Here is a 143,555-nt window from a genome sequence, read left to right as displayed (position 1 = left end):
GGAAAGGAAAACAGTTTATGACCAAACAAGAGATAGAGAATATTATAAAATGCAAAATGGATGATTTTGATTACATTAAATTAAAAAATTTCTGTACAAACAGAAGCAATGCATCCAAAATTAGAAGGGAGGCAGAAAGCCGGGAAACAATTTTTGTGGCCAGTGCTTCTGATAAAGGCCTCATTTCTAAAATATATAGGGAACTAAATCAAATTTATAAGAATCCAAGTCATTCCCCAATTGAGAAATAGTCAAAGGATATGAACAGGCATGTTGAAGAAATCAAAGCTATCTATTCCCATATGAAAAAATGCTCTAAATCTCTAATGATTAGAGAGATGCAAATTAAAACAACTCTGAGGTACCACCTGACACCTATCAGATTGGCTAAAATTACAAAAAAGGAAAATAATAAATGTTGGAGAAGTTGTGGAAAAATTGGAACACTAATGCATTGTTGGTGGTGCTGTGAACAGATCCAAACATTCTGGAGAGCAATTTGGAATTATGCCCAAAGGGCGATAAAGCTGTGCATACCCTTTGACCCAGCAATACCACTTTTGGGTCTTTTTCCCAAAGAGATCATGGAAAGGGGAGAGGGACCCACATGTACAAAAATATTTATAGCTGCCCTTTACGTGGTGGCGAGGAATTGGAAGTTGAGGGGATGCCCATCAATTGGAGAATGGCTGGACAAGTTGTGGTATATGAATGTAATGGAATACTATTGTGCTGTAAGAAACGATGAGCAGGAGGAGTTCAGAGAAACCTGGAGGGTCTTGCATGGGCTGATGATGAGTGAGATGAGCAGAACCAGAAGAACATTGTACACAGTATCATCAACATTGTGTGTTGATCTACTGTGATGGACTATATTCTTCTCACCAGTGCAATGGTACAGAAGAGTTCCAGGGAACTCATGATAGAAGAGGATCTCCAAATCCAGGGGGGAAAAAAAGAACTGTGGAGTATAGATGCTGAATGAACCATACTATTTCTTTTGTTTTTGGTGCTGTTTTTCTATTTTGAGGTTTTTCGTCATTGCTCTGATTTTTCTCTTATAACATGACTAAGGCAGAAATATGTTTAATGTTATTATGTGTATATATATATATATATATATATATATATATATATAACCTATATCAGATTACCTGCTGTCTAGGGGAGGGGGAGGGAGGGGAGGGAGGGAGAAAAATCTGAAATTGGAAAGCTTGTATAAACAAAAGTTGAGAACTATATTTACATGTAACAGGAAAAAAATAAAATACTTTATTAAAAAAAAAAGAACTCTCCTTAATCCTTATCACAGTTACACCCCAGGGAGAGAGCTATAACTAGAGTGGAGTTACCAGGGCTTTGTCCCAAAGGGCATGACAGCATTTTTGGCCCTTCAGCAATATGAAACATTGAACTTAGCACCTGCTTAGCAAGAATAATTAAAGATTTTGAAATACTTAAGATCTCTGATCAATACAATGACCAGCCACCCACTTCCTGCCAGAGAGATGTGGACTCAATACGCACAGGGAAACACACATTTTTGGACATTGACAATGTTGGAATTTGGTTTGTTTCATTATGCATGTTATTACAAGGTTCCCCACCCCCACCCCAAAGAGGGTAGAAGATGGGAGGGAGAGAAAATAAATCTTTCTTACTTGAAAAAATCAAATTTTATTTTTAAAAAATGCTTAACAAACAAAAAAATCAATTTTTTAAAAAATGCTTAAGCAAAAGAGAGAATAAAAGCAATTAACTGGAAAAAAAGAAGAATGCATTAAAATAAGAAGCTATCAAATGCTATGCTTCCTCCTTCCCCCAAGGTCCCCTTTGGGTCCCCTTCTCTTCTCCCTCTTTCACTTGGTGATCTCATCAGTTCCCATGGATTCAATGATCATCTCTATGTTATGATTAGCAGATCTATTTATCCAGACTTAATGAAGCAGTAGATAGGACTTGGAATCAAGAAGACTTCTCTTCATGGGTTTAAATCCAGCCTCAGACCCTTACTAGCTGTGTGACCCTGGGCAAGTCACTTAACCCTGGTTGCCTCAGTCTCCTCATCTGTAAAATGAGCTAGAGAAGGGAATGACAAACCACTCCAGTATCATTGCCAAAAAAAAAAAAAAAAAGAGGTTACAGAGAGTCAGACACAACTGAACAACAAAACTTTTTTCTCAGACTCTAGTCATGGATCAGCGACCACCTGTTGGACACCTTAAACTGAATGTCCCATAGACATCTTAAACCCAATATGTCCCAAACAGAACTCATTGTTTCCCCCTAAATCCTTGCCTCTTCCCAATTATCCTATTACTGGGGCAGCTAGGTGGCACAGTGGATCAAGCACTGGCCCTGGATTCAGGAGGACCTGAGTTCAAATTTGGCCTCAGACACTTGACACTTACTATTTGTGTGACCCTGGGCAAGTCACTTAATCACAATTGCCTCACCAAAAACAAAAACAAAAACCCAATTATCCTATTACTGTTAAAAGCATCTCCATCCTCCCAGTACCCCAGGTTCATGACCTTGGTATTGTACTTACCTCAGTCCACTCTCTCATCCCATACCTCCCATATCCAGTCTGTTGCCAAGTTCTGTTGTTTCTACCTTTCACATCTCTCCTTTTCCTCAAGAGTTTATGGCCTAATAGGAGTAAATAATATACAAACACAGATAACTGGAACACATAATATTATATCTTTCCATGGATCAACATAGAGCACATGAAAATGCTCATCTTAATAGACTCATTAATCTTTTGCTTTTACATTACCTGGATTCCCCCTATAACCCTCTACCCTCTCCTACGGAGCCATCTCTCATGAAAAAGAAAAAGGGAAAAATCAATATGGATCTATTTCCTTCATTTTGCATCAACCAATTCATCTAAGTCTTTTCCTGCTTCTCTGTATTCATCGTGTTCATCATTTCTTACAGTGCAGGAATATTCCATAGTCATTCCTCAGTTAATGGACATCTACTTTGTTTCCAATTCTTTGCTACCACACATGTACATGCGCGCGTGTACACACACACACACACACACACACACACACACACATACACATAAACGCTACTAGGAATATTTTGGTGCATATAGGAGCACATAGAAGCTTTCTTTGTTTTCTTTTTTTTGGTGAGGCAATTGGGGTTAAGTGACTTGCCCAGGGTCACACAGCTAGTAAGTGTCAAGTGTCTGAGGCCGGATTTGAACTCAGGTCCTCCTGACTCCAGGGCCGGTGCTCCATCCACTGTGCCACCTAGCTGCTCCGAAACTTTCTTTTAATCAATGTCCTACAGAGGGGAAGGGAGGTGTGATGCCTGTCATTTTAATGTACTTTCTGATTCTATCATCTTACTATACCACAATATATGCCTTTAGGGAAATCATTACACCCTCCCCCCACCCAGCCTCAGTTTCCTCAATCTATAAAATGAAGGAGTTGGACTGCATGTCCTTTGAGGACCCTCTAGGACCCTCTAGATCAAGAATCTAGGTAACCTCCAAAGTCTGTTCCATTCTAATGTTCTATTTTTTTTGTGGGGGGGGGGGCAATGAGGGGTTAAGTGACTTGCCCAGCGTCACACAGCTAGTAAGTGTCAAGTGTCTGAGGCCAAATTTGAACTCAGGTCCTCCTGAATCCAGGGCTGGTGCTTTATCCACTGTACCACCTAGCTGCCCCTAATGTTCTACTTTTAAAGATCCTGCCCAGATCCAGCATTCTGTTCTGTAAGAACCTTTCCCATTCAGACATTGACATCACGAGCTTCCTTAGCTCTTCCCCATTGTAGGGGCATTGGGTTGTTTCCAGTTTCTTGCTATTCATAGCACTTCAGTGAACATCTTTTTTCCAATTACTTTTCTCCCTGTAGGATATTTTGGGGGTATATTCCCCAAAGTGGAGGGTTTGGGTCAAAGGCTACAAGAATAGTTTTACAACTCTCATTACACATTGCCAGATGGCTCTTCAGAAAGGTGGAAAGAACTTAGAGATTTCCCCCCCCCCCCCGCCCCAACATCTGAGTGGGCATGTTTCCCTCCCTGCAGCCTCCAGAATACGAGGCTTTAAAATTTGTATTTATATTTGGTAGTTTATATGCCTACTCGGGCATATAAAGTTGTTGTAAATTTTTATTTTGATCTTATCAGCATCAATCAATCTGTCAACAGGTATTTCATAAATACCTAGTATGTGGCAGGCCCTATGATAGACACTGTGACTACAAAGACAGAAATGTAACAATCCTCGGCCCTCAAGAAGTTTCCATTCTCTTGGGGTAACAGTGTAGACTCCTTTCTCTCCCTCTCTCTACAGAGATAATCTGTTGCCAAATGTTATTGTTTCTAGTTATATTGTTCCTAGTTGTATTCATCTCTCCACTCATGCAGACCCAGTCCTGGTTCAGACCCTCATCCCTTTTCCCCTGGGCCTCAGGAACCTCTTTTCTGATCTCTGGGCCTCAAGTCTCTCAGAATCCCAAGCTTATCCTCTTCACAGCCTTCCCTATGGGTAGATCTGCCAGTACCATGCACTACTGCCCCCGCCGACCCCCAACACCACCTCCATCCAATAAATTCCAATGACTCCCAGTTAGATCCAAGACCAGGTATAAATTCCTCTGTTTGGCCTTTAAAGCCCTCCCCCACCTTGCTCCATCCTACTGTTCTATCCTTAGCATATTACTCCCCTCCACTCACTCTGCTATCCAGCTGTACTGACCTTTTGACCTCATATATCACACTCCCATCTCCACTCCTTTGCCTTGGCTGTTCCCCATGCCTGGAGTGCTTTCTCCCCGCCATACCCCATACCCCCATACCCTCCACCCTGGCCTCCATTTCTAGAATTTCTGGCTTCCTTCATCTCAGTGATCATCTTTTGCAAGTGGGCTTTCCTGCCCCCGCCCCAGCTGACACCACTGTCCCTTCCAAGGTTACTTTGTATCTGCTTAGTATGGGGGGGGAGGGGTGGTTATATTTACATATATATACACAAAATACATTTTATGTACATATATGTAGCCTGCAATAGATAATATATAGTACATGGTATGTATACATATTTATGATATATTTCCATGTATTCATGTGTGTATACAACATATCCCTATGTAGTATACTCTGTGTGTGTGTGTGTGTGTGATCTCCCCATTCAGCATGTCAGCTCCTTCAGGGGAAGAAGGATTTTGTTTTTTCTTTGTATCCCCCCAGCTCCTTCCACAGTGCCTCCACACAACAGGTGCCTAAGAAGTGCTTGTTTCACAGACAAGAAGGATTATTTTGAAAATAGTATATGGAATTTAGGGTAGCTAGATTGTGAAGTAGATGGGGCATCAGGCCTGGAATCAAAAGAGATGAGTTCAAATTTGGCCTGACATACTTCCTAGCTGTGTGACCCTGGGCAAGTCACTTCACCCTGTTTGCCTCAGTTTGCTCATCTGTAAAATGAGCTGGAGAAGGAAATGGCAAACCACTCCACCATCTTTGCCAAGAAAACCCCAAATGAGGTCACAAAGAATAAGACACAAACTGAACAACAACGTGGGATTTCTTCTATACCTTTTTTAAAAAATCAAACAAAATGAAATGGAGCCTCACAGTTTCATAGAGAATCCTCCTTTGGGGTCCACTGAGGGGGCAGCTAGGTGGTAAGGGGGCAGCTAGGTGGTACAGGGGGCAGCTAGGTGGTATAGTGGGCAGCTAGGTGGTACAATGGATAAAGCACCAGCCCCGGATTCAGGAGAACCTGAGTTCAAATCTGGTCTCAGACATTTGACACTTACTAGCTGTGTGACCCTGGGCAAGTCACTTAACCCTCATTACCCTGCAAAAAACCAAACCAAAACAAAATGTTTGGGGTCCACTGTATATATGGACATGCCCTTTAGGGGCTGGTTAAGTTCAGGATTTAAAAGAATCTTAAACTAAAAAAATAAATCAATACATGCTTGCTTACTTTGTATATTCATAAAAGTAAATGCCTGCAAAATAAATGCCAAAGTTAATGGGGGGGGGGGGGGGGCCAGGGGAAACACTATAGGCAGCTGGGAAAGGCCTCCACTCCCTTTGAATCCCAATTGTTTTTCCCTTTCAAGTCTCTACCCTTCTCCTCTCCCTCATCCTATAAATAACCCCTCCAGAAATGCCTCCCTGGGCTCTCTCTGTTCCAGCTCCCCATTACTTCCCCTGGCAACCCCTTTTGGTCTCAAAGACCATAAAGCAGGATCCCAGGAGGACTTGGGAGTTTCTAGCCACCCAACCTAGGGAAAAAATCACTGTAGCACTGGATTCACCCCCAGAAATGTTCTCCTTCCTCCCCGGACCAGGCTCCCATTTCTCCCGGGGTGGGCGGCGTCGGTGGGAGGGTGACACTTGTTTCATGATAAGTCCTGGCCCTCCCTCTGAATTATGTGCTCACTTGATACCATGGGACTCTTAGCTTGTCCTCACTCAGTTATCACTTAGCCCAAGATAGACTTTTAGCTTCTCTAATCTTTCCTCATAGCCCAAGCTGGTCCCTACCCCATCCTCTCCCCTCAGCTCCTTAATCAAATTAAGAGAATGAAGAGGATTTAGATACAGTCACTAAATCTGGTTCTGGATGGGGGAGGGGGAAGAGAAGGGGATGAATTGGGAACGGGGTGAGATTCTGGGTTGGAATGTGGTCTCCAAAGAGCCTTCTTCTCATAGAAACAGCCTGGGAAGCCCCTTAAATAATTGACGCTTAGAGAGAGCCTCATCTGCAGCAAAAGATTGTCCCTATACATTATCTCATTAGCTAAGGAGCCCAGGGGGGCAGAGTGCCCCCTCCTCACAGAATCCCGGCAAGGACACTCCTCCCCCAGCATGGTGAGCCATCCCTACTGGGCTTAAAGTAACTCCCAGGACTCTCTGAGGTGGGCAGCAACTGCTGAGCCCAGTACAATTGGAGGGGACCACTCAGGCCTCTGTGAGTGAACCTGGGGTGGGGTGTGTCTGGCACAATTTCCCCGTTTTATGTTCACGTAGAAGTTTAAAGGGAAATTACTGCTTAGGAGAATTGTCTCTGCCGTGCCTCCAGGCACCTTCCTTATTAGAGTCAGTGAAGCAAAGATTTCAAGCTCATCTTCTATAACTCCTGCCACTGAGGCAGAGAGACAGGGAACCCATGCTTTGTCCATGGGGCCCTTCAGGACCAGACATAAACTTGAACTTCAGGTCCAGCTCCTTTCTTAGACCAGGAACCCTGCCACAGGGGCTCTTAACCTGGGTTTCGCGGACAGACTTCAGGGGTCCTTGAACTTGGATGGAAAAAATAATGACTTCTTTGTTGTTCAGTTCTTTCAACTGAATCTCTCTGATCCCATTTGGGGTTTTCTTGGCAGAGATACTGGAATGTGTTTGTCATTTCCTTCTCTGGCTCATTTTACAGTTGAGGAAACTGAGGCAAACGACGTGAAATGACTTGCTTAGGGTCAGTCAGCCAGTAAGTGTCTGTGGCCAGATTTGAACTCAGGTCTTCTTGACTCTAGGCCTGCCGCTCCATCCACTGCTCCACATAGCTGTAATTGGTTTCCTTTGTCATCCCATTTATTTTATTTTGTGCATTTAAAACCATGATTCTGAGGAGGGCTCCATAGAATTCACCACACTGCCCATGGGATCCTTAACAAGAAAAAGAGTCAGAACCACTGTACTAATGTTTCCCTTGGAGAAGTCTAGCCTTTATGTAATCAAAAGTGCTTAATAAATGCCTGTTGACTCAACAGGGTGTGCTGTTTGTTGAGTTATTATACAAGAAAAAGAATGTAACTCCCCTGGGAAGGAATAGCAGAGTGGATGGGCCCTCTGGCATCAGGGAAGCTATTTCCTGAATAACATCGTGATTTCTTCCTCGAGTTTACAGGCTCCCCATCTGGGTTGCTTTACTTCAGGGAAACCAGAAGGCCTAAGGCTGTCTCCGAGCCCCTGCAACTCCAAGGAGCCATGTTGTCTGCCTGTGTTTGAGGACCAAGGCCTGACAGAGTGAAGAGAGGACAGGGGGCCGGAGTCCTTCACTGTGCCTCAACTTGGCCTTGGGGCCTGAAGCTGTAGGTCAGCCCCAACCTGGGCTCCAAGGACAAATGCTTTTCGTTGTCATCTTGGCTCCTGGTAGGGGCCAGAGAGAGACCTGGGAGTGAAATACCAAGGTGGATTCAGAGCAGCTCATGGAAACTTTATGTCCTGGATAGTGTCAACACTGAAGTCACTGAGAAATTAAAACAGGACCATGAAGTGCTTACACCCTATCTCCCGGGGGTTGTTGTGGGCAAAGAGCCTCTCATACCTTATAGGGTCATTGAGAGGCAAGTGGTGGTAGCTATTATATTCACCATGTATAATTAATAGATTATATTAAAAGGATGAGGCGTGGCTCCTGCCTCCCGCAAGAGTTTCAAATCTGGTTGAAGAGACACTTCCAGTGTCCCAGGCTCGTAACCTTGGTGACGTGCTCCACTCATCTTTCTCCCTCACTTCATGTGGCCAGTTCATTGCTGACTACTGTTGTTTCTAGTCTGTAACATTGCTCCTGTAGATCCCTTCTCACCACTCAAGTAGCCATCCCTCTGGTTCAGGCCTTTTATCACCTCCCACCTGGGATAATAGAATGGCTTCCTAATTGGCCTCCCTGCCTGAAGTCTCTCTCTACTCCAATGCATCCTATAGGTGAAAAAGTCTATGTGCTGGGCAGCATGTCAAATGCTGGGGATACAAAAATGGACAAAGACAGAGAGGGGGTGGGGAGAGAGAGAGAGAGAGAGAGAGAGAGAGAGAGAGAGAGAGTTCCAAAGTGATTTTCCTTATTTGATGATGTGGCCATGTCACTCCCCTACTCAGTAAACTCCAGTGGCTCCCTATTGCCTTGGGGAAAAAAATATAAACCCTCCTATTTGGTGCTTTACAATTTTGCCCTTCATCATTTGGCCTCAAGCTCTGTTTTCCACTTTATTATACAATATTCCCCTTCCTGCATGCTGCTGTCCAGACAAACTGTCCTTTCTGTTCTTCACACAGCACCCCATCTCTCTCATCTCCAAGCCTTTGCACAGGCCATTCCCCCATGCCTGGAAGGCATTCCCTCCTTGCTTCTACTTGGAGGAGCTGCTAATGCATCTTCCTCTCTATGAAGCCTTTCCTCATCCCTCAGGTGTAAGTGCCCTCCCTCCGTAACTACCCCAGGTTTCACCATTCTTGTGTTTGTTTTGTATTTATTTGTCCTCTATATTTGTTAATATGTAGACATGGTCTGCCCTTAATAGAATGTAAGCTCCTTGAGATCAATAATGGTTTCATGTTCCTTGTTTGTATCCTCTGCTTCTAGCACCATGCCTGGTACACAGTAGGTGCTTAAAACATGCTTGGTGGTTGATTCTCTGACAGGTAAAAGGAACATGAAGGGAACAATGAATAATATACTTATTTTAATATGTTGGCAGATCTATAATCTCACTGATGTGGACTGTGCTTTCATTGGTACAGATCACAATTCATCCACAGTTGTTCATTCCTATCTATGCCCTCCCCTCCTGCCCCCATAGAGAACCTCTCCATAGTGTTGGAGGCCTCTGTCGGAGTCTTCCCATATTTCACGGGTCCTGGGGCGGCGCTTGAGCCATCCATCTGTTAGCCTTCAATCTTGCCACTTGCCTGGCTCAGCTCCTTCTGCAATCAGACATTTCCTTGATGAGATCTTTTAGGTCATTTAATTGTGTTCAGGTTATTATTGGAAATACAGCCTGCTCACACCCATCATGTGTCTCTCCATTGCCCTTTGGGTGACCTGAGGCTTGGATTCTTCAGAGATCATGGTGTACCAGGGTATCCCATGGGAGAAGGTGGTATCTAATTAAGCCCTAAATTGTGCAGTACAGACTTCAAGTGTGGTAGGCAAAAAAGAGAGCTATTGAGGTAGCTAGGTGGCACCAGCCCTGGAGTCAGGAGGACCTGAGTTCAAATCCGGACTCAGATACTTATTAGCTGTGTGACCGTGGGCAAGTCACTTAACCAAGAGAGAGACAGACACAGACACAGAGACACAGAGAGAGACAGAGTTATCCTTAGAGATAGCTAGAGTAAGCAGGATCTGAGATGATTCTTGAATGGATGGATGGATGAGTGGGTGGGTGGGTAGGTGAAAAATCACTTATTAATCACTTACTATATACAAAGCACTGGTGATACAAATAGAAAGACAAGACAGTCCCTAACTTCACTTTCTGAAGGGTAAAGACAACAGAGTATAAATAAGTATAGGAGAGGGAATTCTTTGTGGATATAGTACAGCAAAGACCCTTCAGCAGAAGTCAGCCTGGTATGGTGCCAGGAATGGTATGGTAATGCTTTCCCTCTGCAATTCCTAACTCTTAGAATCCCTGACTTCCTTCCACACTCAATCAAAGCAAGTCACTAAGTGTGTATTGAGCGCTTAGTATGTGCCAGGCACTGTGCTAAGGACAGGAGTTACAAAGGAAGACAAAAGACAGTCTCCACTCTTGAGGAGCTTATACTCTAATAAGGGAGACAACAACTGTTGTTTACCAGATGTTTACCAGACTTGGTTGAAACATCTTCTGCCTTTCCAGTTCCTATTGCCTTCCTTTTAAGGTTACCTTATATCTTTTCTGTACATAACTTAGTCGTTAACAAGTTTTTCCACCATTAAATTGAATGATCCTTGAGGGCAGGAACAGTTTTTGCCTTTCTTTGTATATATTTGATCCATAGTAAATAGTTAATAAAATTGTTGGTTCTCCTCAGCAAGACAATGGTCCAAGACAATTCCAAAGGACTCATGATGGAAAATGCTCTCTATATCCAGAAAAAAAGAACTGTGGAAACTGGATGCAGATTGAACCACACTGTTTCTACTTTTTGGTTATTTTTTCTTTTCTTTTTTGAGGTTTCCCTTTTTGTTCTGATTCTTCTTTCTTTCTTTTTTTTTTTTTGTGGGGCAATTGGGGTTAAGTGACTTGCCCAGGGTCACACAGCTAGTAAGTGTTAAGTGTCTGAGGCCAGATTTGAACTCAGGTACTCCTGACTCCAGGGCCGGTGCTCTATCCACTGTGCCACCTAGCTGCCCCTGGAGTGTTGTTCTAATGCTATAGTTTCTCTCTCTCTCTCTCTCTCTCTCTCTCTCTCTCTCTCTCTCTCTCTTTCTCACACACACACACACACACACACACACATACATACACACCCATCCGTGTATTATTTCTATGATTATTTATTGAATTAGTCATTGAGACCATTCATTTGAAAACCTAGAAAGACTTCCATAAACTGATGTAAAATGAAGTGAGAAGAGAACATTGTACACAGTAACAGCAACATTATTTGATGATCAACTATGATTGAGTTAGCTCTTCTCTGCAGTACAATGATCCAACAAAATTCCAAAAGACTCGTGATGGAAAATGTTGTCTACAGCCAGAGAAAGAACTGATGAAGTCTTAATGCAGATAGAAGCACACTATTTTTCACTTTCTGTATTATTTCATAGTATTTTTCCCCTTTTGTTCAGTTTCTTCTTATATATGCCGAATATGGACATGTTGTATATGATCGCACATATATAACCTATATCAAATTGCTTACTCTCTGAGGGAAAAGGGAAGGAGAAAATGTGAAACTCAAAATTTTATTAAAAAATAAATAAATGTTGGGGGCAGCTAGGTGGCACAGTGGATAAAGCACTGGCCCTGGATTCAGGAGGACCTGAGTTCGAATGTGGCCTCAGACACTTGACACTTACTAGCTGTGTGACCCTGAGCAAGTCACTTAACCCTCATTGCCCCGCACAAAAAAAAATTTAATGTTAAAGAAAAAAGGACAATTTTTAGAAAGGGGTCTTGACTAGAACTACACAGTAAGAACAGTTGGCACAAAGTTTGTGACATTCCTACCAGTACTTCCAGTCCAGGGGAATGTGGGTCCAGGCTTAGAGAGTACATGTGACCAAGGATGTAACTCATAGTTCTTGATTGCCAGATGTCTTCTTCTTCCCTTTGTGGAGAATTCATTGATTTCCCTTTAGACATGTGTGGCTTTCTGTTAGATTTCCTGTAGATACCTGAAGCTGTCCTTACTCAGCGTGTCTACTTTGCCCAATACAGATATGTCAAACGTCCCAGGACATGACAAGGGCTGGGATGCCAAAGGGGAGTTCAAAATACTCCCACCCTCTAAAATTCACAAGGTCCTCTTCTGAGCAAGGTGAGTACAGGAGGGAGGTTACCTGAAGCTAAAATTCTTCACTTCCTGTCCTTCCCCCAACACCCATCTGATAGTTCGTTCTCAGAGACATGGCTGGGATGGTTCCTTGCCCTCTCCCTTACCAGACACTTGCATGATCAATCCAAATCAGCTTAGTGGTTACACAAGTCCCACAGAGTATGATCAAATTCAAACTGACTTCCTGTCTCCTATCCCACCTCTTGAAATACATTTAGTTGAAATGCCTTTGAATGGCTGATTCAACAAATGTCTTTAAAACTAGAAGTATTTTCTTCTCTTTAAGGTATCAGGGCTAACTAGGAGTGGGGGTAGTTAGGTAGTGGGGTGGATAGAGCACTGGACTTGGAATTAGAACTCATCTTCATGAGTTTAAATCCAGCCTCAGATACTTACTAGCTGTGTGACCAGAGCCTGGACAAGTCACTTCACTCTGCTTGCCTCAGTTTCCTCATCTGTAAAATGATCTGGAGAAGGAAATGGCAAACCATTCCAGTCTCTTTGCCAAGAAAATCCCAAATGGGGTCAAGGAGAGTGGAACATGCCTGACCATCAACAGGAGTGACAACTCAATGGACTTCCATCTTTGCATTTAAAATGAGAGGCTGATGACCTCTGAATCCTTTCCAATTCTAGATCTGTGGCTAATAGCTAGCATTTCTAGAGTGCTTTAAGTTTTGCAAAGTGATTTACAATATTATCTCATTTGTTCTTTACAACAAATCAATCAGGTAGGTGCTATTATTTTTATTTAATATTTTGTTTTCCCCAATTACATGTAAAAACCATTTTTAACATTCATTTTTAAAAAATTTGACTTCCAAATTCTCTCCCTCCCTTCCCTCCCCCCCATTGAGAAAGCAAGCAATCTGATATAAGTTATACATGTGCAGTCATGCAAAAAATCTTTCCATATTAGTCATGTTGTGAAGGAAAACACAGACCAAAAAAAACAAGAAAAATAATGAAAGTAAAGAAAAGGTATGCTTCAATCTGCATTCTGGCTCTATCAGTTCTTTCTTTGGAGGCAGATAGCATTTTCCCTCATGAGTCCTTTGGAACTGTCTTGGATCATTGTATTGCTGAGAATAGCTAAATCATTCACAGTTGATCATTAAACAATATTGTTGTTACTGTATACAATGGTCTCCTGGTTCTGTTCATTTCACTTTATATCAGTTCATGCAAGTCTTTCCAGGTTTTCTGAGAGCATCCTGCTCATCATTTCTTACCCTATAATAGTATTCCATCACAATCATATACCACAGCTTTTTCAGCCCTTCCCCCATTGATGGACAACCCCTCAATTTCCAATTCTTTGCCACCACTAAAAAGCTGCTATAAATATTCTTGTATATATAGGTCTTTTTCTTTTTTGTTTTTTATCTCTTTGGTATATACACCTAGTAGTGGTATTGCTGGGTCAAAGGGTATGTATGGTTTTATAACCCTTTGGGCATAGATCCAAATTGTTCTACAGAATGGCTGAATCAGTATACTTCACCAACAGTGCATTAGTGTCTCAATTTTCCTAATATCTCCTCCAACATTTGTCATTTTTGTTTTCTATCATATTAGCCAATCTGATAGTTGTGGGGTCCTAGCTCAAAGCTGTTTTAATTTGCATTTTTCTACTCAATGGTGATTTAGAGCATTTTTTCATATAACGATTGCTTTGATTACTTTGTCTGAAAATGGTTTCTTTATATCCTTTAACCATTTATCAATTAAGGAATGGCTCTTATTTCTATAAATTTGACTCATTGAGAAATGAGGTCTTTATCAGAAAAACTTGCTGTAAAATTTTTTCACAGTTATGATTATTATTAACTATGTATTTTCCTCCATTCTATTTCCTCCTTATTTATCCTTCTCTCTCTCTCTCTCTCTGTCTCTGTCTCTCTGTCTCTGTCCTTCTGTCTCTCTGTCCCTCTTTCTCTCTGTCTCTCTCCCCCCTTTCACCCTGTCCATTCTCAAGTGTTTTGCTTCTGACTTTTACTTCCTCTAATCTGCCTCCCTTCTACCCCACCCCTCTTTCTCTTACTGCCTTTCCCTTGGTAGGTGCTATTATTAACTTCATTTTGCAGATAAGGAAACTGGAGCAAATGGAGGTTAAGTGACTTGCCCAGGGTCACACAGCTAGTAAGTGTGTGAGGCAGGATTTAAACTTGGGTATTTTTCTGACTCTAAGTCCAGCATTCTATGATCCACCTATAATCCTAAGAGTCAGGGGATCAAACCATTCTGCCCTAAACAAAATGCTCTGTGGTCAAAAGTGCCCTTTAGTTTCAGTAAAACAGTGAGAACAGTATAAGATTCTATACAGTAAAAAATATAATTAAAAGATAAACAAAAGTAATAGGTTGAAGGAAATGTTATGGCAAATATCACAAATGAAAACTTGACATATAAAATACATAAGAAGAAAAATGGAATGAATACATGGACTTTAAAACATATTTCAAAGCCATTATCAACAGAACTATCTGGTACCCTGCAGAGAGAGAGAGAGAGAGAGAGAGAACTTCCAAACTGATGAGATCACAAATGAACTTGGGTGAATGGAGCACCCCATCATGCTGGGAGTCAAGAAGACCTAATTTTAAACCCAGACTCAAATACTCACTAGGTGGGTGACCTTGGGCAAGTCACTTAACTTCTCTCATAATATATGCACAGTACTTTGCATACCTTAAAACACCACATAAATACTAGCTACTATTATTATTCCATTTCCTCAAGTCCCTCTAAATCTCTGAGCCTATATTAGAGAAAATGTGGAATCTAGATCTGGGCAAAACCTTAGAGCCTACTGAGTTCATCCCCTCAGTTCTATCAAACAATAGTTATTAAGCACCTATTATGCACCAGGCATTATGTCTTTAAGACCTAGAAGTACAATTACAAAAAAGAAAGATAGTCTCACCCTTAAAGAGTTTATAATCTAATAGAGAAAGACTCACACACAAAAGGAAGCTGAAAGAGCATGGGATGGGGGGGGGGGCTGCAGGAGGTGGAAGGGATAGCTGGGGCCATGGTGGAAAAGTCAGGGAAGTCCCAAAATACCAGGTGAGAAATGAGGAGACGATCTGAGCTGAGATTCTTCCTTAAATGGAGTTTTTGGAGTACCTGGCTCCACCTCCCAATCCCAGGGACTGACGGTGGTAATGAGGTGGTGATGGGATCTTGCAGGATGATGAGGTTTTCCCAGGATAATGAGCTTCCTGGGGCAGGGTGGGGAAATCAGAAAGAGAAGCCTGAGAGTAAGTACAGCCAAGTGAGATGCAGAAAGATGCACCTGACTAGATTTAAATACATAGAATACAAAACATAATTTAAAGAAGATAAAGAGTAACAAGTTGGAACAAATGGGACAAATGTGACAGAAGAAGAGGGCAACTAGGTGGCGCAGTGGGTGGAGTGCTCCTCCTGAAGTCAGGAAGTCTTACCTTCCTGAGTTCAAATCTGGCTCAGACCTTACTAGCTGTGTGACATTGGGCAAGTCACTTAACCCTGTTTACCTCAGTTTCCTCATCTGCAAAATAAGCTGGGAAAGGAAATAGCAAACCCCTTCAGTATCTTTGCCAAAAAAAAAAAAATTCCAAACAGGGTCACTAAGAGTCAGACACAACAAAACTGAAAATGACTCAACAACAACAACAACAACGTGACAGATAAAAACCTGACATCTAAAATATTTCAAGTAATATTTTAAAATTCCTAATGGATAGATGGTCAAAATTAGAAAGCTTTCAAAAGGGAAGCTCAAAGTGTTAAGAAACACTTGAAAAATAATCAACCCCACTAATATTGATTTTTATATGTTATTATTATAGACATATGAATTAAAACTGCTAAGGGGCACCACCTCATACCCATCAAATTGGCACCAAAAAAATCAAAGCAACAAAGTTCAATGCTCAATTTCTCCAATATGGATTTTTGAAGAAACTGGGAAAGTCAGTCATTGCTAATGGAATTGCAAATTCAGTAGAATCTTTTTGGCTAGTGTTATGGGGCTGGCTGATCTTTGTCTCTCCAGGTGAAGATGATAAGGAGCATGCTCTGGGAGAATTGTGATGATATGTAAGGGAAATGTCTTGGAGAGATGATAGAGCATGCATATAGACATTCCCTAACTAGGTTCATTGGGCCAACCATGTAGTGAAAAGGAGGCATATGTAACATGAATGTTCTGACCCCCTCTCCCAGAACGAGGCTGCTTTATCTGCCCCCTGCCACCGCAACCACCCTTAGAGTATTTCCTCTCTACTGACATAGGTTCAAGCCCCTACCAGCTATGTTCCTTCCATTATTAGGAGATCTGTGACTCATATCCATTTTTCCACTTAACATCAATTTGCTTTTTACAAAAGGGATGTTTACATCAAACCTATACCAATACTTGTGAGACATAACCTGTCCTACATCACCTTGGTCTCTGGGGGAATAGGCTCAGAACATAGCATTGGTCCCACCAAGCTCAACTATAGATATCACATGATTGTTAGGTGAGACCCTCCTCTGGAATGGGGTCCTCAAGGACATGCCTGAAAGTCAATCCTCAATCCTCGGGTCATCAATGCTACAATAGCTATGGAATCCAGATTCTGGGACACCAAGATGCCAAGGTCATGAGTTCAACAGGCGACTCCTATCTCTTTGTTACTTGTGAGCTAATCTAAGGATTGATTTCTTTCTCCTTTCCCCCTTCCTCATTTCTGTTTGATAGCTAGGTGTTATGGAGATGGGTGTCCTAGGTACAAGAAAACAGTGACTTGCCTGACTTGTGATCTGAACTCAACTCTCCCAGGGGGCCCTCCCTGAGCCTATTCATTATCAAGGTCATGATCACCTGTAAAATCTCCTATGGGGATCCCATTTCCAGAAGTGCCGTTTAAGTGACATTTTGAATTTAGAAAGCCCTACACAAACCTATTTTACTTCATACTTGTCACAGTAGCACCCCAGGGGAGAAAGCCTTAATGAGAGTAGAGTGATCAGAGCTTTGTCCTTTGGGCACTGAAATCTAGAAAGCATTGAGAACATTTCCAGCCCTGTTAGCAACATAGAAATAATTGAGTTTAGTACCTAGTTAAGGAACTTGTTAAGTGATACTTTAGCTGAGAACAATTTTGAAAGACTTAAGAATTCTGCTCAACACAATGATCAGCCAGGATTCCAGAGGACCAGTGGTGAGGAATTGTTGCCCAAATCCTGACTTAGGGGGTAATGTACTAAGTATGCAGAATTAGACACGCATTTGGGGACTTGGCCAACAGTGGGAATTCGTTTTGCTTGACTATGCATATTTGTTACAAATGTTTTGTTTTGCTTTGAAGGGGGTAGGAGGGAAAGAAAATAAATGCTTATTAATTTAAAAAACAAAACAAAAATGAAACAATGATTTTAGCTGAAGAGAAGAATAAAATCTGTTAACTGGGGGAGGGGAAAGAAGTTAAAATAGGAAATTGTCAAATGTTATATTTCTTCCTTCCTCCAAGGTGTTCCCCCAAGCCCACTTCTCAGTACTCCCAATTGGTGATCTCACCAGCTCCCATGAATTCAATGATCATCTCTATGCTAATAATTCTCAGATCTACTTATCCAGCCCTAATCTCTTTCCATTGCTCCGTCATAGACATAACAGATTGTAGTCATCTTGAACTCACCATTCCAAAAAAGAACTCATTTTCTTGCCCTATTCCTCTACTTCCCTATTGCTGTCCAGGGTACCACCAACCACTGGGCGACCCAGACTTGAAATCTCATTATCATCCTTGCTTCTTTACTCACATTAATACTGGATACCCAGTCCTCCACAACATGTCTTGTATATAGCCCCTTCTTTCTGCCAGACTGATGCATGCCTTCATCACTTCATGGCTGGAGTATTGCAGTGGTCTCCTTGTGTCAAGTCTCTCTCTATTCCAGTCCAGCTGCTAAAGTGATCTTCCTAAAGTACAGATCTGACCACCTCATCTCCCTATTCAGTAACCTCCAGTGGCTCCCTATCATCTCCAGGAACAAAGATAAACTTCTGTTTTACATATAAAGCCTTTCTTTTCACAACCTGGTTCCTTACTACCTGGTTGCCTTCCATATCTCCTATAATCCAACTCTGACGACCTTAGTCTTTCTTGCATCAAACTCTCTTCATTTCTCGACTCTGCCTTTCCACTGGATGAGCTCTCCACAACAGGAATGCCATCCTTCCTCTCCTCAGTCTCCTAGTTTCCCTGGAAATTTAACTCAAATCTATCCTCTTCTAGCTTCACTCCCCTGCCCCTCCCTCTGATATTCCCTTCTATTCACACTCTCTATATCTTGTATAAATAGAGTTGTTTGCATGTTGTCTCCCCCATTAGACTGTGATCTTCTTGAGAGCAGGGACTGGTTTTGCCCTTCTTTGTATCCCCAGAACTTGGCAGAGTGCCTGATACATAGTAAGTGATTAATAAATGCTTGTTGCCTGACAGACTACCAATTCAGGTCAGCACCTTCTCTGTTACTTAGAGTGTTGCCTAGAGAACTCAGAAGCTAAGCAATTTGCCCTGGGCCACACAGTCACTATGTGCCAGATGCAGGAAATGAGCCCAGGTCATGATGGCTCTGAGGCCAGCTCCCCATCCACTCAGCCAACTGCCTCTCAACTCTACCCAAAGAAGAGGAAAAAAACAAATTAGATTAAATGGGAAAACAAAACAAAACAGAAAAACAAGACCCAACCCTGAAGAGGTCTGAGAGGGAGTAACTGAAGAATTGCTATATTTTATGCTTGGAAATTCATTTATAGGTAAATAGTTATTAAACAAGTTTAATTAGTTGTATTGATGTTCAATGTTAAATTTTTAGTAAATCACTTTCAAGAAGGGAATGAATGAATGAAAAGTAGAGGGAGTAGCTATGTAGGTCACATACTAGAAGACTTTGGCAGCAGAAGGAAGTGATTGGACAGTAACTATAAGGTTTGGGGGTATTAAAAAAATATTTGGGAGAACAGAGCATATTTTGAAGGTAGAAGGGAAGAACCTTATAAAGAGCATAAGATTGCAGATACTAGATAATTTTTTTAATTTTTCTTATTTTTATCCCTAGAACTTAGCACAGTGCCTGACACATAGTGCTTAATAATACTTTTAAACTTGAACTGAATAGAGGAGGTAGTTGTTGTAGATAGGAGATCTTGGAGAAGGTAAGAAGAAGTGGGGTCCAGAGTAAAGAGTCTTTTTTCTCAAGATTCCCAGAGGTGAACATCCTGAAAGTTCATCTTTCCACTTTACCTTTCCATCCTTCCATCTTTCTGTTTAGGGGGTAAGATCTGTTCTGTCCTAGAATTAGTGAATATACCTGAATGCTAAAGAAGAGTCCTTCCTATGTGGGAAAATTGGAACACTAATGTATTGTTGGTGGAGCTCTGAACTGATCCTACCATTCTAGAGAACAACTTGGAACCATGCCTAAAAGGCTATAAAATTGTGTGTACCTTTTGATCCAGCAATACCACTACTAGGTCTGTATCCCAAAGTGATCATAAAAAAGGGGAAAGGACCCACATATACAAAAATATTTATAGCAGCTCTTTTTGTGGTAGCAAAGAATTGGAAAGTATGGGAATGCCCATCATTTGGGGAATTTCTGAACTAGTTGTGATATATGAATGTAACAGAATGCTATTGTGCTATAAGAAGTGATGAGCAGGCAGGTTTCAGGAAAACCTGGAAAGACTTAAATGGACTGATGCTGAATGAACTGAGCAGAACCAGGAGAACACTGTACACAGTAACAGCAACATTGTGTGATGATCAACTGTGATAGATTTAGCTCTTCTTGGCTATACAATGATCCAAGACAGTTCCAAAGGACTCATGATGGAAAATGCTCCCCACATCCAAAGAAAGAACTACAGAGTTTGAATGCAGATTGAGCCATACTATTTTCCCTCTTTTTTATTTGTTTGGGTTTTTTTCCTTCTCATGGTTTTTCCCTTTTGTTCTGATTTTTCTTTCACAACATGAGTAATGTGGAAATATGTTTAATATGATTGTACTGTATAACCTCTATCAGATTACTTGCTGTCTTGGGGAAGGGAGAGGGAATGGAAGGAGGGAGAAAAATTTGGAACTCAAAAATCTTACAAAAATGAATGTTGAAAACTATGTTTACATGTAACTGGGAAAAAATAAAATACTATTAAGTGGGAGGAGGGAAGTGTGCTTCCTTTGCAGGGCTTCTCTCAGCTTTATTTTTTTCCCCATGGGGGGCAGGGAGGAGGAATCAGCGTTAAGCGACTTGCCCAGAGTCACACAGCAAGTAAGTGTCTGAGGCCACATTTGAACTTAGGTCTTCCTGACTCTGGGGCCAGTGCTCTACCCATCTATCTGTCCCCCCTCCACTGTCATCTTTAGCAAACATTAATTGGTACAGAAACCAAACTTGACACCAAAGAAGAGGTATGAAAAGATACTTCCATACACTTCTTTGCAGAGATAAGGGTCCATGGGTGTACGACATTGCGTATAATGTTACATTTTTGAATGTATTGAAATATTCTGCTGGTGGGTATGCCTGCCTCAAATCCCTGCCCACTTCAATTCATCCTCTGTTTAATTTATCAAAGTGCTTTTCCTGATCATGTCACCTCTCCTACTCAATAAACTCCAATGGCTCCCTATTGCCTCTCAGATCAAATAGAAAATCTCTGGCATTCAAAGCCCTTCATGACCTTTCTAGTCTTCTTTTACCTTACTCCCCATGATGCACTCATCAGTCTGGTGACATTGGCCTCCTGGCTGTCCCACAAATAAGAAACTCCATCTCTTGGCTCTGGGCATTTCCTCTGGCTGCCCCACCCCCAATTCCTCAATTTCTCTCCCTCCTCATCTCAACCTCTTGGCTTCCTTTAAGTCCCAACTAAAATCCTACCTTCTACAGAAAGCCTTTCCTAACCACTATTGATTCTAGTGTCTTCCTTCTGTTAATTATTTCCTCTTTATACTATATATATAACCTGTCTGTACATATTTGTTTGCTTATTGTCTCCTCCATTAGATTATGAAATCCTTGAGAGCAGGAGCTGTGTTTTGCCGCTTGTTAAATATCCTGATCACTTAGCACAGTGCCTGGCACATAGTAGACACTTGATAAATGTATCTTGACCATAGACTATGAATTGGTGGGTTTTATTGAATATTTTTTCCTTTTGTAAAAAATTCTTCAAGAAGTTTAATTTTCTTTAAGAAAGCTCTTTGTTGAGGTGCAGCTAGGTGGCACAGTGGATAAAGCACCAGCCCTGGATTGAGTTCAAATCTAGCCTCAGACACTTGACACTTAATAGCTTTGTGACCCTGGGCAAGTCACTTAACCCTCATTGTCCTGACAAAAAAAAGAAAGTTCTTTGTTATAAGGGATGATTTGGGGGGAGGGAGAGGGAAGGATGAAGAAGGAACTCTAAGTGATGTAAAAACAAAAGATGTGAAACTTATGTACGTCTCAGAATCATATTTTTAAATATATAAAATATACATGATTTTTTAACAGGCCATTTGTATCAAAGTCGAGTAATCAAAAATATTTTTTTTTAATTCTACAGACCTCAGTTCAAGAATCCCTGCAATTGGAAATCGAGGGGATACCCATCAATTAGGGAATGGCTGAACAAATAATGGTATATGATTGTGATGGAATACTATTGTACTGTAAGAAATTATGAGAGAAAAACATGGAAAGATTTACATGAACTGATGCAAAACGAAGTGGGAAGAACCAAGAGAACACTGTACACAGTAATAGCAATATTGTATAATGAACAGCTGTGAATGATTTAGCTATTTCAATAATACAATGACCCAAGACAGTTCCAAAGGACTCATGATGAAAAATGCTATTCATCTCCAGAGAAAGAACTGATACAGTCTGAATGCAGATTGAAGATACCATTTTCACTTTCTTTATTTTTTTCATTTGGGGTGGGGGGAGCTCTATGTCTTCTTTCACAATGTGACTAATATGGTAATATATTTTACATTATTACACGTGTATAACCTATATCAAACTGCTTACCATCTCAGGAAGGGGGAAGGGGGGGAAAGAATTTGGAACTCATTTTTTAAAAAAATGAATGTTGCTCTGATTCTTTCTCTTGTAACAGGATTAATGCAGAAATAGGATTAATGTTATTATGAGTATATATATGTGTGTGTGTATATATCTATCTATATGTATATGTATAGAGATATATAGATATAACCTATATCAGATTACCTGCTGTCTAGGGGAGGGGGGAGGGAGGGGTGGGAGGGAGAAAAATCTGAAATTGTAAAGCATGTATAAACAAAAGTTGAGAACTAAAAAATAAATAAATAAATGTTAAAATGTTTTACATGTAATTGGGGGAAAATAAAATATTATTTAAAAAATGAAAGATAAAAATTTTTTACATGTAAATGGGAAAATAGTTTTTTTTAAAGAATCCCTACATACTATTTCATTTGGCAATCTCATCAGCTGATTGATTCATTTATCATCTCTATGAAGATGATTCTCAGATCTAGCCCTAACCCCTAATTATCAGTGTCAAACCCTAATCTTTCTTCTGGCCTCCAGAGGAAAGACAACTCCCAAAGACAATTCAACAGAACTCATTATCTCTTCCAAAGAAAACTCCATCCCTCTTCCAAACTTCTCTTTTACAGTAGAGGGCACCACTATTCCCCCAGTTACCCAGCCTTGCAACCTTGGTGTCAGCCACAACTTCCTGGACTCATCCCACATATCCAATCTGTTAGCAAATTATATCATTTTACCTTTCATAATATCTCCCTTGCACATCCCCTTTTCTCTGCTCATATAGCCAACACCCTGGTGCAGGTCTTCATCCATCACCTCATACCTGAACTATTACAATAGCATTCTGGTTGGTTTCCCTTCATTGAGTCTCTCCCCACTTCAATCCATTCTCTATTTAGTTTAGTTAATGTTGGTAGCCTTGAATTTTGGCACAGAAAAAGAAGGGACCTTACAACTGGAACTGTGCAGAGAAATTCTCAAAATGGCTTAGACTGGGGGTGGCTAGGTGGCGCAGTGGATAAAGCATCGGCCCTGGATTCAGGAGTACCTGAGTTCAAATCCGGCCTCAGACACTTGACACTTACTAGCTGTGTGACCCTGGGCAAGTCACTTAACCCCCATTGCCCCGCAAAAAAAAAATGGCTTAGACTTTCTAGATTTAGTGAAGCAATGAAGAAAACAACTGATTACTGGTAAAGTGATCTTCCTAAAGGGAAGGACTGACTGTGTTGTCCCCCTACTCACTAAACTCCAGTGGCTCCCTATTATCTCCAGAATTGTATATACAATGCTCTGCTTGGCCTTCGTGACCTGGTAACTTTCTATCTTTCTAGTTTTCTTACTCTTTCTTACTTTTTATTTAATATCATTGACCTTCTTATTGTTCCTTGCACAGGAAACTCCTTCTCTTGACTCAGAGCATCTTCACTGGCTAGACCCAAAGTGTTAAATGCTCTCCTGCCTCATTACTACCTTCTGGATTCCTTCAAGACTCAGCTCAAGGGGCAGCTAGGTGGCACAGTGAATAAAGCTCTGGTCCTAGATTCAGGAGGACCTGAGTTCAAATCCAGCGTCAGACACTTGACACTTACTAGCTGTGTGACTCTGGGCAAATCACTTAACCCTCATTGCCCTGCAAAAAAACAAAAACAAGATTTAGCTCAAATTTTACTTTCTTCAGGTCTTTCCTGGTTCCCATCATAGTGTCTTCTCTCTGAGATTACCTCCCATTCACCCTGTATATATCTTGTATAGACATAGCTGTTTACGTGTTGTCTCCTTATTTAAAATGTTAGCTCTGATAATAATAATAATAATGAAACAAAAGGGGAGAGAGGGGGAATGACGAATCATAACCAATCAGAGTTTGGTTCCTCAGTGTTGCTCCACAGTCTTTCTACTCTGTTCCTATCAGCTTCAGTCTCATTCTACATGTTCGCCCTTTCCGATTTTCTTGTCTGTCCTTTCGCCCTCGATCTTGATTCTTCTAGATGGAGCCTGCTGCTTAGTTAGGAAACTCATACCTTCTGAAGTCAGTTCACCATAGCTCTCCTCCAGCATCATTGCCCCACTCTCTCCTTCTATCTGGTCACAAAAGAAGAGATATCACTACCCGATGAGAGTGGCATTACCATCTGCTTGGCCCCTGTATCCTTTCCTGATTTCCTTTAACTGCTGGTGTCTTCTCTCTCAAACTACTGTTTATTTAACTATCTTGAATGTATTTGGATTTATTTACTTTATCTTTATGCCATCAACCTCATCATTGTATGTCTGTGAAACCTGGACAGTACAGCAGAGTCATGCCAGGAAACTGAATTTCTTCCATGTTAATTATTGTAGGAAGAATCTAGGGGGAAGCTAGTTGATGCAGTAGATAAAGCACTAGCCCTGGATTCGGAAGGACTGAGTTCAAATGTGACCTCAGACACTTGACATTTACTAGCTGTGTGACCCTGGGCAAGTCACTTAACCCTCATTGCCCGGCAAATGAATGAATGAATTGTGGAAATTTATTTTGATTTGGGGACCCTACCTTTGGGCTGAGATTGGAAAGCCTTAGGCCCTCAGGGTCTCTTCTGTGTGGGAGAGGCTGGTGCCCCTCCCCCTCTGCTTCAGCTGAGCCAGAAAGCCCCGTGGGCTGTGCAAGACGCTAGGTCAGACATTTGGGGGGAAGAAGCCCCCAGTTCCCTCCACCCTGAGTGGAGGTATCTGAGCCACGCTGGGCTCTGGCGTGGCCTGTGCTGGGGCGCGTGAGGCTCAAGCACAGCCCCCCCACCACCACCACCAGCCGCAGCCCTGGCTGGCAGATTAGCTTGGTTTGTGGGGGTGCAGGAAGCCCCAGAAATTTGAGTGGAGAGAAGAAAAGGTATATATAGACCTGGGGGTTAGACTCAGGGGAATGGACAAGGAGGGACGAGAGAGGCTGAGAAGAGGTTCGGACAAGGAGAGGGGGGCGGTGGGGGGGTGTGGACTAGATGAACAGTAACACAGGACTAGGAGCAAGGAGGAAAGGCCGGCGGACAAGATTAGAGGGGTGGCAAAGGTGGCAGAGGGCAGACTGACCAGGAGGCAGTGGAGAGCACAGAAGGGTCAGCACAGGGTACAGGTTGGAGAAAGTGAAGATTAAGAGGAGTTAGAAGAAAGTAACTGAGCAGGGAAAGTATAACGTGCCCTGAGGCAAGAGGTGGCTAAGGTCCTTATTGTATTCAAAAAGCTTGAGGCGCAGCAGGTGGGAAAGAGATGCAGTGGAAAGAGACTCACCGCAATGCAGTCAGGTTGTACATCTTATTTCCCTGTATTCTTTTTTAAATAGTATCTCATAAATAAACTCTGCTTTGATTATTTAGTTAAGAGCCTTCTTAATCTTTAGTTTATCAATTTGGGAGTGGAGCAGTGTGGTGGAACTTTATAAATGGCCCACATTAAATTAATAGCAATCAGATAGTCAAACAGTCTAAAGTCCCAGATTAGTCACCGAAGTCAGATTAGCCCCCAAATTAGGCCCCGCTAGTCAGTAAAAAATATTCTCACAGAATGAATGAATGAGTAAGTAAGTAAGTAAAGTAAGTAAATAAATAAATGAAATTTTTTCAAAAGGAAGATTCTGAAGATCCCCTGGCAGGATAAGATACCAGACACTGAGATCCTCTCTTGAACTAAACTGCCAAGCATTCAAACTCTACTGCAGAGAGCCTAAATCTGATGGGCTGGTCATGTTGTTCAAATGCCAAACATATGCTTGCCTAAAAGACTATTTTATGAAGAACTCACACAGGCAAGTGCTCTCACATAGTGGTCAGAAAGAGTGATATGAGAACATTCTCAAGATCTCTCTGAAGAACTTTGGAATTAATTGCATGACATGGGAGACATTGGCACAGGAGTACCTGGCAGGGCATGCCCGCATCAAATAAGGTGCTATGCTCTATGAGCAAAGTAGAATTAAAATAGCTCAAAAGAAATGTGAAATGTACAAATGAAGAGAATCCAGCCCAAATGTTCACATGGACTATTTGTGCCCAATCTGTGGTAGAGCCTTCCAAGCTCATACTGGTCTAATCAGCCACAGCCAGACACATTGTAACTTGGCTCTAACATAGTGACATCATTTTGGACCTCTTCAAGAATGAAGGACAATAACCAACCTATACATATATACATACATACATACACACACACACATACACACACACACACACACACACACACATATATATATATATATATGTTTGGTGGGGCAAAGAGGGTTAAGTGACTTGCCCAGGGTCACACAGCTAGTAAGTGTCAAGTGTCTGAGGTTGGATTTGAACTCAGGTCCTCCTGAATCCAGGGCCAATGCTTTATTCACTGCACCAACCAATATATTTTCATATGTGCTTCTTGCCTCCCCCATCAGAATGGAAACCCCTTGTGAAGCTTTCCTTATTCCCAATTGTCTAACACAGCACGTGGTTCATAGTGTTTTAATAAATGCTTGTTGATTGATTGGCCACTGGGCCTTTCCTCCTGACTTCCAGTTAGTACCATTCCTATCCTTCATATAAAAACATTGAAAAAAAGTTGTTTACACCTAATGTCTCCATTTTTTTTTCACTATCCTCTCCCTTTTGCTTTGCTGGCTTCCACCCCTACCACTGTACTGCACTGCTTTCTCAAAGGTCACCAATAACCTCCTTTAAACGTTCTTTAAATTTTTATTGCTATCTTTTGTTTTTGTTTTGTTTTTTGCAGGGCAATGAGGGTTAAGTGACTTGCCCAGGGTCACACAGCTAGTAAGTATCAAGTGTCTGAGGCCGAATTTGAACTCAGGTCCTCCTGACTCCAGGGCCAGTGCTCTGTCCACTGCGCCACCTAGCTGCCCCTTCTTCCCTCCATTTATCATCTATCTGCCCTTTCTTCTAAATTCCAGAACCACATCTCCAACTGTCTATAGAATTTTTCCTCCTAGATTTCTCACTAACACTTCACATCCAACATGTTCCTAAATCTGCCTTTCCAACCGACTTTCCTATTTCTGTCTCTGATAGCACCATTTACTCAGTCTGCCATAATCATAACCTTGGGGTTATCTTTTGATAGTCTCCACTTTCTTATCCATTACAGAATCTCTGAGTAAGAGACTCAAGAAGTCACCTAGTACAAAATGCACTTGACTAAAATCTCTTCTGCTCCATTCCCAACAAGGGATCATTTAGCTTCACGATGAAAACCTCTATGGAAGGGGAACCCACCCCCTTTCTAGGCAAACTATTCCACTTTGGGACAGCATTTATTGTTAGAAAGTTTTTCCTAATGTCAAGACAAAATTTGCTTCTTTGTATTTTCCATTCGCTGCTACTTATTTTACCCTCTGGGGCCAAGTAAATTATATCTAATCCCTTTCCACATAATTTTTCAGATCCTTAAAGACACTTCTCAAGAGTCTTCTTCTGAGTTCTTTCTTCTCCAGATGCAACACCCCCAGTTGCTCCAGCCAGTCCTCAGCTGACATGAATTGGAGGTTTCTCACCATTTTGGCCACCCTCCATAACTTACTAGTGTGTTTTCCAAAATGTTGTGGTCAGAACTCACCACAGTCAGTCAAAATAACAAAGTCAAAATAACACAATCAAAATAATCAAGACGTGGCCTGCCCAAGAAAAAAAAAATCTGTCAGTTAACAAGTTCTTGTTAAGTTCCTATTATGTGGCAGTCACTGTGCTAAACGCTGGGGTTGCAAAGAAAGGCAAAAGATAGTCTCTGCCCTCAAGGAGCTCACAGTTTAATGGGGGAGACAGCATGCTGACAATTGTAGACATAGAACCCGGTACCTTTCATAACCTAAAGTGAGATCCTAAGCCAATCAGTAACCAAGTCCCCAAAGTTTTCCCTCTACTATATCTTTTACATCTGTTTCTTCCTCTTTACTTCCACTGTAGAATCTTGTTCCAGGCTCTCATTACTACCCACTCATACTATTAAGATAAGACTGGAAAAGTAGGTGGCACCCCTTGTAAATAGCTTTAAAAACCAGGTCAAGAAGTTTGAATGTGTTGAGCAGGCAAAAGAAAGCCACTGGAGATCTGTTTATACTGAGGCATGCATGGTATGATGAGATCAATCAATCAACAGGTATTTATTTATTTGTTTGTTTGTTTACTTACTTATTTACTTATCTATCTATATGTCTGTCAGTCTGTCTGTATGTCTGTTTATTTATTTTTTCAGGGCAATGAGGGTTAAGTGATTTGCCCAGGGTTACATAGCTAGTAACTGTCAAGTGTCTGAGGCCAGATTTGAACTCAGGTCCTCCTGAATCCAGGGCTTTATCCACTGAGCCACCTAGCTGCAAACCCCCGCCCCTTTATTAAGCTCCTACTATGTGCCAGACAGTGTGCAATGCATGGGGGTACAAGGACAAAGAATGAAACCATTCTCACCCGCAAAAAGCTTACATTGTAATACTGGAAACAACAAAGACATAAAAATATATGCAGAATAAATAGGGCAGGAATAAATACAAAGTTATACAATGTAGTTTATATAACTATAACTATATATATAACTATATATATTTGAGATTATTTGCAAGGGAGAGCAGCAGCAACTGATGGGATGGAAAAAGGTTTCATGAAGAAATTGGTGCCTTAGGAGTAAAGAAAGAGTGCATTCCAGGCATGAGGCACAGCCAGTGCAAAGGAATAAAGTCAGGAGATGGAATGTTGTCTGTGAGGATCAAAGAAGGCCAGTTTGTCTGGATTGTAGAGTGTAGGAAGGAGGGGCCAATTTGACTGAAAAGATAACCTCCTAACCTGTTGTCTTCTGCCTCCATGCCCCCTCTCCCTTCATTCTGTATCTTATACCAAGGTCAGAATGACTTTTCTTATTTATAGATTTGATCTTTTTTAAAAAGTCTTCAGTGATTCCCTGTTTCGTTTCATTTTATTTTGTTTTCTGGTGAGGCAATGAGGGTTAAGTGACTTGCCCAGGGTCACACAGCTAGTAAGTGTCAAGTGTCTGAGGCCAGATTTGAACTCAGGTCCTCCTGAATCCAGGGCTTTATCCACTGAGCCACCTAGCTGTCCCCGACTCCCTGTTTCATGCTGAATAAAGTTCCTTGGTATGGCATTCAAGGTTTCCAAAATCTGATGCCACATAGAGGGACCGACAGAGACAGAGACAGAGATAGAGAGATACAAACAGAGAAAATGAAGTATGATACAGGATTTGAACTCATATCTTCTTTTGGGGGGGGTGAAGCAATGAGGGTTAAGTGACTTGCCCAGAGTCACACAGCTAGTAAGTGTCAAGTGTCTGAGGCTGGATTTGAACTCAGGTCCTCCTGAATCCAGGGCTGGTGCTTTATCCACTGTGCCACCTAGCTGCCCCCCTGAACTTATATCTTCTTGACTCCAAACCCAGTGCTTTTTCTGCTATGCCAATCTGGCCATTGTCAATATTATTGCAGGCATTAATGATTATTAATGTTCTTTAATGACCAGTTCTAATGTTAATAACACACTGGCAACAGGTGTAAACCATTGGATTTGTTAAATGTAACCTAAAGTAATTTCTCTCTAGTCAGAGCTTATGAAATGGTTAAATTCCAAGAGTAGAATTAAAAGGTCCTCCATGGGAGACACCCACATGAGCCCATCCAACAAAACTGTGACAAACTAATGTTAAATGTTCGAGTCCTGAAGATCATGTACAGAAATAAAGGGGTTTGTGATAGTAGTTCAGTGTCGAGTTGTTGCCACCAGACATTATAGAAAGGTACCCTTAAGGAGCCTGGGCTTTTTGACTGATGCAGGGGGTATAGTGAAGTGGTCAAAATTGAGCAACATATCACAGCAGGTTGCAAAAAATTAGCATCTAGTAGATACCTAGAAAGACATGATGAAGTGGATAGAATTATACACCAAAAACCCTCTATTCTTTATAAACTAACAGATAGGGGCAGCTAGGTGGCACAGTGGATAGAGCACCGGCCCTGGAGTCAGGAGGACCTGAGTTCAAATGCGGCTTCAGACACTTAACACTTACTAGCTGTGTGACCCTGGGCAAGTCACTTAACCCCAATTGCCTCACTAAAAAAAATAATAATAATAATAAAATAAACTAACAGATAGAAACCCCCAAATACCCTTGAAAATTCAGTAATTAAACTGTTCTGGACCTAGAACATCATTACAGCCAGAACTGCCACCTACAATCACTTGCACATAACATTGTCCTTAAATGTTGAAGAATAACATTTCTAATAGATGTTGCCCGATGTGGAAGCTTCATAATCTCAAAACTATAGAAAATGAAAAGCTTTCAAAATATAGAGACCTAGCAGAAGAAATTAAATCTATATGGGGAAAAAGTACAAGGTAAAGGTCACCCCTGTCATTTTCTCTCATACAACAGTTGTCTCAAAGATGCTTTTGATGAGTCTACAGAAGAGTTGACATCCCAATGCTCTTATCCAATTACAAAAGTAGTCTGTAGGGGGCAGCTAGGTGGCGAAGTGGATAAAGCACTGGTCCTGGATTCAGGAGTACCTGAGTTCAAATCCGGCCTCGGACACTTGACACTTACAAACTGTGTGACCCCGGGAAAGTCACTTAACCCCCACTGCCCTGCAAAAAAAAAAAACCCCAAAAACAAAAAGTAGTCTGTTGTAGCTACCTGTGCAAAAATTCACAGAACATTAGATATCTAAGAACAGCAAGATAGCAACTTGTCTTTGCGCTGTTTCTCTCTGAACCCCATCAACAAAGATGAGAATGAGATAATAACTATTATTATAGTTATGAGTATTTATCATAACTACTGTTATGAATAAAATATGTGTAATTATCCAATATGATTATGACACAATTAGCATGTATAATTATCTAATATATCATTTATAATTATCTAATTATCATATACATTTGTGTATTATAGACATTGTGGTAAAGTGGATAAAGGGCTAATCTCTGAGTTAGGAAGATCTGAGTTTCAAGTCTGACTTTTGACACATGCTGGCTGTGAAACCCAACAAAATTAGTTAATTCTCAGTGATCCAGGAAACTCCCTAAGAACAGGTGTGATGTATTTGGTAGAGGGAATTTCCTCACTTGATTCTCCTTACACTGATCAAATCATACATTGCTTTATTAAAAAACCAAACCAAACCAAACCAAATCCTACCCATTTGTTTGGCTTTTTCAGTTTATAAAGTACTTTTCACACCTATTTTCTCAATAAGACTTTAATCCTGTTTGGTTGGTTTTTTTTTTTAAATAGCTTTAAGGACTACAAAATACTTTATGTTCACTATTTCTTTGATCTTAACCCTATAAGCTAAGGTGTATATAGGTAATATAAGCACTATAAGACATATTTTACAAAAAGGAAAATGAGGCCCAAAAAGTAAAGAGAGTTGCCCAAGTGGACACAACATCAAGGAAGATCATTCCTGGGGACTCTCAGATTTGAGGCAAGACTGAATCCTTGCATCTTTTGCCCTCTACCTCCAGCCCCAGTCAGCACTTACATGAAAGTTTAAGTTCCTAAAAGGCAGCAAATATGGTGTCAGGCATATAAGAGGCTTTCACCAAATGTTTGTTGATTGGCCAATTTAAACGGTTAACACTGAAAAACCCCAGAGGATCTAGCTTTGTGGTAAAATCCACAATACTTTTACAAGGCTCTAAAGCAGGGATGATTAGCTTTTTTTAGCTCAATACCTGCCTGGCACATAGTAAACACTTAGTGTGTGTGTGTGTGTGTGTGTGTGTGTGTGTGTATACTTCTTCCTTTTTCTTTCCTTCCTTCATAGAACTCTTCGTCAGTATGGTTAAGCCTATGGATTCCTCAGAACAATTTTTTTGTTTTGTTTTTTTAAAATAATAAACATTTTTATTTAAAATTTTGATTTCCAAGTTTTATCCCTTTCCTCCCCTTCCTGAGGTGATAGGCAATCAGATGGGGTAGCTAGGTGGCACAGTGGATAGAGCGCTGGCCCTGAAGTTGGGAAGACCTGAGTTTAAATCTCACCTCAGACACTTACTAGCTGTGTGACCCTGGGCAAGTCACTCAACCCCGATTGCCTTAAACATCCAAGGCCATCTCCAGTTGTCCTCATGTAAATCTTGCCACTGATCCCAGATGGCTCTTGAGGGAAAAGTGAGGCTGGTGACTTTGAACAACCCTCCCTCACCTAAATCCTATTCACTGTGTAAAGAATTAATTGTTAATTGATCCCCACAACTGCAAGTCGTGACATCATCCCAGTGTCATGGTCCTCTTTGAGAATGAAAGACAGGGGGCAGCTAGGTGGTACAGTGGATAAAGCACTGGCTCTGGATTCAGGAAGACCTGAGTTCAAATCCGGCCTCAGACACTTGACACACTTACTAGCTGTGTGACCCTAGGCAAGTCACTTAACCCTCATTGCCCTGCAGAGAGAGAGAGAAGGACAAACAATCAGATATCGACTATACATGTGCAATTATTTAACACATCACCATGTTAGTCATTTTGTATCAGAGAAAGAAAGTGAAAAATAGCCTGCTTCAGTCTGTGTTCCATCAATATCAGTTCTTTCTTTGGAGGTGGATAGTATGTTTCATCATTAGTCCTTAGGGATTGTCTTGGATCATTGTATTGCCGAGAATAGTTGTCATTCACAGTTCTTCATCCAACAATATTGTTGTCACTGTGCACAACATTTTCCTGGTTCTGCTCACTTCACTATTTATCAGTTCATACAAGTCTTTCCAGGCCTTTTTAAAATCATCCTGTTTGTCATTTCTTATAGCACAATAATATTCCATCACAATCATATACCACAACTTGTTTAGTCATCCCCTAATTGATGGGCATTCTTTTGATGTCCAATTCTTAGCCACCACAAAAAAAGAGCTGCTATAAATATTTTTGTACAAATTTGTCTTTTTCTCTTTTGGGGGATGTCTTTGGGATTTAAACCTAGCAGTGGTATCGTTGGATCAAAGGGTATGCAGTTTTATAGCTCTTTGGGCATAGTTCCAAATTGCTCTCCAGAATGGTTGGATCTGTCAGAACAATATTTTTAAATGCATAAAGTAAAATACATGGCATTACAAAAGAAACGAATTACATTGAAATAGTTATCAAAATATTTCTTTTAAAAAGTTAATGAATTTCAGGTTTAAAACCCCCTGCTGTAAAGCTAACCCTTGAACATTAAGCACAAAAACTTGAGAACGCACGTATCAGCTGAAGTCAGAAATAATGACCCTTCCATCTGTGGACCATAGCAGTTGGTTAGTCAGTCAGTCAACAAACATTTTTAAAAAGCACTTCCTACGTGCCAGGAACTGTGCTTAACACTGAGGATACAACAGTCTGTGACAGACATTGGGACTCTCCCACTTTGGGAGCATTAGCAGGAGAGTCAACAGCTTAGAGAGGCTTCAAGAAGCCAGCTTGCCCATTCTATGAAGAGTGGTGAGAGTTCAGAAAATAGACCACAAGTTCCCTGCCTGGAATGGAGGCCAAAGAGGGAATATAAACCAGGAGTCTCTCTTCCTTGGATGGTGGAATGGAGGGCCTCAGCGTACTCATTTGTCAAATTCACTCAGCTGTGACCAGATCGCTGCTCCAGGGCACAGACTCTAAGTAAAGGCACCAATTTAGAGGGTGCTGATCATCCGGGCAGAAAGAGCTAAACTGAGTTTGTAGTTAGCAAGATGAATTAATTAAAATAAGAAGCTACTAGATAGTGGACTGAAGTAAGTCACTCCCACATACACACAGCCTACTTCCCAACCCCTTTTTACCGAAGGCACTATCTGCCCGAGGCATTAAAAGCCCTGCAGTTTGAATTGTTATAGCTCTGAATGGACTAGACTCGATTCAGATTCAATTCAACTAACATTTAGGGGCAGCTAGGTGGTGCAGTGGATAAAGCACTGGTCCTGGATTCAGGAGGACCTGAGTTCAAATCTGACCTCAGACACTTGCCACTTACTTCCTGTGTGACCCTGGGCAAATCACTTAACCCCAATTGCTTCACAAACCTCCCCCCCCCAAAAAAAAAAAAACCAAACCCTAACATTTATTAAAAAATATCTTAGTCTCTTCCAGGCTCAGACATTCAGAGTTGAAATCCCATCTCTGCTACCTTGAGTGACCTTGGGCAAATCCCTTAACCTCCTTAGGCCTCAGTTTCCTCGTCTGTAAAAAGAAGGGGCTAGGCTATTTGGTCTCCAAGGTCTTTCCCATTCTACGGGAGTCAATGAATATTTATTAGGTGTCTATAATTGTGCAAGCCCCCACCCCCACCCCTGCATATTCAAGTTCAAAGAATGAAACTATCAAAAGCTTCCATTCTCCTCTAAGCTCTGACTTTTTCCAGTGACTGGTGCCTAGAGGCTTCTGGCATCCACAGGTTATCAACTGGTTATCACCTTCAGGGGCAAGAAAATAAGGAAGATATTTCTGTGACAGTTTGGTTCTTTATACTTGGGGACTCTGGGAACAGGCTTCCACTCCTTCAGAAGCCCTTGTAGCATAGAAGAGTGACAGAATGAGGCCATCAGAATCATTCTGACAGATTACTCCTTTCCTTGGCAAGAGGAAAAGGAAGAGAAGTTGGCGGCAAATTTTCCCAGAATTAAGAAAAAAACAAATAACCCAGTGCAGAATAATGAATCAGGGATGTTTTACATCACTGAAAATGGTACATCTGCCCCTACCTATTTCCATGTTCTCCATACTTGGCTAAATGATCTGGTAGACCCATAATATTGATGGGTTTTTATGGTACCAAAAAAAAAAATCCCATCTTTAATTCTCAAGCATTTCTTCTCAATAATTCATTTTGCTTTGCCATGATACATTCCTGAATAAAATTATTTCCCTCTTTGATTATATTACACTCATGAATTTGAAATAGATATCCTTTGACATGATACAATCAGAGGCACGGGGAGATTCCAAAGTAGACTGAATTGAATACCACCTTGTGCATGGCACTATTCCAAGTAACCCAGGGAGACTTCAAGAACTCAAAGAAGGATGGCGTCCATGCCAGGGGACATTTTTCCCAGTTTATAGAATTTTCCAATTCTATTCCTATATTCCACAGGTCAGATGTTGAAGCTACAGTTCAATCCAATTCAACATACATTGATTAAAAGGAGGCTAATGACCCAAGGCTGGGAAGAATAGCTGACACACTGGTTGACAGTAAGAATTCAAAATTATTGGGGCAACTGGGTGGTGCAGTGGATAAAGCACCAGTCCTGGATTCAGGAGGACCTGAGTTCAAATCCAGCCTCAGACACTTGACACACTTATTATCTGTGTGACCCTGGGCAAGTTACTTAACCCTCATTGCCCCAGAAAAAAAATTAACATTAAGAATTCAAAATTATCTTGGCTGGCTATAATATGAGGCCTAAATGAATCAGGTGAAATTTAATAGGTTATGTTTTTTGTTTTTGGTTTTTTGTATGGGGCAATGAGGGTTAAATGACTTGCCCAAGGTCATACAGCTAGTAAGTGTCAAATATCTGAGGCTGGATTTGAATCCAGGGCTGGTGCTTTATCCACTGTGCCACCTAGCTGCCCTCGAATTTTAATAGGGATAAATATTAAGCCCTAATAAGTTCAAAGAGGTTTTGCATCACAAGTTCAAGATAGACAAGTTATAACTAGAAAGCATTTCATCCAACAAAGATCTGGAGATTTTAGTAGTCTGTGGACTTGATATGAGTCATCCGTGTGACACAGAAACAAAGAAAGTGAATGCAATTTGATGGAGCATTGAGCAGCATAGTGTCTGGGACTAGGGAAAAGATAACCCTACTGTGCTCTGCCCTGGTCAGTCCCTGCCAAGAATAATGTGTTCAGGGATGAATACCATATATTAGGAAGGATGCTAATAAGTTATAGAGCACCTTAAAGAGGGCAACTAGGATGATGATGAGCCTCAAGTTCATGCCATGTGAAAATGAATTAAAAGAACTGGTGATGGGGCAGCTAGGTGGTGCAGTGGATAAAGCACTGGCCTTGGATTCAGGAGGACCTGAGTTCAAATCCAGCCTCAGACACTTGACACTGACTAGCTGTGTGACCCTGGGCAAGTCACTTAACCCTCATTGTCCAGCCAAAAAAAAAAAAAAAAAAAGAACTGGTGATGGGGCAGCTAGGTGGTGCAGTGGATAGAGCACTGGCCCTGGATTCAGGAGGACCTGAGTTCAAATCCGGCCTCAGACACTTGACACTTACTAGCTGTGTGACCCTGGGCAAGTCACTTAACCCCAATTGCCTCACCAAAAAAAAGAACTGGTGATTTTGAGCTTGGAGAAGAGAGGAACTAATGAGGACATGAAATCGATCTTCAACCATTTAAAGGGCCGGCCAATGGATTAGCCTTGTTCTACTTGATTGCAGAGAGAGCAGAGCTAGGAGCGATGCGTACAAGATACAAAGAGACAAATCTAGGTTTGATGGGAGGAAAAACTTCCTAATAATTAGAATTATCCAAAAATGGAATGAGCTCCTTGGGAGCTCCATTCCAACTCTTTGATGCTATGATTGCATTGAGTGCCTAATATGTGCCAAGCACTGTGTTAGGCCCTGGAGATACAAAGATAAAAAAGGAACTTGAGGCATGCAGAGTTGTATATAGCATAGACGCAAATAAATTTTAGTATGAGCAGAATTAAGGGGAGTGATACCTGCTGGATTAACTAGAGAAGGCTTCATCAGAAATGAGTCCCAAGGGAGTAGTTAGGTGGTGCAGTGGATAAAGCACTGGCCCTGGACTCAGGAGGACCTGAGTTCAAATCCAACCTCAGACACTTGACACTTAGTAGCAATGTGATCCAGGGCAAGTCACTTAACCCTCATTGCCCCGCCCCCCCAAAAAAGGCAAGCTTGCAATTTTGCATTTTATCCTATCAGTAAGGGGGACCCATTGAGGATGTTTGAGCAAGCTAGTCACGTGTTCTCCATGGAAAATTACTTTGTCAGATATTTGAAGAGTGGGTTGGAGGGTGTGAGGGGAGGGAAGGGAGAGAGACTGGAAGCAAAGACCAATAATCAGGAGACTATTAAAGTAGTCCTGGTGAGGGGCAATAGAGACCTAACCTCACATTGTATCCAAGTGAGTATGGTGTCAGTCAACAAGCGTGTGGTAAGGTTTATTGTGTGCCAGGCCAAGAACTAGAGATACAAAGAAAAGCAAAAACATTGTCCCTGTCCTCAAGGAGTTTCTATTCTAAGGTAAATAACTAGATCCATACAGAGTAAGTGGAGGTTAATCTCAGAGGGGAAGACGCTAGCCTCTGGGAGTAGCAGAAAAGGTCTGAAGAAGGGGGGATTTGAACTGAGTCTTGGAATAAAACTTAAATGTAGAAGAGGAGAAATGTTATGGAGACAAAATCAACAAGACATGACAACTATTGTATATGGAGGCTGGGAGAGAGGGAAGGGTCAGGAATCAATATGAATTTATAAACCCAGATCCCTAGAAATAGGGTGGCGCCCTCAGTGGAAATCACCAAGCTTGGAGAGGGCAAGAAAACGAGTCTCCTTTGGACACACTGAGCTTCAGATACCTATGGGATTTGTAAGAGAAAACATTCAGACAGTTGATTATATGTGACTAAAGTCCAGGATAAAGATTAAGGCTAAATAGGTTTGCCGGGGGGGAGCATGATGCTTGAATCCATGGGATCTCTAAGGGAGAAAATACAGAAACATAAAAGTGAGTCCATGGCAGAACCCTCGTGGACAGGATCTGGGGGGCATTGGGGCCAAGCTACTAGAGCAGGCAGGAAAGAGAATGAGTCCAAGGGTCCATGTAGAGGACTTTGCCTTATCTTGAAGAAAGGCTAACTTTCAGAGCCAAAAGTCAAAGAAGGGACTAGGGGGGGATGATGTGGAGAGGTTTAGCATGTAGTTAACAAGGGTTTCTCCTTGCAGTGCATGGGTTATAACTTCCCAGCAAAGTCAGAGGTAAGGACTTGTGCTGAGTGGGAGAAGGTGTGGAGTAGATATCTACTCAGGGATTTGAGAGAAGAGAAGACTTGGTACTGAGACTGAGGGGAGCAGGAGAGAGAGAGCAATCATGGAAGAATACAAATTTTGCCCTATAACAGTGAGGGACTAGTTGGGACCAGAAAATGTGAAGCTACAGTGGTCCCTATTGTCACGGTGTGTGCCTGGCACATATTAATGCATCTTTGTTGATTTATCGATTAGTGTAACTTCTAGCTTTCTGGAGAAGCGTGCAAGTAGGAGCAGAAAATTCTGATTGCGACAAGGGAGTCAAGAGTGGAATACCATTGGACCAGCCAACTATAGGGTCATTCTGGTGAAAAAAAGAAATAGAGGCCAGAACAGGGTTGATGGCCTGGGTGAAAGAAAGATTGTGGTAAGAATGAAAGAATTAGGGGCAGCTAGGTGGCGCAGTGGATAGAGCACCGGCCCTGGAGTCAGAAGGACCTGAGTTCAAGTTCGGCCTTGGACACTTGACACTTACTAGCTGTGTGACCCTAGGCAAGTCACTTAACCCCAATTGCCTCATCCAAAAAAAAAAAAAAAGAATGAAAGACGGAAGGGCAGGATATTATGATCAGAGAGAAGAATTTCAGAGTTCAAAGAGGTCCTCATGAAATCTAAGACGTGACCATCCCTTTACGTCAGCCGTTCTCAAAGTACGATCCAGGGATCCCTGGGTGGCACCAATACTCTTTCAGGGGATCCAGGAGGTCAAAATGATTTTCATACTGATATTAAGACATTAAGTCAAAACAATTTTCATAATGATACTAAGACAATTTCTAAGAATTTTAATTTCTAGTAAATATCAGTAGATATAGCCCATATAAACCAAAAATCTTAGCAGGGGGCCTCTATAATTTTAAGAGTACAAAGGGCTGGGGCAGCTAGATGGCACAGTGGATAAAGCACTGGCCCTGGATTCAGGAGGACCTGAGTTCAAATTTGACTTCAGACACTTCACACTTACTAGCTGTGAGCCTGGGCAAGCCACTTAACCCTCATTGCCCTGCCCCCCCCCCAAAAAAAGAGTACAAAGGGGCCCTGTGATGAAAAAGTTTAAGAGCTATTCCTTTAGGTAAATGAGGTAGGGTGATGTTTAGAGTGTTTTGTTTTGTTTTTTTAAGATTGGGAGCAAGGATATTTGCTTGCTGTGGAAATTGTGAGAACGACAACTTCTGTGTCAAAATTTCCAAGTATGAGGGCAAGGGTTGGCCTGTAGAAAAAGATCATGAGCCAAGTCCTTGAGAAAGAAAGGAGAACGACCTGGAAGGTTGAGAGATTGAAGCAACATCTCCCAAACAAGTTGGTAAAGATTAATGGAACAGGGGCAGCTAGGTGGCACAGTGGATAGTGCACTGGCCCTGGAGTCAGAAGTACCTGAGTTCAAATCCAGCCTCAGACACTTGACACTTACTAGCTGTGTGACCCTGGGCAAGTCACTTAACCCCAATTGCCTCACAAAAAGAAAAAAAAAAACATTCATTTTGGGGCAGCTAGATGTCGCAGTGGATAGAACACCAGCCCTGGAGTCAGGAGTACCTGAGTTCAAATCCAGCCTCAGACATTTAACACTTACTAATTGTGTGACCCTGGGCAAGTCACTTAACCCCAATTGCCTCACTAAAAAAAAAAAAAAAGATAAATGGAAGGAACCAAGGAGAGGCCGCTGAGTGGTAATGGCAGAAGTAGTGGTCTGGAAGGAGCTGTGGGAAATAAGGGGTATATCTTCCTCCTCCTCCTCTTCCTCTTCTTCTTCTTCCTCCTCCTCCTCCTCTTCCTCCTCCTCCTCCTTGCCCAGTGTGTCGAGGGGAATGAGAGAAAGAGCAAAACCTCACCAAGACGGTGATGATGAGGGACCCAGTGACTTCTGGAGACAGCCTGGTTTCCACGACCACAAGAAGAAAAGAAGGTGAAGACGGAATGAGGATGAAGAGAAATTTATTAATAATTTAGCCCGGCCCCACAGAGCAAGATGGAAATGGAGGCAGAAGAGGACAGTGAGTAGGGAGTGCAAGGATTGAGCTACATCTGGCTTCTCATAGATGCCACTGGCTTCTTGTTAAGCTCATGCCTACATCCTTAGAGGATTTAAGGCCGGAAAGGAACTTTCTTTATTTCCCTTTTGGTTCCTCCACTCATGTAGTTGAGCAACAGCGATGCCCTCTTCCCTCTGCCATTGGTGGAGAAGTCACCCAGCTCTGAGAATGAAACTTCAGTAAGATGAGGTCAGCAAGATGTGTGGTATTCAGATGGCAAACTGTACAGGGGAAGGAAAAAAAAAACCGCTCCCGGCAGCTCACATTGTTGTGTGGCTTGTTTGTGTTGCCGTGCAGTTGTAATGGAAAATGAACAAAAATAAAAATTCCCGGAGCCCTTTTTTGGGCCAGGGCTTGGCGGTTAATCCCACTGCCCTGGAAAGATTCCAGTTCAGGTCGCTGTTACCCCCTCCCCCCTTCCCCTCCAGTGGACAGCTAGTTTAGCATGGCTTCTCATTCTAGGGTGTGTGTTCAGTTAAGACAGCTGTTCTTCTACCCACCCCGCCCCCAGGGGTGGCCACATTTCAGTGGAGCCCACAGTGATTCTTCTCTTCCCCACCTCTCCCAGGGCTGGCTCTGGGAGGCACTCCAGCATTCGTTACTGAAAGCCCATATTCCCATTCGTTGGGGAAGGTGGGGACCTGGATTTTCCCCTCTCGAAAATTAGGAGGCATCTCTGTCCCCAGGTGCAGTTCTGCAGTTATAGAATTTCATTTGTTCATTCATTCATTTACTGTTAGGGTTTGGGGAACTTAAGCTGCCTGATCCTAATTTTTTTTTTTTTTTGGCGAGGCAATTGGGGTTAAGTGACTTGCCCAGGGTCACACAGCTAGTAAGTGTTAAGTGTCTGAGACTGGATTTGAACTCAGGTCCTCCTGAATCCAGGGCCGGTGCTCTATCCACTGCACCACCTAGCTGCCCCTAATTTTTTTTTTTAAGTATTTCTTTCCCATTATCAAATACAAGCCTGCCTATGGTGACCCAAAGTTTACTGACCCTAGGTTTCACTACAAGTTATAAGAAGAGATAGGCTTGAGACCTTTTTTCTCTAGGTGTTATCTTAGCTTTGAACTTCTTTAACTTTCAAATGGACTTCTACTGACTGCTGCTGGAAGCAATACTTTCACTTTTAATCCTGGCTCATCTTTCTACTGGGCTCACCAGTCAGGAGTTGACCATCTGGTAGGATCCTGACTTTGGCCTTGAAATTGATGTCTCCAAGACACCATATCAAATCTTGAGAGCATTTAGACTACTGAGGACAGAGCTATGTGTGTGGGGTTTTTTTTTAGGGAGGCGAAGGGTTAAGAACAGGAAGATAATAGGAAAATGCAATTGGTGCACTGTAATCCAGGAAGAGGAGGACTCTCTGTTCTCGTCTGATGAATCACATATAATATTTGCAAACATCTGTAGCCAAATGATGGGACCAAGAGTCTGCTTTCTTTTATGCCACCTAGCCCTGGACACCCCACCACTGTCACCCACCACTAACACCACCTTCAACCTGTCCATGGTAGATCCACCAATGAGGACTAAAACGGCAAGATGTCTAGATTCAAACCTGAATGGGAGACAACTGGTACCACAGCCCATTTGGCTGAGAAGTAACTAGTGGGAGGCAGTGGACAACTGTCTTATTCCTCACACGTATATGCCATAGGAGCAGAGGCTAATTGGTGACACAAGCCAAAGACATGAATGGAGTGAACAGCTGCAGGCAGGAAAGCAGAATGAAAGAAGGCAGAAAGAAGGACTTAAAGAAGGAGGAAACTTGCTGCTTGGGTCATAGGAAGCTCTTCTAAGTCAAGTCAACCAGCATTTATTAAGCATCGACTTTGTGCCAGGCATTGCGTTAAGGGCTAGGAATGGAAAGAAAGGCCAAAGATGTCTCTACTCTCAAGGACCTCACTGTCTAATGGAGAAGACAAGTAAACAAGTAAAAACAAATTTTGCATACATACACACACATTCAATATGCAGTATGTCTACACACACACATATACACACATATATGTGTATATAAAAGTCTGTGTGGGGGGCAGCTAGATGGCGCAGTGGTTAAAATGCTGGCCCTGGATTCAGGAGTACCTGAGTTCAAATCCGGCCTCAGACACTTGACACGTACTAGCTGTGTGACCCTGGGCAAGTCACTTAACCCTCATTGCCCCGCAAAAAAAAAAAAAAAGTATGTGTGTATGTGCTATGTATTTATATATATGTGTGTGTGTGTGTGTGTGTGTGTGTGTGTATATATGTATGTATGTATATGTGTATATGAAAAGCCTTTGTGTACCTGAGAGTGAGGAGGGAAGGAGAGAGACAGAGAGGGAGAGAACCTTCCTATAGAAGAGAAGATTTTGTCTGGGACTTGAAGGAAGTCAGGAGAGGGAGATGAGTAGGAATAGAATTCCAGACCTGTTGGGCAATGAGTGAAAATGCCCAGAGTTGGGAGATGGAGTGCCACAGGGAAGCCAATGGATCTTAGAGTATGTGGAGGGGAGTATGGTATAAAAAGATATAAAGAGACTAGACCAGCAGAGGAAGGGCTCAGATTGTGCAGGGCTTTAAGAGCCAAACAGAAGATTTTTTATTGGATCCTGGAGGTAACAGGGGAGCCCCTGGAATTGATGGGACATGCTCAGATCTATGCTTTACGAAGATCAATTTGCCAGTTGAGTGGAGGAAGGATTTCCAAGAACAGGAGAAGTAGAAAAACAATGAAAGTGGAAAACCTGCATCTACTTAGAGCTAGGAGAGAACTTAAAGGTCATTTATTCCAACCTCTTCATTTTACAGAGAAGGAAACTGAAGTTCAGGGAGGTGAAGTGATTCGCCCTAGGTCATACAGGTGACAAGAATCATAACAACAGTAATAATAACAGCTGGCATTTATATAGAACTTTAAAGTTTGCAAAATACTATATAAATATGATCTCATTTTATTCTTACAACTTTAGAGTTAGATGCTATTATTATCCCCATTCTACAGATGAGGAAACTGACTAAAACAGAGGTCAGGTGACTTATCCAGGGTCACATAGCATCTGAGACTGGATTTTAATTCAGGTGTCCCTTCATTTTATAGGGTGGCAGTGCTAGGATTTGAACTCCCGTTCTCTGTCTCCAAAGATTCAGGCTCCCAGGAATCAGAATGATTCTAATCCAGCCTCCTCATTTTAGAGATAAGAAAATTTAGACCCACAAAGATGAAACATCTTGGTCACGTTCACATAGTCAGTGGCAGAGCCAGGATCTGACCCCAAAGCTTCTGACCCCAAAGTCAGACCCCATTAGAGGTTGCATGGTATGGGCAAGGAATGAACTAGACACTAAAACTGAACTAGAGTTTTGCTTTTTGTCTTACAGAAGAAAATAATGATGAGAGACTCAACAGCATGAATAGGAGAAAGGAGAGGAGCTGGGAGGAAGATGGTTTGGGCTTTAATAGATTGCTTGAACCAGATGGAGGAGATGCATCATCTCCTCTTGGATCAGACGGGGCCTGTCAGACATGCTCCCATCAGGATACACAATAAGAGCTGTCCCTATTCCCTACCACCTTCCCCAACTCCTGCCCCCCCAATCAGGAGAGGAAAAGAAAAATCATTACAAGGTGACTAAAAGGGCAACTAATCTAAGGAGATCTTTGAGCAGTCAGGTAACTACAGCTAGATTACAAAAAGAAACCCCCTAACCCTCCCACCTCCCTCTTTTTCCTCTATTGTCGGGAATTGAGAGAGCCAGCTGGTCAGCCCAGAAACAAAGATCCTATTCTAGGAATCTACCCACTGCAACATTATCCTTCGCATGCCCAGTCCTTGGACTTCTGCCGGGGTGAAACTCTACCTGCCTCTGGCTGTTGCTGCTGTTGCTGCCATATACTGCTGCCTGGTAATACAGGAGGAATCCTTCAGATCAGTTCAATGATTTAGAAATGAAAATCACGTTCAACCTTTATTCATCTCCCTCCTGGGCTTGACAAGGAAGCTCATCTCAGTATCTTGATCACCTTGCTGTTGAAGTTATGAGCACCTTAAGACTCGAGTACAGGAACTGTCTTTTGCCTTTTTTTTTTTAATTCCAGGAGAGAAGCTAGGTGGCAAAGTGGATAAAGCACCAGCCCTGGAGTCAGGAGGACCTGAGTTCAAATCCAGCCTCAGACACTTGACACTTAACAAGCTGTGTGACAATGGGCAAGTCACAACCCTCATTGACCCACAAAAAAAGAAAAGAAAAAGAAAAAAATTCCAGGATTTAGCATTGTACTAGGCACATAGGTATTTAATAAACCCTTTCTGAATCCCTATTAGATAGCTAGCCTTATGCAAAATGCCAAGGACCAAACAAAGAACCTGAGGCTTCTGCCCTAAAGAAGTTTACAATCTAGTTGGTAAATCAAGATAGAAAACACGGGAAAAGTCAAAGAAGGGTATCAGGCTAATATTGTATGTACCAAACAGGTGATAGAAAAAATAACTACCCCAGGAATTCAGAGGAGGGAGGGTGACATAAATGGCAAGGCTTCCTAAAAGATTTGGGGCTTGAGCTGAGCCTTGAAGGATGGATGTGGACAGGTGGAAGGCTGAAGGGTTGATCATTCCAGATGGGGCAAATAACAGTGAACAAAGAAAGACACAGCGATAGGAATGTTCTCTGTGTGTCCAGGGAACAGGGAGTACATAAGCTGGGACAAAGTAGAGAGTTCATGTAGAGTGGAAAGTAAAAGTTGGAAAGGAGTTTGTTCTTCATCCTACACGTAACAGATAGCCTTGGAGCGGGTGGTGGATTTGAAGAAAACTGCCTTAGGAATCTTCGGTATCCCTCCTCTGTAGTGGGTCCCCTGCCGAACACACATTTAGCCAGCCATTTAGAGGGTGAAGCTAACTTGGAGCTCCAGAAAATGATGGGAATACAAACTATATTTATTTATTTTTTTTTTTTTTTGGTGAGGCAATTGGGGTTAAGTGACTTGCCCAGGGTCACACAGCTAGTGTCGTGTCTGAGGCTGGATTTGAACTCAGGTTCTCCTGAATCCAGGGCCGGGGCTTTATCCACTGCACCACCTAGCTGCCCCACAAACTATGTTTAAATAGGCAGAGATTATGAGCTGAACCTACCTTGGTTTGGCTTAGTTTAGAATAGAGATGAGGTTTTTACAGTTTTAATTAATTCTTTTCCAGCTCATCCTTTTACCCTTCTCCTTAAGGGACATAACCTTTTTTTCCCCCTTAAACTAGATTTCAGATAAAATCCTTTGGCTCTTCATTACAGCTTCCCTCTGTGCAGGTACTTGAATCCTAGCAGCTTTCTCTTCCCTTGAGTTTCATCCCCATAATTCCTTAGTAAGTCACCCTTTCCTCTATAGGGATAAAATGTCTCTCAGTTCCTGCTCCCTGATTCCAAGACTTTTCCTTCCTTCCTTTCTTTATTAGCATTCATCAACTCCTTCCTTCTTCAGGATTCCAGTTTCTTGCAATGGTTTCCTTTCTTTCCATCCTTGCCTTCCATTCAGTTTACACATTGAGTCCAGCTATCTAGTGGATCTTGGAAAGAGCATCTATGCAGCCTGATTACCAGTTGGATAACCTCAACATGGGGAAGTCGAGGCTATAATTCAGTACACTGATGGATCTGTTGATCTCATCAGCGTGGGAACTTTCTATACTGGTGCCCCTCCACAGCTCAGGCAATGCAAATCCATGTCTTTCCATAAAATCTCAATGAAAAAGCCATCCAATGCTTTAACCTCTTTGTGCCTCAGTTTCCTCATCTATAAGATAGCGATAATAATAGCACTTACCTCCCAGAGTTGTTTTAAGAATAAAATAAGATATTTGTAAAGTACTTGGCAAACCTTAAAATGATAGATAAATGTTGGGTATTATTACAGGTCTTTGTGTAACATTCTGTGGATACCAGTGCAATATTTGAGCTTTCTGTTATCTTTCTCTCTTGGTACATGACTTGTCTTCTTTTCCAGTACCAGGTGTCATAGCATGAATGGTAGTAAAGCATAATGGATAGAACACCCACCTTTGAGACAAGTTCAAATCCCACTTCTAAAACATGCTAGTTGCATAACCAAGGACAAGTCACTTTATGCCTGTAAGCCTCAGTTTCCTCAACTGAAATAATGTATGGAAAAACTCTCTTTGCCGCCCTTAAAGTGCTCTATGAACTCAGTTGTCATGTCCTTTATGATAGCTTTTAAGATCTCATGAGCATAGTTCATTGCTGGCAAAAAGCTACAACTTCCTTATGCCCACCATGTGCCTTTTTATTGCCCCCATGGGACACCTATAATTGAGATTTAACTGAAATTATTGTGTTCCATGATCTTTAGCCACAAAGCAGCCTTGGAAGATGATGCATTAAAAAAGGTGGGCTTCAATATGGTCACAAGGATAGGTCTGAATCTATTGTATTAAGAACTGTAGAGGGGCGTGTGTGGGGGAAGGATTGGGGGGGGGTCATAGTGGAAAGCATGCAGGACCCAAAGTCACAAGAGACCTGGATTCAAAATCATGCCTTGGACACAAATTATATGACCAAGGGTATGTCACATAATAATAATGATTGGCATTTTTATAGTGCTCTAAGGTTTTCAATGTGCTTTACACCTTGGGAAATAGTTGCTATAATTATCCTCATTTTTACAGATGAAGAAACTTAAATAGAAAGAGGTTAGGCAGCTTGCCCAAGGCCACACAGCAAGTAAGTGGCTTAGGCCAGAGGTCCTGAGCTCTATCCACTCTGCCACCCAGACAACCACTTAACATCTGTGGTTAACTGTGGGTCTCAGTTCCCTCATTTGTAAAATGAAAGGGTTACACTAGATGTCCCTTAAGGTTTCTTCCAGTCCTAAAACTATGATCCTTTCCCCTTAGACTTATTGAGCCTCAGCTCCCTCATCCAAATGGGGATAATAAAAGCTCCCAGGGTGGTTAGGATCAAATGAAAGAACACCTGCAAAGCACTTCACAGAGCTCTCTTAAAGAGCCAGGTAATTGTCAGCTGTTATTATCTTGTTCTCATCTTTTCAGTGGAATTCTGACAGAACAGACCCAGGACAACTTACTAGACTGGTCTTGTTCTTTTACATTTAATGTTCTACAGATTATTAATAGCACAGATGGATAAAATAACTACCTTTTGTAGCTAAATAAAAATACCAAGATGTAAGGGATGTCTTCTATAGACTCACTGAAAGCATCCTTGAGATAGCTCCAGGAACAGGTATAATACATACTTCTTTCCATTCCTAGATTATTTTAATTTATTCTGCTAGGTTTTTATTGTAATTGCTACTGTTATCTAATTCTCTAATCTTTCTTTTAATAGGATTCAGGTAGAACAAGTCACTCTTTTGCCATTCACTATCTAGCATAATACCGGGCACACAAAAAAGTACTTAATAAATGCTTATTGACTTTCTATTCTTGTATATCTGATGATCTTGGGGCTATTGCAGAGATAGATAAAAATGACTGCTGGGATGTAAACTCATCTTCATTAACTTCTTTGGGACAACTCCCAAATACTACAGGATGACAGTGATGACGTGTACTGTGTCCTGTTCCCTCAAGACCTTAATATCTTCTGCCAGGTCTCTATATTTTGAAAGTTTTTTATTCCATGTTTTGGGATGATGATGAGTCTTTAGTATGTCAACATCTATTAAAAATGTTGTTTAGACCAAAATCTCACACCATATGCCAAGATAAGCTCAAAATGGGTACATGATTTAGATATAGGGGGTGATATATAGGCAAATTAGGGGAGGATGGAAAAAATTACCTGTCAGATCTTTGGATAAGGGAAGAATTCATAATCAAACAAGAGGTAGAGAGGATTGCAAGAAGTAAAATGGACCATTTTGATTACATTAAATTAAAAGGGTGCTGCACAAACAAAACCAATGCAGCCAAAATTAGAAAGAAAACTGGTGGGGGTGGGGGGGTGGGGGGAGTTTTAAAGCAAGTTTCTCTGATAAAGGTCTAATTTATCAACTATATAGAGAACTGAGCCAATTGATAAATTGTCAAAGGATATGAATAGGCAGTTTTCAAAAAAAGAAATCAAACTATCTATAGGCGTGAACAAATGCTTTAAATCACTATTGATTAGAGAAATGCAAATTAAAACAACTCTGAGGTACCACTTCATACCTATCAGATTGGCTAACATGACAGAAAAATAAAATAACAAATACTGGAAAGGATATGGAAAAATTGGGACAGTAATGCACTGTTTTAACCATTCTGGAGAACAATTTGGAATTACGGTCAAAGGGCTATCAAACTGTGGGTAGGCTTTGACCAAACAATACCACTATTCGGTCTGTATCTCAAGGAGATCAAATAAAAAGGAAAAGGACCGATATGTATAAAAATGCTTATAGCAGGGGCAGCTAGGTGGCACAGTGGTTAAAGCACCGGCCCTGGATTCAGGAAGACCTGAGTTCAAATCCAGCCTCAGACACTTGACACTTACTGTGTGACCCTGGGCAAGTCACTTAACCCCTACTGCCCTGCCCCCCCCCCCAAAAAAAAGAAAAGAAAAAAATGCTTATAGCAGTTCCCTTTGTGGTAGCAAAGAATTAGAAACTAAGACAGTGCCCATCAATTGGGGAATGCCTGGACAAAATGTGGCATAGTAATGTGATGGAATTCTACCGTGATATAAAAAATGATGAAAAGGATGGTTTCAGAAAAAAAAAAAAAACCTAGGAAGATTAGTGTGAACTGATGCAAAATGAAATGAACAGAACTAGGACATTATACACGCTAACAACACTATTGTAACAATGAACTGAGAAAGACTTGCTACTCTGATCAATGTATCTGTGACAATTTCAAAGGACTCATAATGAAAAATGTTGTCCATTGCCAGAGAGAGAACTGATGAACTCTGAGTGCAGATTGAGGCATGTTTTTTCTACTTTCTTTTTCTTGTTTTTTTTTTCTCTTGCAACACAGCTAATGTGTAAATGTCTTGCATGACTTCATATGTATAATTGTTATATTTCTCGTCTTTTCAATGGGTGGGGGAATAGGAGGGAGAGAATTTAGAACTGAAAATTAAAAATTATTTTAATGTTCATAAATATTTGTGGATCAATGTTTTATCTGGGTGGTTGTGAGCAACAGTTCTGTCTGTAATGACATTGGTTTCAGTGCAGTTTATTTGTTAAATGCATAAGAATATTTGGGGGTTTCACTTATCATCATTGTTGTTATTGGTATTGTTATTATGGTCATGCCATTCTTCTCATCTTTATAGGATCAAAGATTTAAAACCAGAACGGAAGAAGAAAATGTTTGTAAAGAGCTTTGCAAAACCCCAACTGCCATGTGTGCCTTGCTAACAGGAGCGGCAGCATGACCCAGTGGAATAGGCCCTGGATTTGGTAGAGATTCAGATTCCTGGCTCTGCCACTTCTATTGGGGTGACCTTGCACACAGGGTGGGGGGGTGTATAGGGAGTAAGGAGGAGGGACTGGACTAGATCACTTCTAGCTCGAGAACCATGGTGCTCTGTTATTTCCATGTGGTCTTTGTTTTGCTCCCTGCCTCTGACGGAATATAAGTGCTCCCAATGCTTAGCACAACATCCCACAGATAGCAGGCACTTGATAAATGGGGCAACTAGGTGGCTAAGGAGATAAAATGGTGGACTTGGACTTGGAAAAGACAAGAGTTCAAATGCTGACTCACACTTACTAGGACCTCTTTGAGCCTCACCTTCCTTATCTGTAAACTAGGGGTAATAATAACACTTTCACAGAGTTGTTATAAGGATTTCATGAAATAACACATAAAGTGCTTTTAAAACCTTAATATATGGGACAGTTATAATTATAAATACTTATTGATTTGTGGAGATAATTAGAGAAGACTTCCTTTTTTTTTTTACAGATAAGGATAATAAAGTAAAGGGGTAGGGGAATCACAGAAGTGGGATCATTAGAATCCATCTCAGCCTTAGGGTGCAGAGCTGTAATAACAATAACAACAATCATAATTTACCTTTATATACAAACAAACCCCACAGTTTTCTAGGCCTTTGGGTTTAGAAAGTACTGTCCTCACAAGTTCCATAATGCCTAAAAATATGTAATGTCCTTCTGTTCTGATGGTGCTAGAATAGATAACTGGAATTGGCTACACATGGTGTGGATGTGCTACCAAAGGGAAAGTAGCCATCAGCCCCTCAAGTGCAACACCCTGGAACAATCACGGGAAGTTGCTCCATGGCTGTGACCTAACCAGTTTCCACCTTGCTTCACCTGGTGCATTACCATACACAAGTATTTTTGTTTGCTTGCTTCATGGTTGTTGGGGTTTTGTTTTTTTTAATCTTCCAGGTATCAATCAAAACCTCATGCCAGCCTCCACTCCTTGGAAATAACGAAATGAGATGACGTGCGTGATTCTTTCAGCTGGGCAGTGCAATGTGACCTGCATCTGGCTGGAGGAATTAATCTGTTTCCAGTCCTCAGGCTGAACTCTCTGGGGCAGTTGAGCTGGCTCTCCCCTGCTCCTCTCAGGGTGTGCTCTGTCTCTATAGATAGACAAAATGTTTTGCTTTGGCAACCTGCTGCAAGAAGGCTGCTTGTCTCTGAAAACCTAATTTGCACAGATTTTGTTCATGGATTCAGTGCAGAGGTCCCTCCTCTCCACCTCCAGTTAAGTGGTGCAACTCCTTTATATTTGGGGAACCTCCTTTATGTCAGGGAGATGTGGGTTTTATAAAGAATATGTGAACAAAATATCTGCAGCTAAAGTGTAGGCTTGGGAGCAAAATGACCCTCCTTTCCCCTGTTGGAGAAAAGGACAGAAAAGAAAATATCCCTAACATTATGACATCAGTTCCTCCATTTTCCCAGCCTGAGATATTCTATGCTACTCCAATAGCTATTTAAAAGTTCCCAGATCACAACCTGTGATTTCTAATGCAGACAGGTGGTATCATAAGACCAAGTGTGGGAGTTAAAAATAATAATAATGATAAATTACTATGCCATTCTCCCCTCTTCTATTGCCAGGAAAGTCTTCATTAACCCTCCCCAGGCAGAGTGCAATTCTTCTTAAAGGGCTTTTCAGATGAGGAAATGAAGGCCCACTGAGCTGACTTGCTTGAGGCCACATAAATAGCACTGAACAGAACTGAGTTTCATATCCAGGTTTTCTGATTTCAGATTTAATGCTCTTCCACACCAGAATAGCTCTAAAGATAATGGGACAGACTGGGGGGGGGGGGGCGGCAGTGTGGAGGGCCTTCATATGAAAGAAGGATAAGACTTCTGTTGGCCCCAGGAGGCAGAACTAAGAGCAGTGGGTGGAAAGAGCTATTCCGTTTAGGAGGCAGCCAAAGTGGAATGGGCTACCTCAGGAACAGTGGGTTCCCTCCCATTAAGGATCCTCAAGTAAAGGCCGAATAACCACTTGTCAGATATGTTACAGTAAAGACTCTTGCTCAGGTATAGGCTGGGGCTGATCAGATTTTCAGACCCATCCAAATCCACCTATATCCCAAAGAGTCCCCACTTCAATATCTATTTTCTTCAAGATGATGGGGGACCCCTCCCCGACTCCCAGAGCAGAACATTCCCATTTAGGACAGCTTCTTTTCATTAAGTTTTTCATTAAGTGGAAGCCTGATGAACCTTTCTGAATCTTCTGTTCACTGCCTTTATAGTTCTGCCTCCTGGGACTAAGGAGAACAAGCTTATTCCCTCTTCCTGGTCATCAGATATTTAAAGAGTGCTACCATGTCCCAGCTGAGTCTTCTGGAGGCTGAACAGGCCTAGATCCTTCAGCAAATCCTCATGGGGCAAAGTTTCAGATTTCCTCCTGGGGGCCCTCAGCTGACCATGTGCCAGCATATCAATACCTAAAATGGGATACCCACAACTGAGCATAATACTGCAGATGTGGTCTGACCAGAGTAAAGCACAGGGGGACTACTGGCCTAGGACAGTGCATCCCTTTCTGACTTTTCCACCTCTTGTAGCCTCACTCATCTTCAACTCAGGCACCCTCGGACAGAGAATTCCGAAGTCTGGTAAGAAGAGGGCAGTGGCACATTAACCAAATGATGTCAAGATCAATCCTGAACAAGTCCCTTAACCTCCCTGGGTCTGATTCCTCACTTCTAAAATGGATTGGAGTAGACAAGCTCTAACGTTGTCTAAATCATTTGAATACCCCTTAGGTATGGCTCCGCTCCAGTTCTTCAATTGGCTGTTCTCAGATTTCCCAAAGACACTGAGCTCAGTGGTCTTTGGGCTACTTCCCGATGAGTTCTCTAGCTAAGTGTTTCCCCCTCCATCTTCCTGAAGGGCATGGTATATTTGTAAGAGATGAATTCAGGGGAGCCCCAGGTTCCCTCTAACACCACTGTGATCATGAGTAAATTACTTAATCTACTGAGCCTGTTTCCTCTACTGTAAAGTGGGGATATTGGTACTTGCCTCACAGATTTGTTGTGAAGCTCAAATGAGACTACAGAAAGCAATGTGCACCTCTTGTAACTGACATGTAGATAGCATTTTGTTGTGATTCAACTGATCTCAACCAACGACCTTCTCTGTTCATATCCTGAACTTTAGTACCAGAGTAATATCAGGTCACCAGCAGTAAGTCAACAAGCATTTATTAAGCACTTACCACGGGCCAGGCACCTAAGTACTGAGGATTCAAAGGGGAAAAAAAAATGTTTCCTGAGGACCTCAAGGAACTAACTCACTTTTTTTTTTTTCAGGCAACTGGGGTTGTGATTTACCCAGGGTCACCAAGCTAGTAAGTGTCTGAGGCTGGATTTAACTCAGGTCCTCCCAACTCAAGGGCTGGTGCTCTATCAATAAATTCACATCTTGTTATCCCCCCCCCCCCATGAAGGTTAAATGAGTCGTCTAGGGTCACAAAGCTAGTAAGTCTCAAGTGTCTGAGGCTGGATTTGAACTCAGGTCCTCCTAAATACAGGGCCGGTGCTCCATCCACTGCACCACCTAGCTGCCCCCAAGTTCACATCTTAATAGGAGAGACAGTGTACATAAATTTGTACATCTAAGAAACACATAGTAAAAAGGAATTCCTTCATTCCTAACCTCACCCCACCCCCACTCTCAGGGATGTAGTGGAAAAAAACAAAACCCAGTAAGATTGAGATTGGGTCTCAGCTCCCCAACCCCCTAGGAGTGTGACCTCGATGGTCACTCAATCCCTGAACCTGAGAGACTCATCTGCAACACAGGATTGATCAGATTTACCCTGCCTAGCTCCCTGAGCACGGGAAGTGTTTGTTTTGTCTTTTTTAGGTTCAGCAACTAGCACACAGTCCCCAGCATCTACCAAGTGCTCACTCACCGCTAGTTAATTGGTGCATTACAGGATTGAGGATCACCTACAAAGGGCTATAATTTGGATTTCATCAGTCTTCAGATGGAATTATGATGATCCACACACAGCCACTGTTCCCCCTCAGGACACCTCAGGCTGGAGGCAGATTTCAAACTGACCCAGCGCTGGATTTGGAGAAAGCAGACCCGAGTTCTAGTGTAGATGTCTTACCAACTGTCTGACCTCAGTTGGTGGACTGCAAGCTCAAAAGGAGCTGGTATTGTCCACCCCACCTCCCCCAAACTAATATGATCTCCATGGAGAAGTCTAGCTCCCAGAAATAGGACATTGACAGGCTCCCTGTCATCTGCACCGGTCAGGTCTGGAACGCTCAGGCCACAACAACGTCCATGGGTAAACTCCAGGTGTCCACCAGGAGGGTGAAGGCCCTGCAATCCCAGGGTTATGAGGTCAAGGTGAAGGGAGCGGGCATAGTTAGCCTAGAGAAGCCTTAGGGGGAACACGGTGGCGTCAGGGTAAGAACAGAGGTGCCCGGTTCTGTTGGACCCCCGAGGACAGAACCAGGGGCCAAGGAGGCAGGATGCAAAGGGGTAGATGAGGCTGGCCAGCGCTGCCCACAGGGTCCAAAGGGTTCACCTTCAGCCGCCCCCCCCCATAGGTCACCTAACATTATATAGCCCTACTGTGTGCCAGGGATACAAAGGTCAAAAGGCAGTCCCTGCCCTCGAGGAGCTCCCAGTCTAAGGAGGGAGGGAGACGAGGGCGGAGAACTCTGTACAAACAGGGATGGACAGAGGGAAGTTGGGGGGGGGGGGTGAAGGCTAGGCCTCAAGGGAGGCCTGGGTGCGCGGGACGGCGGAGGCCTGAGGTGACCATCGAGAGCCATGACCCCCAAGGTGTCCCGATGACCCGCCCAGCTCCCTCGCTGTTTTTCACGACGGGATGTCCCGGCGTTCCCTCAAAAGGAGTCCCAAGGCCTGCGCCTCAGCCGCCCGCCATGGCCGCTCGAGAACGGCAGGCCGGCGGCCCCAGTGCGCCTGCGCTGTGGGCGCCTCGCGCCTCGATCCGGGCCCTCGGAGCCTGCTGGAGGGGGCGGGGCCAGCGCGTCGGCCGGGGCGGCGTGGGTGGGGGAGTCGGCCGAGGGCTGAAGCCGAGGAGGAAAGGGAGGGGCGGGGGTGAGGAGCGAGGAGGAAGGGGGAGAGAAGGGGGAGGCAGGGGGCGTGGCCCGGCCGCCGGCGCCGCGCTGGTGCCTCTCGGCCAATGAGCGGCGTCCACATGCCGCGGCGGCGAGAGGGGAGGCAGCAGCGAATAAATGCTATTAGAGCCGCCGCCGTCGCTGCCGCGCCGCTCGCTCCCGTCCCCGACGCCGCCACCTTCGCCGCAGTCTCCTCCTCGGGTCACCGCCGCCGCGGCCCTTCGGGGTGGGGGCTCCGCGGAGGGAGCGAGCACCGCTCCGGCTAGCTAGAGCTCCCCGGGCGGGAGCGTCGGTGCGCCTCCGGAGCCGGGGCGACAGCGGGGCCCACTGCCCGGCGGGCGGCCGGCAGGCAGGCGAGCGAGGCTCGAGGCGCGGGCCGGGTCGGGCCGAGCGGCGGTTGGCGGTCGAGGGGACCGTCCGGGGCGCGGGCAGCAGCCGGGAGAGGGGAGCGCAGCCGAGCCGAGCGGGGGGCGGCGTCACCTGCCCCGGGGCCGCGGGGGGAGGGCGCCCGTGGGGTGATTCAGCGCTCGGCGGAGCGGAAGGAGGCGGCGGCGGCGGAGGAGGCAGCGGCGCCGCGGCTGCTGCTGCTGCTGGGGCTGCAGGGGGTGGAGAGCGCCGGAACCGGCCCCACCACCGCCTCCTCCGGTGCCGGCGGCCCTCGTGAGCCCGGGCTGCCGCCGCGGCGAGGCGAGCCGAGCGCGTCCTAGCGGGGCGGGAGGAGTCGGAGGCGGCCCCGGGCGGGCTCGGGCTCGGGCTCCGCAGCCATGGAGAACGCGCACACCAAGACGGTGGAGGAGGTGCTGGGCTATTTCGGCGTCAACGAGAGCACCGGGCTGAGCCTGGAGCAGGTCAAGAAGCTCAAGGAGCGCTGGGGCTCCAACGGTGCGTGCCCGCCCGCCCGCTGCGGCCGGGGAGGGGGAGGGGGCCGCCTGGCACACGCCCGCGAGGGGCTGCTGCCTCCAGCCGCAGTGGGCCCGGGGGTAACGAGCTAACAGACCCCCCCCCCTGTGTTTCTGGGGTCCTTCACCCTCGAAGAGCAGCCCCTCCTAGTGGAGGGTCCTGGCCCATCCGACCCCTACCCTCGGATGTTACCCGCTTTGCGCAGGAGGGGAGGGGGACCCAAGATTTTTTAGTCATCCCCCTATTGGGACCTCCCTTGGCCTTTTCTCTAGGGCTTGCCCGGGAGGAAGAGGAGGCAGCCCCTTCTAGTGGGGTCCCCGGGCTCCCCTCCCCCGTCTTCTGCGGAGGAGGGGGGCGTCGGAGAGCCAGGGCCGGGAGTCTGGGTGTGTAGAGTCCGCATCTGGCTGGAAAGGCGGCCTAGGAGAGAGGGAAGATGGCTGACTGGGGCTCCACCTCGTGGGTCTCTCCCACCCGGGCTTCCCCGCCCGAGTTTGCAGGCAAATCCTCCTCCTCCTCCTCCCCCCACTCGGGGAAAGGGGGAGGGGGGGCCTCGGGAAGCCACCGCAGTCCGATGCCTGCCATTGTCGTGTCCCCGGCCCCTTTTCCTTGACCTTCCCTTTGTGCCTCCGTGAATCACCCACGCAGCTCTAGCCTTTCTCGGGGGAATGAGAAACTGATCAGTGGGCTGGCAGGAGAAATCGGCCTTCCGTGGACATGGGGCTTATGACTTAGAGAAGCCTCTGACCTTCTGGGCTCCCCAGAGTCACCCCCACCCCAACACACATCTGGCAGCAGGGGTGACCTGGCTGAATGTCTCCCTTTTAGGGTACCTTCCTTAGGTGGCTGGGTTTCACTCTAAAATGTAGGCACAAGGTCATTAACAAAAAAAAAATTGTATCTTTCTGTTAACTGTCACCTAGAAAAAAAGGATGATTGATTGTTGGTCTAGTTAAAGGTTTTGTTTTCTAGAAAGGAGGATGTTTAAATTTTAACAATTTTCCTTGGAGAAAAAAACGAATGTTAATGTTTCCTTCTTTTCTTTCTCTCATGTTCCCTTGCAATCTGCATTCTACAGAATTGCCAGCAGAAGAAGGTAAGTCATTTGAAAAGTTCTTTTTCCCAATTTGTTTCTTGCTGAGGCTCTTAAGATAATTATTATAATAATTTGCATTTCTTGTTACAGGGAAAACCTTATTGGAGCTTGTAATTGAGCAGTTCGAAGATTTATTAGTTAGAATTTTGCTGTTGGCAGCCTGCATCTCTTTTGTAAGTATAAAAAGAAATCTTTTTCTTTTTAAAAAAGTATTGGTCAGCCAAATGTGACAGGGATGAAAGTTGCAAAGCCAAAAGTAGAAATAATGGGGATAAGCAAAGATTCCGCGCAAAGTACTGCCTTAGGGTAAACCATTTGTATTCATAGAATGTAAACTCTTGATTTTTTAGAAAGTAAATGGATGCTTCAGTCTGCAGGGTGGTTTGTTTTTGGTTTTTTATTTTTAATTAAAGGGTTTACAGCTAATTGGATTTTCCAGACACATATCGTAAAGCCAAATAAGCTGCTAAAACCAGAGGTTTGTGTGTTTTTTTTTAAGAGGCCTTTTAAATTTAATTTAATTTTTAAATTTTGGCCTCATTAACAAGTTGTAAGATCCCATGAAGACACTGATGGGGTCATGGTCATTTGTAAATAGCACTTACCAAAGGAATATTGCCAGCTGTTTTCCCTTTCTGGTAATAGCAAGGTGACAGTTGCTTCTTCGGGTGACAAGAGTGATGACGCTGGTGATGGCTCTGTGGTTGACCAAATTTGGTCACTGACCTTCAGGGTGGTGGTATGTTCATCTAAGTCGGACCCTTCCCAGACTTTACCGATACCAAACCCATAGGACTCCTCGGATGGACAGGACTGGGTTTGGCTTGCCCTGTTCCACAGACAAAATGTTTGAACTGGGCAGTTTCCTGGTTGTGGGAGCCGGGGAGTCTTACGTTTGCATGCAAGAGCTGCTGGGGTTGCTAAGAAACGAGAGAGATGCAAAGAATAAGCCTCCTGAGGTGATGGGGGCGAATCTGTTCTTGATAAGTTATTAACCGATTTGTTCTCTTCATCATGAAATTCTCATGTAGAACATTTGTTAAATGTGGTAGGTAGAGGCCCTCACAGACTTGTAAGGAAAACTTTGAGAACGGGATTCTCTGCATGAAATAAAATCTCATTCACAAAAATTGTTCTTCACCCCCCCCCCCCCACGTCCTCCCCAACTAAAGGACAGGAATGATTGGTTCTGATGTGACCGCATCTGCTGGCGTGGCATGTGTGCCTCTGATTTTCAGCCAGGCATGGCTTTAGAAAACCCTCAAACGAGGTGAATTTGTTGGCAGTTGGGTGAGCTACCAGCTGCCCCACAGGACCACCTTCATCTTTCCTTCATCAGCCTTTGCTGTCTTATCTTTCAACAGAAAGAGATTCGAGGAATTGTCAAAGCTTTTGACTTAGAATGATAAACACCTGAGTTCTCCCAATGGTAGCTCTAAGGGAAGCAAACATTCAGTAGACAAAATTTTAGTGCCATAAGCCTAAAATGAGCCTTTCCCCACTAAGTGCCATCATATTTTCCCCAAGAGCACCATTAATTACCCTTAGGGTCTAGCCCTTGGCTTCCTCTTTTGGAAAATTGAGGCATGATATCACAGCAGATGATTTGCTGAGTCTACTGAATTGCTCCCAACCTCTTCATATGGCTCTTTCCCTGATATTTTTAAACTTAAATTACATATCTCCAACATATCTGAAAAAATTAGAATCCTCTTTGGTCTAGATTAATCAGTTTGCAGTTTGGAAGGATCCACAGTTCATGTTGCCATTAAAATTGTACTTGAGCTTTTAACTGCACATATCGTGGGGATTCATTCAGGGACTAATAGTTCTGAATAGTTTACAGAAGGAATAAACAGTGGGCAGCTAAAGCACATTGGAAATGACTTTGCTACCTTACCTTGAACTAATCGCAGTTTGTTGAGAAGTGGAATAAAATGGGAATTTGATTTAACTTTATGAAATGAGGCAGACTGAATATTTAGACTGTGAATGTCTGACACCTCTAGATGGCTAAAATGGTTTTTAAAATCTCATTTCTGGGTCAAGACAGCTTTGTACTTGGGGTTCACAAGGCCACCCAGAACCACTTCAATATGACGTCAGAAGCTTGGTCGTGTATACATACATTAAAGCAAAATTAATCTTCGCTGCTGAGTAGTTGGTGTTGGTAACACAAAGAGTGACATCAGTGTTGGAAGTTTAATTAGTTGTCGAAATGGTGGGGTCTAATTTAGGATTTGTTCCCTTTAAATGTATGATATTCTCATTCTCTTTCTCTCTGTCCCTCCCTTTCCTCCCCCCCCCCATCATATCTATCTCAATACAGAGAGAGTCTGTCTCTATATAGTATATTTTAAACCTTTAGCATGTGGTGGATGTTGAAAGGATAGCTTATTGTGAAATTTTAGAGTTTATAGTTTCTTGGAATTCACACACTGATTTTCAGAGTATTTCAGATAGCACCCTCATCTTCTCTAACCTTTACAGCCCTGTGGAAGTGACATCCCATTTCTTTTGTGGTGGTCATTGTTGGGAATGGTCCAGGATTTTAATCTTTTTTGAATTTTGATTCTCTGGGGGCTACAGCACAATGAGTCTTGTGATGCATTTGAATCTCAGTTCTGTTATTTAATAACTGTGTGACCTTGAGCCAGAGAAGAACTCATCTCTAAGCTTTATATTTTTCTCATCTATAAAATGAAGAGGTTAGATTAGGTGATCTTCAAAGTCCCTTTCAGCTCCGAATCCTGTGAGTCTGATAAAATGACTAGGAAACAATGAAAATGAAAGTTGGTTAAATTTGATTTGAGTAGCTGAACAAGACAGGAAGGTGCAGAAGAAAAACTGCTATATGCCTAATCTTTTCTTATTACATTAGCTTTTTAAAAATTATTACCTTTAATTACTTCCTTTCTTTTAACAAATATATTTTATAAATGTAAAATTTTGGTGCATGCCTGATACAGATGGGAGATATGCATTGTGTAATGAGCTCTTCTTAAATTGTAAAAATATTCTCCACTAAACATTTATGCTATGTTTCTCATGACTGCTTGACCTGCTAAAACAGAGAGCAAACTGTTGACTTTAGTTAATGTTCTGCTATAGAAGTATATAGGAAATTGTGTTTACTTTTACACTAGGGACTTTTAGAGAATTGTTCAGTCATTTTAGTTGTGTCCAACACTGTGAACCCCATTTGGGGTTTTCTTAGCAGATACAGGAATGGTTTTTCATTTCCTTCTCCAGCTCATTTGACAGATGAGAAAACTGAGGCAAACAGGGTGAAGTGACTTGCCCAGGGTCACCCAATTAGAAAATTACCAAGGCTGGATTTGAACTCAGAAAGATGAATCTTCCTGACTCCTGCCGAGCGCTGTCCACTGCGCCACCTAGCTGCAATATTCACCAATAACTATTGGGATGGCCCTTGGCCTAGAATTATCTATGTATCAGAGAGACACACACACACACACACACACACCCATAAATGGAGTCACCCTGGGGTTCTGAAGTCAGTGTTTGGTGCTGTCTACCTTTTTATTTGTGGGAAGGGAGCAGGAATTTTTTTCCTCTGTAGATTTACTTTAGTTCAACTTCTCATAAACCACAATTACCTCAAATGTGGTAGTTATTCTTCACATTCTTCCTATTTTACTGTTATTTCCAATTCCATTCCCAGCCTCCGGCTTGCCTTTCTCATGAAACTTGAGCCTTTTCCTCTTTCTAATGTGTCAGCACTGATTCTTCCCTGTGGCTCTCTCCTTCCCCATCTCCCCAGGTACTTGAACAGTGCCCTGTACTCAGGTTCAAAGAAATCACTGGCTTGTTTGCAGTAGCCAACAGTGTGTGGTGGGCATCTAGGGTGGTTAATAATGCTGATTCCTGTGGGTTTATAGTGTGAAATCAGCATTGTTTTTCTGTTTAAACTTAGAAACCATACATTTAGTTGGCTTGTTTTTTGATGTGCTCTTTCATCCTTGGTTATACTGAAGGCTCCATTATTAAGTTTTTCTAATTTTATTCATAATAGAAATGATTAGCAGCTACTTCCTTAAAGATAAGCCTCTTAGGGGAATTTTATCAGCAACAATCAATACATCATCATATAATAGAAGTCTTTTGTGTTGTCTTAGATTCATATCCGAAGGGAAAAGGCCATTAATTTTTTTATGGATAAAATTTTTTTAAAAATCAAGCTAACATGCCCTCAAATTAGAGAAGACTAGGTCAGTGGCTACAAGCACAGGTGTTAAGTGCTGGCTATATGAAAGCCAGTACCTGCCCTCAAGAAGCTTACATTCTCATGCAGAATTCTGACGGGGACATACAGAGTATGTGGAAAGTAACCTTAGCCTGGAAGGCACCAGCAACTGGGAGGCCAGGGAAAGGCCTCCAGTTTGTTATTAAATGTGTGCCTTGCAACCTGCTGCCAAGAAGGAAATTCATCCTCTGTCTAACAAGGTGCGAAGCTTATCTTCGAGTTGCTAATGCCTCACTGACCTTTAAGAAAGGCCCTTGTTCCTCCTCAAGTCCAACAATTTTTTTTCCTAGCTGGAGAATTAAGTTTCCTATTTCTAATATGCTCTCCTTGGCAAGCATTTGGAAGGCTAGCAGCAGAGCAGCTGCAATCTCGCATCCATCACAATTTATCACTTCCTCAGAGAAGTTGTCTTTTTGGCACTAGACCTTATCCTCAGGGGCTGCAGTAGTGTGTGGTGTGTCAGAGAGTCCGGGAACAGAGGGAGAGGCTCTTTTTTTACACTGTGTCAGGGCCCTCCTGGGGCCTAGCCTGGCCCTTTCTCATACTTGGGGTCTGCCTGCCTCGTGATTGTCATTATCTTTTTGGAAATTGGGCTGTATTCCCATTTCTGCCCCAGCCCAACCCCCTCTCCATTTTTGTCTCATGCTTTGCCCTTATAGCTACCAGACAGTAGGCACTTAAATGCCCATTGGATTGGACCACAGTGATTTCTTGTGGCTGGGTTTCTAGCCAGAGGCATTTTTATTACCATTAATTTCCAAAATATTCAGGAATATGTTCATTGCCTATTAACTAGATCTATTTAATTCTTATTAGCCACCATTACCAGTATTTGTTTAAAATACAGAATTCGTGTCCTAAACTATTGGAATTTACTTCATCTGTCTTTAGACCCTGCTCTAAGTCAGAGTGCTTTGATTCGAACTCTTTACAATCCACCTGTCATTCAATTAAAGAGGTAGTAGCACATTACTTTTAAGTTGTGGTAGCCCTTGGAATGCTAGTTTTGGCACCAGTAGGGTCAGGGTGGTGTCTGCTGGTCTTAGTTTTGTAGCACACCACTCCTAACATGATCTCCTCATTAGCTAGTTTGATTGGAATCCTATATTAAAGGTTCAGCTTATGCTGTTGTCATACTGAAGAGTCATGTCTGACTCTTCCGTGACCCCATTTGGGCAGAGACACTGGAGTGGTTTGCCATAAGGAAACTAGGCAAACAGGGTCACACAGCTAGTAAGTGTCTGAGGTCAGATTTGAACACAGGTCTTCCTGACTCCAGACCTGGCACTCTATCCACTGTGCCACCTAGCCACCCAAGGGTTGTGCTATGTGTCTGAAATATCTCTTGGAAAATGTTTCTCCTGATATTGCAAATGTCTGGGGTGGTTTTTTTCTTTTGGATGTTTTGATGATTTTTGCTCATTTTTTCCCTTCCTCTTTAAAAAACCTTTATTAAAAGGGATGGCTCTCTGGGAGGAGATACAAAGGGAAAAGGAGATGATGTAAAAAAGAGAGGGTACCAACAAAACCTATTTTTTTTAAATAGCTGGTGCACTAGTTGGGAGTAGTTTTGTTCTCTTTCAGCTTTCAATAAATCTGAAAAATAAACTTGGCAAAAATCCCAAATATTTAAAAATATCCTGGTTGCTTTTTGTTCCCATATCTTATATGATCAGATCGACTGCTTAAGGGAATTTAAATAACTTTTAATTAGCTGATCTCTTTAGCATACTTTTCCATTGCTTATTTTCCCTTTGGATTGCATGCAGATGGTAATTTCAACCCTAGAAATTGCTTTGAGAATATAGTGATACTCGGCTTTCTCTTTTTTTAAAAGTATATTACTGGGGCAGCTAGGTGGCACAGTGGATAAAGCACTGGCCTTGGATTCAGGAGGACCTGAGTTCAAATCCAGCCCCAGACACTTGACACTTACTAGCTGTATCACCCTGGGCAAGTCACTTAACCCTCTTTCCCCTACAAAAACAAAAAAACAAACCAAAAAAATAGTATCTTACCATCCATGTAAATTTAGCAGCCGTTTCAGCTGCCTGTGTACAGGGCACTGAATTGGCCATTAGTTCATGATCCAAACTATTTTAGACCAGTAGCCAGGTTAGTTCTTCACTAAGTTCTGCCACCCTCTTTGGCTGCTTTGGGTTAGGAGTAGCTGTAGTTGGTTTAGAGATAGAGCTTCTCAAAAGGCAGTGGTTGGTAAACTCTTGAGCGCTCCAAAGAATGAGACTCCAACCCAGCACTCAAGGAGAATGGAGTCTAATGGTGCAGGTAAACGTCAGGCTCTGTGACTCCGGGTGACTTCATTGCTCTGTGAACCTCAGTCTCCTCTTGCACTGGTGGTTGTGAAGAAGGTACTTTGTAACACTTGCCATTTCAGCTTCATGTGTGAGTAATTGAAAGGGTTAAGAGGTACAGAGAGCTTTGGTGGCTTGGAGGAGGACAGGATTGCTCTTGGGTCAAGGGAGGCCTTCAGGGCTTCATGAAAGATGGCTGAGTTGGGCTGAAGGATGGGCAGGGTTGGACCATCCGCCTGCACTCCAGGGCCCGTCCATCAGAATTCAGGTGGCACCAAGCACGGGTATGCTGGGATCAGGGAAGAGGCCAGTTGGGTTGGAGTGTAGGAAAGAGAGGATAAGAGGAGGAAGGATACACGGGTGAGGTGTGATCGTGGAAGGCTTGGACACCAGCCAACGCTGGCGATACTTTGGGTCATGGACAGCTGTTGAGGCTTTGCAGGATTCTTATTTTTGTTTTTCTAGCAAGAGGATGATGGCATGGTTGGAGGTTTTTGGGTTTGAGGTTTTTTTTCAGAGATTAATTGGGCTTCATAGACTATAGGGTAGACAGATTGGAGGAGGGGGAGGTGGGTGGCTACTAGGTAATTAGAGCAATCCAGATGAGGGTTCAGGGACTAGGATGGTGACAATCTGTGTCTCTGGCTACCTTGGAAAGGAACGTGATTGTATTTTCTGCTGAGTAGATGGTTTTGCTGACATTTGAATATCCGTCAACTGTCACGAGCAGCCTGGTGCTGGTTGCAAACACCCTTCAGTTCTTGGGCTTTTTCTGGGGACGTTAAGGAAAATCGTGTGGCACTTAAAGCAGAATATGGCGCGCTCTGCTCACTGCAGCCAATGTTCTTTCCTGTGCAGGTTCTGGCCTGGTTTGAAGAAGGAGAAGAAACAATCACCGCATTTGTGGAGCCGTTTGTAATTCTGCTTATCTTGGTGGCCAATGCCATCGTGGGTGTGTGGCAGGTAAGCCGTGTGGCCATTGGGGGCAGTGTTCATCGATTCCCTTCTAACCTAAGAGCCTATGATCTTTGGAAGGGGCTGAGGAAGAGGAAGAAGTCTGGCTTTTCTTTTTATTTGCAGCCAAACCATCTCCTTCGGTGGCATGCTAAGAAGCTGCTTAGTTTTCCAGAGAGCTAGAAGGCCTTTTTCCCTTAGGTTTTCCCAGCTGACTCCTGGGAAACACTTTTGGGAGCTCAGCATCAGCTCGCGATTGTGGCCTGTGCTTCATGGGGGTAGATGTGGCAAATTGTTCATCTGAGCACAGTCTCCTTCCACAGCCTGCTCCTCTCTCTCCCCCTCCAATCACTCGGCCATCGTGCGCTTCCTGGGTGCCATGCTCTGTGCTAAGTGAAGGGTGCAAATGAGAACAAAAGTCCCTGTAGTAATAATGAGAAATAGACTTGGTGTGGCCTGTAAGATAGTGACATGCAGCAGAAACAGCCTGTGCTGTTTCCAGGTCAAATGGGAATGTCCCATGTGCCCCGCATAGTATCTAGTGCAGGGCCCCACAACCCGCATAGCTGGGGCTAATTGGTTATTCCCATCAGTGCCCTAGGGCTGTTGAGGAAGCAGACATGGCCACCTTTCCAGGTAGATGCTAATATACTTGGAGAGATCAGTAGCCTGAAGGAATCTGAAGTTTACCAAGAGCTCAGTGATGGAAGTAGAATGGGAGACAGTGACTCCTGGCCCAGAGGCTACAAAGAGGCCACATTCCATCACTCATTTGCTAAGACTGACCGCTTGGTGGGCCTTTGACTCCCACCTCCAAAGGTCATTCTGAGCTGGCAGAAAGGGACAAAACAGAAGGAAGAGCTGGTTTTCAGGGAAGAAATAGGGAGGGCAGATTGGTGGTGACGGGGCAGCAGCGTGGAGGGGTGGCTCTGCTAGCTTACTCACGGCTGCCTTCTCAGAGTAGACCTAGCGACCGTGGATGGAGTTGGGAAGGCTGGCCCATCAGCTTAGTAGAATATGTTGGGTCATTTTTTTTTGATTGTTGTGGGACTTGACCTTTGTGTTTCACTAAGACATTGGGGTCGAGCTACTCTCTCCACTCATGTCCATAGCTTCTTGGGCTGTTAATCACCTTCCGTCTGACCAGGTGGTACATAAGGGTGTTGTTGGCAAAGATGTCTTGAAAGAGCCCAGCAAAGCAACGTAGTCCAGGAGAGGCACAGAAAGAACGTTGCTGAGCTCTTCAGACACTAACTGTGTGACCCTGGGCAAGTCACCTAACCTGCTTGCCTCAGTTTCCTCATCAGCAAAATGGGGATAATAATAGCCTCTACTTCCCAGGGTTTTTTGTGAGGATCAAACAAGATCATATTTGTAAAGCACTTGGCAAACCAAATGCCAGCCATTAATAATAAATTTAACATGATTTGCCTTTTCTGGTCACATTTAGAATAGTAATGCTTCCCCTTGAAATCATTGTTTTTAAATGTTGCTATATTCTCAAATAGAATTGTCATTCAAGGATGAAAATGTCTTAGAGAACACATTTTCTCTTACGATAGAATTGCATGGGAAGATTGGATTTGCTTGATGATAGTTCACTTTACCCCCAAAATTGTATGAAATGCTGCTTTAAAAAAACCAAAACCTTTAGCATTCTTTACATTTACAGAATATATTCTTGAACCCCAACCCCCTGTCTTTGGACCATCTTCCCCCTCCATTCCATTAAGCTAGGTTGACTTGCATTCATTTATGCAAAGCTCCTATATGCAAATTCTTTAATTGGCTTAGATGATTTGGGGGCTATTTATCTTCTCCCCTTCCTCCTTTTGTTTCCTTCCTTACTCTCCCCCTCCCTCCCCAACACAATTCTTTTCTTTTTTTTTTTTTTCCCCTGGGGCAATGAGGGTTAAGTGACTTGCCCAGGGTCACACTGCTAGTAAGTGTCAAGTGTCTGAGGCCAGATTTGAGCTCAGGTCCTCCTGACTCCAGCGCCAGTCAGTGCTTTATCCGCTGCACCGCCACCTAGCTGCCCCAACAAAATTATTTTCTTCCAACTTTTTTTTTTCCCCTTAAGATGGTGGTAGGGACTGTGCCAAGTGTTAATTGGCTTTGATTGGCCTTTTGTTTGTAGACACTTGGAATATTTAAGCTTTTCCATGTTCTTGTTAAGAAGCTTCTTTGCTCGTTTTGGGCATGTATAATGTGGTCAAAGTGTGACTTCTTTGCTCTCTTGAGAGTCTACTTAAATTTTAATCGGGTGGTGAAGCTCTTTACCCTACATGTACCCAGTATAGGCACAGGGAAGTGACTGTATGAATTTGCCCCAATCAGCAAAAAAGGAGGTTTCTTAAACTTGCTTTTAACCCAACAGCAGCAGTGCTCACAAGTCCTCAAAACTCAGTGAGGTACAAAATATCCCTACAAGGGGAAGGGGGTCATGTAAATAAAATTTTATTGGTTTGGGCTTTGGCATCTAGGCTATGTAGCAGATTGCCTAATTGCATGAAAACACAGGTGTACAGCTTCTCCACCCACGCATCCTTTGAGCAAACCTATATGAACATCTAAATTGGCTTTTTAGAGTGTTTGTGTTTACACGACTACTTTAAATTGCAAGATTCCTTCTTGTATTTAAACTTAGTTTTCTTCAATTTAGTTTATATATTAGTATATTTTCTTTGGGGCTTTTCAGTTCCGTTTAAATAGCCTTTCTTAGGTCCTAAGCAGCTCTTATATCTATGATCCTGTGGATGAATGAATTGGTTGTTCCATTTATTAATTGCCTACTATGTGCCAGATGCTTCTTTTTAGCAGCTAGGTGGAGCAATGGATAGAGCATCAGGCCTGAAGTCAGGAAAACTCATCCTTTTGAGTTCAAATCTGTCCTTAGATGCTTCGTGGCTGTGTGACCCTGGGCAAGTCACTTAACTACATTCGTCTCAGTTTCCTCATCTGTAAAATGAGCTGGAGAAGAGAATGGCAAACCATTCCAATATCTCTGCCAAGAAAACCCCAAATGGCCTAACAGAGTCAGACACAACTGAACAACAACAAATAGTAACAAATGTGCCACATGCTAGATAGATACGAAGACAAAAATTGAAACAGTCCCTGCCCACAGAAGGCTTCTATTCGGTTAGAGAGAGATACGTTTATAGGTGTTTATACAGAATGAATACAAGGCTATTGGTGGGTGAACTCCTAGTAGCTAGGGGCTTTGAGAGGCCTCATGAAAAAGGCAGTCCTTGGATTGAGTCAGAGGGGAGGGGAAGAAGGGTCAAGAGTATTCTAAGCATGAGGGACATCAAAGAACAAGGCCTGGTGTGTGCAGCAAGAAGGCGAATCTCGATGGACCACAGAGGTTTGGAGGGAAGGGAGGTCAGCATGGCACGGTTTGTTCCTATTCCTAAAAGCTATAGGGAGTCAGTTGAATGGGGGAGGGAGGGACAGCAGGATGCGGTCAGGCTTCCTTTAGGAAAATCACTAGACAGCTGTGGTTGGACTGGGGCAAGACCCAAGTCAGGGAGATCCACTAGGCTATTGCAGGAGAAGGGGTAGTAGGCATGACAAGATCTGGCACCTAATTGGAAATGTAGAGTAAAGGTGACGAGAGGACGGTTTCACAGACATTCAAAAGGATGGGGGTATCCCTCAACAGAAAGGGAAATTTGGGGTGGGGAAGAGAGACTTGTTTCATATGTGTTAAGTTTGAGGTGCCCTCTAGGCATTGAGTTTGACCTGTCCAGTAGGGAAGTGATCATTAGAACCATGGGACCTGTGGTCATCAAGTGAATTTGGAGAGAAGAGAACCCAGTCAGTCAGCTATGCTAGGTACTGAGCTAGACCTTTGGCATGCAGAGACAGAGAATCAAAACTACATATTCAGATATATACAGAATAAATATAAAGAGAATAAAGAATAGCCAGTGGTTAGGGAGGTGGCTCTAGCAGTGAGGTAGGGGAAGCATCAGGAAAGACTTGGTGTAGATGGTGCCTGCGCTCCATCTTAAAGGAAGAGAGGGATTTCATGGGGGCAAAGCCAGAGCAAAAACACATGGAAGGGGCAGCTAGGTGGCGCAGTGGATAGAGCACCGACCCTGGAGTCAGGAGTACCTGAGTTCAAATCTGGCCTCCGACACCTAACACTTACTAGCTGTGTGGCTCTGGGCAAGTCACTTAACCCCAATTGCCTCACTAAAATTAAAAAAAAAAAAAAACACATGGAAGGGACATGAGGAACAGAGAGGAGGAGTGAAGAATACAGAAGGGGGAGCAGGGAGAAATGTCCAGTGAGGCTGGAAAATTAGGTTGAGTCCAGGTAACAAAGGGCTTCAAGTCTTAAACAGAGCAGTTAAATATTTTATACTTGCAAAGGAAAACCAGTGGAGTTTGAGATCTGCACTTAAGGAAGACCATGCTGGGAGTACTGTGTAGGGTATACTAGAGTGGGAATATCATTTTATGGTAAAGAGAAGATGTCTTCAGCATTTCTGGGGCAGACATTTCTAGGATTTGTGGGCAGCTCTCTTAATGGCTCTGGACCACTTTATAAAATAAATAGGGTTAAACTAGTTAACTTCTAAGGTTGTTTCCAGCTCTCAGTATTGTGATCTGAGGGGAACACCAAATGGTTATGGCTTATTAAAAGGCTTATGATGAATGACCACAGGGTAGAGGGTGTCCAAAAATTGTTGTTGCTTTCTCCTTTTTTTCTTGTCCTCAGTCTGTTGGATCAGATCATAGAATGCTTCTGTTTGTAGTGTAAGGTCACGAGTAGTCTTGAATAATTTAATTTTCATCAGAATGTCCTTGACATTTGTGAGTTATTGAACCACAGACTGTCCTTAACCACACAGGTTTTCATCATTCTTCCACACTATAATTAACTCAATTTAGCAGCTCTAAATTTGGTTGGCTCTTTGGCCTAGAAATGGACTTCACCAATGCAGTGACAGTAAGAGGTTGATAGTTCATAATCTTGGTGAGATTGCCATCAGTAATACTTCTTAAAATGTCTTTTTTTTCTCCATTTGTTTTAACTACTAGTAGGTAGGCACTTAATATTTTTTTCTTACAGGAAAGAAATGCTGAGAATGCAATTGAAGCTCTTAAGGAATATGAACCTGAAATGGGTAAAGTTTATCGGCAGGATAGGAAGAGCGTCCAGCGGATCAAAGCCAAAGACATAGTTCCTGGGGATATTGTGGAAATAGCTGGTGAGTAGTGGAGTGTTTTTTTCCCCTAGATTGCACATCTAAGCATTTTGCATTGTAGTGTTTTGTTGTTCTTAAGTCTGTGTGTTTATCTGTAATTACACCTAAATGAGTGTTCTTGCATATATGAATTATCTTATTATCACATTTTAGGAGTAGGCCAGCATCAAAACAGAGCCTTACTGTTTTCCTGAATTATATGTTTCATCGTGTTTTGGCATCTTCCCCTACACATTGACTACTAAAGTTTTCTGTACGAGATTTGTTTGAATTACTGTATTTGTCTGGTTTGTGCTAGAATACCAATATTCAAGAGTGGTGCTGAAATTGTTAATGATTTATGTTTGGATAGAGTGATCGTTTTGAAGGCTTTGAAAATAAAGGACATGAATTTTCTGGTTTTGTCCTCTGTACAATGTTAAAACAAAACAAAACCATCCTTGGGAATTAGGTTGAAGGGACTAGATAGTGCTTACAAATTTTCTTTCATGAGAGAGCAATAAATAATATTTATCTTGGAGAAGAACTTACTGCCACTTAACCTCGGTGCCTCCATTTCCTCATCTGTAAAATAAGAATTGGACTTGGAGACCTTTGAGGTCTTCTCTCTCTGAATTGATGACTCTGTGGTCCTAGGTGAATGCCAAAGACCATAAGCAGAGATGGCCCAGCACGCTTGATGTCATTGTGCTGACTTGTTCATTCAGTGAGTCGCTGTATGGGTGCTTTCCCTCCCTCCTGAAATCCCATCTTCTCTTGGAAGCGGAAGCCTTTCTTACTCCCCGAATTCTGGCGCCTTCCCCTCTGTCAGTCATTTCCTATTTATCCTATAGATAGCTTGTTGGTATTCTTTGTTGTCTGCCCCATTAGATTGTGAGCTTCTTGAGAAGCAAGGACTGTCTTGCTTTTCTTTGTGTCCTAATAAACATTTTTTTATTGATTGATGGCTAACACGGCATCTCTTCTATGACTAGCAAAGATGAGACACCACCCCCGTGCCCTTTCACAGGGAGTTTACCCTCTAGCTAGTTTACTTTTGTTTTTTCTGATGAATTTCATCAGTAGTACTTTCTAAAATGGTCTATGGGGAGGGGAATGGTTATTAGCAGAGGGTCATTTCAGTTAAGTCTACCAAGATGGCACCCAGCAAACTCTTTCTTGTGCCACTGAGCCAACATTGGGCCTGTGGAAGGAAACTGCTTTGTCCTAGGGATAAGGATCAGCTGGGGACTTTGCTCCCAAAGCAAGGCATTGATATTGTACAATTCATATTGTAACCAGTACTGTTGACTTAGCAGAACGAATGGGGCCAGGAAGGAGAAGTGATTTAGTCACTGTTTGAGTTAAAAATGACAACCACACATTTCTTGAGCACTGTGGTTTACAGAGCTTTCCTCCTTACATCCCCAAGATGCAGGTAGTGTATCTATAGATTCCATTTTATAGAAGAGGAAACTGAGGAAGAGCACCCCAGTGACTCATCCAAGGTCACTCAGCTAGGAGGTGGCCAAGCCAGAATTCAAGCCTTTTTGTGGTCTGCCTCCTCGATACCCCTCTGTGGAGGTGTGTCTGTCAGCAAAGGAGCAAGGAAGTGAAAGTGTTTGTCATTGATGCTTTTGTATGAAATGTGGTGGGTGGAGTGTGCTAAGTCACGCTGCATAATTTAAGGGTTTATGAATTATTCTGACTTTTTTTTTTTTTAATAAGCCCCTGTTCAGCTTCCTGGCAGAATACACATCCTCTGTCAGCCCTAATGATGAGGATAGGAAGCCATTTCTACTTCCTAGTCATTCTTAGCTGGTGAGACTGTCCTAACACTGAATCAGTGGGCTACTGCTCTTAGTTTGCATCTCTGGGAAGGAGAGGACAGGAGGGCAAATGGGAAGAATGAGGTTCTAGAGCCTTCTTTTGAAGGGATAAAGGAGGGCTGGGTTATTTTCAGCAGAATAAGGAAAGAATGTCTTTTGAAGGAGAATCATTGGGAAGTCTGAGAAGCAAGAGTGAGGAGTTAGAGAATGGCAGAATGTCAGAGATAGAAAGAATCTTGGGGCAGTGGAGGCCCAAAGCATTAGGTGCCTGAGTCAACTCCATGGCTCTTTATGGAGACCATCCCCCGTGCAATGGCCAGGGTCAGTGACCTTTGCTTGAAGACCTCCAAGGAAGGGGAAGCACCACCTTCCAGAGTAGCCCCCTCCAATTTGGGACAGCCACCAGAATTGGGAGGATGTTTGTCCATGGGTCAGGCCCAGACTTTGCCTCTTCGCAGCTGCTTCTTTCCTTTTCTCCTCTCGTCCTTCCTAGTTCTGGCCTCTGAGGCCAGAGAGCAAGTATCATCCCTTCCCCGAGGACAACCTTGCAGACACTTGAAGACTAATCCAGCCTAATTGTCCCCCATTTCTTCAGCCCATTCTTAAATGGCACGAGCTCAAGGCTCTTCTCCCCAGCTTATCCATTTCCTCCTTAGAACATGGCACCCCAGTGGAACACCAGCTCCACCTGTGCTCTGACCAGGCCGAATAGGAGAATAGACCAGTTCTCTTACCTCCTTTTCCCTTAAAACTTTAACTCTTGTTGCAGCGTGAAAATACATGTAGCGCTCTTGGGCACCTTGTCGTGTTGCTGGCTTTGAGTGTGTAGGTCTTTGAAGGCCCTGAATGTTTTCTACTCATCTTCTGTCTAGCTGCCTCCCCCACTTTGTACTGGGGAAGCGGGCTTTTAAACCGTCACCTGAAGACGTGAATGTAAATAGGGATGGATGCAGTTGACTCAGTTGAGCCCAGCAGTTCTGGCTCCTGTCATACGTATCCTAAGCGACCTTAGCATCCATTCCACTTTCACTTTGCAGATGAGAAAACTAAGGGAGGTAAGAGGACTTGACCAAGACGCCGTGTGTTTGTCTGTGACGCACACACAGAAATGAGCTGCTGTTAGAACGTGGCCTGTTGTCACATCTTTTTGTCTTTCGTTCCCTCTCAGCTTGGAGTCACTTGACTTGTCTCACTAATAGCAAAGCCATGGAATATTTTGGCGTGACTGAAGACTGATTTTGGTTTGCTTTTCTTTCTCCCTGGGGAGAGCCCTGCTGAGGAGGCCAGTGATCTTCTGCAGAGTAGTGGGGAGGACACCGGTCTGCCATGTTGAAATTACCACTGAATGAGGCAAGAGATGGAAGGACGGAGACCTTGAAAAGCCCAAAGTGGCACAAATGCTTGGTGTGGGCTCTCTATCCACAAAGTGTGGTGCATTTTTAATACAGACCATGTGGTAGAGGGGGCAGATTGCACACAGGATTTATTGTGTAATACACGAATGAGAGAGAGAAAGTGAACATGAATGTGTGACTGGGCTACAAACATTTGATAAATCCTTGCTGCAGAAAGTTGAAAATGAATATACAGGGTGGGGAAGAGGTGTGTGGTAGGTGGGTCTGAGCTGTGACTTAGGACCAATAAGGTGCTTCATAAAGGAATAGATATGAAGGGTGTCATTGGGAAGATGACATGATGTGTATTAGACTGGTCACATGGCAAGGGCAAGGGCTGACTGTTCAGGTACTCCATTGGTGTTCTTGCAATGTCAGAAGGTATGGACATGGGATGGGGCAGGGGGAAGGGCCTGTACCACAGAACATGTATAGGTAAGCAGAGGTGGATTTCAGTCTGTTTTGTTCAAGGGAACAGTCTATCATTTATCCCAGGACATTCATTCCCCTGGACACCTAGGAAGCTGACATTGAACAACTAATGACTCCTCTCTGGATCTGGCCATTGAACTAGTCTAAAATTCACCTAACTATAGTATGAGAGAGAGATCCCACCTATTCTACAAAAATACAGAGATTTAATAAAGATGTTTTTCTGAGGTTGTGTTCCCTGTCATCCTGTCAAAAAGGAGAATAAGGTTATTGTGACATGACTCATTCTTGATGAAACCCATGTTGGCCCTTTGTGAGCCCCACTTGGTTCTTTGGGTTATTATTTTTTTTTAACTATTCCCCTGGCTCTTGCCTTTAATTAGATGTTCTAGAATTTTGCTAAAGAATTGAAGTTAAGCTCAGTGACCTGTAGGTGGTGAATTCCATTTTCTTATCTCCTTTGGGGAAAATCAGCAGGTGCCCCTTCTGTTCCATTGTTTCCCACATCACTTAGACTGGCTCAGAAGTCCCCTCTGGTAGTGTCTCTGCTGCTGTTGGGACAGTTCATCTGGGCCTGCTGACTTGTAAGGGTGGCATAGGTGCATTTCCATACTCTTTAGCACCTCAAAAAGACCTTGATCAGCTTGGTCTCCCCAGCAGAAGCAGTAACAACCAGCCACATTGCACACACCCCCCCCCACCCCCCCAGGTAAGAGAAACAGGGACTGACCCAAATTTTCTAGCCAGGGGCGTGTGTAGATTGTAAAGTCCATCACCTTTTCCTCCTGAAGAGTCCCCAGGGCAGGGCATCCCTGGAGTCCTCTCCCCCCAAAGTTCTCTCAGCTTCTCGCTTGGAGGGAGGGTGCCCCAGGCTTGCAGACACAGCCATAGTTGTGCTGGCTTTACCTGGCTGCCTTACTTTTAGGGGGGAAAGAAACATGCTCTCACAAGGAAGTCAGTGTCCTGACTGTAATTTGTGGTTGTTTCTCAGTGTGTGCATAGGCAGTCTTTCTCTCCCTCCCCTTTTGAAGAGATTAAGAGTCCGGCTGTATTGGAGTCAGTACACAGAAAAGAGCAAGATAACAACAGTTAGTCTGCAGCTAGCCTTTGGCCTGCCAGAGCTTCTAGAAGAAATATGCAGGTCAGGATCTCGGCCAGGGTGGTTTTCTCGCCTTTGGAATTTATGGGATTCTAGGTTGTATTTTACCAGGTCCTGAAATGAACTCTCCTTTTACTTACTTCCCTCATTCCTTCCTGAGGCCTTTGTTCTAGGACATGAAGATAAACGTCTTCTTGTAGTCTAACCCATCCCAAAGAGAAAACGTGATGTTTTGGTGTTGGAGCATGTCGGTGTGGCTCGGGTTGTTGTTTTGTTTTTTGTTCATGACTGTGACCTTACTGGACTTGAGTCTCCAGCTGTGTAAGTGTCTTGTTGAGGCCTGCTACAGATGTTTTACCCAAAACTTACTTGGTCTTGTACACAGATTACTCATCGTGTTTTTAAAATCTTTAAAAACCCATGTGGCATTAACTCTGTTAATAATTATAAGGTAAATTCAGGTGATTCTGAAAGTCATGCTCCCCTTATTCATTGGTGCCTTCTCTGCTTTTTTGGGGGGGGGGGCAGGGCAATGAGGGTTAAGTGACTTGCCCAGGGTCACACAGCTAGTGAGTAAAGTGTCTGAAGGCAGATTCAAACTCGGGTCCTCCCGAATCCAAGGCTAGTGCTTTATCCACTGTGCTACCTAGCTGCTCCTTCCTTCTCTGCTTTTAACACCCAGACTCCCCCATCTTTAAAAAGCCCCTCAGGGGGCAGCTAGGTGGCACAACGGATAAAGCACCGGCCCTGGAGTCAGGAGTACCTGAGTTCAAATCTGGCCTCAGACACTTGACACTTACTAGCTGTGTGACCCTGGGCAAGTCACTTAACCCCCATTGCCCCACCAAAAAAAAAAAAGCCCCTCAAATGATGGTCCTGGCTCTACTTTTCACAGCCAAATTCCTAGAAAAAGCTGACTCTGCTTGTTGCCTCTGTTCTCTCACCTCCCACTCACTTCTCACCTCCCTGTCATCTGGTTTCCAACCTTCTTCGGCTGGAGTTGTTCTGAAGGCTCCCATCTTGGGAGATCCTGGGCTTTTCTCAGTCTTCGTTCTTCTTGGCCTTGCCATGGATGGGGCCCCCTCCTCACCTCTCTGGGTCTCCATGACCTTCCACCTGGCTCAGTCTCTTCCCTCTGCAGAGGTGCCTGGGCCTCTGACAGAGCTTCTGTCATTTATCCACATGGGCTCTCTCTGGGGTCCAAGCATCCTCTAGAGGCAGCTGTTGGCTCCAGGCCCTCAGCATAGAGCCTGGTACATAGAAGCCACTCATTAAATGCTTATTGATTGTTCCAGCCAGACTGTCCTTGCAATGCCCCTCCGGCCTTTTGTCACCCAGACCAGGAATGTGCCTGCACCACATCTTTGACTAGTTCCTTCCTTCCAAGCCCAGCTCAAGCACCATCTCCCCCCAGGCAGGCTCTCCTGATTCTCTCAGCCCCACTCCCAGGGGTTAGTGCCCTCCTCCCACAAACAGTTTTGTGTCTGCTGGGAATGTATTTCATTTCCCACTGACCCTCCCCCCACCCACCCACCCACCCAGTAGAAAGTCAGCTCCTTGAGGGCAGGGAGCTTGTATTTTGGTCTCTGTATCTGAGTACCCAGCACATAGTAGGTGCTTAGGGAGTGCTTGTTGAATGAATGAAAGAATAACAGCTTGTGTTTGGTGCCATAAAGTTTACTGAGTGCTAGGTCAGGTGAAGTATTTAATCAACAACATAGAAAAAGATTTTTCTATATAAATATTCAAATAAGTCCTACTTGTGGCTGATTTGTTTAGAAAATTCCCTTTAGATGAAGTCGTTTGTGTACATTTAAAGCCTATGAAGCAGTTTGATTGTCTTTGCTTTGTTGGCTCTCAGGCCACAGACTTCAAGGCTTGTCCTTCCCTAAGCATTGGTCTAAACGGTATTGGGGGGGAGGGGTCATTCCTCCTCTCAGTAGCCAGGCAGGTAATTTGGACAGATGGCAGTGTCCCCTGCAATCCACGGTGTATATGTCACATTTGATACCATGCCGAGCTATTCTAAATGACTGTATAAGTTCTGTGAAAAATATATTAAGATTATGAACTGTCCAAAGGAGAACTGGATCCTTAAGGCTGAGAGAAGCCTGTGATGTGTCATTGGCTGGTCAGTATTTATCCAGTCCTGGAGATGAGACTCTCTGTGGCTCAGATGTAAGCATATTGGAAGAACTAGCCTTTGACTTGGCCTTTGCAAAAAGATGACCATGTAAGGAATTGATAGAACATCTCTCCCTAGGATACCTATTGAGGCATGAATATTTTTAGGCAAGATGCCAGTGATATTTGTATGTCACAGTCGAATGCAAAAATAACCAAGGGGTAGGTTTCCCACTTCTGTTCTGATTTCCCTCATCCCGCCGATTGCCATATCAGGAGCTAACATTTCTGTAGTGCTTTGAGATTTGCAGAGTGATTATAGATCATCTAATATGATCTCACTTAAATTTGCTAGGTTAGATTTTGTGGGTTCTTCTCTTTCCCCCCCCCCCCCATTTAATCTACTTTTTTTTTTTTTTTTTTTGCGGGGCAATGGGGGTTAAGTGACTTGCCCAGGGTCACACAGCTAGTAAGTGTCAAGTGTCTGAGGCCGGATTTGAACTCAGGTACTCCTGAATCCAGGGCCGGTGCTTTATCCACTGCGCCACCTAGCCGCCCCCCATTTAATCTACTTTTAATAAAAATGAGTAATTGAATTGGATCCAGCATGTTGGCAGTTAATTACAAATGCCTTTTCTTTCTAAACAAAGATAATTCCAAATATTTGATTTACATGATTCAAAGTAGTAAATTGAATGAGGCTCAAACAGATAAAAAGTTGCTGTCCTGCCCCAAGTGCGCCATTTTAGACATTGTGTATCTCTTGAGTAACCTGACTCTAGGCTGCTGGAAGGGCTGTTGAGCCCAAAGTTCTCCCACAGCTTGTTGATATTCCCACCCAGTCCCGGATCCAGCCAGGGGACTGGTAGGACCCTTTGTTATGATGCCCCCCCCCCCCCAGGATCCCTCCTAATGGACTAGGGGTACTGAGAACTGCTCCAGCTTTCTCTAAGGAGAAACAGGCAAAACAAAAAGGAAAGGAGAAAAACATGACCCTTAGAAATAGCCACTGCAATAAGACACTGACCAGCACATGTAGATTTCTGAACATTGGTACTTTTTGAATCAACCCCTTCCAGACAAACATCTTTCTTTTTTAAGTAATAAACATTTTTATTTATAGTTTTGGGTTCCAATTTTTATTCCTCCTTCCCTCCCTCCCCTCCCCACTCCCTGAGGCGATAAGCAGATATAGGTTATACATGTATGATTAACAAATATCTCTCTTGAAGGATGATAAACAGAGATAGCAAAAACAGATCTGATTTTGTGAGAAATGAACATGTGGGCTTTTAAAGCTTTCAGGAGCCTTTTCTTCCTTGTATGTTAGAAGTAAGGGAAGACAAGATCACCCCGGAAGCAAATGGCATTTTAGGCATGTGGATTGAGGGGGTTTTGAGTGTGCTGCTGAGGTCATTCACCCTTTGGCCCCAGTGAGGCCTGGCTCTATAGGGTTGGCTTGCTGAATATCTTTTAGACACCAGAACCAGTCTGCATTTAAGATTAAAATTTGTATCTCTCAGAGATGATATACTTTGCTAGCATACACTTAGTTGTATTCACTTGAGAAACATATATTAGGAAAGGGATTATAGTTTGTGATTATAGCTTTCTGTTTGACCTCCCATCTAGGGCCAGATGTTTGGTAGTGACAGGATTAACTCGAGGGAAAACCCAATTGAAAATCAGTGAATATCAGGAGTGAAATGTTGTGATAAGCTTCACATTCAGCCCATACAGGAAAAGGCCTTTCCCAAGCAGAAAGACGGGGTCTTCAGAGGCCCCAGGCAGGACTTGCTGCTGACCCTGTCACTAACCAGTCGGATGGTGTCAGCACGATTGTAGCGGCAGAAGGTAAAAATAACCCCGGAATTTGGGTGACAGCACTGTTGATTTATTATGTGCTTTTATTTATCTATGGTGAACTTCATTGTGGGTGTGCTTGGTGGCATTGTGCCTGTGTGCCAGGCACTGTATTAAATGCCGGGAAGTCTCTGCCTTCTGGCAGCTTACCACCTAATGGGGGGAGACAGCACACAAAGGGAAGCTAAAAGGACGGGGGCTGCTGGGGCGGGGGTGGGGGCAATATTACATTTAGAAAGATTAGGTTGAAACCAGTGAAAGACTTTAAATGTTAAGCAAAGCAATTTCTTACCTTGTAGGTAGTCGGGAGCCACTTAGAGTTACTGAGAAGGGGAGTGAGATGATTAGGTCTCTATCTGGGGCATTTTAATTTATGCTCTTTGTGGGAAGTTGGAGAAGGAAAAGATTGGAAGCAGGGAGCCAGGTGAGAAGGAGGAGGCTATTGGAGCAGGCCCAGGGAAAGCCTTAGGGTCAAAGGTGTACCCCAGCCCATTTCTCACAGCTGAAGAAATGGAGGTCTGTAGAGGTTCCCTGTGACCTCTGACTTGACCTTGAACTGAGGTGGGAAGCCAGGGCCTTGGTTTCTAGAAAGGTGGAGGAAGAGGAGAGGGTTGGGTTCATGAAAGGCAGATGAGTCCTGTGTTGGGCATGTGCCTGAAGTGTCTCTGAGACATCCATGTAGCAGACACCAGTGGGCGATGGGGGGGACTAGAGCTCCAGAGACCTTCAAGTTGGGCATGTAGACACAGGACTCATCTATGTAGGGGAAAAGTGAGCAGTGGAAAAGTCTTGCGTTCTCAAGAAAGGAAGAAGAGAAGCAAAGGCCAAGACAGAACCCTGGGGGTTTGAAGGGGCTGGCGAAGGCAGCAGTGTGGGGGGAGTAGAGGGGTCAGCAGGCCGTCAGGCTTAGCCATTCCAGATCATTGATAACTGGGGAGCCTTTGATTATACATCAAAGGGTCAACAGCCTCTCGAGGAGTTTGGTTAGGAAAGGGAAGAGGTGATGGCTTGAGCCGGTTGAAGGGTGAAGAAAACATTTAAGGATGGGAGGGACCTGGGCACGACTTTTTTCCCACAGGAACTGAGATATGGCAGGTGTTGCTACCCACTCCCTTCCCAATCCTGTCATTGTATAGTAATTTTTTAACCCTGCTATAGAGTTTACTAATCAGCCAGAATAAATGTGATCTCCCAGGGCTTGACCCGTTGTATTTTGTCAGTCTTGCCTTTTGGGGCCTGGTTCTTGTCCACTGTGTCAGTTGTATCTCGGGGCGCCCCGCCCCCCCCAATCATCAACTAAACCATTGAAGGGAATGATGAATCATCTGCATTTAAGAGAGGTCAACCTTCCAAATAAAATATGCAAAGGGACATTACAGGGGCCCCCAACCAAGCACTGGACTTTGAGGGTTGCTCTTTGTGGAGAGCAAGCTGGCAGAATCCAGTGTGAAGAGGAGTCGTCTCCTGGTCCAGATGTCGTAGCTAAGAAAGTCAGGAATGATGGATGACCAAGGAGAAAGAAGACTTTGGCTGGACCATCCGCTCCCATTGCTCCCAGGGCCCCCTGCCTCAGCATTGGCTGCATCTGCTGGACAGCTCCTCCTTCCTTTAGCTCTCTGGAGTCAGCTGTCATTGTTTCTGTCCCTCCACTGAATGCGGCAGTGCAGCCTGCCTGACACTGACTGACTGCTTTGATCTTACTGTGACTCACCTTCCTTGGGAGCTAATGAGGCAAAGTCAGCTAGACTTTCTTTTTTTTGTTTGGTTTTGGTTTTTGGTTTGTTTTTTTTTTTTTGCGGGGCAAGGAGGCTTAAGTGACTTTGCCCAGGGTCACACAGCTAGTAAGTGTCGTGTCTGAGGCCAAATTTGAACTCAGGTCCTCCTGAATCCAGAGTCAATGCTTTATCCACTGCACCACCTAGCTGCCCCATCGGCTTTCATTTTTGGTGAATGGTCTTAAGTTACTTGGCCTCAATTTCACCATCCAAGAAATGGATCGAATATTTAATAAAAGATTTGTACGACCAACTTTTAATTAGCCCTTGAGCATGCATAGTGCAAGGGTTCTTAGCCTTTGGGGGCATACCCTGATGGCAGGCTGGTGAAACCTTGGTGTGCCCCCCACACACACACACACCAACTTTTTTTCAAAATGCATAAAATTAAGATTACAAAGGAAAGCAATTCTATTAAAACGTGGCCATCAAAAACAAAACCACCACCAACAACAAAACCCCAAAAACCCAGGCTAAGAATCCCTTTTATAGTCAAGGCCTCACACTTGGCCAGGCCCCCACAAGTGTGAGTGGAGGCGCTGAGATTTGAGCCCAGGACCTCTGGGTTCCCATTTGGGCCTTTTGTCCACCCCAGGGAGGAAATTCAGCCAGGAGGTGAATGAGGTTTTCTTCATGTTTGTGTGACTGTTAGGTGAGGCTTCTGTATAGAGCCCATGATCCATGTCACAATTCTTTATACTCCCTAGAACTGACAGGATTTATTATTGGAACAGGTTGTGCAGAAGCATCAGTGGTGGTGATGTCATATGAAACCACCCTTCTCAGGTAGCAGAGGAGTGGTTTGCTTGTTCTTACTCTTGGTAACTTAGCAAGAGGTGTGTGCTTGTTTCTGCATATCTTTCTAGGGGAAGGTCCAGTGATCTGGCTTAGTTATTGCCGTGTACTCTGTCTTCTGTTGCTTTCAGCCAGGGGACTCCTGATTGGAGAGTGCTCCTGGGGGGGTGGGGGGGGTGTCCTTCATCGATAAAAAGGCTTTATATTGTGGGGATTTTGTGCTGTTACATGATGATTTTTGTTCTAGACCCATTCAGGGGGCAGTCTACTCTGAAACCTTCCCTGTTGGCCCACTTATCTCCCTGCTCACAATTACAATTGCACTTAATGTCTGCACCTGTCAGTCAAGCCAGTAAATGGGTATTGAAGCATCTCCTCTGGGTACCAAGAATGAGACGCGGCCTTTCTTTTATATGAAGCCTTCTGTTCGTGAAGCATGTACCATTTTACTGTTTTGTGGGAGAGGGTTTTTGTCATTCATGTGTTTTATTCTCAGATTATAAATTCCTGGTTTGTCAGGATGAATTTCATATTCTTGAATTTCTTACAAGTTCTTTCATCGTGGCCCGAGGGCTTGTGGCTATATTCTTTGAACCTGTGTCATCCCTTGAGCATAAGCCTCTTGCCCCTAGAGGTGAATTAATTCCTTCAGTTTGGTAAGAGTCACAGAATTGCAGTTGGAAGGGACCTTGTACAATGAGAGGAAGCCCACCACCCACCTCACCAGGCAGCCCACCCCACTTTTGGACTGGTCATTGATGGCTTCATTTGGCCTCCTTTGTAACGTCTACCCTGCTGGGGCTAAGCAGTACAAATCAGAATCCCATCTCCCTCCCCACCTCACATGCTGTAATGTCCTAATGGAGTCTTCTCTTTTCCAGACAAAAACATAGCCAATTCTTTCAACCAAGTCTCGTGTGATGTGAACTCAAACCCCGTCACCCTCTTCAGAATTCTTTCAGGAATCAGGAAGATCTGAGTTCAAATCCAGTCTCTGACACTTCCTAGCTTTGTGACCCTGGGCACATCACTTAACTTGTGCCTTAGTTTCCTCAGCTGTAAAACAGAAATAATAACAGTACCTGCCTCCCAGATCCTGATTGGAGAGTGCTTAACACACAGTGCCCAGCGCATAGTAGGGGCTGTATAAATGCTTGTAGGCTCCCAGAAGTCTGCACCGCACTCCGGGTTTGTCTGATATGGGCAGAATGCAAAAGGACCATGACCTCCCTGACTGCCCGACCCCCTTGCTCCTCCTTCCTTGCAGTCTTCCCAGACCTCCCATTCCTCCCTAAAACAGCGAGGGAAGCCCACTGCTTCCCCAAGCTAGCTTTTGTACCCAAGGACAACAGGACATTGAATCTCATCTGGTTACACTCGTCCCAATTGCTCTAGGCTGGTGAGATCACTCTGGATCCTCTCCCTCTGAGCTGGATGTCATCAGTCAGAATGTTAAACACCCCTGTGCCCAGTGCAGTTCCCTGGGGCATTTTCTTGCCTCGTAGACATTGAACTATTAGCAGCTCTTTGAGACATTGCAAAGTTCAGGCCAAGATGGCTGCCTGAAGAGGAGGCCAAGTTCCCTTCTGCCCCTTGCCCTAGTTCACACCCCTCCCAGCAAGACTGCCGTTGGTTCTTCACTAAGTGACTAATGCCGCCTGTCGCTGCACGAGAAAGTCAGCCAAGGGCAGTAAGAAAAGGGGCTTCCTGCCTGAGTGCAGGGAAGTCAGGCAGCCTCCCTGTGCAACCAGAGATAGGCCCAAAACACACGTCCCCTTCAAGGTGTGAAGAGGCCAAATGGGGGCTATGGAAGTCCTGAGGAGCAGTAGCAACTAACAGCTGAATTGCTCAGATAGAGTGATGGGGGGGGGCTGCAGCTAGGTGGCGCTGCAGTGGATAAAGGCACCGGCCCTGGATTCAGGAGGACCTGAGTTCAAATCCAGCCTCAGACACTTGACACTTACTAGCTGTGTTACCATGGGCAAGTCACTTAACCCCCATTGCCCCGGGGAAAAAAAAAAAAGGATAGTCTAGAGTGACCCAGGGCCCAGCGACTTCCAGAGTCCCTCAGTGTATATTCAGGATCTCTAACATTTGATGTATAGAGTGACAGACTTGGAGTTTAAATCTTTCCTTGGATAATTCATTACTAGTTACGGGACCCTGGGCAAATTACTTAACCTCTCTGACTCAGTTTCCTCATCTGTAAACGGGATAACAGTAGCACCTGCCTCTCAGGGTTGTAAAGATCAAAAGAGATAACATTATGTTAGGGTTACACTTTGGTGGCTGTCTCTCTATTTCATTATACCCTGGAATTATTTACCTTCAGAGGAAGGTCTTCTTGTTCTCTAACCCTTAGAGGAATGGGGAAGCCTAATCCCGGGAGGCAGAAAAAGGTCAGCCCAGGGACTCAGCAGACTGAAAACAAGGCCAAGCAGGGACAACAGTTTGGGGGGGGGGGGCAGAGCCTGGCCCCACCCTGAAATGCCAACTCTGGAACTAAACCTGCAGAGAGGAATTAGCCAGTGTCAAAAATATTTGTCAGTCTAGAGTTTCCCCCCAGAGAAGGAATAAGTCATTCCATAACAATTGCAAGTAGAACCTCAAAGGGAAAGGAACAAGGACCTAGATCTAGAGGGAATAAAGTGAGAGGAAGAATTGAATGAAAACTTGGGAGGAAGGAATTGGGAAGAGACTAAGTAGTTGACAAAGCGATCCACCTCACCCTAGGAACACAAGCTATAAAGCTAAACTAGACACAGCAGAAATCAGTCAGTGACTGCATGAGATAGCAAAATGTATTCAGAGAAAACAGAAGAACGTGTAAGGTAACTAGTATCAGAAACAACTGGCCTGGAAAGCAGGTCAAGGAGAGAGAGCCTTGAGAATCATTGAACTTCATGAAAATTGTGATAAAATAGGACACTATATTTTCTCTCTCTCTCTCTCTCTTTCTTTTTTTTTTTTTTTTTTTGGTGAGGCAATTGGGGTTAAGTGACTTGCCCAGGGTCACACAGCTAGTAAGTGTCAAGTGTCTGAGGCTGGATTTGAACTCAGGTCCTCCTGAATCCAGGGCCGGTGCTCTATCCACTGCACCACCCAGCTGCCCCAACACTATATTTTCTTTTTTTTTTTTTCATTATCAAACCTTTTTTATTAGTTCTAATATTATCCATTTCTTTTTTTTTATGTATGAGGTATTTTATTTTTTCCATTACATGTAAAGATAGTTCTCAACTTTTGTTTATACATGCTTTACAATTTCAGATTTTTCTCCCTCCCACCCCTCCCTCCCCCCCTCCCCTAGACAGCAGGTAATCTGATATAGGTTATATCTATATATCTCTATACATATACATATAGATATACCAACACTATATTTTCAATAAAAAGTAAGATTAAGTTGGCCAGGTATATTAGAACCAGAGGGCAAAGTGAGGATAGAAAGAATCCCCAAGTCACCTCCTGAAAGAAACACAGAAGTCCCTGAAAGGCCAAAATCCAGAGCTCTTCTTATATCAAAAGAGTTAAAAATACTGGATGTTTATATCCAGAAAGAAGCAGTTCAGGTACCAAGGAACCAGGTTCAGGTCACGACTATAAATGAAGAGACCTAGGAATACAGCATTCCAAAGAGCAAGAGATAACAGGCTTATAATCGAGAATAATTTATGCTACTAAGCTTAATATGATCTTACAAAGAAAAAAGAATTAACCTTTTGGAATAGAAAGCTTTCATACATTTCTGATGAAAAGACCAGAGCTGAGTAGGAACTTTTGTAAGAAGCTGTCCAATGATGTGGTGCTAACATTCTGTCAGGGAAAGAAGAGACAAAGGGCCTTGTAGAATCTTAATGTCTTAAAAGGAAAGGTATTGAGGCAGTTACATGAGAAAAACAGCTCTCCTTGGTGGTGGATTGGGCCCTTTCTAAGGTTTGAAGAAGGGGGAAAACCCATAGGGTAAAAGGAATATGCTCGTTTAGAAAAGAGGGAGAAAGGGGGGCAGCTAGGTGGCACAGTGGATAAAGCACCAGCCCTGGATTCAGAAGGACCTGAGTTCAAATCCAGCCTCAAACACTTGATACTTACTAGCTGTGTGACCTTGGGCAAGTCACTTAATCCTCATTGTCCTGCAAAAAAACAAAACAGAAAAGAGGAAGAAAGGATGAAACTTGCTACTTCACCAAACTGCAAACATGGAAGAGAAGCATGTTGTCCCATCCCCACCAAGTAAAGGTCCTGTCCCTTCTTTGAGCCTGGTTTTTTCATGTGGGTAGTAGTTTTATGTGGGAGTTAATCTGCCTCCAAAAGTATGGGTTACATCCTGAAACTACAGGTACCCTGTTGTTAATGAAATCAATTTAATATGCAACTGAGATCTATTCGTAAACCACCCAGCACAAGTGGCTGGCATGTAGTAGGCACTAAATAAATGCTTTTTCCTTCTTCCCATTTAATATGCAAGAAAAATAGTAATGGGGTTTCATTTCAGCCAGTATTGTTTTGTCCTTTGGTGGCTCACCATTTCCATCTCCTCTGCACCATCTTGCTATCAGGACTGGTCATGCTTAAAATGGCCGTCTCTGTGGCACTGCCAGTAATCAACTTCATGTTGGCACAGATCCTGGATTTGGGAGTCTAAAAATAGCTGCTGGTGGGGAGGCTAGAACTTCCTTTCGGGGCTGTGGAAACTTTGGATTTTCTTTTGGGGGACAGGCATGTCTATAGTTAGAAAGTCTGATGCATGTTCTATGTCCTTGATCCTCCCAGAAGTTAAATATCGGGGTGGAGAGTGTCCTACATTTGAAGTTCGGAAGACCTGGGATTGAATCCTGCCTTATACTCCTTAGCCTCAGTCACTTAGCTCAGTTTCCACATCTGTAGAATGGGCATCATCATAATACCGCCTACCTCCCAGAGTTGTTGTCAGGCTCAACCAAGATAAAATAGACTGAATTTTAGCTGTTATTTAATCAGCAGAATCAGTCGGTCTTTGGAGCATCTTAAGGGCAGACTCTGTTTCAGTAGAAAGCACGCTAGGCTCGTGGGATACTGGGTGGCTTCTGCCCTGTTAATAGGCTCCCCTCAGAGGTAGCTGCTGCAGTAGCTTCTCTTTCTGGTCACAGCCATAATGCTTGGCTTTCTTTCATTTAAATACTTTGATGAGTGTTGTAAGTCCTCTTTCAAGATGGATGACTTAGAGAGTGGGCAAGTTCTTTACCTCCTTCCGTTTTGGGGAGAGCTTCATCACTTTCAAATGTAGGATTCACATGTCCCCAACCACACTGATGGGGCACCTGCCCTTGTGCCTCTGCATAGCTTGTTATTGCTGTGATTTGTGATTGTGGAGTAGATGCTTCTTAGCATTCTAGGAGATTCTCTTCTGATGTCAGTAAATCGCTGCTCTTCAGCTTAGAGGCTGGGGTGCTGCTGCTAGTCTGTGTCAGAGGCTGGATTTGAACCCAGGTCTTATTGATTCCAAGACTGGCACCGCTCCACACTCCATGGATGGCATGAACGTGGTAATAAACTGCCTCTCCCTCCAGTGTATCCCGCCTCGGAGTCTACCTCATTGCTTCCTGGAGAAGGTGCCCTGTGACCTCTCTTCCATCCCCAAAGGAAAAAAAGAATGACTAAAATGAAGGTCCCTCTTGGTCAGCTGTGGGCAGGGCACCTGAATGTGAGATTCCTCTTCTTCCATGAGCCCTCTCACCCTGCATCTCCCCTCCCCCTCCTTTGGATTGCAAACTCCTTGAGGCCAGGGACTTGTATCCCCTGCGCTTAGCCGCTTAGCCGGGTGCCTGATTTACCACAAGCCCTTAATAAATGTTCTTTGGAGATGAGGAAACGCCCTTTTACCGGGTCTGGTCTTATCTGCCTAGAACACTCGAGAGGTTAAGTGACCTGCCCCAACCCCGGCCCTCTTACTGAATAATGGATTCATTATCTGGCCTCTCAATCAATTCACAAGTGTTCATTAAGCACATGCTGAGCTCCCCCACTCAGGACTTCAGTCCCAGTCCGTGCACACCCCCCACCCCCGGAAATGCAGAGACAAACTGCTAAAGCTGAGGTGATTTAGACTGGGGAGGGGAATGGGCATTGGGAAGGACTGTGCCTCTTGGGTGCAGGTTCAGAAGGGGAGGCATTCGTGGTAATGGGAGGAAAGACCAACCTGTGTGGATCTTAGAGGTGAGAAAGGGAGGAAGGTGGGGGGCGGGGGTGGGGCGGGCTCCCAAGATAGGCCAGGTTGTGTGGGCTTTAAAAGCCAAACAGCCACCTGGTCAACAGGAAGCCGCTGGAGTTGGTCAGTGCTGCCCCAAAGGTTATGGCACTGGATGAGGGTGGGGGCAAGCCCCGGGATTCCCCTCTTCCCTGGGTTGGCAGAAAACTCAAGTTCATAAAGAAACACAGGTGTTTGATTTTCTAGTTGACAGCCTCCATAGCAATGCAGAGTGTTATGAGGATGGGGCGCCTTCTGCATCCCCTTCCAGCCCTTCAGTCCTTACCCCCCCCCCCCTTGGAGAATCCTGTAATCATAGCAGTCATGGTGGTAAGAGCAGGCCTTTGCAGAGCATCGCACATCTCTACAGCCCCTTCATCGGATGCTCAGAAGAGCCCTTTAAGACGGAGCCCATGGGTGACGGTATCATTGAAATCCGAGGCTTGGAGACATTGCTGTGTCCCCTTTTGCCACCTGCCTGATAAACATCCGAGGCAAGGATTTGAACCCAGCTCTTTTGCCAGCACTTAGCCCATAGGCTATTAGCTGGCATTGCTTGATTTCAGTGGAAAAGTACTATGGAGATGGAGGAAAGAGAATTTTTGTGAGAATTGATGTGGTCTTCACCACAGAGGGCACTAACCAGATGCTTGGCTGATGGTCAGGGAGTCTGGTTTAATCCTGCCCAGTTCCTGCCTACGTGTAGAACCTGGGCCAGATGACCAGCTTTGGTGGGTTGGGGAGCTGAGCTGAGAGGAGAGAGAAGGCCTGAATCCGTCCCCCGCACTCCCTCAAGCCTACCCTGGAAGGGGGGGGGGGTGGAATTAGAAAAAGACTGATTGTAGGTGAGTTTTTGGTTTTGCTTGGAGGCAAAAATTGTGGATGGGTGTGTATTTGTGGTCTGTATTTGTGTTTGAAGAGTTAGAAACTATTGTAATAAGTATTTCTACAGATCAAAGTTACTCAGAACTCCATTGTATAGAATTAAGGGGGTTCAGCTTTCCCCATGGCATTTTTCACTGTCTCTCCTACTTTAGAGTTTGTAGAGCAGACTTAGGCCTCCCTGGACTGACATGTGGGCCAACTGCTCCTGCTAGCGAAAGGCCGTCAGCTTCCGCCTGCAGCCTGACGGGTTGCAACCTGCCTCCACTAGCAGTTCTCTTGCTGGGCATGGTGCTCACTGTTTGTCTGATGCTATTTCATTTGTTCAAGGAAACAGACAGGGTTGGGTTACTCTTCCTTCGTGTGAATGATGTTGCAGGGAGGAAGAATCCGTTTCAATATTGATTCTTTGTAATGTGAGTGATACCAAATCTTTGAATCTCTTGTTGGTGCATGCGAGAAAGTGGAGAAATGTATTAAAATATGTAGAATTTACTCTCCTCCAGTGTCTCCTCTTTGGGGCTAGAGCAGAACAATAATAATATTCCGACTTGGTGATTTGTTCCTGGGGAAAATGTTGCTTCTTGTTGCATAAGCATTTCCTGAAGGAATTTCTTTTTAACTAGGTGTGTCCCTGCAGTCAGGTGAAAGGCTGAGCTTTTCTCTCTTGAGATGACGCATTGTCGGTCTCCTTCCTGTGCTGGCTAGTGAACCTAATGATCACATGCCCTATTTTAATGTTTAGTAAAATGGAGTTTTATAGAAAGAGTAAGCCCAGGGGCAGCTAGGTGGTGTAGTAGATAGAGCACTAGCCCTGGATTCAGGAGGACCTGAGTTCAAATCCGGTCTCAGATAATTATCACTTACTAGCTGTGTGACCCTGGGCAAGTCACTTAACCCCAATTGCCTCACCAAAAAACAAAAAGAAAAAGAAAAAGAGTAAGCCCAGGGGCAGCTAGGTGGCACAGTGGGTGAAGCACTGCCCTGGATTCAGGAGGACCTGAGTTCAAATTCAGCCTCAGACCCTTGACAATAGCTCTGTGACCCTGGGCACTCTGGTTCTTCTTTTCCAAAGAACATTCTCCCGGCAGAGGTGAAGAGTTTGAGTTCTCTCCCTCATCAGACATCATCAACCCATCCCACCCAGGAAACAGTTATGTGTCAGGCACCATGCTGGGCACTAGTCAGGGAATATACTTAGTAAAGTAAAGAGTACATCCGCCCTTGCCCTCAAGAAACTTATAGTCCAATGGGAGGAGGCACCAGCAGGGAAGGAAGGATCAGCTGTTCTGATGCTGAGACATCTTGTGTGGTGTTGAAGCCAGGCAGGGCAGCAGATGCAGACTGGGGTGAACCCCAAGGCCTGGCTTCTCCCCTTTATAAAAGAAGCCTTTGGAAATCATGCTCTCTGCCCTGATAAAGCTTTCAATTTCTTCACTTGTCCTGAGATCTAATGTTCCTCAGACTAATGTAGCAGGGTTGTAGCTCACCTTTCCCTGTTGTCTGTACCTGTCTTTAAAAGTTAAATCCCAAAGGATCCATTTGCATCTAAGAAAACAGTCTAGATTTTCATCTTTGGCCTGCATATTCAGAGGCTTGTCTTGAGGTTTTATGTCATTGTAATCTGGGCATATGTTTCCAGTTCTGCCGTCCTTGCTTTGCATTATGTTCCACGTTTGTCAGTGCTGCGATTTCCATTCTGCTGATAACCCACAATTGGCCTGGTAGTTTACCAACCCTTGAATATAGTAGTTTTCTCTAAGGTTGTCGTTTTGGGGTTTTTTGGTTTTGTTTTATTTGCTATTACAAATAACTATGAATTGTTTTATTCAAAATTCCTTTAAAAAAATTTCTCCTAGAATCTTTTTTTTTTTAAGTGAGGCAATTGGGGTTAAGTGACTTGCCCAGGGTCACACAGCTAGTAAGTGTTAAGTGTCTGAGGCCAGATTTGAACTCGAGTACTCCTGACTCCCCGGCCAGGTGCTCTATCCACTGCGCCATCTAGCTGCCCCTAGAATCTCATTTTTAAGATAAAGCCATAGTAATGAGATTACTGGAGCAGAGTTCACTTTGTAACTTAATCTGTATTACTAGATTGCACTACCCTAAAATTACAACAGTAATGGGATAGGGTGTTTATTTTCCCCCAGCTCCATTGGCCGTGAATTTTGCTATTAAACTATATTTGCCAACTTTGTTAGTAATAGTAATAATAATAATAATAAATAGACATGAATCCATAGAAGTTCCTGACGTAGGTACAAGTCAGAGTTGAAGTCAGATATTTAACGCATGGTAGTAATAGTTCAAAGCTCTCCCAGTCTGTATTCTCTGATCATTCGAAAGTTGAACCTTATTTGTGATTCTTAACAGGTGTGTTATTTACAATTTTTAACATTGATAAAATGTTCCTTTCTTTCGGGTATTTGTCCACTTGGGAACAGTTGCACTACGAAAGCCTGGTACCCAGTCCCCTTCCCTCTTCCCCCACATCTCACAGCCCTTTGAGCTCTCCTCCCATTTTTTCCTCTAGCCTAGCCTGATGAAGAAGTAGCCTTTCTTCCCCAGGCTCACCCCTCTCTGTGTACCCTGAATCTTTTCTGTTCCTATCTTTTCCAGGAAATTGTCCCCAGTAACACCCACCCCACACTTAAAGCTGCTCATTCCATCCCTCCTGCCACCACCTCCATCTTTAAAAAATAAAAACCTCACTGGACACCTTTCATTCCCTCGGACTGCCATCTTCTGTCTCTTCCCAGAACTCCCAGACTCTATTACTTCCTCCCCTCTCCTGTACACTGTCTTCCAGTCTCTTCATCTTTCCTCCCAAAACTTTGCCTCTCTTGAATTTCCCACCCTCAACCTGAGTTCTTCCTCTCTCCCCAGGTAATGTTTGCTCCCCACCCCTCCTTTCAGGCAACCTCCCAATTGTTCTCCTTGCCTTTTCATACAGCTGCCAAAGGGCATCTTTCCTAAATTGAATGGCAGCCCCTCCCCATCCCTGCTGGGACTCTATTCCCTCTAACCCCTTGTTTGGCCTTTAAATCCCCTCATGGGCTGGTCCAGTTTACCTTCCCAGCCTTATTAGATGCTCCCATTGGCTCCAGCTGGAATCCAGCTATACCTGCTGACCACCATCCTCTTGTTCTTTGTATTTGACTGGCCTGCGTTTCCACCCCTGCCCTTGTATTGCCGGGTCCCCCTTGCCTGGAATTGAGGGCCCTACTCCATATCAAAGTTCAGTTCAAAAGGGCGGCCTTTTTTCTTTGCTGATTTCCCTTCTGAGTCATTACACTTGGCTTGTTTGAAAAAGTAGTTATACAGGTTGTCCCTGCAGAGAAGGATGGACAAAATATGTGTATGTGGAGGGAAGGCCCCTCAGATCTCTGATTTCTTAAGTATTTTTTTCCAGGTACATGTAAAGATAGCTTTCAACATTTGTTTTTTATATAAAATTTTGAGTTCCAAATTTTTCTCCCTCCCTGCCCTCCCCAAGACAGCAAGCAATCTGATATAGGAGAAGACTCAGAACAAAAGGGAAAAACTTCAAAGGTGGGGGAGGGGGCGGTAGAAAGAGTATGATTTAATCTGCATTCAGATTCCTCAGTTCTTTTTTCTGAATGTTCTGGTTCTGCTCACTTCACTCAGCATCAGTCCACTTAAGTCTTGCCTGGGTTTTCTGAAATCTGCCTGCTCATCATTTCTTTTTTTCTTTTTCTCTCTCTCTTTCTTTCTTTTTTGTGCGCGTCGGTGAAGGCTTCTTTATTTATCTTGGAAGATGGGCAGTCTTCTGAATCTGCCAGAGTGCCCTGCTCAATGCTATTGTGCTGTTTCTTACAGCACAATAGTATTCCATCACACTCGTATACCACAACTTGTTCAGCCATTCCCCTATTGATAGGCATTCCCTCAATTTCCAATTCTTTGCCACCACAAAGAGAGCTGCTAGAAATATCTTTGTATATGTGGGTTGCATGGATCATTTTTAAAATGGGGAGCGTGGATTTGTCGGTTTAATTGTTGATCTGCATGTTTGCTTTTTTTAAATACAGTTGGTGACAAAGTTCCTGCAGACATAAGGTTGACGTCCATCAAGTCTACCACCTTAAGAGTGGACCAGTCCATTCTCACAGGTAATTGTTGTTAAGTTGCTATCAGTAGAGTTGGGTCAGGAGTATTTCTTTTCTTAAGCTCTGAGGGGGCCTGGCCCAGGCAGTAGAGATAAGCATGGAAGCATAGAGTCAGGGATGGAGATCACCTTTTAGCTCAGGCCCTTCCCTGTAAACAGAACCAGTGCCATTGTCACCCTTCTAAAGAACTTCTAGCCAAGCATTTCTTGAGTTTTGATTTTTAAACAAAGTCTGGGGGAGAGGGAAAGGTGTAAAGGAAAAGATTATGGCAGTGCCTTGACATTTATGTACTTGACATTGATCTCATGGGCAGTGGGGGTGGGTGGTTAGTAAACAAATACGCTAGAATCTGCTCTGGTGGAAGGTCACAGTCATCCGTGACCTGTACAACCGTATGAACTTATTTGCCTTCTGCAAGCTCCTGCTTGGATTCCTTCTTTCTTGGGTTGTTGTTCACCGTGCCTCACTTCAGACTCCAGGCCTGCAGCAGTCGCCTCCCAAACGGGCACAATTGACCAGAAAAATGAGCCTTCTGCCTTGGGGGCCCTTTCTTTCCCCTGTTTGTTTGGCAAAAGCACCAGGCAGGGTAGGGTGGAGGGCTCCCACTAATGACTGCGTGACCTGGGGAAGGAAGGGTGTCGGAAGATCGGCACAGAAAAACAATGAAAACCTGAAGTCAGGCCCACAGATTGGTAGAGAAAAATAAAAATTTTAAAGGTTATCAAGATTCTATATCAGATTTTAATTCGTAAAGCAATTGCTTGTATAGAGGAGGCGATGTGAGAAAAGTAGAAAGAACAATATGCCAGGCTGGCAGCTTTCCGAACAGTCTTTATATTGAAGGAAAATTCCCTAAGGCCACAAGTAAACTCATTACCAGCTTAAGTCAAGTCTTGTGCACACGGCTGGAAATGAAAAATAGGCATCCCCTTTAAACCGTTCAGATCTGGTTTTGAAAATAGAAACTGTTAGTAAAGGAAGCTACAACCCATGATTGATTTATCAAAGGATAGAGAATGTGAGTAGGAGTAATCTCCTCTTGGCTATCTCCTCTCTGCATGGTGCCTAAATGTTTTATGATTTAACAAAACTAGGATTCTTTTGAGATTATAAATATTGCTGCTGGAAAACGAAGGATCCTCTGGTCCAGCCTCTTTTTATTTTTTCACAAAGAAGTCAATAGGACTGGCTGGCTCTCCTGGGAGGAGACTAAGCTGCCCTGACTTTGCAGCTTGGAACTGGTTCCCTTGCACTGCCCCATGTCCCTTGGAGCCAAGGGTGGGGAGTCCAAAAAGGTCCCTGGGGAAGGGCCTTTACAACCTCTCCCAGCCCCTGGCCCTTCCTTGTCTTGACTGCATTGGAAGAACAAAAAGTCAGGCTGTGTCATCCCTATCTTTGGGGTGGCCTGCTTGCCTCGGGAGACCCTCAAGTGGGAATCTGATTGAAGAGAAAGTGAGCTTCAAAAAAGAGACTCTAGAAAAATGAGGAATCTTCTGTTAAAAATTGCTGCTGCACCGGGGCAGCTAGATGGCGCAGTGGTTAAAGCACCGGCCCTGGATTCAGGAGTACCTGAGTTCAAATCCGGCCTCAGACACTTGACACTTATTAGCTGTGTGACTCTGGGCAAGTCACTTAACCCCCATTGCCTAAAAAAAAAAAAATTGCTGCTGCATCAGTTAAACAGGATTTTGCTAATAGGTGTTTAAGAATCTGATTGACATGTAATTCCTGGTTAAAGCCCTGGAAGGGAAGGGAAAGCCAGGGAAGGGGGGAGGCTAGGTGATCCTTAAGGCTGGAGTCTCCTGTCATTGGGAGCCTGGGCAGCACCGCTGGCCTTTCTGGGAAATCAGCAGCGTTCTCCCTTTCTCTTTGTATTATTTGACACTTGTTTTTCATTGGAAGTCTGTCTGGCCATGGAAAACATGACAGACTTTTGTGATTTTTTAAGCTTATTCACTGTTCCTCATCAGGGGCATGCATTTCAATATTTCCATTTAATGCTTATAATTTAGGTGAATCCGTCTCTGTTATTAAACACACGGACCCTGTGCCTGATCCCCGGGCTGTCAACCAAGATAAGAAGAATATGCTCTTCTCTGTAAGTACTTTCTTTCTTCCGGCTCATTTTCACTCTGACCGAGTTTTGTGAGAAACTTCCAAGCACAATGAGGATTTCTTGACAGAGTAGCTGGCCCTCACTCAGGGTTACGCTTCTTGGGGAATCTTAGCTCTTAAAATGAATAACCAAAAACGTGACCTACAAATCAAATTATGATGAATGAAAAATGAATGGGTTCTTCCATAACTCTCTATCAGGGTACAAATATTGCTGCTGGAAAAGCCATGGGAGTGGTCGTTGCCACTGGTGTGAACACTGAAATTGGCAAAATCCGTGATGAGATGGTGGCGACGGAGCAGGAGAGGACGCCCCTGCAGCAGAAGCTGGACGAGTTTGGGGAACAGCTGTCCAAAGTCATCTCTCTCATTTGCATTGCGGTCTGGATGATCAACATTGGGCACTTCAATGACCCTGTGCACGGGGGATCGTGGATCCGAGGCGCCATCTACTACTTTAAAATCGCAGTCGCCCTGGCTGTTGCAGCCATTCCCGAGGGTCTGCCTGCCGTCATCACCACCTGCCTGGCCCTGGGCACCCGCCGAATGGCCAAGAAGAATGCCATCGTTAGGAGCCTGCCGTCTGTAGAGACCCTGGGCTGCACCTCGGTCATCTGCTCAGACAAGACCGGCACGCTGACCACCAACCAGATGTCCGTGTGCAGGGTAAGGAGTGTGAATCACACAGCATGTGGGGTCGGGCCTGAGGCCTCAGCAGGGCAGTTTGGGGGGTGGGGGTCATGGTCTTGGCCCGCTCTGGCTCTGCTTTGGGGCCCCGAGCCATCCTCTTAGTGTCTCCAGGTCTGCCCTAGGGAGGTCCCTGCTCCTGCTTGTTGAAGAAAGCCTGTAGACTCCTCCCTCTCCTTTCTCTCTTTGAAGTCCTTGGCCTGTCCTTGTACAGTGTAATGGGGGTCTTGAAGACTTGGGGCCAAGCAAGAAGCCTGGGAGTTGTAGGGAGATCTCGGGTGATCTCATCCCTGTGGGATCTCCTCTAAGTTTGTGGCTTGGTTTTGTCCTCTCTGTTGGGGAGGTGGCAGATGGGATCTGCCCTGCCCCTCATTGTCAGGTGTGCCTTCAGCAGAGATGTTGGCCTTGATCCATCCCCACTCCTCCTTGGTTCCTTTGGTGACCACAGTCCCCAGCTTGTGAGCGATTGTGAGTGTCTCCAAGCTATAGAAAGATGGCTGCCGCTCTGGCCAGGTTAGCCAGGCCACCCCCCATGAGGAGGGGCCACCAGGATTAGGTGCACCTGTAGTTTGGGGAGGTGGGGAACACAGTACACTCCACACCCAGCTTCCTCCAGCAGAAGCTGACAGCCTTTGTTAAAGCCTCTTTGTCCAGTCACTTTTCAGTCGTGTCCGACTCTTCCTGACTCACTTGGGGTTTTCTTGACCAAGACACTGGAGCAGTTTGGCCATTTCCTTCTCCAGCTCATTTGGCAGATGAGCAAAGTGAAGCCTACAGGGCCTCACAGTAAGTATCCGATTTGACCTCAGGAAGATGAGTCTTCCTGCCTCCTGGCCTGGCGCTCCATCCACTGTGTCACCTCGCTTCCTGGCAAAGCTTGACGAGGCTGCCTTCCCAAAGATGTTCCTGGAGAGAGCAGCGTTGGAGCTGAGAGTTAGGCCTCCTTCCTAGGAGCTCACTGTGAAACCTTCGTACTTATTTACTTGCTCCAAGGCTTGTTGGCTCTTCTCCTTGGGAAGCAGGGCTTCCTCCCCCAGGCTGCTCTGGGGAGGTGCATCATCCCTGTGGGTCCAGTGACTTGGAAAAGGATGTGCTTTGTGCTGTCTATAAACCAGCAAGATGGTGTGTTGGCCCCTTGGGTAAAGGGCAGTCTTTTGTCTGCTTTGCCACTTTTTTATTGTAATGGAAGATGCTTCTCTGAAGAACTCCTATGGAATAATTAAGTCATTTAAGTCGGTGACTTGGGAGGAAGGTGCTAGACTTAGAATCAGGAAGACCTGAGTTCAAATCCTACCTCAGATCCTGGGCAACTTCCTTCTCATCTGCCTCAGTTTTCTCATACATAAAATGGGAAGAATAATAGCCCCTGCCTCCCAACGATCAAATGAGACGAGACTTCAAAAGTGCTTTGCAAACCTTAAGTTAAACCGTTATGTAAATGCTGGTGATTATTGTTTATTTGGATCAAGAAATGCTCCTGAAATGAAGACTCTTTAAAACTAAAATTAGGAAGCCATAGCACCTGTGTGGGTGACTCTCCTCATCCCTATGACAATGTGGGGGGTTTGGGTTCATGGATTGGCTTAAATAGCATGTGACGTCCCCTAGACTGGAGGCGGCTTTGTCTTAGCAACTTGAAATGTTTGTGTGCTGCAGGGCAAGTTGGCCATCCTGCTTGCAGTGGTTCGCCCTTCCCTGTCCCCCAATAGAGTTTGAGGGAAACAAGGATGATAGGAGACCTTGTTGTGCTGAATCCTGGCTAGTTATGGGGAAAATAGTAAAAGAACTGGTGGGTTAGTTTCTTTGAGACATCAAGTGCTAGTAGGCTTTCGAAATGCCAGCTCAGAAGTAAAGGGCGTCTGCCCCCACTTCACTGTGTCCATTAGGCAGACTCTTCTCTTCATCTGGGTCTTGGGTCCTTCCAGGCTTTGGGAAGCTGATGGAAAGAACCAACTTCCACAGACATTTACAAATCCCACCACGTCTGAGCGATCTTAGCACAAAGGAACTCAGGTGCTGTCATTTCCCTTGGGAAGTAGCTGCTGTTTTGTTTCTCTTAAGAATAAACTTGGATTTACACATTGTGCATGTTTTACCTAACTCTGATACCTCAGAATTACCCCCAGTTCTAAGACAGCCTGCCCTGTAGTCAGGAAGACCTGAGTTCAAATCCAGTCTCATATACTCACTGACTGCATAACCCTAAGCGAGTCACTTCACCTCTATTTGTCTCATCTGTAAAATGGAGATAATAGCAGTGCCCCCTCTCAGGGATGTTGGGAGGATCAAAGGAGATGTTATTTGCAGAGCTTGTAGCCCAGCCTGGCACATAGTAGGGCTGCACTGACTCTTGTCACTGTTCTCAAAGTGATGACATTTTTCTTTCTCTGACGCCTGTTGGAAACTTCCCATAAGAAGATAGGTCAGGAGGCAGCTAGGTGGTGAAGTGAATAGAGCACCGGCCCTGGAGTCAGGAGTTCCTGAGTTCAAATCCGGCCTCAGACATTTAACACTTACTAGCTGTGTGACCCTGGGCAAGTCACTTAACCCCAGTTGCCTCACCAAAAAAAAAAAAAAATAGATCTGTTCCAAAGGCTGCTGCTGCCCGCTGCTTAGTCGTGTCTTCCCTGAATTCTACCTGGTCCAAGTGCTTTGGAGACAGGAACCACGCAAGGCCAGAACTAGCCAGGCTTCTGTCTGGTGGCTAATACAAGGAAAGAACATCAGGGTAACTAGGTCTGGCCTGTCTAGACATCAGCACAGTGCGAAGCGGTAGACAAAGATGACTGTGGCCGTGACCAACCTCATCTCCACGGGAGTATGCTAACTGTTGGCATCCATCGTCCTCAAGACCAGGAGCTCCAAGGTGGGGCACCAGCATGTCCGGGGCCTCAGAAGGATAAAACATCTCCCCCGTAGTTCCCTTAGTGCTCACCTTGTCCAGCCTGTCAGTTTTTGAAAGGGGGGACTGTGGGTCAGGCAGAGTGGCCTCCCATAGGGGGCAGAGCCCTGAGTGACAGCCCCAGGGGGCTGGTCCTCCGCCATCTTTATTCCTGGCCTTGTTTGTAGAATGGTTTTGCAATGGAGTTGCAAGCCAATTGCTGAGCCCTGTTAACAGGAGTGTTACTTTGCATAGAAGAAGAAACTCGCCTTTGTAACCAGCAGATGTAACCAGTGGCACCAAGTAGAGCGCTCCCGTTTGGGTCAGACAGATCCTCCCACTGTGTTGTTCAGGGGGTTGCCCATCGGCTTGGCTGAGAGAGGCCATGCTCCAACCTTGATTCACTCAGACCCTGTTACAGCGGTTTTTCCTCTTACATTAGGTTGGCAAAGCTAACTGACTCACTTTGCTCCACAGATGTTTATTCTGGACCGAGTTGAAGGAGATAGCTGTTCCTTGAATGAGTTCACCATCACCGGCTCAACATATGCACCCATGGGAGAAGTGTAAGTAGTGTGTCCGTGGCCTGGCCTCAGGAGGGCCATGGCCCCAAGCAAATAATCATTTGTCAAAAATGCAAGCGTTTAGGAACCATTACCCTGCTGTGTGCTAGGCCCCAGGGATACAGAGACACAGGTAGCATGGGCCCTGCCCTCCAGGATCATCCTAGTGACATCTTAGCCAGAGACTGCATGTATGTGTGCGTGTTCCTCAGGGGTTAGTGGGTGAGGGACAGCCGATGCTAAAATGTACAGCTCCACTCAGCAGAGCAGCTCAGGCAGCACCCAACATTGGCTGCTTAGAGCAGATGAGAAGCCCTGGGAGAAAGTGTAGAGAGAATGGAGAGGAGGCCCCAGCACAGAGCCCGGGCCAGGATGGAGACTTGAGCCATCAGAGCAGACCGGGAAGTGGGCAGGAAGCCTGAGGAGAAGAAAGGCAGCGTCCTGAGAATTTAGTGCAAGGGCTAAGAAGAGGGAGTGAGGCAGGCAGCAGGGAAGGAAGGCTCTTCCAAGGTGTTTGAGAAAGAGAAGAAAGATGGTATGGTGGGGAGAGGCAGGAAGCCTGATCCCGGCTCTCAGTGTGGGCGTGTTTGTGGGCAGCAGAGAAGGCGCAGTGGGTCAGGGGAGGTCGTTGGGAAGATGGGCAAGGTGCCTGGAGTAGGAGGAGTTTTTAAATGGGGTCTCACGGAGGATCAAAGGAGATGTTAAAATTATACAAATGTGAGTAAAACATCTCATCCGGGCTTATTTGTACCAATCCCAGATGGGGTATGGGGTGGAGGGGTCAGGTTTGTCTGGGACACACAGCAGGAGAGAGGCCAGCGTAGGGCCAGTGGTGTGGAAGTAAATGTATGAAGATGGTGGTGGGTTCTCTAAGGGAGAGTCCATGGATCTGAAGCATCTCAAGTGGCTCAGAGTTATTTTCTTAAGGCCTTCTCGAATGGCGGGATCCTCTGAGCTACTTCCTTCTAAAGGTAATGATTGGGTGATTGCTGACAACCTTAAAAGTAATATTGAAAGAAAAGGTTTGGGAGTCCAGTTTTTAATCCAAAGTAAATGATTTTGTGCATGGGAAGTTGATCGTACAGTAGGTGAGGAAAGATTTTCACGACTTCCATTTCCTAACATATCACCATGCCCGCTTCCCAGTGAGTGTCATTGAACAACAATAAAGCTTGTTTTTATGATTTCCTTTTCATTGAAATGCCGTGCTGACACCAGAAACAAGGAAAAGACCTTTTACAGACCCCTTTGATCTTGTATCTCTTGTCTTCAAGAGAAGAGTCAGACAGACCTTGTGTGTGTGTGTGTGTGTGGTGACAAAGGTCTCTGCACAGAAGAGGTTCTAGCACTTCTGGGGGTTAAGCCTCTGAATATTGGGGGCCTGTTCACTGGGGCCTATACTGGACGGGCCTGGCTAGCTGGAGGAGGGAAGTTCTTTGGAGAAAATGGTCTTAATTCATTTTAAGTGAGGGTCACGGAAAAGTGTATTCTCTGTCAGCAGACTAGGTGGAGCTGACGGAGCATTGGACTGGAGGGGGAGACAAGGAAATTGGGAGGACCCCCATTTTAAGGTGGTTCCCACCATCCCCCTGGGACAGTCATTTGGGGGCCAGAAGTAGAATGAAGCAGGGACCCCTTGGGCTTGAGGCCCGGCCAGCAGGGGTGACATGCTCTGAGCTTCCTGTCTTCCCTTGGCAGGCATAAAGATGAGAAGCCAGTGAAGTGTCACCAGTACGACGGCCTGGTGGAGCTGGCCACAATCTGTGCCCTTTGTAATGACTCTGCGTTGGATTACAACGAGGTGAGGCCAGGGATCCGGGCTGACCGGCCACCCCCAGAGGCCCCCTACTGCTGTTAGCCCAGGGCCCTGTGGCGATTTAGAATCCCACCTCCTTCCTCACTTGGGGAGGACCGACTTTTCTTTACACTCCCAGCTTGTCGGGCATCCTGCGTCCAGCCAAAAACTCGACCCATTTGCTGCCCTTTGCTGCCGTTCATCATGGTTCCTATAAACAGCCCATCCTAGAGTTTGCGTGGCTGGAGCATCTGATGTAATTGTTAGGCTTTTCTAGAGTGCGGCCACCTACGTGCCCAGCCGTCCCTTTTCCTCTTGCTTCAGAAATGACAGGAGCCTGTCCTGAGAGACAATAAGCTGAGACCACCTTCAGCACCTCCTGAGTCTGAAGGCCTAACCCCAGAACTCTGTGGGTGCAGAATTGATTTTGAAAAGGTTTGGTCTCTTCCCGCCCCCACCCACCCCTTTAGTTTGTTTAAAATGTCTCTCTGGCTCGATTCCTGAGAAGGAGCAGCTGAGTGGAGAGAAACTCTGAACGTGCGGGCAGTTTAAAAAGCATTTACAAAACCCATCCTTTAAAACCGAACTTGAATTGTCAGTGAGTTCTCAAGAAAATGCAGAGTCTGCATTGGGATGGTCCCGGCACAAGAGAACCTTCACCCTGCTTGGGACCCTCATCTCTTATTGTCCCCCTCCTCCTCCATTTTTCTTTAAAACAAAGGCAAAAGGAGTATATGAAAAAGTTGGGGAAGCCACAGAGACTGCCCTCACTTGTCTGGTCGAGAAGATGAACGTCTTTGACACGGAGCTCAAAGGCCTCTCCAAGATCGAACGTGCCAACGCTTGCAACTCGGTCAGTCCTCGGGACCCCAGGGGCGGTGACTGGGCAGGGAGGGGTGGAGTGTGCGTGCCACCGTCTCGTGTCATGGTGTATCTGCTCTTGTGGTCTCCTTAGGTCATAAAACAACTGATGAAGAAGGAATTCACCCTCGAGTTTTCAAGAGATCGAAAATCAATGTCTGTCTACTGCACGCCAAACAAACCGAGCCGGACTTCAATGAGCAAGATGTTTGTTAAGGTAAGTGCAGAGAAGGGAAAGCTTTCGTTGCCTTGATTAGCCCAAATGCCTGATTTCATACTGCAATCTGGGGGTGATCCCAAGTAACCTGTGGGTCGTGTCCTTTTTCTTTGTAGGGGGCCCCCGAAGGCGTCATCGATAGGTGCACGCACATTCGTGTGGGGAGCACCAAGGTCCCCATGACTCCAGGGGTCAAGCAGAAGATCATGACGGTCATTCGGGAATGGGGCACTGGCAGAGACACCCTGCGCTGCTTGGCACTGGCCACGCATGACAATCCTCCCAGAAGAGAGGAGATGAATCTGGAGGACTCGGCCAACTTCATTAAATATGAGGTTAGCCAGCGACCCTTCTCTTAGTCCACACCCTCCCGATCATCTGAGTTTAAACATCTTTTCTTTAGCTCGGAGGTCTCATGACTGCCTTTCCCCAAGAAAGAGAAAGGGGCTCGTGTTCCCCCAGAGGCAGACGGCCGGTCAGGCTTTAGTTCGGGCTGTGCTGCCCCCAACGTATGGCCGTTTTGCTCCCTTAAAATCCTGTTTCTTCTGGAGAAGACTGGGCTGGATTGGGCTTGTGATGAGCAGACTCTGGGTGAGGGCATTTTCAGAAAAGGAGGAGCGTTCTGGTCACTAGTGGAGGGGGTGGGCTTCCTCGTCTTGGGTCTGTCTTTGCCATCTCTGGGCACTCTCAATTCTGGAAGTGCTGGGCTGTTTGGGCTCAGGAGTCTCTTAGCCTGTTTCTTGGCCCATTTCAGACTAGGTGAGGCACTGGAGGAAGCTCTAGCTCGTCCTCCTGTGTCACATTCATTTGGCCTGAAGGGCGCTGGTGCTGGAGGCTGTGGGGGTGGCGCTCAGGGGGTGGCACCACAGCCTCTGAGCCGGGCTGGCTTGGGGCACGTCACTGTCATCATGCTGCCTGGAAGCTCACTCAGCCTCTTATCCTTTGCAGACCAATCTGACTTTTGTCGGCTGTGTGGGCATGCTTGACCCTCCAAGGACTGAAGTGGCCTCATCAATTAAGCTCTGTCGGCAGGCCGGCATCCGCGTCATCATGATCACTGGGGACAACAAGGGCACCGCCGTGGCCATCTGCCGTCGCATCGGCATCTTTGGCAACGACGAGGACGTCACCACCAAGGCCTTCACGGGCCGAGAGTTCGACGAACTGAGTCCTGCTGCCCAGAGGGACGCCTGCCTCAATGCCCGCTGCTTTGCAAGGGTGGAACCCTCCCATAAGTCCAAGATCGTTGAGTTCCTGCAATCTTTTGATGAGATCACAGCTATGGTAAGTCCATGAGAAGTGGGCAGGGCCCTAGTAAAGCTGGTGTAGCTGTGCTTGGAGACCCAAGCCACACGTGAGTCTGGTTAGGAATTAGTGGCAAGATCTCCAAGAGTCGGTCAGTAACTATTAAGTGCCTACTGTGTGCCAGGCATCCCATAAAAACAAAGTCCCTGCCCTTAAGGAGCTAACAATCTAGTAGAGAAATCTGACAGAAAAAGGGGGCTAGAAGGGAGCAGGGAACATTCCCGCAACTCCCACCCCCCACCCCACTCCCCCCGGCCAGGTGGGAAGCAGGAAGCAGACTGTGCCAAGCCCCCTTCTTAAGAGGAGCCATGGCGCTTGCAGCCTGCCCTCCACTGAGGTGGGAGGACCATCTTCAGGGTAGTGAGATTTCCCAATGATGAATTCCCTGGGAAGATGGGAGAGAAAAAATCCAGGGGGGTGTGTGTGTGTGTGGCTGGCAGGCAGTGGGGGCCTCTTCCCTTTTGTTTCCTGCTCCTCCAGGGAGACCAGCTCTGAGGTTGGTTTTATGTGTGAATCAGTTGGCTTCCCTGTAAGAATAGGGGGCTGCATCCTGTGGTGGGACTGGGGGCAGCTCGAGCCTCTTTCTCCTCTGTGTGATTCTGCGGGTCTGTCACAATCTCATGATCTGCTCTCAAACCTTCTGCCCCTTAGACTGGGGATGGCGTCAACGATGCACCAGCCCTGAAAAAATCTGAGATCGGCATCGCAATGGGGTCCGGGACCGCGGTAGCCAAAACCGCCTCAGAGATGGTGCTGGCCGATGACAACTTCTCAACCATTGTGGCGGCCGTCGAGGAAGGGCGCGCCATCTACAACAACATGAAGCAGTTCATTCGCTACCTCATCTCTTCCAATGTGGGGGAAGTTGTGTGGTGAGTGTCCGGGATGCAGGCAGGGGAGGGGCCACTTACAGGAGAACCCCTTGGAGGGTGAAAGGCAGGGGGTGGGAGGGGGACCTGGAATGACACTCGATTGCTCACAGCCATCTGAAAATGAGCTCTTTGTTCTGACGGCCACCTGACAGGAAAACTGTGCTTTGGTTCTGCTTCAGCTGCGAGGTAGAAAGCTGTGGCCCTCAGTAATGACCCTACTGTGTGTCCTTCTCTTCTTTTGGGGGGTAGCATTTTCCTGACTGCTGCTCTAGGCTTTCCTGAGGCACTAATTCCTGTCCAGCTCTTATGGGTAAACCTGGTGACAGACGGCCTCCCAGCCACAGCCCTGGGCTTCAACCCTCCTGACTTGGACATCATGAACAAGCCACCCCGAAATCCCAAGGAGCCCCTCATCAGTGGCTGGCTCTTCTTCCGTTACCTGGCCATCGGATGTGAGTGCACGCCAGCCGCGCTTCTCCCTTTTATGTTAGCCATGACAAGGTAGCAGGACGAGTTGAGTTGACTTATCGCTTCCTGCAGCACAAATTTCAGTCCTGTAACATGTTTTGTTTGTGTTTGTTTTTTGTTTTTTTTTAACTTTTTTGGTGAGGCAATTGGGGTTAAGTGACTTGCCCAGGGTCACACAGCTAATAAGTGTCAATGTCTGAGGCTGGATTTGAACTCAGGTCCTCCTGAATCTAGGGCCAGTGCATTGCGCCACCTAGCTGCCCCCACAAACATGTTTATTCTCCCTCTACTCCCCACCCTCAGTCCTCTCACACCTCTGTGTAGAGAATCTGGTACCTTTTTTCCCCCTAAGTGTCACATGCCCTATGAAGGGGACTAAAGGTGGCCATGTTGGCTCATTGTGAAGTGAGGCCTGCGTGTAGATCAACCTGTGCAACACGCGCATGCGCGCGCACACACACATAAATGCTGTTAGACAAGTGAAAGGAGCAGGACTGGGGGGATGGTCCTAGACTCTCAGCAGGCTCCAGATAGTTGTTTATCAGTTGTTGTCCAAGAGCCATCACCAAGGGAGGCTAAAGAGGGACTCCCCCTTGGAAAACCAGATGATGGTGGCACTCAGGGCCATGTAGAACGTCCCATTGTTGGGTGTCTCTAACTGGGCGATGAGGGACGATCCCAGGAGGAAGAGGCCCCATGGACTCGAGGCCTGCTTGGCTTGTCTGACACTCCGTCCTCCTGCCTTCACACATGCGCACATGCACCCATCAGATGGAGAGCAGAAGAAGGGGCAGAAGTGTGTTATATAGTCTTTGGAGCAATACTGGGTTTTTCCTTCTAAGAACTTGACAATCCAGCCACTAACGTTAGGTGCTTCTAGGGGAAGTAGTTTACTTAGCAGCAGCAGTGTGATTTTTTAATTTGGGAAAGACACCAGCCTGCTCCTTTGTAGGTTGAATATTCCCCTGCAGTGTTCCTGTCTTCATTGATGGGGCACTCTCACATTTCTTTAGCTGGTGGCAGCTTCCCTACACCGTGGATGCACGGGCAGCTTGCGGGTTTGCCTCTGGGCTGCTGGGGGGTGGGGAGCAGTGAGCGTCTGAGGCATCTCCCTTGGCTCTTACCCCGAGTGGCCCACCTAAAGCACCCTTAGTTGTTTTTCTACCTCTCCTTGCCCAAGCCCCAAGAGGAGGCCCGGGGTCCCTGACATGCACCATTTGTCCTTCTGTCCCAAGGCTATGTCGGAGCTGCGACCGTTGGGGCGGCTGCGTGGTGGTTCATTGCTGCTGATGGCGGTCCAAGGATCACCTTCTACCAGCTGGTATGGTGCTGCCTGACAGGCTGAGGTGGAGCAGGTGGGTGGGCAGGCAACAGAAACGCCAAGCATGACCCTCTCCTGCTTGGTTGCAGAGTCACTTCCTGCAGTGTAAAGAGGACAACCCAGACTTTGAGGGTGTGGACTGCGCAATCTTTGAGTCGCCATACCCCATGACGATGGCGCTGTCAGTGCTGGTGACCATCGAGATGTGCAACGCACTCAACAGGTGAGTGACACCAGCAGCTCCTCGTCACACATTGATAGAGCTTAGCGATTTACAAAACAGTGTCCTCGGCAATTCTGTGAACAGCGGGGGTGCTCTTAAGGAACGGCCTCCCCTTTTGTGGCTGAGAGGGGAGGTGCCGATGATGAAGGGAGACCAGGAAGACCCTCTAGCTGTTGGGGTGACTTGTTATCATCTAGGTGAAATGGAAGTTTCTGACTCACTTGATGTTGAGGGCAAAGGGAGCAGAACTTGAAGGGGCGCCCATAAAAACCCTCTCCTCTTTACCCCTGTGGAAGTAGGAGTAGTCATGGAAGTGCAGCCTGGGATTGCTTGTTTCTTGTTGGGGTGCTTGTGGGGTCCTCTTCCTTTCATCCATGTGTGTGCATGTGCTCTCTCACTGCAGCTTATCTGAAAACCAGTCCCTGCTGAGGATGCCGCCTTGGGAGAACATCTGGCTGGTGGGCTCCATCTGCCTCTCCATGTCCCTCCACTTCCTGATCCTCTACGTGGAGCCCCTGCCGGTGAGTCCTGTGGGCCCCAAGGGTCTTCCCCCTGCCCCCCACCCCCAAACACACACACACACACACACACACACACACACACACACCCCTCCCTGGTGGGGAAGCACCGCCATGACCTGGGTGTGCCTTCTCTAGCTCATCTTCCAGATCACGCCTCTGAACGTGACCCAGTGGCTTATGGTGCTCAAGATCTCCCTGCCCGTGATTCTCATGGATGAGACCCTGAAGTTTGTGGCCCGTAACTACCTGGAACCTGGTAAAGAGTGTGTGCAGCCCGCCACCAAACCGTGCTCTTTCCCAGCCTGCACCGAAGGGATTTCCTGGCCGTTTGTGCTGATCATTATGCCCTTGGTTATCTGGCTTTATAGCACAGACACTAACTTTAGTGACATGTTCTGGTCTTGACTGACGTAGTTTTACATAAAAGATGTTTAACTTAATCAATTAATTTTTTTTTATTGTTTAAAGCAACTGTCTATTTCTGCTGAATTTTCACATGAACATGTTTGCTGGTGAAGGAGGTTTCATACTCTAGATCTTGTTTTGCTTTTTCTGACTCCCGTGGGGCAAGATTTTCCTTTTTTATACACATGATTAAAGTGTCCATTGACATGTACAGAGAACTCACACTATTTTATGCAAAGATTCTTTTGTAGATGAAAAAGCATGTACAGTGTTCTGTCTATAGTCTCATCCTCGTATAAAGAAATCGTTGAGCCAGCAGACATTGTCAGCAAATTAATTGGCGGCAGATTTTAGGGAATGAATGTGTGTGGTTTTTGTTTTTTTGGTTTTTTTTTTCTAAAACTAAGTAGCATGTATTGTCTTCTGCATGATCACCTGGATTTAATTTGATGTCACAATCTAATTTTTTTATTCATAAGCCAATTTTTCTGCACTGAGCAGAGTACTGCTACCTCAGTCAGTATTTTTGGTTTGCCGCCCCACCCACCCCTCACCGTCAGCACCCACCCCCTTTCCCCTTCCCCTGCTCCCTCTTGGCTTCTTGGTTCTCGGATGCCGATGGTTTTGTTTACACCCGTCTCAATGAGAGGTAGGCCTATTCTCGCTTGTGCAGAAAACGTTGTTCCAGATTCACTCTCCTGGACTCATCTCCCCCAACGTAGTTTTTAAGGTTATTTATTTAAACGTCTAATGTATTTTCTTGTAACAGACATTGTTTTGCCAATGTTGCCCACTTCAGCGGCACTTATCTAGTTTTAAAAGAAATAAATAAAACCTTTTAAATGGACAGAGGAAAAGACCTGTCTCGTTTTAACTCTAAAAGTGGCTTAAGCCTAGTTGGGACTCCTTACTAATTGGATAGAGTCTATCCATTTCCCTTCAAGGCCTTAGACCAGAGCCTTGGTATTGTGATCGAGAGAGGCGAGAGCCTGGCAGTTAGAAGTTGGGTCTGAGGGCAGGAGTCATTATCTGCTAGATACACTATTGCCAGTTCTGATAGACGTGACGTGAGCTCCCATGGTGGGGGGGGGGGTGTGCGTGTGCGTGTGTGCGCGCGTGTTTTGTAAAATCTGTAAATAGCACATGACCAAATGGACGTATTGTATAGAACAATTCTTATTTTCATGTGGCACTAACCACCACCATCATTATCATGGTTGACGTTTGCGCATGTTTTCAAGTTCAGTCCGATCCCAACAGCGTGTAAGTCATTAACTGTCCTAACTGTGGTGTTTTTCTCCAATGCCTTCCAACATTCATCAACTAAAGTGAGTATTTTCTGTTGTTAACCAGGGGTGACTTTCCTTTAAAAAACAATAGTCTCCTGTATGATGTTAATGAATAAATGATGACTTCCTCGGTCCCTGCTCCCTTGCCGTGCCATGTGATTTTCACCTTTTGGGCACCTGACCCAAGCAGCCACTTAAGCTTCTGATGAGAATTTGGCCTTAGGAACGAACCCTCAGAGGGCAGTCAGGTCAGAGACTGAACGTCTGTGGCTCGGGGATCTGTGGCTCCTCACTAGACTCCTCTTAGGGAGCTCCCCCCACCCCCGAGTCTGCTTCTGGGTACATCCTTGGCGTTTGGGCCCAGCCCATCCAGTCAAGTCAACAACTGGCTGGCTTTCTAGAGATGATCACGGGATAAGGGATCAACTTCTGTCCGGAGTGCTGGCCCTGCCACAGATCCCCACTGGGTCGGCTGATGGGACTGCAGTGTGTCTGCTGTGGCTGGAGCAGCCTGCCCGAGACCCTTTCTTGCCACCCTTTGATCAGAGAAACCTCCGAGTGTGAGAAAGGGAAGGCCTTGTAGGTGACGGAAATGGCAGAGATTTTAGGAGTGGAATGCTTCAGAGGGCAGCGTGTGCTGCTGCCACTCGCTTCCCCATGTGAGCTGCTGCTGTTTGTCTTGAAGGTTGGTCAGGGCTTCCCCCTCCCCCCCAACCCTCCACAGAAAGCAGCAGACAGCCAGTCTCTGGTGCCCTGGGGCTGCATTGCCATTCAGCCTCATGTTTGCCTGGAGAGGAGAGGGGGACACAGCAGCTTTTCCAGGGAGGGGCTGGATGTAGCCTAGGCCAGAGGGCCACCAAATTGCCTACAGATGGGTCGACACTCAGGATGGAGCCAGCCAGGGCAGGGGACAGATTGGCTCCCTTCTCTGGCCCCTTATTTCCTAGCATTCATCTTGGGCCCTGTTGGCGCTGCTTGCATCAGCTGAGGATCGCTGCTGCCATTAAGTTGTCTGTTCTTGCACACCTCCCAGTTTGATGCAAAGGAGCTTGTGATGCCTCCCTAGGGCCCTGGCCCCCCCTTTGCTCCATTGCTTCGCAATTGGCCATAGCCGAGGTGTGTGGCTGATGGCACGGGGTACAGGCAGGAACCCTGGGGGGGGGGGCAGGCACATTCCCATCCTGGCTCTGCTCCTGTGATGGGCCAGAGCTTCTCAGCCAACACCCATCTCCTTAGTCTTCCACCCCAACACCAGGGAGAATGTCCTCTGCCTCTTTGAGCCTTGTAGCCTAGCTGGGAGAAGGTCCTCTGGCAATAGCTTAGACTAACATGGAAGGGAGCAGCCCATTCCCCACCCAAAGACAAAGCTGTGTTCCCAGGTAGGAATTTAAGGTGCAAGCTCCATGTTAGAATAAACTCAGGCTAGCAGAGAGCAAGCTTCTGAACTACTGGATGAGCGTGAGCATTAATGCTCAGCTCAGTCTCTGGCCACCCTCCAGGTTAGCCATGAAGGGGGTTTTCTCCCTGTCTCCTTGAAACATTTCTCAGAACACAACCAGGCAGTGATGGCCGGGCCCGGTGGAATGAATGCCTGCCTTTACTGTGCACTTTTAACCATTAACTCCTTTTTCCCGTGTGCTGGTTTCACATCCACTAACCACCTCTTGGGGCACGCTTCCTAATGTCACCACGCTGAGGGTGAGGGCAGCTAGCCGTGAAACTGTCAGTGTAGTCCAGGAGTCCCCCCAATATGGGCTGTGGACAGTTACCCCAGGAACACGCCAGCCGGCGAGTTGAAGTCCAGAAAGAGCCAAGTCTGCACCATCTCTCTCTGTCACTGTTGATCTTTTTGTCATAAGAATAACTTCCTTTCTCCCCCCATTTTCCTACCAGGCTGATTTCCTTTCTCTTTCCTTTTCAGCGATACTGGAGTAACCGCTTCCTAAACCATTTTGCAGAAGTGTGAGGTTGTTTTGTTGCGTGCATGTGCGTTTTTTTAGCAACATCTACCGGCCCTCTGCATGTGTGATGTTGGAAAAAAAAACAAAAACAAAAAAAAAGGAAAAAAAATTCTCTCGAGCTCATTGTGTGTGATGTGGAGGACGTGTGTTACCAATGGGGTTTCACTTTTTAAAGAGAATCAAATGCTACTTTACAAACGTGCAATATAGCTTAACAGATCTGAAAACCCTCCCGGGAAGTTTGGTTCTTTGCTGTACGGAGATTTGGGTCTTTATAAAAACTTCGACCGATCAAGAATTAGGAGCCGGCAGCCAAGTTTCCATATTTCTCCCTGGGATAAAATGCCATAGCTTATCTAATGTACAAATCCTCGATTGTAATGCATGCCTTCTGTTGTAAGTAGCCAACCTTCTCTGTACGGTCTCATTGAAACGTGCTACTTTATAAACAGCAATGTACAGTACGCTTATTTATAAACTCATGGAAAACACTACAGATGTTGAATGTTCAAAATCATAGCCAGCCCTCCAGTCCAGAACTTAAGTTTTGTTGTGTTTTTTTTAATGTGTGCAAACAACTCTTGCACTGTAATAATGTAACTTATTTAAGGAAATCCAAGCAGTAGACAGATGTTGGTGCAATAATACAAATATCGCGATGCGTTTATCTTAGGCCTGATGCTAAAAGTCCACTTTTGATCACAAACGCATGTTGGACGGTAGAGACTGTAAATAAAGATGAGTTGTTTATTTCTGTGCTGAAAACAATAAGCATCACAACCGTCATGACTTCAGGTAAATAAATTTATTCTACAATACAGCTGTGGGGTGTTATTTCTGAATGGCGGTGGCCCAACCCACACTGGGGGCCTTCCTGATGTAGCCTGAGAGCTCTGAAGGAAGGTGTGGCTAGGGAAGTGGCCTTGGTTTACCCTGGAGGTAGAACTAATGCCCCCTGAACAATCTATTAATTCCTGTCCTCATTGGAACCTCTGGAGCCTTGGGGAGTCTCTCCTTGGTCAAAACCAGTTGCCTCCTTCCACGCCTATCCATATAAATAAACAGGCTTCACGTTGACCTGCCTCTGCCTAAGAGCATGGAGGGGAGATAGGCCAGCGCACAGCACATTCAGCAGATGGTCCTATGGGACCCCAGGCTCGGGGGATCCTTCTTTCCCTTTGATACCAAAAAGGGTTTTCAAATTAGGGCCCATTTTAAAGTTTGATTATGTATTGGCTCGAAAGGTTCACATGCCTGCTCACACACAGCACCTTTCCTTATATAAAACTGGCAAAACAACTGTGTATGAACTATTTCACACCCATGGTTACCCACCTCTGGTGAAAACAAAAGGTATTTTCCTCTTCTCACAGACCACAGTCAGTCATAGTTAAATAGCATCTGACTTTGCGAAGGTCCCCACAGCTAGTAAGCCCTCACTGGGTGAACTGAGGCTGCACCTTGTACTTCCCAGTCCAAGGCCCTTTGGCCATGTTACTGACCCGGTGAGGCCGGAGGAGTTAGCAAAGGCCCACACGACTGCAGACAAACGCCACCACGTGGGTCAGGTAAGAGCCGGCAACACAGCTAGTGTAGGGCTTCGTCGGAGGCGGCTTAGGGGCAGTTGAGAGAAGATCCATCTGTGCCAGCAGCTTGGAGCTCTCCCCAGGTGAAGTAGAGCATTATTCAAGCTGGCTGGGAAATCCATCAGTGGGGTTGGAGGGAGAATGCGGGCCTAAATCCTGAGCCGGAGCCCTGCCAGTTTGCAAAATGGCGGGGTTGGGGTTGGACTGGATGAGCCTTGATCAGGCCCTCGCCCCAAGGCAGGCAGGCAGGAGTCAAACCTAAGGGCCTCTGAGCTTCCCCTCTTTTCCTCCCCATTGCCATAGCAGAGAAGGCAGGCCAGAGTAGATCACTGGATACTGGCACAGCTCGACCCACCTGTTACCAAACTCATAAATGTTTAGCTCCTGCCAAGGCTAAAAAAATGCTTATCAGTTCCTCTCTGGACTTTGTCTACTCTAGTAGTGTTTTTCTAGGCAAATGAAGCCACATAATCCCAAATGCTCAGCAGAGGAACCTTGCCCGCAAGCCGCCTCAATTCTAAAATGTCTTAACTTTAGGTTTCCTCTGTTATTCCTATCTGGTCTCCCACAAGGCAGGCTCAAGCCGCTTGAAAATCCTCATGTCCCTGTAACATAAGCTCATTTTCCAAAGTGTTACTTTTCAGTCTTGCTACAAATCCCAAAAACTCCCCCTAGCCCTTAACCTTGCCATTCTCAAGTACCCTCCCCTCCATCCCCAAACACCTTCCTTGTTGGGGTGAACCTGGGTTATCCCCTCCAGGGATCTTCATGCAAACCCAAGAATTTGTAGCAGGCAGAGCTGACAAAACAGCCTTCACTCACTCACATGCCGTCTTTCCCAATCCATTGGGGGGGGGAGGGCATTGGTGAGAGGCACTGGAGGGTGAAATCATCCCACAGCATGTCCAGCAGAGAGCCTTTTGGGTCTCAGGGCAACCCCTGCCCCCAAAACAAGCAAACAAACATTCCAGCTCTCCCCACGAATTTTAGCAAAGTTGTCCAGTTAGCGATGACAAAGAAGGTTCCAAGCTTTGCTGATAATCTGGGAGAAGGGAAGGAAGGTGTGGGGATGGCTATGGAATGAACAGGGAAGCAACTGGACTTTTGATGTGGGCAAGATGTGGTCTGAATCTGAGCCATAATCCAGAGACTTGCCCCAAGAAGACATCTACCTGACCCTACTTTCTTGGGTGGGATGAGCAAAATACCAGGATGGGGGGAAATCATTACTAGTTGGGGAAACTCGGAAGGAGTCCCATTACCAGCTCTTAAGATGGGATGCATAGTTGGACTTCAGACCCAGTAAATGAACATCCCATGTTCACCAAGAAATGCTCCCCTTCAAAGGAATCCTCCAGTGGGCCTTTCAAAATAGCAAGCTTCAAGGGGGCGGCTAGGTGGTACAGTGGATAAAGCACTGGCCCTTGGATTCAGGAGTTCCTGAGTTCAAATCTGGCCTCAGACACTTGACACTTACTAGCTGTATGACCTTGGGCAAGTCACTTAGCCCCCATTGCCCTGCAAAAAAAAAAAAAATAGCAAGCTTCCTCCCCAACATGCCAGGGCCCACCCACACTCAGGCACATCCCTGCCATCTGACCAAACTGGTAGGACTTCTGCTTGGATCTCCTAGAAAAGTCGGCATTAGCCCCAGGCCACCATTCTCACAGCCTGCTTTTCCTTATCTCTGCCTAGTCTCTGCCTGCACCCCTTTCCCACCCGCATACCAGCTCAATGACTGAGCAGGCCAGGAAGGAGGCCATAGTACATTTACAAATGTACAAAGTATATTTTCTGGGCCCAGCCCTACCTGAGGTAGGGGTGCCAAAAGGCACCCCTGCATCTGGTCCTCTCCTATCAGACAAGGCCTCTCCTTTTTAGGAGGCCTGGGTTTGGAATTGAACTTCTGATGCTCACTACCTGAGTGAATTGACAACACTAAATCCAGTAAACAAGTCTCTTCTTCTCCCTGGGCCTCAGTTTCCCTATTTGGAAAAAGCCAGGGTTGGACTTGAGGGCCTCTGGAATTCCTTACCTCTAGCTAAAATCTGATTTGGAATTCAAACACCAGCCTGGGCTTTGAGGGGCCAGTCCAGGGTGGCGGTTTTCATGGGGTAGGCCTGGGGAAGCCTTGGCCATGAGCCCAGAAGGGAGGGAGGGAGGGAGGGAGGGAGGGGAGAAGCTGCCAAGGACAAACCTTGCATCTCCCTGTTGTGACCACAGCAGCCAAGCAGCCACTCTGAGAAACAGGCCCAAAGAAGTCAGTCTCATCCTTCCAGGGGAGCCGACCCACCAGCTTTGGAGAGCAGCCCGAGCCAGTCTGCATCAGGGCCGGGTTTGCAAGTCAGATATCTACAAACCCTGTGCTTCCTTCCACCAAGTGTCTTCTCAGGTTTTTAAAAGCTCCTGGGCTCCTTCCCAAAGGAGACCAAAACCACCTACCGCTGAGGAAGAGAGGAGTTCCCTTGGGGGCATAGCCCCAGGGGTGTGGTAGGCACTCCAATGGCCCTTGTGATTGGACCTGCCCAATTGGGCTTGCCCGATGATATAGCTGACTGTATCTCTTAAAGGTCATTATCTCTTGTACTAGTTACAGGAGCAAAGCTAGGCTCTCAGGATAACAAACCAACCAATCCCTATCCTCAAGAAATTAATAGTCTTAAAGGAATCATAAGAGGGTGGCCCAGCAAATAGAGCACCAGACCAGGAGTGAGGAAGACCTGAATTCAAATGTAGCCTCACCAGCTGGATGACCCTGGGCATGTCAGCAGGGTTTTTGTGAGGATCAAATAAGATAATCTCTGCCAAGCTCTTTGTACAGTGCTTGGTACATAGTAGGTGCTATATAAAGCCAGCTCTGGAAACATTTTCTGACCTACTTTGCCACCAAGATAAGCCCTAGCAGGGGTGAGAGATGCCCACAAATGCCAAAATAATCTTTTTTTAATTAATTTTATTTTTTTCAAATAACAAAAATCTATTTTTTCTCCCTCTTCACCCCCACCCCCCACCCCAGAGAAAAATCCAAACCCCCAGCCCCTGTAACAAATATGCATAGTCAAGCACAACAAATCCTAACATTGGCTATGTCTCAGTGTACACGTCTCATCTCAGAGGAAGGTTCATCTGCTTCACCACAGGCCTTCTGAAATAGGGCCTGGTCACCATAACTACGGCTTCTTGGCTTTACGGTGTCCATCTGGTTTGGCTCACTTCTCCATGCATCAGGCCACACGAGTCCTCCCGTGTCTCCCTAACAGGCCTCAGAAGCCCACTTCTAATGGTGGTACATGCATATATCATAAATGTCTTCAAATATTCCCCAAGTTGACAGGGTTTGTTGCTATCACAGAAGCAGCCTCTATCAATATTTTTGTACATACGAGCCCTTTGCCTCTTTCTTGATCTCTCTGGGGCACAGGCCCGGTAGGGATATTGCTGGGCTAAAGGGTTTAGTCACACAGTTCAGAAACTTTAACCGCTTTCCAGAAAGGCGTGCTTTCCCACAGCCCCGCCGACAACTGTCATCAGCCAGTCTCCTCACACCTTCTTGCCCTCCCAACAGTGACGCAGTAAGGCCTCCCAGCCTGCAAGGCTCTACCTCCTCCTGTCTCATCTGCCTCTTAGGCTCCGCTTAAGGCCATGCTCTGTGATCCAGAAGGGAATCTATGAGAAGTTTCTCTTCTTCTCTCGAGTTACTAGGGCTCTCCTCTACCTCTCATTTTTACTCCACTCTATCTCCCAGGAGAAAGTAAGTTCCTTGGGGACAGCAGCAGTTAGTAGGTTGGTTTTCTGGTCTCCCCAGCAAATAGCAGAATACCGGACACACAGTAGACACCCAATAAACATGTGCTGAACGGAGGCAAGGCTTCCAGAAGAGGAGACAGTGAGCTGCACCCAGTCGTGCCTCCCTCACAGCTCTCTTGTCCTGCCTAGAGGGATGCCCCCAAAGGCCTGATGCCAGCAACACCTTCCTATCTCAGACCTTCGTGGGCACATTTCAAATTGAGTGTGTGTTCCCTGAGCAGACACAGACAGTAGGGGAAGGAAAGTTAGCCGCAAGGGGTTAAGAGGAGCTGGCTGTCCTGGACTAATTTAAAAGCCGCTAAATACAATCAAGTTGGCCCATTTCAATGTGACCTATGAAACCCCAAGAGTTGCAAAAACATGAAACATCAACACCTCTGCAAATGCCAACAAGTCAGAAGACCTGGGTTCAAATCTCACCTCCAACACTCAAAAGCAAGGTGATCACTGGCAAGTTACTCAAGTAAGATGGGGATGCCAACACTTGCCACGCCCACCTTAAAGCACTCTAGAGAAACCAATCATTGTCACAGCAAGCCCACCATCCCCCACTCAGCCAGCCCTTGCACCCTGGGAGCCTCTCCATGGTCTCACCCTCCAGCCAGGGAGGATTCCAAAAGGAAGGAGAAAACCTTCTGGCCCTTCTCCCTGGGGCCAGGAGAGCAGCTCTGGAATTCCAGGCACGCCAAGTTGGAGAGTTACCCAGAGACCACTTGGAGGCCCAGTCAGGGGCCCCGATTAAATCAGATTTCCCACACCTGTCTGTGAGATTCAAGCCATCTCCTGTTGTCAGCAGTAAACAGAACAAGGTATCGAGGGGAGCCTGCACTTTAGCCCAGAATCACAGGCCCACAGGGACCACCAAGGCCTGAGAGCTCCCTTCTTGCCCTCCCAGGCAGGGCTGATAGCAGCCCTTGTGAGGGGCTTGTGTTCCAGGGGCTGAGGGCAGCTCTTCCCCATTAATCACCCACCTCCCTTTTCACTGCTGAAGGTAAGAGCACAAGGTAGAAGTAGAATGCTTCAACATGTCTGACCTAAGCTGAAGCACCTTGCCCCCCCCCCCCCCCCAGCGGCACAGTCAGCTTTCCCAGGGGTCTGAACATCCATTACCTGGTGCTGGCTCACCTGGAAGGAAAAAGCAGCAAGGCTTGCCCCGCAAGGAGCCAAATTTGGCTTTAAGGAGCACGGCAAAGGTCGCCTTGTCAGCCTTGAAGACACGTGCACCTCAACTCTGGGGCTTCTCCCCCAGAAGGGCTGTCATTGACTATCTTTATGCACATTCCACAGGTTTGTTGACAGATAAGGGCCGATCAACAAAGCAGACCCTGGCACTCCTCAAGTGCCAAGCACAGATCTCAGAAGAACGACAGGTTGGGTCACAGACAGTCTGGTTCTGAGAAGCAGGAGGAGCCCGCTGTGGAAGGTGCCTTTTACCACCTGGCGGCCACACATCATCCACATCAAACACACGAGGCTACAAGAAAGTTAATTCAGCACTAAAGCTCAACCCACAGCTTGGGCTGGTTTCTACTTCAGGTAACTAAGACAAGGGGCTGGGAGAAAGACAGAAATTCTGTGGCAAACATTTCTGGCCATAAGCCAGTTTGATAGGGACCTACCAGCAGAGGCGCAGCTGGTACACAATGACACCCACACACAAATGAGGCAGCATCATTTTAAAACCTTTAACAAAAGTATTAATTTTCCAGCTATTCTGGAGACCAGACAGAACAGGAGAAAAGAAGTAACAAAAACTGCAGAGTGGCATTCATTTCGGCCAGAGGAATTCCATTACTGTACCCAAAAAGTGGCTTTATATTCTCTAACTACAGCAAATGGAGAGCCAGGAATCTTAAGAAAAGGGGCTCCCATTTGCTGCCCTACAATAAGGTATAGCCAATAACAAAAATCGTGACCTGGGCCCGAGAGGCAAGTCACCATATTATCAAATAGGAAAATGTTTGCAAAACGTCAAGTCTCGGTTTAAGGCATTACCAACACTGCAGAAAAAAGCAAAATCAGAAGGAAGATTTTAAACAGCTGCCTATGGGAGCTGTGGAGCAAATGGGAAATTGTTTGAAAGGGCCAACCTGCACTGCCTTCAGAACCTAGAGAGAGCACACGTCCCCCGACCAGTCATTCTTTTCTGTTCCACTGCCACATTCCCTAGGAAGCATCTTACTCGGAGTCAGAGATTTCGAACCAAAGTGCACAAAAACCGGCTTCTGTCCCAGAGCCTCGAGCATGCTTGCATGCTTGCCAGACTCTGCTCGTGGATTTGAAGAGCTCGGGAGGCTCAATGTTCAAAAATGAAGTTACAACTGAGAACAGAGAGTGAGAAAACCCAATTCCCCGTTGAGATAATATAGTCGTCTTCTTCCCAGACAAGGATGCCCCAGACTCTGCTCGGGCCACTCGGAAACGCTACAATCCAAGGGGAGCTCAGAGGCCTCACTGCATGCCAAACCACTGCTCCTGGTCAGCCCACTGTGCTGCCTCACTGTCACTGCCCTCCAAGTCCCCTTCTTCCCCACTTCCTTCCATATCGTCTACATCTTCCTCCTGAGTGGCATCAGTAGGACTCTCTTCCTTCTCCATCTTCTGCATCCCCTCCAGAGACTTCTGGTCATTGGGGTCCAGACTAAGAGACAACAAAACAAAGGAGAGAGTCAGTTCCATACAACAACATCCTGGGAAGTCAGCCTCAGTACTGATTTCCTTCGCAGGCCAGAGGAGCAAGAGGCTTGTCCCTCTAAGCTGTGAACCCCAAGAGTAGGCTAGGCATGTTCCCCTCCCTCTGGAGGCTTCAGTGTCCTCATCGAGAAAATGAAGAGGGCTCACTCAAAATACAGTGAGTGTGTGAACTTCAAGCCTTCAGAACCCAGTACGCTATTACCATGTCAAAGTTCCAAATTTCTCCACATTTCCAGCCATTGAGCAGGATAATATCCCACCCTTCATTCTCCTCATTGATTCCCGATTCCAAGCAAATCTTAACTTGAATGACCCTTCAAGGCTTGTTAAGCAGACGTCTACTCTGATGCCCACATTAGGTATAGCAGGTTAAAGATGACCACTATGACCCAACAGCTTCTCCATGCCATGGATGATATTCTGCAAGCACAGATCTGGATGTTAGGCTGCACAGGAAACTGATTCAGCACATGGAATAAATAGTCCGATCGAATTATTAAAACTTCTCCAATCTGGAGGCCAGGGAGAAGGCTGGGGCCTATGGAGTCGGACATTAACGAAAGTTCTCCTGTAATTCTGACAAGCAGACAGATACCAGACCTGGGCTTTTGCTTGGCCAAGTCCCTTCACCAATCTGGGCCCCAGGTTCCCCCTTCTGTCAAGGGAAGGAATTATAGTATCCTGGAGTGACAGCTGGTAAGGACTTCAGAAACATTTTAGAAAGAAGGAAACTATATCCCAGGGAGAATAAGTGATCTCACTGGCCTACAGAGGCCTTTTCCTCTCATGAGATCCAGAGAGACCAGTGGCTTGCCTGAAGTCACAAGTCATAAGCAGCAAAGGTCTTCTGATTCCAAAGCCTGAGAATTTTGTACCATACCCACTGGACCAGAAAAATCTCCAATGACCATTCTAGTTCTGACATTCTGTGGCTCGATGACTGGTAAAAGTCAGATGGGACTTTCTACTAAAGTTCTTATTTATTTAGAAACAGGAAACATACTTAGCAGTCAGCACACACAAAACTGGGCCATTTCTGTCCCCAAATACTGTCATTTTCTATGCAAGTAATACATGCAGAAAACTGTCTGCCACCTTGGGCCTATTTCTCCAGTCACAGAAAGGTGGTGGGGGTACATCACAGGCTATTCTGCCACAATCCCATCGGGTAAGCAGCATGCCCTGGGCCTCTCCTGCAGAGGCTGTGCAAGCCTTACCTGAGAGCAATACTGTACTGGTCCATGGCTTCCTGATATTCATTGACAGCAACCAGGAAATCACCCAGTATTCGATGTAGCACACAGTCACTCTGATTGGCCAGCGCATTCCTCAGCAAGGCAATGCCATCTTCATATTTCTGTTCTCTGCCTGAAGAGAGCAAGATTACCTACCTCACTGTCCCGCTTACAGGGTCTGCTGCAAAGGACTGCTCCAGCTCAGCCCTGTTACCTCCCACAGCCAATCAACCACAGCCTTCATCCCAACCTGACAATCTATTTCTAGCACTGGTGACAGCACAGTGATGACAGAAATGAGCTCATTCAAATTCCTGCCCCCCTGCCCCTGGGGGATTAGAATTCCACTTCCCATCCTTTCACTGTGCTGCTGCTGCACTGACTCAAATCACAAGTCAAAACACAATCTGGTTTTCTGACAAAAACGATTTGGTTCCTGCTTGGGCCACATGTCCTTTTTTTTTTTTTTTTTAGTGAGGCAATTGGGGTTAAGTGACTTGCCCAGGGTCACACAGCTAGTAAGTGTCAAGTGTCTGAGGCCAGATCTGAACTCAGGTACTCCTGACTCCAGAGCTGGTGCTCTATCCACTGTGCCACCTAGCTGCCCCACGTGTCCTTTCACTAACAACAACATCTGGCTAACAACACTGCATTGACACAGCAGACATTCACTCTAGTTAACGTGAATGATGATGCTTCAGTACAGTCAGGGCTAGTTACAAGGTCTTTGGGATCTGTACAGACTTACTAAGTAACTCTGCTTTCTTCACCACTGCCTTAATGTAGTCTGGCCTCTGAGTCAGGGCTTTGTCCAGAAGGGTCTTTGCTTTCTCCTGGGTGACTGGATCTTCAAGACACACGGTAGCTAAAAGGGTGAGGGTCTGTGCGTTTGCACCGAGGGTTTTATAGACGTTGTTGGCCATTACCATGGCCTCCCGAATGCTGTTAGAAGCTAAATAACATTCGATGAGACCTAAGAAAGGAAACAAAGCAGGAGATGAGGCAAATGCACCAATCTTCCCAATCCTGCTGCTTCACTGACCATCTGAAGGCTTACAATTGAGAAGCCTGTCAAAAGGCAGACAAGGGAAGAACGTCTAGAATGAAATGAGCCAAAGGCCCTGAGACTATGGAAGAAGGTTTCTCCCTCTCAAGTATCTAAGAAAATAGAAAGAGCCTTCATGCCTACATTGTACACCTAGAAGGTTACACTGAATCTCCATAATGGGAGCCATAGGGAGCTTGCTATGCAACCAGGAGACTCAGCTCAAGAGAGTCAAAGGGACCAAGAGAATGGCCAGAGGGAAGACTCCTTCCTCCTCTCAGGCAACAAGTGCCTGATCATTAGCTGTGCTGCCAATCATCTTTGCCCTGTGTTTAAAGGCAAAGCCCCACTGGCCTCAGTAGTCTGAGGCCAGGCCAAAGGTAGACGGTGTGTCTGGGAGAGCGGAAGTCCAGGAGAAAGGAAATGTTTTGCTTTGAATGGCATGGAAGAGCTCTGGGCCACAGAAAGGTCCCTGAGGCTGGGGAAAGAATAATTAATTCCTTAAGGGATCATGACTAGTTTTCGTTTCTCTCTTTTTCAACCGTCTCCCACTTTTTGATATCCAAACGAGAAGGGCAGGCCCATGCCCACTCTGCCCAGCAGGAAGCCCTGACCTGGTCCATTTCCCACCTGGGCTGATTTGTGCCTCCTGAGGCAGCCGAGAGGCCCACCACTGCCAGGGATTCAGTGTCTTGGTGCCTAACTAACTGCCGATGCTTCCATGGCTTTTGTTTGCTGCTCAGAGCTCCCAGACTCAATTGATCCAACATCTTTTGACTGTCCAGCAGCAGGGCCTAGGGTATGGGACACTTATCCAGCTACATAACTTCTTTCCAGTACCAATGGTGAAATGCTTAATGTGATCATTTTAAGAACAACCCGCTCCTTCACCCATGCTAACATGGCGGCAGCCCCAGGGAAGGATCCCTGGGCACACATCTCTCAGAACCATCAAGAACAGAATACATCTTAGACCTACAGCTTGCCAAGGCACCAGCAGATCCTCCAATGTCCGCCCACCTAAAGCCAACCAGCAGAACAAAACCCACGACTGATTCCTACCACACACTGAGGTTGTGTAACCAAATATCGCCACTGAACAGGATGATGTTTTCATTAGCATGGAGCAAAGCTCACTCTTCCTACTCATAACCTCTCCTGGCCAGCGAGTCACGAGCAGGAATCGCAGAGAAGGAAATATGAAGGAGAGCTGAAAAGAACTGGAAGCAAAGGAGGGTGCCTAAGAAACCATGGAACACCAATGTAATGAAACACTACTGTGCTCCCAGAAATGAGGTTTCAGAGACCCCGGGGAAGACTTGTAGCAACTAATAGAGTAAAGTGAGCAGAACTAGGAAAGCAATCCATACGACAATAACAACACTGTAAAGACAAACAACTTGGAAAGAATCAATGAAATAAGAAATATGTTGACTGTGATTGTACATATATAACCTCTATCAGATTGCTTTCTGTTTTGGGGAGTGGGAAGGGAAGGGAGGGAGGGAGAAAAATTTGGAACTAGAAATCTTATGAAAACAAATGCTGAAAACTATCTTTACATGTAACTGGAAAATAATAAAATATTTTTATGATAAAAAAAGGAAAAAAAAGAATTAATGCAATAACCAATGATGATTCCAGTGGACCCATGATGAAGTATGCTTACCCATTTCCGAATAGGCAATGAGCTCAAAGTACAAAGTAACAATATTTCTTGGACCTGGCCAATGCAGTAATTTGTTTTGCTTGACCATGAATATTTTCTATTAGAGTTTTGTTTTTCTTTTCAGTGGGGAGAAGGGGAGGTATAGATTTTTGTTCACTGAAAAAAAAATTCTATTTTAAAAAATGAAAAGAAGTGAGTTTAATAGCTGATTAAAAGATGGTGTCAAAAAGAAGGGGTTTGAATTTATGGACAATGACTTAAAATGCAGGAAGAACAAGTTGGCCAGTGATGGAAATCACCTAATAAGATGGATGTATGACTTTGGACAAGTCACATGATGGCTTAATTTCTTCATCTGTAAACGATCCCCTTGCAGCTCTAAACCTATAATGCTATGATAAAGGGCCAGTGAAAAAGGATTTGCCTAGAGTGCTGCAAATTTTTTAAAGCAGGCTTTAAACTGAAAAGGAAGAGAGAGAAAAGCTAACATAAACAAACCTATCAAACTAGATAGAGTCGTCACCAAATTAGCAATACCTCAAACTAGCTGCCTGAGTTAAAGTAACTACAATGAAGGAAGACCAGCATTAAACACCCTTTATAGGAGGGTGTTTCATAGGAGACAAAAATCCAAGAAAGGAGCCAGTAATATAACCCATGGCCTCAGATGTCTAGACAGAAATGCATACAATGTGGTTAACAAACAAGGTGTCCCAGGGAGAGATCCTACACAAGGAAGCAAACTGGACTTCAAAGTATCACTGAAACATGGTGGGATGAGACCCATTACCAGAATGTGGTTCTGGAAAGAGGAGATGGCTTATTGGAAGGGAGGAAGGGAGAGAGACAGGGAGAAAGACGCATCGGCTCTTAGGAAGCTATCTTCAAGCAATCGGGAACAGCAGAGAAGGGAAAGGGGCCTCCCAGCACAGGGTCTCAAGAACAGCAGGAAGAGCAGGGATAGCCAACATAAGTTTAGTAATAAACCCAAAGCCCTGTTTGGGGAGCGCTGCTTGTTTGTGGAAGGGGAAAGCTCAAATGAGAGCTTAAAAAGAAAAACTTAAAAAACAGATTCATAGCGACTGAGCTCGATCACCATAGATCTGGTTTTCCTCAATTTTCTCTTCAAACTTGAACTCATCTTACTCAGCTTTGGAGTCTATTTTTACATTTTTATAAAAATCCACTTGGGAGGAAGTGCATTTCTAAGCTCTGTTTTAATTTCTGTGAGGTGAGTCACCAAGTGGTAGTGAAGCTGGTAGGGCTGATCTGAACTCCTGGAGTCAAGTTCACATGAACTTGAGTATCTCAAAAGAAAGCACAATGTAAGCCAAGCCTTCCCCACTTTGGGCTGGCGGAGAACTGCCTGGTTCCCACAGCCAGCCCTGCCCTAGGAGCAGGCAAGGTTCCTTCCGTTCTAGGCCTTCGGAGCAAGACTATGTAACATTCCTAGCCCTCGAAAAGAGAGCAGCACTACAGAGAAGGAGAACAAGAGGGGGAAAAGCTGCCCCCAAATGGAAGAAAGCTGAATTCCTAGATACCTCAAGCAAAACTCCCGGCACTGGGAAGCCAAGTAAAGGCAGAGCTCAGCAGCATACCCTGGCCCCGTCCCACTGGCCTTTGAGATGTTCACGGCCCTTACCTTCGTAACAGTCCAGCCGGCAAGGGGCAAGGCGTATGGCTTCCCGAAAGTGGATTATGGCTTCCTGAACTCTGCCCATATTTCTAAGGGCCGCTCCCTTCAGCAGCAGAGCTTGGACACTGTTACTATTGAGCTGAATAGCCTTGGCTCCTAAATACAAGGCCCGAGAGTATCGTTTGCTATAGAAACTGTGACATCTAGAGAAAAAAAATGACCAAGATGAGTTATCAGAAGTACTAGAAGAAATTTCCCAAAATCACCAAGGGAAAGCTCTAAACCCACACACCAACATAGAAAACCAGGTTGTCTCTTTTCTTTATACGAACCATCACCATCATCTACGCCTCTGCTTTTGACCCACACTGCTTGTCAGAGGACCAGCTACCACAAGTCTTTGGGGAAGGGGAAATGTTAACTATCTGGGCTTATGCTAGTAAATGGCAATAATTTCAAGCTAGGCCAGTAACAAAGTTCCTTTCAGAGGCAGCCAGATGGTGCAGAAAGGAGTGCTAGACCTGGAGTCAGGATGACTCGAGTTCAAAACCAGCTTCAGGCACTTCCATCTGCCAGTAACCCTGGGCAAGTCACTTGACCTCTGTCTGCCTGGTTTCCTTATCTATAAAATGGGGATAACAGCACCCAGTTCCCAGAGTTCTTCTGAGGATCAAATGAGACTGATTTTGTAAAGCACTTTGCCACTGTTCTTGACTCTTATTATTCTACACTCTTCACTCGGCTTTTTGGTGTATGGAGCAGAGAGAAGGAGACAAAGAACAGAAGGCATACCCCGACACCACCCAGGGTTCAGCATGCTGGTCAGAGATATTAAACAAGCGGCAGCCCAGGTTCTCGACATCCTCCAGTCGTCCTTCGCGTGCTAGTAAGTATCCATAGACATCCATTCCTAAAATAAACATTGAGAGTCATGCGGTGGATTCTCACCATAAATAATGTATCTGAGAGAGAAGACTCCTCTGTGAAGGGGCAGAGCTGAACAGCTGGCAGCCCCCGCCCTCACAGCTGCCCACCAGCAGAAACCCACACAGAAGTCGAGTTCTGTCCTTGCCCACCAGTGTCGTCCTCTGCTTGTCTGCCTTACCCCGTTTTTTGTATCATAAAAATGACCGTCACACAAGTCAAAGGATCAGACACAAGGCTGACCTGGTATCTGCAGGAATTACCCCCTTCCCCAGAGTGAAGCACGGCTACATCAACATCCAGCAAAAGCCTCAGACTCAAGAAAAGTGCACCATCATTTTTCTGGTGCCAAAAGCGCTGGGCATGGGGCAGCTAGATAGCGCAGTGGATAGAGCACCGGCCCTGGAGTCAGGAGTACCCGAGTTCAAATCCGGCCTCAGACACTTAACACTTACTAGCTGTGTGACCCTGGGCAAGTCACTTAACCCCAATTGCCTCACTAAAAAAACAAAACAAAACAAAACAAAACAAAACAAAACAAAACAAAACAAAACAAAACAAAACAAAACAAAAAAAAAAGTGCCGGGCACGATTCGGGATGTGTCCAATATACCAGTCACATTCAGAAAAAACAAGTGAACCTATTAACAGTTCTAGGAAAAGCAATCTGCTACTTTGGTCTGGTCATTCAAGAACCCTTCATTTCCATTTGCTGTCCCTTGTATATAAAATTTGCCATAAGCAACATCCAAGGTCTTTCATCTTTTCTTCTCTGGTCACCATCCCCATGACAACTCCCCTGGGCATGCCCAGACTGTAGTGCCCTCAGAATGCTGATGCACCAGACGCAAAGCAGTGTGAGGAATTAACATGATAATCTTAAAGTTCCATGTTAATGTGTTAGGTTAATGTGTTATCCCCTTAAAGTTCTAAAATTATGACTGTGACACACCTACTCAAGAACCTGAAATGGCTCCCTACTGCTCCTCTGCTGGGCTCTCAGAACACTGCATTGCCCAACTGTCCTGTGTCATTTCTTGCCGCTCCTCATCTGCTCATTCCCCACTCCCTCCCCTCTCGAGGTCCTTAAGGGTCCAGCTCCAGCCCTTGCTCTTCCAAAGCCTGTCCTGGCTACTCTCACCTCACTGACCTCCTCAGTCTGTCCTGCACAACAGGCACACTTCTCATTCACCTGTTTATCATCCCTAGCATAAAGCTTAGTGCCCAGCAGATGACTTCTCTTTCTTAGATACCTGTGCCTATATCTGACTGAGCACCTGCACTCCCACTCCATCCTGCTCTGTTCACTTCCTTTTCTCTAAGGCCAGGAAAAGGGTTTGTGATTTCATCAGGGTGGCCATCAGGCTCTTGGGTAACTCTGGGCTCCACCAGAATTGCTGTGGCTAAAACCTGCACCCTCCTCTCCAGGCGATCTAGTGATGAGTCTCAGGAACTTAGCAACGCTGGGCCTGAAATGCCAGCCAGATGGCCACCACATCCAGAGGCCCCTGCTCAAAGCCTTCCCAGCGCAGAAGCTGCCAGGGATTGTGCGCCCTAGGTCCAGCCTTTGAGAACCAGGCCTCACCTCTGAAGCAGGAGGTGAAAACACTGCTCTCCCCCTCTGCCACTGCTCAGCAACCTGTGTGTTAATAAGGTCTTTGTGAAGGAGGACCCCCACCAGCCATGTACAGTGTGACAGACAGCACACTGTGAGACACCCTAGGATGTCATCTAAATTCGTTCAGTAAACATTCCAGATATTCATTAAACGAGTGGCAAAGGAAGACTCAGGTACAAAGAAAGAAACTAAAATAACTCTTCATCTTTAAAAGAGATCATTTTCAATTCAGACAACACATGCAAAAATCATTTCAATAGAGACAGTCCCAGAATATCATATTACCAAAAAAGAGAACTCCTCCGAAATGATGACAGTTTACTTTACAGACAATTTCTACCCAAAGTTTTGGCAAGAATTAAGTCTTCACTGTCCCAGGCTTCTTGATTTTTCTCCCAGAATTAGGCTGACTCTACCTTTTATCAGATAGGGATCCAACATCTGGGCCTGTTCAAATTTGAGAACGGAGTTTTTGTTATCTCCAGCTCGGAAGTACAGGTCTGCCAGGCTCCCCAGGAGGTCCACACTATCTCTCAATAAGGACTTTTTCTCTAGAGAACTTTAAGATATTAGAGATTACATAAAACAAACACACACAAGTCGCCAAATCAAAGTGGGTTTCCTGGCAAAACTTCAAATTCAGCTTACAGAAACAAAACCAAATGGGCATCACATAAAATTAACTATCAAATAAGAGAAAAAATATGAGGGAAAACATTTCAATACTTGGAATGACCTGGTTTGCTGATAATTAAGAGATACCAAATACAATGTAATTCAATAGTTTCCAGAAGTGACACCTACTTTTGAGTCAGCCAGAAAGCTAGGTAAGATTACTAATCTCAAAATCCAGAATGTCTTTTGTCTTTTCCAGAGAAGCAGCAGACGGGAGAGGCCCCTGCTCTCCCGAAGCAGCCCGGGCCAGCTCTGACAATAGGTCACAGGTCCTCCGCAGGATGAAACCTGCCATTCTCATACAGCTTAAGCATAGCAAGCAAAGGAGATCCACTTTACCAGAGTACAAGCTTGAACCCAGTCAGCCTAATTTTACATTTTAACAGGTTTTCAATAAAGATGATTACATCTGGGGACGTTCAACACGGAGAAGAACAAGTGAACAAAATGTGGAGCAGTTGACAACACCCCAGGGACACATGGCTGATAGCAGGAAAGGGGCTGTGCTGAGGGCCCTAAGAAAAAAGAGGTACCTCGCCGGCCGGGCACCCCAGAACTCCCAACAGCTAAAGGCCCTTGAAAACATGACATTCATTGTCTGTGGTTCTTACCAGATGGTATTGATAGCTCTGGTGTTGTCGCCAGTGTGCACAAAGGCGTATGCTTTGATCCACACTGAAAGCCAGTCCAAGTTAGGAATGCTCTGAATCACATTCATTGTCATAGACGCCACTTCTGCCCCTTTTACAGAAAGGGACAGCAAACCTGGTCCAGGAGAGACAGACGGGAGGTCAGGGATTCTGGCCATTGCGACACATACAAGAAGCAGGGAATTGTGTTTGTTCCTGTGTGGAGACTACTCACTCGTAAAAAGGACCCGATTTTACCAGGTAGCAGAAATGTAACGTAAAGACCACCGGATTTGGAGTCAGGAGGCCTGGATTCAAATCTTGCCTATGCCACTTAAAAGCTGTAGATCAGGGCAGCTAGGTGGCACAGTGGATAAAGCACCAGCCCTGGATTCAGGAAGACCTGAGTTCAAATCTGGTCTCAGACACCTGATTCTTACTAGCTGTGTGACCCTGGGCAAGTCACTTAACCCTCACTGCTCTGGGGAAAAAAGAAAAAAAAGTCGTATATCCAGGCAAATTACTAAACAGCATGGTGCCTCAGTTTCCCTAACTGTACATTTGTACTACATACCTCATCAGGTTATGATGAAACACTTTCTGAACCTCAAGGTACTATGTAAATGTCAGCAGTTAAGCGTCCCAATAAGTGGATCTATCTTAGAACATTTCATTTTAAACAGCAATGTTAACTTTTCCTGAGGCACTTGACTCAGAAGCCCTAGACAAGTGAGCAGACTCCAAAATGAGGAAGCAGGGCATCTCTACCTAGAATGGCGTCCAGAGCCAGCGGGCATTGTCTCAGCACCTCTTTGTAGCTAGTCACAGAAGAGCGCTCCTGGCCCGCCTTCTTGTACAAGTTGGCCAACATCATGTTTATCTGCAATCAAGAAAGAGGAAAGCCCAGTGAGAACCAAGTGATTCACCACAAAAGAGTTCTAGTCCCCATTATCAGCTAGAACCCCATGGTTTCCAGGAAAACACCATCTCCCTCCCCAACCCCCTGCAGTGACTCTGGCTGTCCACTGGGCCCTCTTGTCTACATGGGAAGCTGACCAAACCAAGAGCAAACAGTTCAGTCAAATCTAATACCAAATCTCCTGCATCTGAAAACTGGAAAATGCTACGTTCAAAAAATATTAGTATCATATCCATACTTGTTAGATTTCTTCTTTCTTGTTCTCAAAACAGCAGGAAAATTCTCCAAGCAGTTGCCTGGGTTTTTATCTTTAATATCTAATTACAATAAAGCACAAGAAAGAGGAACCAATGGCATGACAAGATGAGGAGGGTCGAGCTGATCTCCCCAGAGAGGGAATGCTCGGCCTCCCACTGGTAATTAACCTGGCACGACTAGTATTTAAGGGATGACCCAGAGCTACAATCTGCACTTGCCAAAAGAATGCTGCAGAGGACAGACTCAGCCTGCCCCCTCCCCTCCCAAGTGCTACTCACACACAGATCATCCACACTCTTTAACGCTAGTAAGCAGAGACTCCCACATTTTTGGCACAACACATAAGTATGTGACTTGGTAAAAGCTTTATTAAAACAAACCTTTCTAAACATGCAAGAGGGTAAAATGAATTCTGAAGAAAAAGAAAAATGTCGAAAGGAAGAGAATGCAGAGGATATAAGAGTGTTTGTATTTTCTACAACTGCACAAAGGAAAAATCAGGATACCTAATTGAAAGAAAAAAACTAAAACACGAGGACTGCAAAGCCGTTCTCAAGAACCTAATTCTGCAGTCCCACTGGGGCATGGATCTATGCATCTTGTCGCTTTTGTTTACTTAATGCTTTATACAAAGCACTTTCACATTCAGTATCCCGTCAGGCCTCAAAATAGACCTATGAGAAGGTAGGCAGGGCAAAGGGAGAGAAGCAGGAAGGCCTGTCTTCTCCAGTTCTCTGGGTCTAGGTTGTGGCTTGCTGTGTACTCTACTAGTGTGCCATACAATACAATTTGACACCTACAAGGTTATCCAAGAGAGTGGAGGACATCTGCTCTTAACAGAGGCCCACTGTATATAAACTCATCTAGGACACGTTCTCAAGCCATGCATTAATGCAAACCATCTTGTGTCTGACTTCAGGTTTTCCTTTTTAAACTTTTGGAAAATGTAACACTTGATAAAAAGGGAAATGCTTAAAGGAAGACTCCAGTGCTAGTGTCTCCAATGACCAAGGATAAAAAGCACCTTCTTAGCTACTACATCTTGCAAAATGGAGCCCAATGGGCCATCCTGATGAAGTATAACAAAATTCAGCTCTGTATATTCTTAGCCTATTTCCCTGTCACTAACAATCTGATTTTTAGGATTTTCTAATGAGATAGCCAATCCTTTTTCTTCAAAACAAAGCCCTTCCTTGGAAATCTCATTATAATTCCAAATCTCACAGTTCCAAACACAAGCAATTATCATTTTCTAAGGCAAAATGAAAAACCTTAACGTGACAGATGTATTCCTATTAAGAGAACTGAATACTTACTAAGTTATTATAACCTATCACTGGAGTTTTCCTTTAAAAGGTGAGGGAATGTGTGGCGATGTTTACCATACATTAACAGAAGTTCATTTAGATGCATTTTGACTCACTTCCTTGTCCTTTACACAGACTGAGAAGCCCAGTTAACTCCCTAACGGACAAGAAAGAAAAAGTATAAATATCATGTTTGATGAATATATCTTTTGTGTTTGCTCCTAGCTATACAGAATTAAGGACAGGAGGTCCCAACACAATGTAAACTTTTACACAGAAAAAAAGTAAAACTTTCTAGTTTTCTGTGTGTTGCAAGTCAATCATCCCATTAGAAATAAAATAAAATAGAATCTGGGAGTTGAAAGAAATCTTACTGATCACCTAGTCCACCTAGAATGGAAGGTATAAAATAGTAAGGAGTTAGGAGTCTACAACACTCAAACTATTTCGCCTCTTTTTTCCAAGAGATTACAAGAACCCTTTAAGTCATCCAGGAAGAAATTCATATTTATTTACTGAAAAAGAAATACTGACATTCAAAACTGGCATCCTAAATGCTTTTTTTTAAGTAGTAAGAAGTCCTGAATATAACTAAACTTCTCTTGGGGGGGGGGGAGAGAGAAACACACACACACACACACAAAAACCCTCCTACTTTATGTGAAAAAAGAAAAACAAAATCCTCTTGGGGGAGGGGCATTTCTGGGAAGTCCAAGTGAGCAGGGGCAGTGATTTCTTTACTCCTGAGCTAATAGTATGAAAGAATTAAAATGCTTTTAAAGGAGGCATCGGCAGTAAATATGGTTATAGTTTAGGCCAGATATTATGCTGGGTTTAAAAACAACTGACTCAGAAGTTATCAAAATCTCCTTTGACTATTGGGATTACTTTAAACAAATAGCGATCATATTTATCAGCCACTTTTTATGCTTAGCAATGAACAACTCACTTCATATAAACAGCAGAAGGAAGAAGGTGACTTTGGGGGCCCAGAAGTTATAAACCTAGTCTAGACCCAGACTCAGAGGCTCTAACTGAAATATAACAGAACCCTACAGTTTAATAGCCCCCTCTCTTAAAAAACAAGATGTATTGTTTCTGACCCTAACATGCAAATCCTTGTTAGTGGAACAAGATGTACAAAATGAAGTGTGTCTTGGTGAATTTTTGGCATGATGTGGGGATACTGAATATGAATATAAATTTAATCCTGAGTGCCAAGGTTCCCATTACTCTTTTAATTACAATGCTTTCAGAAACTCTGATTAATGATGCCTTGTATAATAAAATATAAATCTGTATCCCCCATCTTAAATGTGTACAAAAGGGCTCAATGTTCTTGAATTCTCAGCAAAGGAGGTAACAAACTAATTCCCATTATCCTGATGCAAGGATGGATTTTCAAACAAACCATAGGCAGATTAGATGAATTTTTTTAGAAGTAAAGTGATTGCCAAAATTCTACTGGCAATATACTATATTTCCTAAGACAAGGAACCAACCAAAATAAACAATCCTTGTGATTCATTCCAGTTGACAGCTCCCTCAGCCGAACTTGCCGACTTGGAGAGGGAATTTTTCCCCTGTATTGCCCTAAATTGTATTCCATCGGCAGCCAAGCAACAGGATAAATCATGTGTAAACAAGCAGAGGGGGCCCCCTTACTCATAGCATTCATAGGAAACATGGGCAAGAGAAGAGGGAAACAGAAAAACATCCACCAGAAATGGACCTGAAAATGTATCAAACCAACCTACTTTAGGGGTTCTCTGTCTTGAGGGGATCCCATCAAGGACGGCGATCGCATCTTTGTCTTGTTTTAGCATCGTGTAACACTCAGCCATTCTGTATTTCACTTCAATTTCAGATGGAAGACACTATTAAAAGACAAAGACAAAAATGTTATAAGTGAGTTCAAAATGCTAGTGAAGCAGGAGCTATATGGGAGGAAAATCCAGTCTACTTCACTTTCACTTCCATTCAGTGAACAAGTGAAAGTTGCTACAGGCCAACCCCTGCCCTCAGAAGAGGATGGTTCAACATGGGAAAGGACACAAAGAGCTACTATGCAAGGGAGAATTAGATACGTTAAGAGACTGGGAAACTGAGGTAAGAATAGAAAAGCTTCATGCAGAAAGTATCATCCGAACTGCATCTCTGAAGGGCTGGGAGGTGGAAGGGCAAAAGACAAAACAAAACAATGCCTACCACCTACCAAGCTTTGTTAAAGTACTCATATTTGATTGGGGGATAATTCATGTGTAAACTAATAAGTAAATACTACAGAAATACAAGCATCTGGAAGACTGACAACCAAGGAAAACAGGAAAGGTCTCTCATTGTAGATGGCCCAAAGGGGTACAAGGGATTCCAAGAGGCAGGGGCGAGGAAGGAGTGCGCTGACGGCCCAGGGCATAGACTCTGTGCAAGTCAGCCCATCGGGCAAGAACCCAGAATAAGGGAGGGCAGTGACATGGCCTGGGTCTAAAACAGCAACTTGTGAAGGCTTTCAAACAGAGAAGTTGACCCTGTACTTCAGGAATATCCATGGAGACAGTGAGGAGGATGGCTTAGAGAAGGGAAGGCCAATGAGGCAGCTCTGACAGAGGTGGGGAGACCCTCACCTACAGGGGCAGCCAGCAAGGTGAGCGGAGACAAGAGAGAATCTGCAGGCTGATAAGACTTGGCAGCTGCCTCCATCTGGAAGGTGAGTGAACAATAAGGGATGATTCACTTTAAGGCAGTTTGGCTTCCGGATTCTATCACCTCATTAACTTAACTTTTTTCAGGGAATGTATTTTTTCAGGGTGTTTGGCTTTGTGTTAGAAAGTATCTCTGTTGTCAAAATAGAATGTGTCAATAAATCTTTTAGAATTAAAAGGGTGGGGGGGGGGGGGAAATGAACTTGTTGACAATAGACAGTTATTTTAAAAGTGCCAGGAAAAGGAAATGAAGTCAGCTTGACCACTGCTCTTTTCCAGGGACCTGTGTTACACAACAAACCATCATATCTGTGTTGCCAAATACCTGACTCTGCGGAGTTGAAGCAGCACTGCCAGTCGAAGGTCTCACTTTCGATGTTTTACTTAAGGCCTTTTTCTGCTGTAGGGCCATTGTGTACTTGCTAACAGCATTCCGATATTCTTTATCGTGAAAGAGAGAATCTGCATGGTAGACCAAAAGCTGGTACTTCTGAGATGGAGAGAATAATTCACTGGGGGAATAAAAACAACACATCCCACCAATAAGTTCTTCCTCAAAATTAATGAAGCACAGAAACATCGTGCCTAGAGGCCCTAGCCCAAGGCCTGGCTCACAGTAAGAGGGACGAGTAAAGCATAAAACAGAGCTCCACATCCAGAGAGATAATAACACAGTTGCTAAGAGGGTGATCTTGACCTTGACCAAAGACCCAAAGACCTGATTAATCCACCAATCTGACCAAAATTTAGTTACAGGTAATTGAATATTCCAGATATTCTATTTTTTAACATCTTCAGGAACCAAAAGTAATAGCTAACTTAGATTTAACTGTCTGCTGATAGAAACTGTATACCTTATAAATCACATGGAACAAAATGAAATTCTCTCAAGTAAACACTAAAGACAGACAAAAGCCAGAGAACACCAAGCGGAGAGTGGGAAAGTGAGCATCACATTCCAGGATGCTCAAAGTACACTATGAGAAATGAGGGGTTAGGCCACTGCTGCACTGTTAGACATTAGTAATCCTTCTGTTTGTGAGCAAAAGGCGTCAAAAACTGCAGTAGTCCCAGAAAACTAAACCCATGATGATGAGGAATTTTAAATATGACACCATTTACACAGAGCTGGTTGCAAATGTTCAAAAATTTAATTTGGATTTCTTTCAAATGGTATCAATCACACCACCCTAAACTGAAATATTAACTAAGTGATTCTTCTGATAGATTTGATTATCAGATGTATACCCCCAACCCTGGAGAGAAAGAATCTGAATAAGTGATGAATAAAGGAAGGAAAAAAACAGAGGGCTCAGCATGTTTTAACTGTTGCAAGAACCAGAAGTCAACTGAGAAGATTTTTTTTTTCTTTTTGGGAAGGAAAGGGCAGGAGGGAATCTTGGTGAAAGAAAAAAATAAAATAGAAAAGAGGTGGTTTCAAAGGGGAGTGGAGTGGGGGTGAAGACTATCAGTACAGGCAATAATTCATGTCTGAATGATAACAGTTCTCTCTCAGAAGCTTAACAAAAGCTCTCAGAACATTTTTTGATGGAAGTTTAGAGGCAGCAACCCAGCTGAATTCTCTCAACATTTTCCTCCAAACAACTTTAAAATAGCGTCTCATCAAATTTTGGAGCAGCAGAGCGCCAACAAAAGGTCATCATGAGACATTTCTTCCAGCCTAAGACAATTTAGGAGGCTGGCAGGAAAGGTCTGTGACACTGGGATAGAAGCTGGTCCAGAACGCACATGGCGCAGCATCAGCAGCAGGCCCTGGAAGCAGCTGGCATAGGAGCAACAATAGGAGCTGCTGCGTAAAACCTAGAGAAGCAGTGACCATACCTCTCCCCAGATCACACCACCTTGCAAGCACTGAAAATTTGCAGACCCCCAGAACTAGCTCTGAAAACAGCAGCACACAGAAAGTCTGACGCTTAGGACAGTGCCTCCTCATTCCCTGTGAGTAGAGCTCAGCTTTAACATAAAATTCAATGTCAAGAAACAGGCTGAAAAAATGAGCAAACAACAAAAAAGAACATGGCCATGAAAAGCTACTACAGTGGCAACAAAAATCAGAAGATAACAATGTGAAAACAGCTACAAAGCCTCAAAGAAAAAAAATGCTAATTGTACATAAGCCCAATTTTCCAGAATTCCTGGAAAAGTTAATGAAGACTATTCTGCTTACTACAACTGGGTAGAAGAGAGAAAGGTAAAAACCTAACTATTTTCTAAGAGACCCCATCATCCATGTTGAGATCAGGAACAAAAAAGGGCCCAATGCCTCCTGTGAAACCGGGAACATCCCATCCACACGCACACACACAGCTCCAAGCTAATTGGCTGGTAGCTTTGATAGACAGCACACACGAGCAAACATCACTTCCTGACGCCAAGGAAAAGCTGCATGGCTTGCCCTCAGACGCCTTCTCCTCATGGCGGAGCAGGTGGCATCACTCCAATCATTACAGTTGCTGCAAGGAAGAGCCTTTGTAATGGAGGGGGAAATGTGGGAAGGTGGTGGGCAATGCTTGAACCTCATTCTCACCAGAATTGGTTCAAAGAGGGAAGAATAAATATACACACTCAGATGTATATTGAAATCTATCTTACCCAACAGGAAAAAGGAGGGGAAGAAGATAAGAGAAAGAGGGGGCAAGGGATGATAAAAGGATGGATTAAGGGAGGCAGTGGTCAGAATCAAAACAGATTTTTGAGGAGGGACAGGATAAAAAAAGAGGAAGAAATAGAAGAAAATGGGACAGAGGGAAATACACTGTAATCATAACTGTGAATGTGAACTGGATGAGCTCACCCATAAAATGGAAGCAGATAGCAGAATGAATTAGAAATTAGAATCCAACAAAATGTTATTTTACAAGAGACACACTTAAAACAGAAAGACATACATGAAGTTAAAGGGCTGAAACAGAATTTAATATGCTTCAGCTAAAGTAAAAAAGGCAGGGGTAGCAATGATCTCAGACAAAGCAAAAACAGACCTAATTAAAAGAGATAATTAGGGAAACTATATCTTGCTAAAAATTACCACAGACAATGAAATAATATCAAAAAATTTTACATCAAATTTCTCTAATAAAGACCTCATTTCTCAAATATATAGAGAACTGAGTCAACTTTAAAATAAATAAGAGTCTTTCTCCAATTGATAAATGGTCAAGGGATATGAACAGTTAGTTTTCAGGAGAAATCAAAACCATCTATAGTCACATGAAAATATGCTCTAAATTACTATTAATTAGATAAATGCAAATTAAAACAACTCTGAGGTACCACTTCACACCACCTTTCAGAAATGACAAATACCAGAGGAGATGGGAGAAAATAAATAGGCACAACAGTAAACTGTTGATGGAGTTGTGCCCTGGTCCATTCTGGTAAACAATTGAAACTATGCCCAAAAGCATACACATAAAACTGTGTATACCCTTTGATCCAGCAATACCACTACTAGAAAAAAGACCTATGTACAAAATTATTTATAGTAGTTCTTTTTGAGGTTGCAAAGAACTGGAAGTTGTGAGTATACACATCAATTGAGGAATGGCTCAACTAGTTGTGATATGATTGTGATGGAATACTACTACACCATAAGAAAAGGGAAGCGGGGGGGGGGGGGGGGAGATAGAAAAACATGGCAAGAAGTGATGCAATGCAAAGTGAGAAGAACCAGGAGATCTTTGTGTACAGTAACAGCAATGTTGTAATGATGATCAACTCTTAAAGACTTGGCTACTCTGATCAATACAACGATCCAAGACAATTCCAAAGGATTCATGATGAAAAAATGCGATCCACCTCCCAAAAGAGAGCTGACCAACTCTGAGTGCAAACTGAAATATAATTGTCTCACTTCCTTTATTTTTATTTCACATGTATAATTGTTATCATACTGTTTGCCTTCTCCGTGGGTGGGAGAGCATTTGGAACTTAAAATTTCAAGTTAAAAATAAACGTATATACATGTAAAATGTAGGGGGAAAAAAGAACATTTTTCACCTATCTTCCCTTCCCTTCCCAAGTCTCAGTCCCCAGAAGTTTCTCAATAACTGCAACACCACCTGTGCGCAAGGAAGACAACAAGGTGAAGACACAGAGCAAGCTGGGCAATGTCTGGCTCTTTCACTTACTGTTATTCATGATAATAAATCAATTTAACACATATTGTCTATTCAATGTAAAAAACCATATCAGGCACTCAGGATTTGGGGGAGGGAGAGGAAGGAAGTACAAACTTGCATCAGTATAGGGATGTCACTGTAAGAAAACTCCCTCCACCAATGCATATTAGCCACTCTTCTCCCAGCTACCATCCTAAAAAGCTGCCAGGGACACTGAAATTAAGCCCATGATCACAGAGCTAGTGTGTATCAGTATTTGGACTTGAACCCAGGTTGTCCTGGCTTCAAGACCAGCCCTCTTCAGTACTAATGATAGGTAAAAAGATTTTTTTTTAAATGTTGGGGCAGCTAGGTGGCGCAGTGGATAAAGCACTGGCCCTGGATTCAGGAGGACCTGAGTTCAAATTCGGCCTCAGACACTTGACACTTACTAGCTGTGTGACCCTGGGCAAGTCATTTAACCTCCACTGCCCCACAAATAAAATAAAATTAAAATTAAAATGTAATCACTGGGGGTGGCTAGGTGGCGCAGTGGATAAAGCACTGGTCCTGGATTCAGGAGTACCTGAGTTCAAATCCGGCCTTGGACACATAACACTTACTAGCCGTGTGACCCTGGGCAAGTCACTTAACCCCAATTGCCTCACTAAAAAAAAAAGTAATCACTGCCCTCAAAGAGCTCGCATTCTACTAGAGAGAGCATAAATGTGACATGTACATGTTTGCATTTAATACAAGGTAGTGTAGGGACAGCCAAGTGCCAGAACTCAGGAAGACTATCTTTGTGAGTTCAAACCTGGTCTGATACTTACTAGCTGTGTGACCCTGTTTGCCTCAGTCTCTTCATCTGTAAAATGAGCTAGAGAAGGAAATGGCTAACCACTCCAGTCTCCTTGCCAAGAAAACCCGAAATGGGGTCACAAAGAGTCAGACACAACTGAACAACAACAACAACAAAGCATGTGAGGAGAGCAAAGGAGAAAGTTAGATTAAGTACACCAGGAAAATGTGAGAGGGAAAAGACCACGCTTACCCGGAGAGATCAGAAAAAACTTCATAGAAAAGGTGGCTTCTGAGCTAAGTCTAGGAGAGAGATGAGAACTGGAAGGCAAGAGAGCAAGCACATTCCAGAGGCAGGCAGTAACCTCTTCAAATGTACAGAGGCAGGGGCTGAGAACGGGGAACAGAGAGCAGTTGAATTTATCTGGGATACAGTGTACATAAAAGGCACCACATGCCCGGATGCTGTGAAACTGGTCAGAGAACCACTCACAGAATGTTAGACGTAGAAGGAACCTTCAAAACAAGGATTTCGAAAGCACTTCATGTAGGCACATGGGAGTGCAGGCATTATTGTACCCATGTTTCAATGAGGTACACTGAGGGGAAGGGACTTGCCCAAGGTTGGACAGCTAGGACCAGGCCAAGCAGAGAACCCGGGACTTTCAAGACCAGTGCTCTTTTCATGGCACCAGGCCTGCTGCTGTGAGGAGAGGCAAACATGTGATCTTATCCTGCTCAATTCCCCATCCTTAAACAGGGCTAGTACTGCCTACCTCACAGGGTTGTGAAGCCTCATATAAATCACAGAGTCTCAGTGCTGGAGGGGCCTCCTAAGGTCAGCTCCTCCAATCTATTGCTGACCAAGAACTAGCCCTAACAAGGGATCATCTAGCATCGGTCTGAGCCAGCCCATCCCACTTCCAACAGTTCTAACTGCTAGGAAATTGTTCTTTACATCAAACCAAAAATATGCTTCCTTGAAACTTCTGCTGATTACTTCTAGTTCAGTCCTGGGGGGCCAAGCAGACAGGTCTAAGCCTTTTTCTTCACGATTACCTTTCAAAGGCACCTGAAGCCATCTCTCACTTCTCTCCTAAGGCTTCTCTAAGCACCACTAACCTTGTATAGCACGAGCTGGAAGGGACCTTTGAGGCTACCAGATGAGGAAAGTGAGGTACAAAGGGGTCACACAGCTGCTAAGTCTTTCAGGTAGGATTCGAACACAGGTCATCACTGACTCCAAGTTCAGCATATTGTCTGTGTAGAGGTACTTCATTAAGAAACATATGGTGAGGGGGCAGGCTAGGTGGCACAGAGGATAAAGCACTGGCCCTGGATTCAGAAGGATCTGAGTTCAAATATGACTTCAGACACCCTTACTGGATGTGTGACCCTGGGCAAGTCACTTAACCCTCATTGCTGAAAGAAAGTAAGAAAGAAAGAAAGAAAGAAAACAAACAAACATATGGTGAATACAGCCATCCCTGAGAGCTATCAGCTCCTATTTCTCCTGCCTTTTGTGGCTAAACTCCTTGAAAGAGTCTTTTACACTAGGTACCTCTACTTCCTCTCCTTTTACTCTCTTAACCCTCTAGAATCTGGTTCTCCACCTCCTTCTTTAACCCAAACTGCTCTTTCCAATGATCTCTTGGCTGCCAAATCCAATGGCCTTCTCTCAATCCTCATTCTCCTTGGGCTCTCCACAGCCTTTGACGCTGCTCATCACTGTCTCCTCCTGCAGAGATTCTCTTCTCTCTAGGCTTTCGCGACCTCCCTCTCGCTCAGGTCTCTTCCTTCCTATCTGATGGCTCCTTTACTGGTTCTTCACCCAGGTCATGCCCTCCCTAACAGCAGGTGTCCCACAGGGCTCTGTCCTGGACTCTCCTCTCTTCTCCCTCTTTCCTCTTTCATTTGGTGATCTTATCACCTCCTATGGATTCAATTATCATTGCCATGCAGCTGATTTTTAAACCTACCTCTCTGCTGACCTCCAGCCTCGCATCCCAAACTGCCAATTATAACCCTTGAACTGGATACCCTAAAGACCTTTTAAATTCAGTATGTCCAAAACTGAACTCATCTTTCCCCCTAACCCTTCCCCTCTCCCCATCTTTCCTATTATTGGTGAGGGTGCCACTATCTTCCCTTTCAGCCAGGCTTCAAATCTAGGTGTCATCCTTGAGTCCTTCCTCTTCCTTCCCTTCATATCTCATCTGCTGCCAAAGCCTGTCATAACATCTCTCCCTACACACCCTGCTCCCCTTCTCTCCTCTGACAAGGCCATCACCTTGGTTCAGACCCTCAGCACTTCACACTTTGAGTACTGCACTAGCCTACTGGTTGGTCTCCCTGCCACAAGTTTTTCCCCAACCCAGGACCTCCCCCACTCAGCTGTCAAAATGATCTTCCTAAAACGCATTTCTGACCACGTTACCCCTCAACTCCAACTCCAGTGGGCTCCCTATCACCTCCAGCATCAAATGTAAAATCCTCTGGACTTCAAAATCCTGTATAACCTTCACCCACACATACCTTTCTAGTCTTCTTAAACCTTATTACCACCCTCACCTCCTCACTTCTTACTCTAATCCTGTGACGCTGGACTTCTTGGCTGCTCCTCTATCTCCAGACTCCAGGCACTTGCCCTGGCTGTCCCTCTTGCCTGGAGTGCGCTCCCTCCCCATCTCTGCCTCTAGGCTTCCCTGGCTTCCTAAAAGTCCCAGCTAAAGTCTCTTAATTCTAGTGCCTTCCCTCTGCAGATTATTTCCAATTTACACACACACACCCCTCATCTGGACATGGCTGTATGCATGCTGACTCTGTCTAGCAGATTAGATTGTGAGCTGAGAGGACAGGGAGCCTTCTTTCACTATTCTTTGTATCCTTATCACAGGGAGGAACCTGCCACATAGTAAGCATTTAATAAAGGTTTACTGACTCAATCACTGAATGGGCACTGCCTCAGGCAAACTGAGACCTGGGAAAGACCTTAGCTTAAAAAAGCCAAGGTCGGGGGCAGCTAGGTGGCACAGCGGATAGAGCACCGGCCCTGGATTCAGGAGGACCTGAGTTCAAATCCAGCCTCAGACACTTATCACTTACTAGCTGTGTGACCCTAGGCAAGTCACTTAACCCCAAGTGCCTCACTAAAAAAATAAAAATGAATAAAAAAGCCAAGGTCTCCCCCTGCATCCGGGGCCAGTCCTGATCTATACCTTGCCACTGGACCCAGATGGCTCTGGTGACTTTGCACAGCCCTCCCTCACTTTAATTAAATTCACTGCAAATCATGACATTACCTCCTAGCTGTCTTGGTCCTCTTTGTGAACAAAGGACAATAATGACAACAACACTGACTAAACGAATGACTAATAAAAGCTTATATTTATCAATATATCTATATCTATCTCAAAGTTCTCAAAACATTTTCCTATTATCTCACAGGATCCTAGCGCAATCCCTGTGAGATAGACTCCACAGACAGGGTCTATAATCCTCATTGTAAAAGGAGGAATCTACAATTCATCAGGTCTACATAAGCTAATTCACGGCACTAAGTTTCAGAGGTGGGATTCACCCCTAGGTCTCTCTGGAGTCTAAGAACTGTTCTCTGTCTACCACATCATACTATTGTTGCTCCACTGTGGTACCACAGCCCTTGGGATACCCAGGCCCACTGGATCCTGATCAGACCCTAAGTACACCTCTGAAGCACTGCTCTCTCTCCCTAAACCAGTCTGGCCGGCTTTCTCTTCATTCCACATTTTCCCACCTATTCAAGCCAAAGCCTTTTTCTAGGAAGATGAGATATAAAGATAAACAAAAGAAAACAAGCTTAGCTGTTAGGGACCTTATATTCTACCAGGAAATGAAATATGTACGTAGATTAGGAAACTCGTGCACTAACAAATGGAGAGATAAGGAAAGCCTAGTGAGATGATACCTGAGCTGTGAGTTTTTAAGGAAATTAGAGATTCTGAAAGATGGAGGTGAGGAGTGAGCAGCAGGACGATCTAGGCAAGGGCAGGGAAACGGGAGATGGAATGCCAAGTTTGGGGAACAGTAATTAAGACAATTTGACTGGAAGAAAACTATGTAAAAGTGAAAGTGAACGAAACTGGAAAAGGAGGCTGGCTGAGGCCAGACTCTGAGGGGTTTGTCATTTATTCCAGAGATAAAAGGGAGCCACAGAAGACCCTAAGGATGAGCTTTGGGAGTACTGTTTAGGCAGCTGAGTGGAGGCTGGAACAGACGGATGCAGGAAGGATAATCAGGAGGCTACTGTAATAACAACAATAGCCAGAATTCATATAGTGCTTTATAAATACCTTCTCATTTGAGTCTCACAACAGTCCTGGACACTAGGTGCTTTTATCTCTATTTTAGAGAGGAAGAAACCAGGGCAGACAGGGGTCTGTCTGGGACAAAGAAAGGTCAAATAAACTGTCCAAAATCATACAGCTAGTAAGTGTGTGAGGCTGCATTTGAACTCGGGTCTTTCTGACTCCGGGCCTGGTGTTCTATGCCTCAAAGTACTAAAGAGAATATTACCTTCAACAGTTATTCTCATATGCAGACTGAATTACGTTTTTCCTTTCTTCTAGTTTTAACATCATATTAGTAAACTTCCAAATAAGAGTATAGTTGTAAAAAAGAAGCATCAACTAGGTGCATGAACCTAGACTTCTTCAGGACAGGAACTTTTAAAGGAAGAACAGTCTTCACCAGTTGGTAATATAATGTCATCTAGGTCCCTTTCACTATATGTGCAAGAAAACTCATGGATTTGTATCTTTGGGTTAAATTCAGCATTTTTCCTACTAAGACCAGAAAGTTATTGGTCATCTGTTTAACTGCAAAGGAAAAAGCCATTGAGCTTTCAAATTTATCTTGCAACTAGTATTAATATTAGTTTTACTTTATATTATAGACAAGAGGCTTCGGATGGGGGGTGGGGGGAGGTACTGGCTGTATGACCACCAGGAGAAAAAAGATGTTGTGTAAATGCAACATTCAAAGCAAACAGATAGGAGTGTGAAGCAAAAGGCTACGCAACTAAGATTCTAAACTCTTTCCCAAGAGCCTTCTCCACCCCCACCCCCACTGCGGCCCCCGGCGTACTACAGTCCAGACTCATTCCAAAGGGTGCAGAGGCCATGCCCCTGCCCCACCCCCTGTCCCAAACTCTCCCCTCCCAAACCTCAGCATAGCACTTGCCTGGAGCCCCACCGCCAGTCCCAGTCATACCCATGGACCCGCCCCTTATCCTGGTCACGTCTCATTTCCAGTGCCCCACCCCTTCCCGGACCCTGGAGCTCGAAACCCCACCCCCTCTCAGCTCAGACTACCTATGAGAACCCTAACTCCTCCGAGCACCCCCATAACCCCGCCCCCGCAAGCCCCGCCCCCGGGCGCGTACACGCGACAAACCTCACCCGCCCACCTCTCCAGCCCCGCCCTCTCAGGCGCGCGCGCTCCCTCACCCCGCCCGTTCTCCCGGTCCAGGCTGTTCATTGGCTCCGCCCCTCTCCCGGCCCAGGTGCGCACTGGCCCCGCCCCTCACCCTGCCCTTAATGGCCCTTTTGCCTCTCCCAATTCAGATGTTCCCAAGTCCCCGCCCCTTCAGGCGCGCACCTCCTAACCCCGCCCCCATCAGCTTCCCTAGCAACTCCCGGCCCGCACACCCCTAGCCACGCCCCCTCAGGTGCGCGCCTCTGACCCCGCCCCCAGGGGCTTTCCCCCCCCCTCCCCTCCCCCCACCGGACCTTTCACGGTGGGCCGCACTCACGGGTTGTTGTTGCTCATAGTGAGGAGGAGACTGCTGAGGAGCCGCACGTTGGAGTGCAGCCCCGCAGCCGCCATGTCCCGCACGTGGTCGATCACGTTCATCTTTGCTTTCCCGGAGGGGCCGCGAGGACCCAGCGGCGGCCGAGGCGGGGACCGGACACCGGCGGGTTCCGGGGGGAGGGGAGGGGAGGGCAGCGGCGACGAGCGCGGCGAGCGGCACCTCAGCGAAGGCGCCAAAATGGCCGCCGGCCCGGGGTCCTCGTCAGGCCCCCTCGCTGAAACGGGCGGGAGTCTAGGGCGATGCCTGTGTGGGGAAAAAAAATAATTCCTGGTCCTTCTGGGAGCGCTGTCACAACGTATTAGGTATAAGGAAAAAGAGCTACTTGGCGCCTGTCGCCAAATCTAGCCAAACAAGATGTGCTCCCGTAACTTTCTGCTCC

At 45.0% G+C, this 143,555-nt stretch overlaps 2 protein-coding genes across 6 annotated transcripts; one reads left to right on the top strand and one right to left on the bottom strand.

Moving 5' to 3' along the window:
* The first annotated feature begins 55,432 nt into the window (after window positions 1–55,432).
* ATP2A2 (ATPase sarcoplasmic/endoplasmic reticulum Ca2+ transporting 2) lies at window positions 55,433–110,519 on the top strand. Of its 2 annotated transcripts, none has more exons than XR_006356379.1 (21): window positions 55,433–55,824; window positions 56,918–56,935; window positions 57,026–57,108; window positions 64,373–64,477; window positions 69,552–69,690; window positions 92,138–92,218; window positions 94,228–94,313; window positions 94,532–94,996; window positions 98,376–98,464; window positions 100,160–100,262; window positions 100,978–101,109; window positions 101,212–101,334; window positions 101,451–101,669; window positions 102,283–102,618; window positions 103,291–103,511; window positions 103,761–103,963; window positions 105,215–105,300; window positions 105,390–105,523; window positions 105,927–106,044; window positions 106,180–107,777; window positions 109,660–110,519. XR_006356379.1 is itself a non-coding variant. In XM_044003198.1 (21 exons), exons 1-21 carry the CDS (start codon window positions 55,707–55,709, stop codon window positions 109,671–109,673), a joined length of 2,994 nt encoding a protein of 997 aa, XP_043859133.1. In that variant the 5' UTR covers window positions 55,433–55,706; the 3' UTR covers window positions 109,674–110,519. The 2 variants fall into 2 exon arrangements, 1 of the variants encoding a protein (XP_043859133.1); XM_044003198.1 differs by having other exon boundaries at window positions 106,180–106,300.
* Window positions 110,520–114,320: 3,801 nt separating this feature from the next.
* On the bottom strand, window positions 114,321–143,334 carry ANAPC7 (anaphase promoting complex subunit 7). 4 transcript variants are annotated; one of them, XM_043963587.1, is made up of 11 exons: window positions 143,117–143,334; window positions 132,729–132,915; window positions 131,459–131,578; window positions 127,986–128,097; window positions 127,200–127,353; window positions 126,330–126,472; window positions 124,164–124,281; window positions 123,378–123,574; window positions 119,770–119,994; window positions 119,004–119,154; window positions 114,321–117,733 (listed from the first exon to the last, which is right to left on the bottom strand). In XM_043963587.1, exons 1-11 carry the CDS (start codon window positions 143,215–143,217, stop codon window positions 117,544–117,546), a joined length of 1,698 nt encoding a protein of 565 aa, XP_043819522.1. In that variant the 5' UTR covers window positions 143,218–143,334; the 3' UTR covers window positions 114,321–117,543. The 4 variants fall into 4 exon arrangements, with proteins under 4 accessions (XP_043819522.1, XP_043819529.1, XP_043819548.1 ...); XM_043963594.1 differs by lacking the exon at window positions 132,729–132,915 and having other exon boundaries at window positions 143,117–143,224; XM_043963613.1 differs by lacking the exons at window positions 132,729–132,915; window positions 143,117–143,334 and adding an exon at window positions 129,711–129,858.
* Window positions 143,335–143,555: the final 221 nt, after the last annotated feature.

Source organism: Dromiciops gliroides, chromosome 1, assembly GCF_019393635.1.
Source record: "Dromiciops gliroides isolate mDroGli1 chromosome 1, mDroGli1.pri, whole genome shotgun sequence".
NCBI classification, from domain to species: domain Eukaryota; kingdom Metazoa; phylum Chordata; class Mammalia; order Microbiotheria; family Microbiotheriidae; genus Dromiciops; species Dromiciops gliroides.
Note: the sequence above shows the minus strand (reverse complement) of the source record. Positions and strands in the feature narration are given on the sequence as shown.

What these genes read in the sequence shown, in the direction of transcription:
- ATP2A2 (XM_044003198.1), top strand. Translation starts at nt 55,707, where the DNA reads ATGGAGAACGCGCACACCAAGACGGTGGAGGAGGTGCTGGGCTATTTC. An exon ending in CTGCGTTGGATTACAACGAG is followed by an intron (nt 100,263 to 100,977) that starts GTGAGGCCAGGG and finishes TTTAAAACAAAG; the next exon opens with GCAAAAGGAGTATATGAAAA. An exon ending in TTGATGAGATCACAGCTATG is followed by an intron (nt 102,619 to 103,290) that starts GTAAGTCCATGA and finishes TCTGCCCCTTAG; the next exon opens with ACTGGGGATGGCGTCAACGA.
- ANAPC7 (XM_043963587.1), bottom strand. Translation starts at nt 143,217, where the DNA reads ATGAACGTGATCGACCACGTGCGGGACATGGCGGCTGCGGGGCTGCAC. An exon ending in CTTCAACTCCGCAGAGTCAG is followed by an intron (nt 131,579 to 132,728) that starts GTATTTGGCAAC and finishes GTCTTTTAATAG; the next exon opens with TGTCTTCCATCTGAAATTGA. An exon ending in GAAGAAAGCAGAGTTACTTA is followed by an intron (nt 119,155 to 119,769) that starts GTAAGTCTGTAC and finishes TGCTCTCTTCAG; the next exon opens with GCAGAGAACAGAAATATGAA.